This window comes from Lissotriton vulgaris, chromosome 11 (assembly GCF_964263255.1).
Source record: "Lissotriton vulgaris chromosome 11, aLisVul1.2, whole genome shotgun sequence".
Classification (NCBI taxonomy): domain Eukaryota; kingdom Metazoa; phylum Chordata; class Amphibia; order Caudata; family Salamandridae; genus Lissotriton; species Lissotriton vulgaris.
Genome location: NC_141699.1, coordinates 19109106 through 19253284, shown reverse-complemented (window position 1 = coordinate 19253284; position 144179 = coordinate 19109106).

Below are 144179 nucleotides of genomic sequence, written 5' to 3'. Positions count from 1 at the left end.
TGTGCTTGGGAGTTAGAGAATTCTTGTGGTGAGGGACTCGTCTCTCCATTTGTGGAATTTATGTGGTTTTCCATACCTTTGAGCACCGTACAAATACATAACTATTGATACAGAGTGCGAAACTGAAACCTGAGCGCCATTTACCATATCACTAACCACGATAATTTTTGTTGTGCCTGGGAAGTTGTTGATGAGCTTTCTTTATCCATATGATATGGCTTTACTGGTCAATGGATCGTCACCAGCCTGTCTTCCAATGGAGACGACACTGGTAATGCCGACCCCTCCTATATATATGCTTTTAGGGCATGTCCCAACTGGAGATACCTCGACCATTCTCCCTGAAAGGTCATTGTCTTTTTGCTGATCTGTGAATGTTGAGTAGACCCTGCCCCTCCACACATCCCCCAGCCGTTCTAAGCCCAGTAACCTCCATTTGTGAAAGCCTTGCAGGTTGCCTGACCCCTCGAGTTGCTTACTTTCCCAGTGTGGCGTCATATCTGTAAATTTTTAAATAGACCTGTTCTTAGAGCAAGGATTGTTTTTACCTGCCATCAGATATTCATTTCTCCTGATTCCTAACCTCGCGGTGTCCGTCCGTTAGAGCAGACCTACCATCTTGAGGTCAGCGTAGTAGCCTTTTCTCGCCTAACGCAACAAAAGGACACGTGCAATGTGTAAACACATGGGGCCTCATTTATGAGCCTGTGCGTCACTTTTACGCCATTGGTGCATCACTTTTTGTGAAGAACCAGTGGCGTAAAAAATGCGCCTTGTTGCACCATATTTACAAAGTGACGCATCTAGGTAGATGCGTCACTTTGTAAACCCCTGTGCCACATTATACCTGCGCCAGGTATAATGTATGCAAGGGGGGCGTATTGACGCAAGGAAGGGTCATGGAAGTGACGCAGTGAAATCTATAAGATTTCATGGCGTCACTTTTAGGACACAAATGCGTCAATTTCTTAAGCCTGACTCACAGCAGGTGTAAGACTGACGCAGGCCCTTTCACATGGGGCTTGCCCCATGTGAAAGGACAAAATGCTGGAGTTGCGTCACTTTTGTGAAAAAGTTTTTCAGAAACGAACGAGTAGCAGGGAAGGAGGAATGGGTTTTATCTTTGAAGAAATATGGGACTTTGTCCTGCTAGACATTGATGCGATAGAGGGCTTTGAGCTACTGGGATTCACGCTAAAAGACCTTAATGGGTATGTGCTGACAGGTATTGTATGCTATAGGCTTTGGGGAGTCGTTAGTGTGCAACAACAGCAGGCATTGATCAAGACCTTCAGCAACATGGCAATTACACACGCCAGCCTGCTAATTCTGGGTGACTTCAACCTATGGCAAAATGGAATCTTGGACTCCAGATACAACAATCTCCTCCAATCATGTGAAGGCTTAAACCTACATCAATGGGTTACAGAGCCAACACATAAGGGAGGACATATTCTAGATCTAATTTTCTCTGAAAAACAGGTGATAGGAGATCTGAACATTCTGCCTGTGGGTTGCTTTGACAACCACCTGATTAAATTCTGGGTATGTAACCTGAGAATGTATAGCCCGGTAGCCAGTGAGGTGAGAAACTTTGCCAGTAGGAACTGGAAGTCTCTTTTAAAAAAGGCAAGAGCCTCCCCTGTGTTCTTCCTGAATGAATGCTTTAAGATAGACAGACAGGTGGAGGATAAGTATGCAGCCTTATGTGCACAGATACCAGCTACGCTAGACCAGGTTGCCCCTTTAAAGGATCATAAAAAAGTGGGCAGACCCTTGAATGTAAGCAGGCAGTGAGGAAATGGAGAAGGGCTTACAAAGATGAGGACAAAATTGCCTGGAAGACAGCAATTATCAGCTATAAAAAAGAACTAAATACTTGGAAGGCTGAATTCTTCTCCAATACTATTCTGTAAGCACCGAAAAGTAAAAGAAGTATTTTCCAAATAATGAATGACATGATCAGCCCAGACTGTGCTAAGAATAAGATTCATCCCACCCAGGACCTCTGTGACTGCCTTGCAACGTTCTTCAATGATAAAATTAGAACTATCATTGAAGGCCTCAAAAGGGACAATTTGCCTCGAAGGGGTAGAAGACCCCAGTGGCAACAATAATAGAGGTCTTCCAGATATAAAGAAGACAAGAGAGGTAGGGATGGAGATCACAAATGCCCTAACCGATTTTGAGATACCATCGGTGGAGGAATTTAACAGAGTGGCCTTAGTTGTTTCCTCTGGTTCACCTATGGATCCTTTACCATATAAAATCTGGAAGGAATTGGGAACAGAACTATTCCCAATACTTCGCCCGATTTGTAACCAATCCCGTTCTAGTGGTCCAGTACCGGCTTGCTGGAAACAGGCACTGGTGACACCCCTCTTAAAAATAGCATTTTTCGCTTGATCCAGCTAGTCCAAAAAATTATAGGCCGATCTACCTGCTGCCTTACCCAGTAAAGACTGTAGAACGACTGATGAGCAGAATGCTTTCAAAGCACTTGGAAACTAAAAACATTCTAGAGGATGTGCAATTTTGCTTCCGTCCTGGACACAGAAGGTAGACCGCCCTTGTGATTGTGATGGACGATCTTCGAATGCGTGCAGACAGAGGTCAATCAGCGACACTCATCCTGCTGGACCTGTCTGCCGCATTTGACACAGTCATCCATGAGGTTCTCCTAAGTAGACTTGAAGAGGTTGGGATAGCAAGCACAGCTTTGAAATGGTTTCAGTCCTACATATTAGATAGGAGGCAGGCGGTGGCCCTTCCCACCTATCAGTCCGAATTTACAAACCCTGTGCATGGCGTTCCCCAGGGCTCCACGATCAGCCCGATATTGCTTAACATCTACATGAGACCTCTGATTGCTGTCATAAGGGCACATAATGTCAATATTGTAAACTATGCGGATGACATCCAACTTATTTTTCCACTTGCCCTGTGGAGAAGGTACGGAATCTGGGAATCATGTTTAATAACAAACTCACCCTTGAATCACAAGTAAAATAAAACCGTGAGGAGCTGCTTTGCTATTATAAGAGCTCTTTGGAAGATCCTTCCGGTTCTGCTATTTTAATTTGGCAGCGATTGGGTTAGCATTAGCAGAAGCCATCCTGTAGTTAGAGACTATCTTGTCCGTTCTGTGAATTCATTTTGTATTTCTGGCAGCCATCTTGTTTGCCATGTGCTGCCACGTGCTCACCATGTGCTCTGTCCTACTTTGCTGTTGTCAGCCCTTGGAATCTGCCTAGAGACAGGTAATATTTAGCCTCTTCTGCTTCGCACATGCTCAGTTGAACTTGCAGCTGTCCATGCAGCTGCTGTTAGCCTGTTGCTCATTGCACCATCAGGATTCAAGCAAGCCGGGCCGAAGACGGCTGAAATGCCAGAAACCAGTCCCTGGAAGCTTGTTTCCTTCCCAGTGAAAGAATTGGCTTGGTAGTTTGGTTTGCCCTGTTCCCATGATGCACTGGGCCAGGGACAGACTAATTTGTATATAGCCAGGTTCTGAGCTGGGATAGTGCAGTGAGCTAAAAAACGGTGTTGGATTAAGCCCTGATCTCTTGACTGGGTGAGAGTATTCTGCTTAATTCAGAAACTCTGTCCATCACCACCCCCTGTTGTTTAATTATTTTGTCCACCATAAGCGTGGAAGGGTATACTCAGACGTGAGTCCCTTGCTCATTGCACTGAAGAAACAAATATTTACAATACTCCTTCTCAGGGGTCTTACCAATAAGTAGTCCATTCAAAAGTGGCAAAGAAATCAACACAGAATCTGAAATATGAAAAGACATCTTTATTATCATTAATTGTGAGGCTCCGTCGCCCAGCCACGCTTAAAGCAACTGGATGAGAGAGTCTGCCTGCATGGCCTTCGCACAGGCCTTTTATACAGAAAATTGTGCTCTAGGCACACACATTCCATATTATTATTAGTCACTCCCAGGACGTGCACACAAAGCACCACTTTCAGGATAAGTCCAGGCTAAGAAAAGAATTGCACACATGCTTGGTTTCCTGTTCCATCAGGCCGGACAAACCCACCATAAAACCCTTCAACTAGATCGATGAACATGTCTTTAAAGGAAAGGCAGCAACAGATGGGACGGAGGTAGGAGCCGTGGGAATGGTGCCATAAAAGATCGGACATGTCCTGCTCTTTGAACTTTATTGCGCCAGCTGCTGAACAAGGAACTGGCTTGGGAGGTTAGCCTCAAGCAACAGGGTCAGCTGTCGTCAGGTCATGCAGAAGTCAGCACAAACCCATGCTAAGGTTATGTCCTTTAAATGCTTGCTCTGCCATGGGGAAAGCCTACTGTAAGCCTACTGTAAGGGCAACGAAATAACATGGCTGCTATTTACAAGATGAAACCCAAGTGTTCAATGCAAAACCTTCAAATGCACAGTGAATCCATTGGTGTAACATGATGAAAATACTCATGAATAACGCATTCGCCATTTGCGGTTCACTGATACCAAATTCATAACGGAATCATGACATTTAAAACACAGGTTCAGAATGCCAAGAACCACAGAGCATCCTTTTGCCCTTACATAGGCAATAACCTATACATGGCTATACTCATCACTAGCTGGTGTTGATGTAAATACTGTACCAAAAGAATTATCAGTAAAATCTGACCTAACCAGTTCATGTTCAGGTAAAATATGAAACTCATGTGAAGAAAAAGAAAGAGTATGTTGGGAAGTTGGTGCAGACGTCAATAGTGTAGGGGGAAACATACCAAAATATAGTAGCCAATAAAATACATTAAAGTATTAAAATAGATAGAGCTATACTGCACTTAAAGAACAATATTCTGTAATGTCTGTTTTTCATCTCCTGCTTTTTATCGTCATTCCTCAATACAATCTCCATTTTCTAATGTCGCTCACGCAATCTTGGTAGAGTACATCAGCTGTGATTATTAGCAGGTCATAGGGACACTGCAAGTCCTGCAGGCCTACTGCCACTACTCAGGTCACAAACTGAACCATTTGTACTCCTACGTGACCCTGCAACTGGCAAATGGTAACCAATCAAAAATTTAACAAAAAACCATAATACAATTCAGCAAGGGAAAAAAAGAACAACAAAAGGTCAAATGCGTAATACTTGCACAGTCCTAAGCAGACAGCAAATCATAGAATTTTCTAATAACGTTTTATATTGCTTCCTATGCATTTCAGTAATTCATTATATGTTTAAGTGAAACAATGGTGTTCCTGATCAATGCTCTCAGATGAAAAAGGGATACTCTTCCACAGAGAGTGGACTTTATTCTGCTTTTACTAAACAGAAATACTTTAAAACAATGCCAGCAAAGCAGCAAAAATCAGTTTCCAAACTTCAAGTCTATACAAGCTCACAAAAAATACCCAAAGTCCATCAGATCCGCTTCCAGTTTTTTCTTCGCGTTGGGCCTCTTCAAGTCAGGCCTTTCATGAGGAGACAATACTGTTTAGTTGGAGTGCCGCTCGGGGAAAACACTCACAGCTCACTCGAAAGTCTCAGTGTTTCAAAACAATGCACCAGTGTCTCTTCTTGTGGCAGACACTACAAATGATGTGCTGTTTATTGATCAAGGGCACAAAGCATCTCGTGCAGATCCAAGCACTATTTAGCAAAATCAGCAGCACTTTCAGGCTCCAACACTCATCATTTAGTGTCAGAGGACGCTCAAGCTGCTCTCTCCTGGGCACCAGAATGTAGTGCCTTTTTCTAAACGTGGATCCTTGGGTGCACTGCCTTTCCACTGGTGCAAAGCAAAAGAGGTGTGAAGGTGGCCAAAACTCGGGCCAATGGCTCAAGGGAATGTACACTGACAGAGGTTTCCAGCACATAACAGGTACAGAGCCCAAACAACAAATAAACGAATCAGCTCCTCCTTTCTTCTGCAACGCCTTTCGCAAATCAACTGCCTTGCTTTGGAGGTACCACTGATGTCGTGCTGATGATCGTTGTCCCGCTTCGCGACTTCCTTGTTTGCAAGAAGTGTAGAGCCAGGACATCTGTTCATCTTAGAGCGGTCACTGATGGGGTGTGAGCTTAATGTTGATCACAGGTCTGCAGGGAATCACTCTTCCTTTGACTCTGGAAGATCTTAGCAGGACCTGTTAATGATGCAGGATATGTAACACAATTGTTAGTTTCCTTCAAATCAAGCACAAAAAGCAGTTCATGTGTTTTAACAAAAGGACTGGCAAGCAGGTGACCTACAATCTGAAAGGGAGTGACAATGTGTCATGGGCATAAAATACAAGAGCAAAGGCAAAAAGGGCAAAACAGTATCTTTAGAATCTTCAGGTATGTTCTTTTCATTATTCTCTGTCATCTATAGCTACACAGGAATTCTATCAAAATGAATTTCCTCACACAGTGGCATTGTCTAATGGGGTAAATACATGTGTTCCCTCAATGACTAAGCCTAGGTGTTCCTAAATTCCTTATCTAGAACATCTCGAATAGAAAGATAACATCATTCACATTATCAAAGACATGAAGAAAAGTCCCTTTAAAAATGTGCATTAAGTGCACTATGCAATACAAAAGGCTAATGATCAAATGTGAAGACAAAGAACAAACACTAGAAAGTCCTGGTATTTGCATGTTTAGAACACATCTAATCCCACCAAAAATTAAAGCAGCAAGAAAGCTGAAAAATTAAAAATAGACATTGGAACCAGCCTATCACTACCTTGACAGTCAGTCTGAAAAAAACATTTTACATAACATGGGGGTCCCTAATACATAACTACGGTCTAGAAATGTACACATAAACAATACACCCATAATAATAAATGGGCTGACTGGTGAAAGGAATATGGGAAAAGGGAAAATGGAATTAGGACACAACTAAAATGCCTAATTACTAAGCATAATGCGACATTGGTCAGGGGCATTGGTCAGGGGCGGAACAACAAAAGAAAAATCTATAGGAAGAACAAGAGTGTGCTTGGGTGTCTCAGGCATGTAACACAGCACCAAGAGAACGGGGAATACACAAAAGACCAAAGTTACACAAATTCTAATTCTATATTCCTGTTCTCTCTTCAGGGAGAGGAAAAAAAATGAAACCTGGCTTCCTTTCAAGGGACAAAGCCATATGCTATTTGGGAAACAAAACATGATTAAATAATGCAATATAAAAATTAGATCACCGTGAGTCACAGATCTATAATTCTATCCTTAGGTCCAATCAAGGATATATAACAATTTAGGGCTGCCTATTCCTTTAAGGGAATGTGCAGTACGTAACATCAGGTGATACACTTTGAACCTGTTATATTTGTTTAGTTATTTATTTTCAATACAGCCAAATGTATAGCCAAAGGTAGGCATGCACTGGTAAAAGTGCTGCCATCCTTCCTCACAGTATGCAAACCATATCTGTGAAATTTATCATTATACCAAATTCATCCAATACAGGAGAACTTGTGATGGTAACAACATGAACAAACATACAAAAATGCAGCACCATGGCATGTGTATTTTATGCACTTTAAACCTGCAGTCAAAAACCCAATATTTGGGCCTGTCTAAATTGTCAGGTCCAAACTCCATACAAACTCTATACCCAGCGTTTGACATTTGAGCACAACGCAGTTGTAGATCAATTGTCAAAATATAATATGTCATGACAGCTGTAAATACCTTAAACAGAAACATGTACATTTTTTTTCTGTTAAAGAAATGACGCAAAAACACATCTTTTGTCAATTAGTCAAACTCACGTGTCTTCCCTTCTTAAGAACAATCCATGAAAAATCTGTTGGCAAAAACAGAAAAATACACAACACAAAACCATTGTACCATACACAAAAAATAACTGTTAATTACTTAACTGTTAATGAGCAAATCTGTATTGAACGTAGGCCTGTAACCTATAACCTTCAAAATTGTGTGAAAAAGGCTGCATGTTATTTTTATCTAAAACTGGATGCATCATTTCGTTTTCTGTAAAATAAAACACAGCTAGCAAACATTATTTTCCATAACGTGGAAACATAATGTAGCAGTCCTGCCAAGCATTTAACACAATGTTTAAAGAAACCCCTTTTCATCTCCCCGTTTAAATCACAGTCCTTCATGTTACCACGTGAAACCAGAAACCTCACTTCCAGCAGCCCGTGCAGAGAGGTCATTCTGCATTCCTCGGAAACAAAGGCCTAATTAAAAGGCTGTAAATGGCAACACTTGAGGGGCCTTCTCCATAATTTATGGGGAAACACTTAAAAGAGAACATCTCAGCGAGCGCGCTGAGCCAGCTGTTGCAAATTCTCCCAGCCCCCAGCTTCTGCCACAGTGGAGCTGACAAAGCCAGTAGGCTGGATCTAATCAACAATAATTCAAGCTATTTTAAAAAAATAATTTCTCTTTTTAGGCTCTAAAATTATCACAATTCCCATATTATTAGACTACATTCACTGTCAATTTGTCTCAAAAGCTGAAGACACACAGACCAGTTTTTTTAGAGTAATTTACTTTTGCAATCCTATGGCACACACTTCATCAGTGTTAAATAAGCAAACTGTCCGTAGGCCTATCTTGAAAGTAGAACCTCCAATCCTGATATTAAAACGAGCCTGTGTACTGGCACATGAACCCACTGAATCACAAGAAAGCACAACCTTATGTCAAAACCTAAATGCATGCATTTGCTTAAGGCTGAGACACTTTAAGGAAAGCAAAAATGCAGTTTAAACAGTGAATTTACTCAAAATCGACTTTCTTATTTTGGGCATTACAAAATGAATATTTTACAATTTTCTTGCAGAATATGGATTACTAGAAAGTCTATTACATAATCCAAGAGTCAGGTATCTGAAAATAATAATTTATACGTTATAAAAATGAGCTTGCTTGCGCCTATGGCAAGCGAATTTATACACATGGATTCTCGTCATTTTAGTGATGCAACATAACGCAAATCACATTTTAATGCTAAAAGGTCATAGCATGAGTGTCAAGCTTTATGAATATTAGAAAACGATTTTGGTAGCACTAATTTTTATGAATTATTTTTCCATAATTAATAATTTTTGTCTTCTAATAAAACCCAATTATTTCTGTTTGTGATTGCTTTTACATATAAGAGCCCGCTACATTCCTTGTCTATTATTTAGAAGCATCTACTCACAAACCTGAGCGCATATGCCTAATTTAAAAAGCGTCAAATTCTGCGTCACTTTCTGCGTCACTTTCTAGGGCCTCTTTAATGTAAAAGGGCCATCATGCAAAATTCCACCCGTGTTTAACTACAAAAAATGCTGGCTGAAAAAACATTCCTATCAAATATATTGCAGCTAAAAACGTTTTGCCTGTGAACATTTAATACAGTGCATTTAAGTGAAAACGCTGTAAATGCATTTATTTCTGCAAAAACATGTAACTTCGTTTTTGGCTGGGGCCTTATCTAAATCCATTAAATGTGAACCACACACATTTTGAGCACATTCAGACATAAACAGAAAGTGTTGAAAACATTTAGGACACACAATACAGCGCTCTCCAACCATTTCTTGTAAATCGCGCCGTCGCAATGTACAACAAAACTCACAAACAAAATAGACATGTAAACACACATTTTAACCACGCATTCAAACATACATTTAAACCCACAAATCAACACTCAGAACGAAAACAGGACAGTCCGGACCATACGTAGCTGTAAGTCATATTTACAAGAAACACTGCTCAACAGTGTAAAAACCAAAAATACACTCAATTTACTAGCTGCAGCTGGCAGAACACCAAAAATCGTTCTGCATATCCATTCATAAAAGTATACAGAGTAAAGCATCCTTATTATGTATTATTACATATTTTAATTCCCTGCAGATACAAAATCACCAAGGAAGAAATATGTTTGTAAATCTAACCTATTTAGATAAACCGGTTAATTCAAACGTATACAAAGTTGGCCAATATAAAGCTTCAAATTCGCTAAGATCAGGCATCTTATAGCTCACTAATCCAGCATCAAACTTCAAGGGTTACGGGATTTACCAAGTCCCTGCAAAGAACAAATACCCTCGGTTTTTGGCGTCTGCAGGCGTCAAATAATACAACAACAACAAAAACGCTAGCAAAGTGTCACCGACAAAAACACTAGCAAAGCGTCAACAACTAAGGACTATGGGAGCGACCCACATATACTTATCACAGCTGTACCAAAGAAATAGATGTCCAAATTCTAACTGCCAATTTCTAACTGCACTAACAGTCTCTTTAAAAAAACTTGCGCCAAAAAGGGTTGCTCAGTCAGGAGTGACATCTTTTGGAGAGTTTTAAGTCAGAAAAATCAAAAATATGCCAGGCCGCAAAGACAGAGAATCCCCCAGAACCTCCGTGCACAGAGTACCTCTTTTAGAAGATTCCTGTCTTGCCTTCCCCAGCATAATTCTTTTCTCTGAAAAATCTCTCCTCCAGGTTTTCACTTCCATGATGAGCCCCACGTTGGGCGCCAACTGAAGAAACAAATATTTACAATACTCCTTCTCAGGGGTCTTACCAATAAGTAGTCCATTCAAAAGTGGCAAAGAAATCAACACAGAATCTGAAATATGAAAAGACATCTTTATTATCATTAATTGTGAGGCTCCGTCGCCCAGCCACGCTTAAAGCAACTGGATGAGAGAGTCTGCCTGCATGGCCTTCGCACAGGCCTTTTATACAGAAAATTGTGCTCTAGGCACACACATTCCATATTATTATTAGTCACTCCCAGGACGTGCACACAAAGCACCACTTTCAGGATAAGTCCAGGCTAAGAAAAGAATTGCACACATGCTTGGTTTCCTGTTCCATCAGGCCGGACAAACCCACCATAAAACCCTTCAACTAGATCGATGAACATGTCTTTAAAGGAAAGGCAGCAACAGATGGGACGGAGGTAGGAGCCGTGGGAATGGTGCCATAAAAGATCGGACATGTCCTGCTCTTTGAACTTTATTGCGCCAGCTGCTGAACAAGGAACTGGCTTGGGAGGTTAGCCTCAAGCAACAGGGTCAGCTGTCGTCAGGTCATGCAGAAGTCAGCACAAACCCATGCTAAGGTTATGTCCTTTAAATGCTTGCTCTGCCATGGGGAAAGCCTACTGTAAGCCTACTGTAAGGGCAACGAAATAACATGGCTGCTATTTACAAGATGAAACCCAAGTGTTCAATGCAAAACCTTCAAATGCACAGTGAATCCATTGGTGTAACATGATGAAAATACTCATGAATAACGCATTCGCCATTTGCGGTTCACTGATACCAAATTCATAACGGAATCATGACATTTAAAACACAGGTTCAGAATGCCAAGAACCACAGCACCATCAGGATTCAAGCAAGCCGGGCCGAAGACGGCTGAAATGCCAGAAACCGGTCCCCGGAAGCTTGTTTCCTTCCCAGTGAAAGAATTGGCTTGGTAGTTTGGTTTGCAATGTTCCCATGATGCACTGGGCCAGGGACAGACTAATTTGCATATAGCCAGGTTCTGAGCTGGGATGGTGCAGTGAGCTAAAAAACGGTGTTGGATTAAGCCCTGATCTCTTGACTGGGTGAGAGTATTCTGCTTAATTCAGAAACTCTGTCCATCACCTCCCCCTGTTGTTTAATTGTTAGCCTGTAACTGTCAGGATGTGTTCACCAGAATTAGCAACTGTTAGCTCCTCCCACTTGCTGACAGTGCATTTTCTGTTTGACCTTATATGTACCTAAAAACTTCTTCTTCTTGTACTTGTACCGCCTTCTTTTGATCCCCTGTGTGGGTATAAAAGGACCAAGCTCCTTCCATTCAGTGTGCTACTTCATACATTACTGAAGGGTGTTGTGTGAATGGAGTTCCACCTCATGAGGTTTAATCAATCTTGTTTCAGGCAGGACAAGGTCCCCCCAGCCAAATGGGCGACCAAAACATTAAAAGCACTAATGTAGAAAGCTTGAACATTCTGTCATGGAACGTAGCTGGGCTAGAGAGGAAACTTAAACTCCCAGAATGGCATAACTTCGTGAACAAAAATCGAAGTATCCATATTCCAGGAGAAATGGAGTTTAGTATCTCTCCATAAATCAGGTTATACATCCTACTGTATCCCTGCCATTAGCTCAGGCAAAGGGCGTCCGTCGGGTGGGCTTCAAATCTGGATAAAAACTGCCCTCAATTGGATGGTCACTCCACATACTGGAGACTCCCTCGATTTATTACATCTGACCATCAAAGGACAAGGCAAGGGTTTGGCACTTGAGTTATTTATAAGTATGGGCGAGTTTTGCGAATCTCGCGTTCGCGAATTTTGCGGATTTGCGAAGTCGCAATTCGCAAAATCCGCGAATTCGCTGATTTTTTTTTTTGTGATCGCGCGGGTTTCTGCCAGTTCGCGAGGGTTTTGTACAATTTCGCAAACGCGAACTTACCTGTCGGGTCGCAAGTTTTGCGAACTTGTTGTTTCTACGTGTCCAGCCTGTTTGGGACACTCTTCTTCATCACTGCCACTCTCTGTCACCACTGCCACTCTCTGACTACTCATGCCACCCTCTGGCCCACCCATGACACCCTCTGTTTCATCACAGCACCCTCTGGTTGTCCAGTCAGTGTACATTATTGTGGCAAAGCAAAGCACACCTTCCCTGCCTCAAGTGACCTGAATTAATTTGGGGCTGATTAATGTGTCACAGAATATTTTTTTAGCTGGCACCTGCTTCCTTAGTGCTTCCTGATTAGTGATCTTTTGCACTTGCTAAGTGCTTTCATTGTTGCAAAATTAGTTACAACACCTGCCCTGCCCCAACTGACAATAATGAATTAGGGGCTGATTAATGGATTTGAACTTCCAGCCTGGCTCCTGCTTGTCTCCCTTAGCTGTAATTCAGGACCTTTGTGGCATATGTGTAACTATTCTGAGGTTCAGAGCAGGGTCACATAATAGTTGCAAGTAGGCAACTGAACTCTGGAGGGGCCCCTCAGGAAGCACTACAGGAAATGGCTACTAATGATGAGCCTGAACTTTTGAACCTGGTAAGTAGTTTCAGTTTTGCTAAGATCGTATTTCTGCAATTTAGCGCTTATTCGCGGGGCGCGAAGTTGTATTGGGAAGCCGCGAACTCACGCGAACAGTGCGAGCAAGCCATAAAATCCGCTGCTCGCGGATTTGCGGATTTTGCGGGAGATTCGCGAATCTCGCGGATTGCGAATTTACCGAAAATCCGCAAAATCCGCGAGCGAAACGGATTTTCCGCCCATACTTAGTTATTTAATGTCTATTACAGAGGGTCACCTGGTGCCCAAACTTCTCCTGTTATTTCCACCCTCGAGAGAAGCTTGGAATCCATAATGCTACCAACAAACATAATCGTAGCTGGGGACTTTAATGTCACCTTTGAACCTTTGAGTTCGGGTGACCAAATAGGTATCACCGAAGAGGATGGTAAGAGGATGGTAAATGGGGCATCCCACCCCTTAACCTAGACCCAATCAAGAAATGATCACAGCCAGCGATACAAATTAACGCCCTCAGTCTGGAATATTACTTGAGAGCTGTTAACGGTAGATCGCGCTCTGAACAAAATGGAGCATTTACCTTTAACAGATTGGAATCCCCCTCCAGGATAGATTATATCTTCCTGGATGTTCGGTTATGGCGGGATCTGATTGACATGGAAGTGGTGCCCACACTTGATAGTGACCATAACCCACTCTGCCTTCAGCTGAACAATATTTTGCAGTGAGGAGGGTTTAGGAGACTTAATCGCCCTGCCCTGGCAAGTAGAGAGGTAATACCATCAAACTGCAAGAGACGCCTCAAGTGGAACAAAGTTTCCCATCAGGAAGGCTTATTAGCAAGCATGAGGGATGAAGTTGTTGTCAAAAGTAGTGAGTTGATGGCACTGTATAATGGCCTGGGGGAATATTCCGACTGGTATACTAAGGATTGCAGGGATAAGAGGGCAGCAATAGCACTTAGTATTAGGTCGAAGGACCCATCTGCTGTCAGAAGTGCCAGAAAAGAGTATGCTAGGGCATTGGTGGAGGCCAAAAGGGGTTGGGAGGAGGCGCACTGGCAGGAACTGAAGGTAGCTGCAGAGCAGAGAGACCCCATAGTATTCTGGGATCTAATTAATTGTAAAGATAGGACATCAATGGACCCCATGCCCAACCATATTACTTGCTCACAATGGCAGAACCATTTTGCTAATTTATACATGGGGGAGGCGCTATCTGAGCCTCTCCCAATAGAATCCACTTTGGTCTCACAGGAAGCCCACGGAACATCAGATAGATTTGACCTTCTGGAAGTGGAGCAAGCAATTTATAGCATCTCCCCAGGGAAGGCCGCTGGCCCAGATGGATTGCCTGGTGACCTGCTCCTACATGATCCCATGCCTTGGGCCCGACTCATTCTCCATATCATGAATCTGATAGTTAGATGGTTTGCCATCCCGGACTCCTGGAAAGGAGCCGAGGTGGTCCCAATATTTAAAAAGGGGAATAGAGAGGACCCTGCCAACTATCGGCCAATCAGTCTTATAGACGTGATTCAGAAGGTTGTTGGCAGGGTCCTTCTGTTGAGGATAAGAACATGGCTGGAGGATGGCAACATCCTATCACACTTCCAAGCAGGGTTACAGCAAAAGGTGGGAACAATGGACCAGGTCTTCAGATTCTTTATGATCTATTGGAAGTCAGTCCTTTTGGGCAAAGGGAGTCTGTACCTGGCTTTCATAGATCTGAAGACTGCTTTTGACCTGGTCCCCCGGGGCAAGCTTTGGCAGGTTCTTGGACATCTGGGTATGCCACCTTATATCTTAGATTTTATCCAAAGGATGCACATTGGCAATTATGCCAGAATCAGGTGTGGGGCCCAAGGGGAGTTAACAGAGAGGATCGCGGTAGGGAGGGGGTACGCCAGGGCTGCGTGTTGGCCCCCACCCTATTTTCAATATTCATTAATGGGGTGGTGGCCCACCTCAACAAGGAGCCATCTGATGCCCCAGTGAAGATACCCACCCTCCTCTTTGCCAACGATACTCTCCTAATCTCCAAATCCCCAGCTGGCCTACAGAAATTGTTGAAGAGCTTCGACTCTTTCTGCAAAGAGCAGGGGCTAATCATCAACACTAGTAAAACCAAGCTGATGACTATTAACCCCTCCAAACGTTTTAGGAATAACATCACCCTAGACAAAGTTGCATCAGATATGGTTGAGTCCTTTGACTACCTGGGGATTAGAGTTTCAAGAAACATGAAGTGGTCCCTACACCTAGATAAAATGCTTTTAAACCACAAGCGGGTGTATGGTGCAATTGTCAGAGAACAAAATCTTTTGGTTAGTAGACCGGTTGCACCAGCACTCGCAATTTATGATGGGAAAGCTCTCCCCTCGGCTCTCTATGGGGCGGAGCTCTGGGGCATGGAGAACATCACTGAATTATCTAGGTCAGAAAATATATTCTTAAGAAACCTTGTATCACTTCCCACCTCCACCCCCTTGAAGCCTCTGTTCTACGATACTGGCAGGAGACATATTCAGGACATCGCTAGACTCCGCCCTCTGCTCTTTTGGGCTTGGCTCAAGACAACGGAGGAGCTTTCTAAGTACGCCGCAGGGTTTGATGAACTACTGGCGGCAGACAAGGGATGCAGGATAAAGTGGTTGACAGATTTGAAGCACCTTATGGGTCTCATCGGTCTAAGCGAGGCATGGGCAACCTAGACTCCCCCTTCCAAGCCCAATTTAAAGCGGGCATATTGGGACTGGGTGTCAAAACGTGAGTTATCATGCCAGCAGGCAGGGAAACTCACGGAGGGATTCTTCGAATTCAAAAGCATATGTAGTTTAGAGCCCTATCTCGACTTTATTCAGGTCCCTAGGGATAGGACCTTGTACATGAAGCTGAGATTTGGCACCCTGCAGGTCAATTCAGTGACATCCTCGCGGAAGGGGTCGAATCCGGTTGGTGCACCTTGTCCCAGCTGTGGCCACCCCGATGAGTCCATCGCCCACTTTTTCCTGGCATGTCCTGTCTATATAAAGGCCAGAGAAAAGTGGCTTAAGCCAGTTTGTAGAGCGCTAGGCTTCATGAGCCATACGGCTGCCCTGCGCATTATGAAAACAGATACCTCTTCTCTAACACTGATTTGCGGAGTAGCCAAATACCTGGGGTGTGCTTGGCTATTAAGACTAAAAGCAGTAGGCAAGAATTTGCAGGTTCCAACTTGAAGGATCTTGGATGAATGACTGACCTGATTAAACAGTGAAGTTAGTGGGCACCAAGTGGTTGCCGTCTCATGTATATATGAATTGGTGATGAAGTCCCATGAATGCAATCATTTTAAATTGTATATTTTATGTTGATTTTATTGGATCTAATGGATTAATCTTTTTTTATCTGTATTGTGCTCTTTTTAAATTCTGGTTACATTTTTGTATTTCTGAAATGCTTTTATGATAAATCTTTTATCGAATAAAGCTTATCAAACACTCAATAAATCTTGTATTTTCTATTCCAATTTCTGAGCCAACTTATATTCTGTGGTCTGAGGACTCTGTGCAGAGAAGGGCGAATGCCTAGCACTGGTAGGCCTTGCTGAGGCCCACTACTACACTGCCAGCACAAGCTCAAGCGCTGGTAGTACAAAGTGCCATCCACAGTAAGTTGAACTACTGTAATGCCTTGCTGCTGGAGTCTCCAAGATATTTTATTGAGAGGCTCCAGAGGATTCAAATGATAGCAGCTAAGCAAGTTTTGAGGAGGCCAAGACGTTCATCTGCCTCCTTGGCCTTGAAGGAGATACACTGACTCCCTATACTGCAAACAGTTCAATTTAAGTCCCTTTGCATAGTTTTCAAGGCCTTGCATGGGTCTGGACCCAAACTAATGCAGAAGAAAGTCACCTGGTATGCCCCTGGTAGGAGCCTTCGCTCCTCTTCCCCCAGAATGGTGAAGGTGCTAACTTTAAAAAAAGCAAAGTCAGGAGGTAGGGCCTTCAACACCTCTGCTGCCCGACTATGGAATAATCTTCCATTCAAGTTGAGTCAGCTGGAGGATCTTCTTCCTTTCAGGAAGAGAATAAAGATATGGCTCTTTCCTAGTGCATAACTCTACTATTCTGATGAGACCACCCTAGCACGAGCCCAGCTGGGCACACATATGTTAGCTCCAGGATGCCTCCTGGGTGACACTGCACTCTAAGTGTTGAAAAATAAAATAAATAAAAATTACCCCTTTCCACCCTCCGTGTTTGTGGGCTACATTCCATGCCTTTATAACTGTGAGTGTATGAGGCGACAGAGCATCAACTTTCTCGGGGTTGTAAAGGAGGCGTGGGAAGCCTGCCTCTCCCATACTATCGATGTCAACATGATAGTCCCGGTCTGCTCTGTCTCCAAATACCTAACTGTTAACGCATACTAACTGCAAAATTCAATAGTATAGCCTAATGTTTGGCACCACTAACCCCCATCATAAATCCCCCTCTGTAATTTCCCCAGAGCTATGAACGGTGGACAACCATTCCAAACTAGGGCTCTCAGCTGGGCCTCCATCTGAGTAAAGAATGCGCTAAGAACCTCGAAATGGGTGTTTTGTATGGCGTAGAGGAGTCGCGGGATGGTCATCATTTTGAAAAAGGCCACGCTGCCCGTTAAAGTGAGGGGCAATTTTTTCCATTGTTCAGCGTCTGTTTTGAAGCGGGTCAACAGCTATTTGATATTTCTCTGATAAAAGTCGTGTGGATTCCTGGTAATATAAATACCTAGATATTTGAAGCCTCCTGTTTCAATAGGGATCACACATCTACTTGTGAGGGTTGGGGTGCGACCTTCTAGCAAGAAGAGCAAAGATTTGTCCCAATGTATGCGATAGCCAGCATAATTGCCCTATATGCATAGAATATGAAGCAGCCTATCTATTGATTGCCTGGGTTTCCTTTCATACACTAGGACATCGCAGGCGTATAAGGATATGCTCTCCTCCCATTCCTCTTCAATAGGTGTCCCCCAGTTCAGTGGGTCACAGCAAATCCATGCCACCCGAGGCTCAAGGGCCAAAGCAAATAGAAGTGGGGAAAGGGGACACCTCTGTCTAGTTCCCTTCTGCAACGTGAATGCTCGGGATACCGATGAGTTAACCCTCACTCGCACTATGGGCTAGCTATAAAGAAGCTTCTCCCATTGCACAAAATTGGGTCCAAAGCCTAAATGGTCCAGTACTGCAAACAGGTCATTCCACTCAATGTTATCAAAGGCCATTTTGGCATTGAGGGACAGCAAGGCTGCTGGCTGTGAATCCTCTGTGGATGTTACATGGAGGACCCCAAACAATCTCCGTAGATTGTCTTGTGTTTCTGTGTGGCATAAACCCTGACTGATCCGGACGTATGAGGGATGTAATTAGCTTCAACAGTTGTGTCACCATGGCCTTGGCCAGGACCTTTGCCTCGTAATTTATCAGGGAAATTGGTCTATAAGATTCACATTTTTGAGGGGGTTTACCTACCTTTGGGATTACGACTATTGTCGCCAGCCTCTGGTCAGGGGGGAGAGTCCCCGCCATATTGGCCTCCACGTACATTGGCAGGAGGTGCTCCGCTGTTTTATCTAGCAGTACTTTAAAAAGTTAAAGTGGCAGACCGTTCGGTCCCGCCACCTTCTCAAATTGTAGCGCTCGTGTAGATGCCTTGATTTCCTCTAGTGTGCGATCACCTTCTAGCATCTCCCTGTCAGCCTAGGAAAGAAGCGGCATTCAGATGTCTTTTAGAAATTCCTTACATTCTATTTCAGATTTTAAGGAGGGGGCTAAATACGATGAATCGTAGTATGTAGCAAACGCCTCTGCTATTGCGGTCCGAGTCTCATGCAGGTGCCCTGTCTCGTCTATTATTCTGGGAACCCAGTTATGTTCCATTCTTTTCTTATTGAGCCAAGCCAACATATTACTTGCCTTATCCCTTATATCATAGAGCCTATTGTGTGGCCCGGACCAAGGTTCTAGCACTGTTGTCCAGTAAGTCCCTCATCTCCTTTTGCTTTAATTGTAACTTGCGTCGTGTGCTAGTGTCGTCTGCCTCCTCTTTACCCAGTTGTGCCTCAGCGCCCGCCACCTCACGCTCTAGGGCCAGGCATTTCAGAATTTTGTCTTTCTTCGTCACAACAATGTGCGTCTGTGCCAGACCATTTTAAATGCTTCCCAAAGCGTTATTTTCGAAGCCACAGACCCCACGGTTTTGCTAAAAAAGTGTTGAGCTCCCTTCCTTAACTCCCTCTGAAATTTGGAGTCTTTGAGATACCACGGGTCAATTCTGGGGGGTAGGGTATGGTCTCTCCGTGGACCCTACAGAATGCCCTCTACCGGGGATTGGTCAGACATTCCCCGAGCAGCATGGGAAGCCCTGCTAAAGTCCCCCAGTGCAGCAGCCTTAAAGTGTAGTCTTAAAGTATGCTCTTTCTTCAATAAGCAGCCAGTGAAGCATTATAGGAACAGGACTAATATCCTAAACTAGTCTAGATATGCTGCCCCAGTAATCCGGTGGCCGTCTGACCAGAAAGTGTCTCTGCTGCGCGCGCTCTTGTAGTCCATTCTCGTGCATTTGAAAGCCACTTCATTTTTACAGACCTTAATGTTCAACTCAGGAAAATTACTTTGTTTCTGTATGTAATGGAGACGGTTAAGTGACGGGCCAGTAATCCGGTGTGCCGTTACAACCCCCTTAGGGCACCAGCATGCTGTAAAGCTATAGTTCCTGCGTGCACAATAGAGTTGGTATCACAACCAGAGTTGCAAGACAGGTGAGGTACATACAGGCCCGGACTGGTAAGTCCGGGCACCGGGCAATCCCCCGGTAGGCTGGATGGGGTGGGGGCTGGTTTTGTGCCAGGGGGCCGGTTTTGTGCCAGGGGGCCGGTTCGGAATTGGACCCTGGCCCTGGTAACGGTCCGCGACCCGAGTCAGTCCAGTAGCAGCTAAATATGCTGCATAATTAATGCTATGTACGAATGCTGGCAGTATTCCATGTTAAAATTATTAAATAAATGCATCTGCTGCTCCACGGTGTGCTCAGCGCACAGATGTCTCCTCCGCCCGGCCCCCGCGTCTGCGCGCGGCCTGCAAGCGTAGTTCACCCCTTAGGGCGGGGTCTGGATTGTGAGATCATGCGCCTTGGGGCCGGGCTCACACATAGTGCGTGCGAGGTCAAGGAGGCAGGCATCGATCTTGTGATCTCAGAGGCAGAGAGAGACGAGTGAGTCAACAACAGAGAAAAAGAGTAAGAGAATGTCTGCAGTTTAGTCTCTAGTCAGGACCTTCTGGTCCCAGTCATTTAAATTGCTGACTGCATTCTGTGTGTAATCGTAATCCGATCTCCGATTCATCATGGGCAGCTAGTCTTGGGTGCGTGGGCCGGATTCGAAATAGAAATTAAAAGCAAAAAGCGGTGTGGTTAGGCCGTGATCGGGACGGGCAAGGCAGGGGCAGGGCTGCTTATTATTTATTAACATTAACAACATGCGCAGGTACTGCTGGCCAGGCCCTAGCACCACAGGAGGGCGCCTGGCGTTATGTCCTGCTTCTAGAGAGCGCAGGGAGTAATTAAATGTTGGTGCGAGCAGGACTTACTCTGGTACAGATTCGACTGGCATGGCTGCTCAGTTCTCACTGGTTTGCAGGCGGTCGGGAAATAATGGTGCTCGCCCCACCGCACACTGCTATTCGCACCACACTAAGACCTGCCCAGCCGATTTGGGTCCATCACGATGTGGGCCAAGGCCAGGAGCTAAATGGTCACGCCGCACGCCAGCGAATTATTTTCTGCAGCCCAGGAGGGCCGAAGGCGAGAGGCTGAGGGCAGATTGTCACCGGTGCAGAGTTACAGAGTCATGCTTCCTCAGCTTGGGGGCAGAAGAAGGCCAGAACCAGGCCAGAGCTAACAGAAGTTAACCAGCCGCTAGTCAAATTAACACAATTAATCACATAATGTAATGTTAGCAGAGCGTGTGATTTATTACTCTGATACTGCTGCTGCAGCAAGCGCTGTACATATAAAGTGTGCGTGTAAGATGAGATCTCATTCTACTTAATTGTCTCTGTCATTAATAGCAGACTGCCTCTCATGAACACTGGGGTGACATCTGCCTGTGACTGGTGCATTTGAAGTGAGTGCGTGTAAGATTTCTCACTCTACGACGCAGTGAACATTGCCGAGGGTCCGGTCCTTTCGGAGAGATGGCAATTGAATGTCCAGAGTTACATTCACCCAGATGTTTATTGCTCGATCCACCTGTAAGAAACACGTCCCATGGTTCCATTTTTAGCCATTACGTTAGAAAATCTGCATTAGCTTTGCAGTATATCGGCACCCGCCTGCGGTGTTTTTATTTTAGAAAAATACTCTGCCGTTTAGAAAATAAAAAGCTTGCAATTTGCTACTTAAAAAACGGATTTACAAATGCATGCATTTTAGTCAGAACTGTACTTTGCACAATTGAAAGGCAATGTTTGACTCTGGGCTTTATTTATAAACAATGGCATTTTAACTTATTCCAAGAATAATGCATTCTTAATTGTGTACCGTGATCTCATGTAGTAGCCTGTATCATAGGCAACCATATGTAGAGCCTCCCAAAATGTCACTGGCTGGCTCAGACTTGTAACTTTCACAATCACTGACTGGAGTGCAACGGACTTTTTAACACTCATCTTGTGTTTCACCAAAATAACAGACACGCTCTCGCTTCTGTGTAGCCCTCATGGTTTTCTTGAGGTGATATTGTTACTCCCCTGCATACCAACCATTTAACAGTTCCTAGACTGAGTGAAAACCCCCATTCCATCTACCCTTTTTTGTACGAGCTGGCTGCTGCACTCTCGGTCCAAAGTTGGACAATTGTTTATGTAAATGACTCTTTTGAGTGCATACACTGAGACATAAACAACAATGTGTTGCTTTTCGACGCTGTACCCTGGATAGTGCTTCACGTTTTTTTAATTCCAACCAATGGTATCCGTATGTGGCCCAGGTGAGTCAAATGATAGATAGGAGTGTCCTTAAAGCCCCAGTAAACTGGACATTTTCGTTCATTCTCTCATTTTGATAGGAGGAGTTTCAGGCCATAGTAGTTAAGGGGGAACCTTTTTACCACTGAAACTCTGCACGAATTTGTAAGCATTTCTTGAAGACGGGCATTCTCTTGTGATTTCTGCCCCAGTTGTGGAGTGTGATATAAGCTGGAAATAAAATGGTTTTAGAAGTAATACTTCCTGCAAGTTGCTACCACTGGAGAAATGTAGTTTGTGTGTAAGCCATACAGTTAATTACATTGCCAATGCATGCCCCTTTCATAAACTCACACTTTTTTCATCCCACTTAAAACCCTGTTGTCAAGCTCTTCCATTTCTAGTACTTTGCAGAACTTTTAAGATGATCTTAGAGATTCTCATTGCTTAAATGGCTGTAATTTCTATGTTTCCCTCATCTTCATTGCTTGATTTTTGCTCACCAGAAAGTGTCACACATTGTCATTGAAATGCCACTCGTAATTGCACTGAAATTCAGAACATGTCACACATAAGCAATCTGAAACTGTGGCAGCTATGGCCGCATGTTGTTAATGGCTGGCTGGGGTCAGGGTATCAAGGCAATGCGGGTACATACACACTGCCAGTGTCAGTAGACCAAACAGCTCCACCTCCACAAGCACCCTCTCTGCTCACTGAGAAGTGCGAGTGAAGCCTGTGGGCAAAGCTCGCCTCCGAAGCTATGGGACTCCAGTCCAGGGTGTGGGGCTCGACAGCCAATAGGTCAGTGAAAGGGGAGAAAATTGAGACACGAGTCCAAGAGCCATTGAGACTGACTTGGAGTTAGCCACGCCTGCATGGACAGACTCTCCCAAATGACCAGAGCACTGGCACCTAGATTTATCATTATCCTAGCCCGTCGTTAAGTGGCACAAAAGACAGCCTTGAGTTGACCAACGCCTTCTAGCAAAACATTTTTTGCAACAAAAGAGGACACAAGTACAGCACCAAATGCGCACTGCATGCAGGGAACACCTTTAAATTGTGCAAAGTGGGCACATCTTGGTGGGAAAAGTGCCGGCACTCCTAGGATTTCATGCAAAGCTATAGCAAGTAAAGTCAGATAAAGTGGTACCTGCTCACTTTCCATGCAATGATAGCGCCAAAGAAACCCAGACACAAGCCATGGCAAAAACACATCCTGTGATACACTATGTATTGAGTGTACATTTCACAAAAATTACTATGATGCGATCTACCCACGGGCGGTCATTTGTATGAAGAGAACTGTACTCCAGGGGCTGCCTCCAGTACACAAGGCTCTGCTCGCTTTGCCTTTGAGGTATGGACTAATCCTAAATTGTGCTCAGCGTCACACATGTGCTGCAGTTATTGCACTGGTATGTCCAATAACACCAGAGCATGACGTTGTGGGTATAATGCAATGTAGATTTTGGTTGTTTACACACACAACAGATTTGTGTGCAGTGTTGTGTAGAGTGAATCTTGGTAAATCCAGTTCTAAGATTGTGCTTCGAGTCTACGATTGCATCCAAGCCAAGGAGGCAAATAGTTTGCAGACAGCAAGGTCTGGATGAGAACTGACTGCTTGGCATGCAACCCCCTGCAGTGGCTGTAGGGTAACCTGTTATGGTCTCAGCCCCAGGAGTGGCCCTGCGAGAACCAGTAGGCTTAGATGTGTGTGGGACAAGCTCTTGTTTAATTCTGAATGAGCATTAGCAATCAAGCCCATTCATCAAACCTGTGCTCGCTGCACTACAACTTAAAATTAACTATTCATATTATAGTTAAGCAATTAACTATATTGTGTATTTATGTGTTATGAATGTATGAGGACAGGTTGGCTATACTAGCAGCACACATTGTTAACTTAAATTAATTATTCTCTGCTTATGAAGTATTTGGTATTTCTGTGGTCTTTTTGCTCCAAAGACTCATTCCTAGTGAGGTGCCTTTTTCCTTACTTTTAGGAGTTTTGACTGTTTCTTTAAGTATTTTATTTTTAAGTGGATATTTAAAAACATGGTTTAACCGCTTTTCCATGTTCATTTCTGCAATAAATTATATGGTTCAACCTTAGGCTGAGGGCCATCAATATGGGCAAGTTATCTTTGTACTTCTGTAAGACTACTAGTATTATTAAAATTGTGTCTGACCCAGTTTGCATCCTCAGTATTTCATGGATGTGAGGTGGAATGCCTCTATCTTGATTGGCAGCTAGGTCATATAATAGCTTCATGTTTACACGTTATCAGTAATAGGAATTTCACATCAGTTCTACGACAATGTTCTTCCAAATACAAGCCTCTTAATAACGTTTGTTACTAATTCACTTATTTACAAACCCATGCAGTCTCTCTGAAATATTTCTGATATGCATTCCAAGGGTTTGAGTATAGAACACGTGAAGGGAAGCATGCCTTTCCTTAATGAACTCAAAGTATATTAGTTCCCATGCGTTAAATTATCAAGCAACAGTATTTCACTTTTTAAATAACTGTTCCTCTGTTATTTAAGATCAGCATGTCAGGGAAACATATAGTTGGTGATAAGCTAACATCTCTCATTTTGTTTGCTAGGTGCGTGGGCACCATCTCTGTAAGGTTAAACATGCGTCTTTCTGCGCCTGTAGAATAAGATGTTGTTTAATGGAGTTAATGACTGTAAAAGAAGCATTTTGACCACTCTGGGTGTTGTTGGGCAGGAAGTCAAATGGCTTTTGTGAGAGTTGGGTGATGATTTGTGAGAGTGGTGACGGTTTCTTTGGTGACTTGCAAGAGGTTTGCATTGTTTGAAGCAGTGTATTTTTTATGTCTGTTCTAATTGTCGTTTTGTGAAAAATATTAAGCCATCCTACCTTGGAGTCAGATAAACCTTCTATGCACAAGGCAGTATTTAACGTGTGGGGTAGATTCACAAACAGAATATAAAAGATCTAGCCACAGATCACAAGAGTCTATGTATTAGGAACTGGCAAAAGCTCCCCTTTTCTCTATCTCTTCACCTGAGCAATACTCTAAAAGGAGAAATGTGTCACATGTTAAGCCTTTTTGTGTAATGTGAGCATTGGAACTCAGTTGGTTGTATTTCTCCAAATAAAAAAAAAACAGAAGTGAAACTAACAGAGTGACAGCCAGGCATCTCATCTGGTGACCTCTCCCTCATTTTACTGGTGTGCACATTGCTGAGTTAAAGCTTAGACCTGCTAACTGCCACTTGCAATCTTCAATATAAACATCTCGCTTATTATGAAAAGGGACTTATCACTAAGATCTGTCACATTTCAGTGGTCTTCCCTCACTCCCACAAACTCCAAACTCTTTAGGACCTTTCTTCGTTTTACAGATTTTGGGCACCCGACCGAAAACCCTCTTTCCTTCAAAAGTACCTGCATTAATGATGATTTTAGGCACACTTGCTGGACACTGAAAGGTGTTTCCTTATAGTTCTTCTTTTCATTGATTGTGAAGATGCTATTTACGAACAAAGTTCCAGAAAACGTCCATCATTATTTATTAACAGCTCCTCAGAAAGGGTGCTTTAAGTTTTCTTGAAACTGGTTTTCATTACCAGCATATGCTGAAACGCATATTACTGCGACCATGGCCAGTTACCTTGGCCTCGATATGCATGTGTGTGAAGGAGCCATTCTTTCCGGTCATTTCCTGGGTGGGGATCCTTTTCCCTCCTGAGATACCCTGTCCAATGCCCATTGCAACTGCTGTCAAGTGACTCTTGTTTCCCCCACCTACTGCCTCTTGTAAACTCTTGGGGACACATCAGATTTCTTAGTTAAATGGTAGACAATTATGTATATGCTGATAACAGGTGACCATATAGACGTAGAGGAAGTGTCTACCCTTCTAAGGGCAAATGATCATTTTAAATACCATGGCAATGTGACAATCATCATCATTTTTTTTTTGATTTGGTGCACACAGGTTTTCTGTCCACCCTAACAAGAAGTGGAGAAGTGTGGCTCAGAGGTTAGAGGCGGCAGACCTGGAGCTTGAGTTCGGCCCTGGACCAGGGTTCAATTCCCCGCTTAGGCGGGTCTTGGGCTCAAAAATTCCACGGACTCGATAATTCTCGCTCCGGTGCCTTCTCGACTCACGGGTTCACACTCTGCGACTCTGGGCAATAGCTTGCTTAATCTCCACAACGGCCCATCGCGGTGGGATGCCTGGCTTTCACCTTGTGGATACCCTGCCAGGGTTATCTCACAGGGGAATACCAGGACGGGTTCCCTAAGCAAGCGCGGAGATGCCCCAGGGTAAGTCGTGCGCTATATAAGTTTCATTCAAGTGGAGATGGCCACTACCCTTTTATTTGGCTTTGTATGGGTGGGAGATGGAACAGATCTGTCGGATACAATATGAATATCTAATGAAAAATGTGCTGTAAAATTCACCATTTTGGTCTGTCGTTTTCTAAAAATTTCTTGGGGGGAGAACCCCCCCAAACCCTCCTAATAGTGATCGTGCTCGCTCGCTGCGCTCGCTCGCTACGTGCCGGACAGGGGCTGGTCTGGCTAAATTTGCCAGGGCTGCTTTCAGTTCCCAGTCCGGCCCTGGGTACATAAAGCCGGTGACAGTGAATTTCAAATTCCCATTGCACTGTCTGTAAAAATAGACCCAGAATTGTAAATATCTAAATGTTTTTTTATTCTTCACTATTTTATCTTTTTGTATTAGATTGCATATTTTAACAAAATGGACTATTATAGTTTTTTCGTAATATCGATAACCGAATAAAGAAATTTTGATTTGATTTGATTTGATTTGATTTGACCCATGTATCTGCAGATTTTAGGCACCGGGCCCCGGCAACAGGCATGGCGTATTCGGATTATCCCCACCCTCAGCTCCGATCTTCAGGCCGTGGCACTCTGTCACACTCGGCTGCTTCTCAGCTTCCAGCCAAGGCCCCGGGGCTCCTCCGCCCGGTGTTGCACTCTCTCTGCCGCTTACCTTGGGGGATTGGCGCCACTGTCTATGCGGTCCAGGCTCCTTTCTGACCTTATCTCACGGACAGCCGGGCCCCAGTCACACACCTCCTGGCCCCCCCGGATACCTTCCGTCTCCAAATGGGTTGCAGGCAGATACTCCAGACCTGGGATCAGCAAGGGCTCCAACTCCCTTCTCAGGGCAAGGCCTTGTGATGCATGGCTTGCCTTCCTGACTCCGCCGCTCACCCCCAAGACGCGGCTCCCATTCAAATATTTCCGGCTCCTGCGGGCCACTGCATCTTACGGATCTCTCTTTTAGTTTATTGGAGTACCGTCGGATTTTGGGTCGGATGGCAGGATTCGTCCCACTGACTACGGAGCTCAGCAAAGGGCGGTCATCTTCGCTCGTGGCCAAGCCACGCCCATGGGTATCTGTATTTTTTTTTAAAAGGAGAGCAGTGCAAATGACAACCATCTCTTGTTGTATTGTGCTACATATTAGGATCTGCTATGCTTGTAGTGAGCCAGTCTTGAATATCTTCCTGGCTGCTTCATGGGAATCTTTCCACACGTTCATGAAGCACTATTGCCTGGACAGCCAGGTCCAGTGGGATGGGCATTTCACCTGATCTGTCCCACAGAATTTCCTGGTCTGAGCCATTGCTCTTACCCAACCCATTTGGGTGGGTCTGCTTTGGAATCTATTCAAGAGGTGAGCACTCTGCAGTTGGAAATATTCATCAGAGGAACAAGTTACTTACCTTCGGTAATGCCCTTTCTGGTAGAGACTCCATCTAACGCAGATTTCTCATCAACCCAGCCTCCTCCCCATTCTGTGTAAAGGACACATACAGTGCATCAATAAGATTCCCGTCTGGAGATATGCACACTGACATGAACTGGGTTCTATCGGTTCCTCAACCAATGGCGCGGACATAGGTCAGAAAGAAATCGATGCGGCACGCAGAGGTGGAGCAGGCATAGTGGCCTCAATGTCACATCTGATATTTGATGGCCCTGATGCAGAGCCCCACAGCGCCACCTATCAACACACGGGGAAACCCTATCAAAACTCTCCCAACCCAGTCTGGTACCTGGATAAATTTACAAGGGGAAGAGTCTGCGCTTGGATAGACCTTCTACCAGAAAAAGCAGTACTGAAGGTAATTAACTTGTTCAGCAAAGCAATCATGTCCTTATTACGCTCACCAACCTGGACAGGGCCTCTAAATCCCATTACTTCCCTCCAAAGTCATATATTTTCTTATTTGAATTTGATTTTATTGGGCTCGCTCCACAGATGATAGCAGGTTGAACAATATACCTATATATAAATATTTAACACCACAATTTTCGATTGGCTGTGCATTGCCAGCAACGATACTGACTAGTTTATGTGTTTTTGCGATAAACTTGGGGAAAAACATAGCATATCAAAGGAGATTACTGTGCACTGAATAAGCGATGTCTTGGCCATGATATATTAGCCCACGGCATCATCACACAGGTCTCTGTAGCTTCTGGTCCCTAGGGTAATTTCTGGCCCCCTGTATAATGGTTCGCTGGAGCTCACGCTGAAGACCTGCCACTTTTATATGAGAGTGAATGAGAGTGGAAGGTGCCCTAGGGAAGCAATGTTCATGGAGAGGCCTGGACGAGCGGTTTTCTTTACAAAGCCTGATAAATGGCACAATTAAAGAACACACTAAAGGCGAGAAAGTGCGACCGAGGGACAGTGCGGCCGGTACCAGCCATCTAATGTGTGAAATAACAATCTGTGTTTGATGGTGTCCCTGTAGACCACAGATTACCCATGACTAGTGATTTTACTGCAAAATATATTTTGACTATAGTGACAAATCTGACTTAAGAGGAGGAATACATCAGAAACACAGAACTAAACATAATTCCAAGCCTTCGTTTGGGTTGGTGCTCCAGCCTCCATGGTTTAGACCAGCAGCGGCTCCTCGTAAGCTGCAGAAGGGGGGTTGCCCCACTGCTTTTATCCGCTCCACTGAACAGTGTGAATTCAGGGTGCCGCTGATAAAAACTCAGCGCCATATTATCAAGAACTGGGATAACATTATTGCCGCTTTAGCGGCATGAAACTGCAGCTAAAGCGGCGATAAGGGGCTTGATAATATGCCCTTGTGAATTCCCATGGAAGCCCAGGTTCTGGTGTGAACATGGGCTTCTATGGGAATTAAGAAGGGCATATTATCAAGCCCATTATCTGCCGCTAAAGCGGCAATAACGTTTTCGCAGTTCTTGATAATGTAGCCCGCACTGCCATATGGTGGATACTAGGCAGGATAGGCTCATGCAATTCCTATATTGTGGGGTCACAAAGGGAGGGGGGAGTGGCTGTTGCCATGGAGTGCTGCAGCGCTCTTGTTATGTTCCATATAGGTACCTTAATATAGGTTCAGGTAGTCACCTAACCCTTCACCTATATTCTTCCTTCTGTTACACTGCATAACTATTCTTATTACTGACCTTGTACCATGTTACGGTAATGTCCAGAGATTACATGTTTTTTTTTCTGAAAAGCTTAAGTCTCATTCATTATGCATGAGGATTCTTGAAAGCACAGCAGGCCTACCATCTCCTGCTGGTATATTGCTTTGGGCACAGTGCAAGTGCTCCCTATGTAAAATTACTGTATTGATTGAATTCCATGTTTGGCTTATTTGGTTTACTGTCAGTCCCTAGTCTAGTGCACCAGGAGTGCCAGGGCTTGTAAATACAAATTCTGCTCGTGGGCTTGCAGCACATGTTGTGCCACCCACAAGAGCGGCCTAGTAAAAGTATGTCCGAAGGTCTGCCATTGCTAGACCTACGTGCAGTCTGGTACTGTCACGCTGACTGCGCAAGTACACCTACTTGCCAGTCCTAAAACCTTCCCTTAACTTCATGTTAGTCACCCCTATGGTAAGCCCGCGGACAGGGTGCATTGTAAGCATGAGGTAGGGCAAGCCTGACCAAGTTGGCATGTCCTAAACGTGAATTACAGCCATATTTGTTTTCCACTATTGTAAGGTAACCTGCTCTCCATTAGTTAGAATGAGCTGCCAGGATTATTAATGCTATAATCCTAGCTGGCTCGGGGAGCGTGGTGCAATGTCGAGTTTGGTATCCCTGAACTCGGGGTTTGATAACGCATCAGTTTGTGTGGATGGTTTTTGGACTCTGGGTTTGAAAATAGCACTTTTAGAAAGTGGCTCTCTGCTTCAGGAGCTTTGCATCATTGTATAGAGTCTTTAGTCAGGATAATAATATTATACGGTAAGTTCCTTGGACAGTGTACGGTCAATGTTGACCTATGAGTCTTTAAAGATGTGTCCCCGGCACCGTGGTGTTTGACGCAGAGAGAGGGATGCTTTGCCGGGGACACATCTTTAAATAGTCATTGGTCAGCATTGACCGTACACTGTCCACTTACTTTATAATATTATCCTGACTAAAGACTCCAGACAAAGGATGCAAAACTCCTGCAGCGGCTGTTTCATCAACCGAATCCCATAGGGGTACAAAAAGACAAGTGCTTATTTGTTTTTGTCCTTCCAGCTCCTTCTATGTGTCTATAAGCTTAAATTGATTGCTTGATGATTGAGTGCAGTGTTAAAATTGGTACTGATGGAACTGATGATGTTATAATTATTTTTGATTTGCAAGAGGTGTTTTTTTTTTCCAGACAGTCTTTTTGTAAGTGATTTGTAAAAGGTAGTAGAACGTGGTAGAAAAGCTGGAGTGGGCTAGGGGAGCTAGCTAGACGCTCTGGCAGAGTTGGATATTCTAGACGGACCACCTCTGCGGGGACTCACACTGGACTGCCAACAGCCGGACTCGCTCCCCCGAATTTCGCTGGCTCCCACTTAATATTTCATCATTGCCGTTTCTCCACTGGGTGCAATGAATCTGCGGCTCCTGTGTGTGTCTGCACGTCTGATGCCTCTGCAGTTTCTGGTGTCTCTGAGATCCAGAGGCCCAGAGGTCCCGCAGCGTCTTGCCTCTTCTGCCAGATCTCGACTGCAGCACCTCAGCCCCCCACACCTCACCCTCACCTTGCCCCTCCTCGCCCGCCTGCCCCCCTCTGCCGCCGCCCTGCTCACAGCCTTGCAGTGGCTGCTACTGGGGGCATGGGGCAAGAGGCTAGGGTGGTGGATGAAGGGCAGAGGGCCAGGGTCAAGAAGAAATGGTGCAACCGTGCCCCCCAGGCTACAAGCCACAGGAGGGGCACAGGAGTCACAAGGGGGTTCACGAGGGGGACCCAAGGAAAGGCTGCTGCACGGAGCAACGCAACACCGCAGTCTGCTCTACAGTCCTCCACAGTCCAGACCACGCCAGCCGCTAATGAAGGCGGGGGTCAGGACAGCGGGAGCGGGTTCAAGAGCGGGTTAAAAAACGAGAGCAAGAGCGGCAGAAGCAAAGCGCCTCCCTCGCCGTGGCTGGGGCAGAGCAGTGCAGATGGTACTGCCGGCTGTGATGAGGGACTGGATGGGGGACCAGGATCGAGACCGGGACCGCTGCAGCCACTCACAGGCCCCCCTCAGTCTTCTGCGACTCCACGCAGCTCCGCTGCAGCATCTATGCGCCTCCTGCTGTAATACTGCTGCAACCCGCTGTGATTTGCGGGTAACGTGACTCCTGGCTTCCCACAGCACCACTGCAGAGCCGCAATTCCAATACTGCTCCTGCTGCGGTTTGCACGGTTCGTAACTTCTGCCGCGGCTCTTGGTGTGAGGCTCGAGGCTCACGATATCACGGCTTTGCAGTCTCCCATCCTTCCTGCTGTCCGCTACCACTTCACCTCCGCTGCTGCAGCTCGGGGATGGGGGCTGTGGCCAGGACAGCGCCTGCCACCTCCTTGCTTCCTCGCCTTGCCTCAGCTGCTGAATGCAGGACACAGGACACAGGACACAGGACACAGGACAAAGGATTCGGACGAAAACACGGACTGGAGTGAAAACCAGTGAGAAGAGGGAACACTCATGCAACAGAACGGATAATTGATGAGGCCTGAAGAAGTCCTTTAATAGGACAAAACATGTTGGCTACTGTGTTATGTTATGTTATGTTATATAAGCTTATAAAGCGCCTGGTTACACTGCACTAGCACTAGCACTAGCTGCAGACTGCTCTGAGGTGAGCAAACTACTTCAGGATGTGACCCCCAAGCATACCATAGCCCTGCTGTTTGGGAAACAGGAATGTTTTCAGCTTTTTGCGGAACTTGGACTCTGAATTCTCCAGCCGGAGTTCCAGGGGCAATTTATTCCAGTGTTGGGCTGCCAAGACCCGGAAGGAATGGCCTCCCATTCTGACTCTTCTGAACTTAGGCACCACCATCATCCCTGTCCCGCTAGATGTTAATTGTTGGGCTGGGTGGTATGGTGCAAGTAGGCTGTGCAGGAAGGAGGGTCCTTTCCCTTGCAAGATTGGGTGGCCAACGCAGAGTGCTTTAAAAGCCACGCGTTCTCTAATTGGGAGCCATTGCAGAATACTCAGAGCTCTCCTGGAAGCGGCTCTCCTAGGCAGCATCAGAACCATACGTGCAGCCGCATTTTGAACGCTCTGCAGCCTTTGTAGGCATCTGAAACTGGCTCCCAAATACAGGACATTGCCGTAGTCCAGCTTGGATGTAATTATTGCATGGACCATGGTCTTCCTCGCGGTCATGGGTACATAGTCCAGAGTCTTCTTAAGGACTCTCATTGTGCCATAGCATGTGCTGTGAAGAGAGGAAAATAAAGATTCAAAGAATAAAGAATTGTGTGAACTACTTTGCTTTTATTTATTTATTTATTTGCGGGTTTATAACGTGCTAGGATTACTTCCCAAAGGAGTATCTTCGCGCCTTTGGCAACCTTCCAACACATAAACAGTGGGTATATAAAATGTACACTAGTTTTGGAATAAAAAGGTTTTTAACTGTTTTCTGAACGGGAGATACTCCTTGCAAAGTCTCAAGGAAAGTGGGAGGCTGTTCCACAGCGTTGGGCCAGCAATTGAGAGGGCTCTACCACCCTGTCTAGCCTTTTTTGCTCTCGGGACCTGCAGAAGAGCTTGTTCACTAGATCTCAAGGATCTCATAGGTTTATAGGGGAAAAATCTGTTAGACAAATACACACGGCCTTTCTTCTGGAGACACTTGTATATAATGCAACAAGTCTTGTACTTCACCCTTTGCTTGATGGGAAGCCAATGCAGGGTGTTCAAGAGGGGTTTGGAGGGGGTGCGAGGGGGCTGATTTAGAACAAGACGGGCCGCGGTATTCTGGACTACCTGCAATCTGGCAGTTACTCCCTCATTTGCTGATAGAAGCAACCCATTGCAATAGTCTAAGTGACTCAACACTAAGGCCTGCACTAACGTCCTCCTGGTTGAGTCAGGGAGCAAGGGAAAAACTTTCCTCAGCATTCTGATGACATGGAAGCAGGACCCCACCACTTAGTTGCCATGTTGCTTCAGGGACAGCTCCTGGTCCAGACGCACACCGAGATTTTTAACCACCTGCTTGGGCTCTGGGACTGGGCCAAGATCTTGCGGCCACCAGTCAGGGGACCACAGGAGTTTGGCCTCACAGAACAGCATCACCTCCGTTTTCGCAACATTGCATTGCAGGAAGTTAGATGCCATCCAGTGGGCCACTGCCTTCATCCCCTGGGAAAAGGAGTTCCTGACCTCATCCGTAAAGTATTTAAAAGGAAAGAGGAGTTGGGTGTCATCCGCATATGACACAGGGATAAACCCATGGGACCTCATGATGTTCGCTAGGGGGGCCACATAGATATTAAAAAGAGTGGGGCTCAAACAAGAGCCCTGTGGCACCCCCTTCGAGATCCCCAACTCCTCTGACCGATATGCACCCAAGGTGATTGTTTGGGTGCGATATGTCAGGAAACTCCTCAACCACGCTAGAGCCCCACCTTCCAGGCCTATGTTAATAAGCCTGGTGGTCATGATGTCATATGACACGTGTCAAACGCCGCAGAGAGATCCAACAGAACCAGGATAACAGAATGACCTTTATCCTGGAACATGTGTAGATCGTCTGTGACTGACAGCAAGTTGGTCTCGGTGCTATGTCTCGGCCTGAAACCCGACTGGGATGGATCCAGTCCATTTGTCTCCTCAATGTATCTAGACAAATGCCTATTAACAAATTTCTCCATCACTTTACCCATAAAGGGAAGGAGAGAAATAGGTCTCAAGTTGGTAAGTTCCGTCCAAGGAACGGTGGTATTCTTTCTCAACGGTCTCACTAGTGCCCTTTTCCAATCCCTCGGAACCTCTCCCGTGCTTAGTGACAGGTTAATTAGCTGCTGGATTTCTGGGCCCAGGACTTCCGCCAGCATAGGCATGATGCGGGCAGGGATAATATCCTGAGAGCTACCACTCTTAATCTCGGTCACTAGAGCAGTAACTTCCTCTAAGGAGATAGGGGGAAAGCTTCTTAGGCAGTTAGCTTGTGACTTCTGTTGTGTGTTGTTGTGGGAAAGGTTGTTAGGATCAACCACCTCAGTTGTCTTTGAGGTCATTATCTTTCAGCAGGTTGCATCTATCTTCTTCATGAAGAATTGTGAGATCCCGTCACATAGATCTTGAGATGCAACCTCTACAGTCTCGCATGCCACAGGCTTAGTGAAAGTTTGTAAGATTTTAAATAAAACTTTAGAGTCTTTCCCTGCCTCTGTGAGTTGCATCGCGATGTGGCTTTTACGAGCTGTCCTTATGGCCTTGTGATATGACCTAAGTGAGGTTTTATGATGTTGCTTGTCCTCCGGCCTCCGAGACTGTCTCCATACTTTTTCTAGCATTCTGGTTTTTTGTTTCATCAGTCTCAGATCCTCGGAATACCAGATTTCTTGCTTGACTGCCTGACGGGGTTTATATATTTTCAGTGGGATGGTGTAATTAATCGCTTTGCTAACTGCATTTTCAAACCGCTCAAGTTCAGTTGACATTATTCCCGTATAATCATTAATCAGGGGAGCTTGATAGGCTTCTCGGAAAGTGTCCACCGTTAATTTGTGCCAGGGTCTTCTTTTAGTGGGCAAGGAGGTCTGTATGCGTGGCTTATCCATAGCATCAGTATGGAATTTTAAAATAAAATGATCAGTCCATTCTACCTGGGTGGGGGATATACACGTGGCTTTGTGGAACTGATTTCTTGTGTAATGTGTGTGGATAAAAATATCTTTGCAAATGTTCGTGAGGTGTTTCTCACCTCAAAATACAGCCCGCTCTGCAGTGACTTCTCTGTAAGAGCTCCCGACATTGTGCGTAAAAGGAAAAAGCGAATGTGGCTTTCATTGTGCTCAGCGGCCTCTTGTTAGCCATGAATGTCAAGCAGTTATTACCTCGGCAAGCCGCCAGATATTAATTCCTTTTAAAGTGTCTGATCCATTTCTAGAAGTCCACGGGGCCAGTCTGAAGAGGCCCTGACCTATCTGTGGTTTGCCAGGGTGCACAAATTAAATCTGTTAAGATTCAGACCGGTGCCGGAATGCTGAGAATGGTAATGAAACAGAAGTTCAACGTGACCTTTATATTAAAAAAAAAAAGTTAAATCAATGTTTATCTAACCACGCTTTAAAGTAGGCAACCTTTTCTTTCAATGAAGAAGTGTAATTTGCTAAACTTATACAAGTGTATGACACGTCATTGTAATAGCAGAAAACTTCCATCATGACCTGTCAATTTGAAGATTATTCAACAAAATATATTTTCTGTCGCAGATGGAAGATTCCGATGAATTGCAGTATGCGGATGTGGGCGCCCATACGGCTCTGATTCAAAGCACGTTGCGCACGTGTTAATTACACTGCCGCTGAATGACGTCATCGGCGGGTGACCAATCTGGGACCGATTCTACATTCCGACTCCCAATCAGGAATTACACGGAAACTGCGCATTGATCTACTAGCTCGAGGGTGCGCACATCAGAATTCCATTCAGTTGACCCCCACCAGCTGCGGCCAGGCAAATTCCTGCATCGTGTCCAATGAGGACCCAAAATGTCCTTCTAGTTCCAGAACCCGAAATAGGATGTCATTCTAAGGGGAGCCACAGCGGAAGAAAACCTGCATGGAGATCAGTTTGTCCTCAGTCCTAAGTTTAGGGTCGAACACCCAGAAAAGTTGTAATTTTGTGAGTTTTCACAAACATTCCAGTTCTTTTTCCACCGCATTTGCGCAAATAAATCTACTCCAACAAAGTTCAAAGTGGATTCATAAATACGGTGGGAAGGTTCTCACAACACAAACAACAGGTTTTAGGAGTCTAAGGGATTTCTGAACAATAGAAATATCTCCCATGTGGCCCAATTTGCGAGTACGTATTGGGTACTCGCAAATTGTGCATGCAATTCCCATTCATTCCTATAAGCCGCTAGGCCCATAGAAATGAATAGGAAGCAATTCCTTATTTGCGACTCGCAATTTGTGTGTCACAAAATAGGAATATGTAGGAATCGCAAAAATTTTGCGGAAACCTACATACATTGCATTTTGCGAGTCTGTAATATCGAATCGGTAAAATTCGCTTTTATAGACTTTTCAAAATCCAATTTTGATACATCTGGCCCATAGTATCATAAGAGCTTCCTCGGCATAGGGTCTTTGGCATACAGGAAGCTCCCAGGTCGGGGACTAGAGCTGCGTGTGAGGCTGAGCCGGGAGCCTCCAAGAACATGCCCAGGTTCAGTTTTTCTGAAACGCAATCTCCGACTTCTGCTGAGCTGTAAAATGTCCACAGTGGGCCCCACAACACTAGACTCAAACTTTGTGTGGTGTTTCATAATTTACAGAAAGGGTCTAGGATATAATACCACACTTATTTATATTACAGGAAGTTTTGTTAACATATGGTGCGTTGATCAAAGCAAACAGGACCCTTTTAGTTTCCTATGATGTGAAAAAACTTTCCACAACAGACATTTGCAAAGATAATTTGATCGACACACATTACACACAAGAAATCAGTTCCACCAAGCAAAGTAGTTCGCACAAATATTTATTCTTTGAAATTTATTTTCTTCTCTTCACAGAAGCCAATGCGTTTCGTTCAATTAAAGAACTTCTTCAGGGCTCATCACTTATCCGTTCTGTTGCATGAGTGTTTCCTCTTCTCAAATTGAGCAGACCGTATAGTCCTTCTTCTGTGTCCCTACAGTATTGGGATCTTCAGTTCAAAAGAAGCACCTGTCTTGTGTACCCCTATGGGATTCTGTTGATGAAATAGCAGCTGCAGGAGCTTTGCATCCTTTGTCTGGAGTCTTTAGTCAGGATAATAATATTATAAGGTAAGTTCCTTGGACAGTGTACGGTCAATGTTGACCTATGACTCTTTAAAGATGCGTCCCCGGCACCGCGGTGTTGGACGCAGAGAGAGGGATGCTTTGCCGGGGACACATCTTTAAAATGTCATTGGTCAGCATTGACCGTACACTGTCCACTTACCTTATAGTATTATCCTGACTAAAGACTCCAGACAAAGGATGCAAAGCTCCTGTAGCTGCTGTTTCATCAACAGAATCCCATAGGGGTACAAAAAGACATGTGCTTATTTGTTTTTGTCCTTCCACCCCCTTCTATGTGTTTATACGCTTAAATTGATTGATTGATGATTGAGTGCAGTGTTAAAACTGGTACTAATGGAAGTGATGACGTTATAATTATTTTTGATTTGCAAGAGGTGTTTTTTTTTCCAGACAGTCTTTTTGTAAGTGATTTGTAAAAGGTAGTAGAAGGTGGTAGAAGAGCTGGAGTGGGCTAGGGGAGCTAGCTGGATGCTCCAGCAGAGTTGCTTATTCGAGACAGACCACCTCTGCGGTGACTCACAATGGACTGCCAACAGCCGGACTCACTCCCCCAAATTTCGCTGGCTCCCACTTACTATTTCATCATTGCCGTTTCTCCACTGGGTGCCTTGAATCTGCCGCTCCTCTGTGTGTCTGCACGTCTGCTGCCTCTGCAGTCTCTGAGATCCAGAGGCCCAGAGGTCCCGCAGTTTCTTGCCTCTTCTGCCAGATCTCGACTGCAGCACCTCGGCCCCCCACACCTCACCCTCACCTTGCCCCTCCTCGCCCCGCCTGCCCCGCTCTGCCGCCGCCCTGCTGCCGCCCTGCTGCCGCCCTGCTCACAGCCTTGCAGTGGCTGCTACTGGGGGCATGGGGTGAGAGAATAGGGTGGTGGATGAAGGACAGAGGGCCGGGGTCAAGAAGAAATGGTGATAGACTGCAGCTGTGCCCCCCAGGCCACAAGGCACAGGAGGGGCACAGGAGTCACAAGGGGGGTCATGAGGGGTACCCAAGGAAGGGCCGCTGCGCGGAGCACCGCAACACCGCAGTCTGCTCTACAGTCCTCCACAGTCAAGACCACGCCAGCCGCTAATGAAGGCGGGGTCAGGACAGCGGGAGCGGGTTAAAAAACGAGAGCAAGAGCGGCAGAAGCAAAGCGCCTCCCTCGCCATGGCCAGGGCAGAGCAGCACAGATGGTACTGCCAGCTGCGATGAGGGACTGGATGGGGGACCAGGATCGAGACCGGGGCCGCTGCAGCCACTCACAGGCCCCCCTCAGTCTTCTGCGACTCCACGCAGCTCCGCTGCAGCATCTATGCACCTCCTGCTGTAATACTGCTGCAATCCCGCTGTGATTTGCGGGTTACGTGACTCCTGGCTTCCCACAGCACCACTGCAGAGCCGCAATTCCAATACTGCTCCTGCTGCGGTTCGCGCAGTTCGTAACTTCTGCCGCGGCACTTGGTTCGAGGCTCACGATATCACGGCTTTGCAGTCTCCCATCCTTCCCGCTGTCCGCTACCACTTCACGGCCGCTGCTGCTGCTCAGCTCGGGGAGGGGGGCTGTGGCCAGGACAGTGCCTGCCACCTCCTTGCTTCCTCGCCTTGCCTCAGCTGCTGAATGCAGGACACAGGACACAGGATGCGGACGAATACACGGACTGGAGTGAAAACCAGTGAGAAGAGGGAACATTCATGCAACAGAAAGGGATAATTGATGAGGCCTGAAGAAGTCCTTTAATAGGACGAAACACGATGGCTACTGTGTTATGTTATGTTATATAAGCTTATAAAGCGCCTGGTTACACTGTACTTGTGTGTCCCTGCGCTGCGGACTGCTCTGAGGTGAGCGAACTACTGCAGGATGTGACCCCTAAGCATACCCTAGCCCTGCTGTTTGGGGAACGGGAATGTTTTCAGCTTTTTGCGGAACTTGGACTCTGAATTCTCCAGCCGGAGTTCCAGGGGCAATTTGTTCCAGTGTTGGACTGCCAAGACCCGGAAGGAGTGGCCTCCCATTCTGACTCTTCTGAACTTAGGCGCCACCATCATCCCTGTCCCGCTAGATGTTAATTGGCGGGCTGGGTGGTATGGTGCAAGCAGATTGTGTAGGAAGGAGGGTCCTTTCCCTTGCCGGATTCGGTGGCCAACGCAGAGTGCTTTAAAAGCCACGCGTTCTCGAATTGGGAGCCAATGCAGAATACTCAGAGCTCTCCTGGAGGTGGCTCTCCTAGGCAGCATCAGAACCATACGTACCGCTGCATTTTGCATGCTCTGCACCCTTTGTAGGCATCTGAAGCTAGCTCCCAAATACAGGACATTGCCGTAGTCCAGCCTGGATGTAATTAATGCATGGACCATGGTCTTCCTCGCGGTCATGGGTAGATAGTCCAGAGTTTTCTTAAGCAGGGCCGGACTGGGAACCAAAACCGGCCCTGGCAAAGTGCTCAGCCGGCTCCCCGGGGAGTGTGGGGGTGCAACCGAGCTCTTTGCCAGGGCCAGTTTTCAGCCGATTATGTTATAGGGCCAATTTCGCAGCTATGCTGCAAAAACGGCCCATGTAACAAAAACGGCCACAGGGGCCCAAAACCGGCCCCAACCCTTGCGGTGCACCGGGGGATTGCCTGGTGCCCGAAACGGCCAGTCTGGGCCTGTTCTTAAGGACTCTCATTGTGCCCTAGCATGTGCTGTGAAGAGAAGAAAATAAAGATTCAAAGAATAAAGAATTTTGTGAACTACTTTGCTTTGTGGAACTAATTTCTTGTGTAATGTGTGTGGTTAAAATGATCTTTGCAAATGTTCGTGAGGTGTATCTCACCTCAAAATACAGCCCGCTCTGCAGTGACTTCTCTGTAAGAGCTCCCGACAGTGTGCGTAAAAGGAAAAAGCGAATGTGGCTTTCATTGTGCTCAGCGGCCTCTTGTTAGCCATGAATGTCAAGCAGTTATTACCTCGGCAAGCCACCAGATATTAATTCCTTTTAAAGTGTCTGATCCATTTCTAGAAGTTCAAGGGGCCAGTCTGAAGAGGCCCTGACCTATATGTGGTTTGCCAGGGTGCACAAATTAAATCTGTTAAGATTCAGACCTGTGCCGGAATGCTGAGAATGGTAATGAAACAGAAGTTCAACGTGACCTTTATATTAAAAAGATGAAAGTAAAATCAATGTTTATCTAACCACGCTTTAAAGTAGGCAACCTTTTCTTTCAATAAAGAAGTGTAATTTGCAAAAGTTTTACAAGTGTATGACACGTCATTGTAATAGCAGAAAACTTCAATCATGACCTGTCAATTTGAAGCTTATTCAACAAAATCTATTTGCTGTCGCAGATGGAAGATTCAGATGAATTTCATATTAATTGCGATATGTGGATGTGGGCGCCCATACGTCCCGGTTTCAAAGCACGTTGCGCACGTGTTAATTACACTGCCGCTGAATGACGTCATCAGCGGGTGACCAATCTGGGACCGATTCTACAATCCGACTCCCAATCAGGAATTACACGCAAACTGCGCGTTGATCCCAGTGGCTCGAGGGTGCGCAAATCAGAATTGCATTCAGTTGACCCCCACCAGCTGCGGCCAGGCAAATTTCTGCATCGTGTCCAATGAGGGCCCAAAACGTCATTCTAGTTCCAGAACCCGAAATAGGATATAATTCTGAGGGAAGCCACAGCGGAAGAAAACCTGCATGGAAATCAGTTTGTCCTAAGTCCTAAATTTAGGGTCGACCACCCAGAAAAGTTGTCATTTTGTGAGTTTTCCCAAACATTCCAGTTCTTGTTCCACCGCATTTGCACACATAAATCTACTCCAACAAAGGTCAAAGTGGATTCATAAATACGGTGGGAAGGTTCCCACAACACAGACAACAGGTTTTAGGAGTCTAAGGGATTTCTGAACAATAAAAGTATCTCCCATGTGGCCCAAAATGAACAGAGGCAATATATGAAAGATGACCTAAAAACGAAGAGCAGGGAAAACGCCCAGAGTGATTATTACCAGCAGTTCAAGCATCACTGGTTGGTATTCTAAAGAGAAGTTGGTGGAATGTCATGAGGTGGGCCCAGTCAGTGGTCCCTGTGCTGGCCAAGAGGGTTGGATGCTTTTGGCCTCTTTGCTACTCTGTCTAAAAGGTTCCAGTTCATAGAGGTCTGAAATGAGCTGGATCCAACCTGAATGTGGACAGGCCTCTGATGAGTACACATACAAGGCATGATGACCGTGCCATAATTGAACGCTGCAGCGGTGCCGGAACGAATGTCAGAGTGGGGGTGCTGGCATCAATGTTGCATAACGGAAGTCATAGGGATTGGGAAAAATCAAAAGGTAGAACAAGAGTCACAAATGAGCTTCATCTGTTTTGCAGGAGCATGGTAAGGGTGTAGGACGTAACTGGTGGTGCATTTTGGGGCACACTGTCACAAATATATTTTTAAAGGATGGTGCAGCTCACAGGAAGCACATTTCCTTTAAAATAGCCACTACATTTTCACAATCGTGCAGTTCTATTGAAATTATTAAAAAAACAATGATTTGCCCACTCATTTCTTTAAAAAAAAGAACTCCCCCTAACCTACCTTATGATGTTTAGGGGCCCATTTGGATGGCAGGCGGACTTTCGTCTGCCCGCCACCCTAGCAGTGCTGGGACCGGCCGCCAGTTGTGCGGCGGTCCCGCACTGGCGATTAAGATGCCACCGTGGCGGTGGCATCCTCCACTCCCAGCATTGTCATGCACAAGGTGACAGGCACCGTGAGGTGCCTGCCACCATGTCCATGACAATGCAGGGGGGTCCCATAGGATCCCCCATATGCAACCCCCAGCCCCCCAATACCCTGGGGCCCACAACGGGCCCCCGTAATCAAATTCTGCAAGCCTTTCCGTGGCAGTAATGCCGCCACGGAGAGGCTTTTGTCCGCTCCTATACTAATATGGATGGCAGCGTCTAGCAGACACGCCACCATAAATAGCCCCTTTTCCGCCCGGTCGACTGGTTGACTGGCGTAAAACCGGCGGATGGCCTTTCCGTCTACCGTGGTCCCCTCACCATACTGATATGGCAGGGGGAAATGAGTGGTGGGCGGGGTACGATGTAGGGCGGATCGCCACCTACATGTGGGTGGTGGCGATCCGCCCTACATCCTAATGGACCCGCTTGCAATGTAACTCATCCATGACTTTTACTGCAACCCACATCAAATGTCAGCAGCCACCACTTGTTAAGACAGCTACTGCATCTCCACCTGTCCAAAAAAGAAAGTGATGGCTGATAAGGAGCTTTATTGCAGCATACTTCAAACACAGAAATCACCTTTTTTGGTCAGCGTTCACAGCACGGCTGATAAACGGAACATTTGCTTTTTTTTTTTTTACTTTTTTTATTGATGTTGACAGGATGACAGAAAAAAAAGCAAGAGAGCAAAAATCAGCAAACATTCGTAAGACAATCGTAAGTTGTTTACAGAAAGGAAACTAGCGAAATTAAATAATTAAAAAAAAAACAGATTAGTTATGGTGTGTGGTCATCTTAATTAAAGTTGCAGTTACATTTTTAGTACATGAGAGTTTCACATTTCAACAGTATGAAAACAAATTCCTAATTTTAATCTATGAAGCTACCCCAGATTCTATCGAATTTTTTTAAAGAACGTGCTCCCCTGAGATTAGCTAGAGCCAGTTCCATAGCATGTACCTCTGTTACCAATGTCCACCACTTCCAAACCGTCGGAGTATCTAGATCTATCCAAGCCCTAGCTAAAGTTAATTTAGCACATGAAAACAATATAGTCGTTAAAGGAGATAGTGGAGATGTAGATAAATTAAAATCTATCAGAACCGAAGCGGCCGTGATGGTGGGCAGTGGGATATTTTTTATTCTTAAAACCCTCAGTATATCATCCCAAAAGCTCTTAAGTTTGGGGCATGAGTACAAGATATGAACTAGATTAGCTGCTACAGCCGAACATTTGGGACATTTGGTACGGCTACTAAACGTAGGGTTCGGAGACCATCTAGCGATCCTTTCAGGTGTGTAGTAGAGCATACAAGTCGTTCAATATTGTTGGAGCCTAAGGCTAGATGAGCGTACCAGTTTATTAATGTTAGTAAGAGAATTCTCTATCTGCTTGGGCGTAACATTTAGATTTAATTGTATGCTCCATTTCAAAGCCAGTTTGTCATTATCATTTGTTTTGAATGTGTTGAATATTCGATAAGCTTCACTGATAGTGGATTTGTTCCTATTTGTATAAAGGCATGCCCATATATCGCATTCAGACAAAGTTTGTATCTTTTTTTTATTAATCAAATAATCGTGGATTTGCATATATTTAAATCTTGAAGTTTCAGGTAAATCATATATTTGTTTAAGCGTGTTAAAATCTAGAAACCCTTGCCCGCCATATAAGTCCATTAAAATATTAATCCCTGAAGAAGCCCAGCTGTTGATGGTGGAATCTGTAAATATAGCCGGGAGACCTGGGTTGCCCCACAATGGTAATTTTGAGTGGAAAAAAGTTGTTTTACAGAATTTTAATATGTTTTCCCATATTTTAATGATATCTCTAGCAGTCTTAAATCTTACCCTTTTGTAGTAATTTGGGTCGTTGATTCTAAACAAAAAGGATAATGAGTCTTGTTTTAACATAAAATAATGAAAAAAAAGTGTACTACCCCCATGCAGTAGAGAGCGTATGCGTGTAATAAATGAAGACCAAAAATATAGTTTGAAGTCTGGGGCATTCAACCCTCCCTTATTTATATTGTTTTTCAGCATTTTTAGTGACCTTCTGACTTTTTTGTAACCCCAAATAAAGCTACTAAAAATCCCATCTAAGTGTTGGAAGAATTTATTATTTAATGCCAGTGGAATCGATCGGAATAAATAAACATATTTAGGGAGTATTTTCATTTTTATAAGGTTTATCCTGCTAATCATATTCAGAGGCAGTTTGTTCCATTTTTTCAATATGAGAGTAGTCTTTTTAGTCAGGTCATTATAGTTTATCTTATTGATGTCTTGTATTCTAGCTGTTAGTTTCACCCCTAAATAAGTGGCCTCTTTACATATCTCAGGAATAGGTGCGATAGGAGAATAATTGGCTATAACTTGCGTCTTCTGCTGGTTAAGCTTATAGCCTGACACCTTCCCAAATTTCTCAGCCTCAATATATATCCCCTTCAATGCCTTGGCTACATCTGTGGTGTATACTGCAATGTCGTCAGCATAAGCTGTCATTTTCAGTTCCTGTGAACTGGAGCTAAAAGGAGCAATCAATATTTGGGAGTTAAGGGCAGATAAGAAAGGTTCCAGTGTAAGAGCAAATAAAAGGGGAGAAAGAGGGCACCCCTGCCGGGTCCCCCGCTTTATTGGGAATTCTGATGAGGTCAGGCCCCCATAACTAATACAGGCGGTAGGTTTATCATAGAGCGCTTTTATACCCTTTAGGAAGCTGCCCCCAAAGCCCATTTTAGACAGTACGCACCAGAGATAAGTCCACCCCACCCGGTCGAAAGCCTTTTCAGCATCTAATAGTATCATACCGAGTGGGGTGGATTCAATCTCCGCAATATCGAATGCCGTTATTGCCATGTTTACGTGTATCGTTGTGTCTCTCCCTGAGATAAAGCCGTGTTGTTGCGGGTTTACAATTCTAGGCATGTATGGGGCAAGTCTGAGTGCGATGATCTTGGCGAATATTTTGGCATCCGTATTTATTAGAGAGATGGGTCGATATGACCCTCTCTCCTCTTTAGGCTTCCCCTTTTTTAAAAAAAAAATTATTTTGGTCCGGTTCCAGGATTTAGGGGTTGTTCCATTTATTCCGATTGATTGAATTACTTCTAAAAGAAGTGGTTCTAGTTCTAGTCTACAGATTTTATACAGTTCTAGAGGTATCGAATCTTCCCCTGCCGCCTTTCCTGCTGGTAATGTATTGATAGCCTGTTGAAGTTCGATCAATTGTATGTCGTTGGAGAGTGCATCCAAACCTAATAAATTCTCTGTGTTTACTGTGTAGTCGTTCAAGTATTCCTTAATTTGATCCATATTTACGGGACTGTCCGGGGTATATAAGTTTTCGTAATATAATGCAAATTGGTCTAGTATGTCTTGTGGTCGGTTATATATCTTGTTCCCCAGTCCTCGAATGTTAGGAATTAGTGTGTCAGCTCTTTTTTCCGCCACCTTGTAGGCTAAAATTCTACCAATCTTGTCTCCACCCTCATATTGGGCAAATTTAAATTTCTGAATCCTTGCACTATTTTTACGAATAAGATTAGCTTTTATGTCATTTTTCAGTGCGCTAAGTTTTATGTTAATTTCCATTGCCGATGGAGAATTGATCTGTAAAGCTTTAGCTAATAAGTCTTCTTGGTTGGTTATGTTCTCTAGTACTGTAATCTTATGTTGCTTTTGTTCTGCGTTTTGCCTAAAAACGTACGCCTGGGTAAAGCCCCTAATGCTTGCCTTACAAGCATCCCAAACCATACAGCACCCGGTTGAATTCCTATTGATGTTAATAAATTCGTTTATATGAGTCTTAAGTTGTGTCACATAAGTAGTGTCTGAAATTAGATATCTTGGAAAAGAAAATGGCCTAGGTGGTGTCCTGGTACTTTGTGTATTAAATGTCAATATTAGCGCGTTATGGTCAGATGTGATCCGGGGACAGAGGATCAAATAACCTGTCCGTAATAAATTATCGCTCACTAGAGCCATGTCTAATCTGCTACACATCTTATGGGGAGCAGAATAGTACGTATATCCTGGTAGGGTTGGATATAAATACCTCCAAGCGTCTTTAATGTTATGTATCTGACATAAATCTAATATTGATGATCTAGTCCTATGCATCCTTTGATGTACGTGAGGTTTAGTTGTGTCAATTTTGTAGTCTAGAATGCAATTAAAATCTCCCATTACAATTATCTCCCCCTCCCAATCCAGAAGTTTCACGTTTAGTTGGTCAAAATACTTTGGTTCGTCTATATTTGAGCCATAAACGGCACATAGGACATATTTAACGTTTGCATAGCTGATTTGCGCTATAGCCCATCTGCCGTCCTTATCGTGAGCAGTTTGGAGTACTTGTACCCTAAAACGTTTATCCTTAAGTATAGCCACTCCTCTCGTAGAATTCACAAAAGTGGAACAAACCAAAACATCATACCCTAATTGGTTTAAGATTTTCCTATCTTTCCAAATAATATGGGTTTCTGTTAATAAACAAAAATGGGGGTTATGTAGTTTCAGCTCTTCTGCTACTAGGGATCTTTTATTTTTGCTATTCAGCCCTGCCACGTTCCAAGCTAAACATTTTATAAAATGCATTTTAATGCCAGTGAAAATACTACGCTCCTCTTCAAATAACCATGTAAGAAAGCTAGTTCTCTAGAGCCTCTATAACACAAAATGGTACCATCAGAAATCAGTAAAAGGTTGCAAACTTTATCGAATTGATTCCCCCTGTCATCCTGCCAACAGTTTTTACTATAACCCCCCCCTTCCCCTCCCCTTGCCCCCAACCTGCGGAGAAGGGGCCCCACCCCCCTCCCATCCCCCTCCCCCTGGCTCTCTCCCCAGCCGGGGAAGAACCACCCTCCAGTAACTGCCGCCGTTGGTGAGGCAGCACGTATGGTGACACACCCATGAGTCTCTCCCGCCCCCCCCACTTCCATAAGCAAACTTCATGATACAAACTGTAAAAATTGCGTGAATTTTTTCCCCCCCCACACTTTTTTTTTTTTTGTTTTGTTTTTTCCCCTTCCCTTTTTTCCCCTCCACCCCCACGTGTGTATACCGTGTGTTTAATCCCCCTCGGCCTCCCTCATGTACCCTCATGTACCCAATTCATCAGTAGTGACAATGCTGTTATATTGCGTTTTTAGCTCTGATTAGAGCTAATACTAGAGAGATAGTTCTCTGCCTCTTTTACATCGTTAAAGGAATACGTATGTCCGTTTCTTATAACCTTGAGGCGTGCGGGCTCTTGAAGAAATACCTGCCCTCCGTGATCTTTAATTGGGTCCATGAGTTTCCGGAGTTGCCACCTCCTTTCCATAGTATCCCTGCTAAGATCTGAGCGTGCAAAAAACGAGAGCTCTCCTACCGCAATCGGGGAGTTAGGGCGAGCTCTCTGCCAAACCGCTTGTCGTAGCAGGAAGTTGCCAAAATATATGAGAAAAGGGCGAGGGAATTGGTTTCCTTTATTCCTCTGGAACAGGGGCAAGCGATGGGCCCTCTGAATTTGCGAGTCCCAGTCCCAGTCCGCTAGGTCTGGGAAGGCCTTCTGAAATACCCCCACTATGTAAGCTCTGGGGTCCGTGCCCTCTGATCTCTCCGGGATACCAAAAAGTCGTAGATTGGATCGTCTTTGTCTATTCTCCAAATCTTCGACCTTTAGCTGCAGTGCCTTCAGCTGGTCATCGTGTTTTCCTACTGCTCCTTCAAGTTTAATATTTATTTCCTCCACCTGAACCACACGTTCCTGCAGTTCTATGGTTTCTTGGGAGACCCCCCCGATTTTGGTGGTAAGGTCCTGTAAGGAAGATTGCATCTTGTTGTTATCCTCCCTAAGCTGAAGGTAGTGTTCCTGTGCCTCTGCCCGCTGGTTGCTCAATTGTTTGCTCAGCGTGATAAGTATTTCGTCTAGAGAGGATGTACCAACTCCGGCTCTTTCTCTAGTTGGGTCGGTAGTTTGGGGGGTCGAGGGAGAATCCCCACATATCTCGGTTGTAGGAGAGGGGTTACCTGCTGCATGGTTGTGCAGTTGGGTAGATAAATGAGTAGATAAATGTGTAGTTGAATGTAGAGCGGTGGAGTCGATGTTCAAGTAGTTAGTGCTCGCCTCATCCGATAAGCTTGATTCCAACCCATTATAAGGCTCCTTCGCCAGCTCTTGGTCTTGGTCTTGGTCTTGGTCTTGGTCTTGATCTTGTTCCTGTACTTGTCCTTGAGGTTGTTGCCCTTCGGTCTGTTCCACCAAGGGTAAGTTATCTAGATCAATTGGAAAGCTATTCCCCGGGGGTATCGTTACTGAAAGGGTGTCTGTAGGGCTCCCGCCAGATAGCCGCAGTGTCATAGTTTTAACCAGACCCTTTGTAACAATCCAGCTTCTTAGCGGGCTTTTTTCCAATGTGTGTTTTCTCAAGGGTAGGTTACTACCAGTCTTTGATTTTGGTCGTTTAGAGATAGCACCGGCCCTGTTGTTTTTCTTAAACTTCTGCTTGCCCTTTCCCTTATTTTTTGGGGTCTTGTCTTCTTCAACTTCAGATTCCGCCTCCCAATCCTCGTAAGAATCGATCTCGTTATCTACGGGTAGCAGAATATGTGTTGGGTTCTCCTCCGTCTCCTCAGTCGCCTCAGGCACCTCAAGTTCGCCCCCATGGGCTTCTGTTATATCCACCAAATTACTTGGATTAATGTCATTAGGGGGTATCTTTAGTATTATCTTAGAAGGTGACTTGGGACAGATTTTGTTTATTTTACTAACATCGGGCTCCATAGTCAGATTCTGTACACTTAAGGAGTCGCTAGAGTCTGCGCCCCTACTTATTTCGGGGCTTAGATTTGACTCCGCACCTTGGTAGCATAGGGGCATTGTTATTCCTTCCCTCTGTTGTATTGGATTAGTGGAAGTATTCTTTAAGGCTTGTGGGGGTTGTGGGACTATCTCTCCCAGCGCCCCCCTCAAAGTTGCTGATGCTTTAGCCCCCTTTCTGTCTGCCTTATTCTGCAGCCCAGCTGGAAAAACAGAAGGTCTCAGTACCTGTTTCGATGCGACGGTGCTGGTGCTGGTAGTCTTCCTCTCCCCCGCAGGAGCTGAAGCAGGAGCTGAAGCAGGCGCTTGAGTAAAGGTGCACACAATCGCCTCATTGTTCCCATTGTTCTCTGACAGCTCCAAAATCTGCGGGGGAGCGGCCGCTGCCGTCGCTATGGTTGGCGCCGTAACTTGGGGTGCATCAACAATAGTAGCAGCGGTAGGAGCAGAAACGGGAAGGAAGGTTACCGGGGGTGCTGGCGCTGCCGCTGCTGTCGTCGTGGCCGCCGCTGCTGTGGCCACCGCCTGTTTGCTGTTCCGGGTCTGTCTCGGCGGCAACGGGTTAGGATTTTTAGGGGACATCCTCCGTAGCCAAAGGACACCGGCGCTCAGACGCTGGCTGACCGCAAGACCCAACCAACCGATCCCGGAGCTGCCGACCCGTCCTCGCAGCAGCCGCTGCAGTAGTCGGGTGGTTACCGGGATAGAAAGCGCCGGCATCAGCTTGTCTAAAATGTCAAAACCGGTCGTCTTTGAAGGGGGTCTCAAGGGTTTTTAAGGCTCAAAGCTGATGAAGACGAGGATTAATCCATAAAGTCGCTCTTTCTGCAAAGTTTAGTGAAGGAGAGCGGAGCTCACGGGTGTGTCCACCAACGCGGATCCTCACTCCGCCATCTTGGATCCGCCCCCGACCCATCTAAACGGAACATTTGCTTATGATATACTTAGGGTTGCCTTTGATCCCAACCTCACAATCTCATCATTGCCTTTTTGGCCAGCCGCTTGTAATCAATGGCTTGAGAATGTGTTAATCACATCTTGGTTAAGTCCAAGGCAGTATTTTCCTTTCCCCGGCTGCCAATGGATGTTAGGATGTAGCTTTCCAACACCAAAGCACTGCTTGTATTGTACTGTATGAGCAACTACTTTACAGCTACAGACCTTTTTGTTTGCTGTTACTAGCTCCATCCTATCCCTCCCTATTTACTGTGTGTTTCAATCTTCCTTTCTACCACCTGCCACCACCCCTCATTTCTCCCATCTAGCCCTTCTTTCGCATTTCCTATTAACAGCATAACCAAAGGGTCACTAGAGAACCTGGTACATTCAAGCCCATAAATCCTGCAGAGCCGTGAGACTTAATTGATGCGAGTAGGCACTACTGCCCTGATGATGGTCTATGCCAAAATGAGGTCGGGGACCGAAACTTTAACAAATTTGCCTGATTGGTATATGTTGGAAAGTAGATTATTAGTAGTGGTAAATGTATATCGACCACTGACAATAAGGCCAATAACACAGTCTAGGGCTCAGAATAGGTGTCAGAAAATTATTCTCATGCTCAACCCTTGGTAGCTTGGCTGCGAGCAGGCAGGCTTAACTTCAGAGATAGGTATGTTATGCATTTAAAAATAACAATTCAGTAAATAATTAAGACACAACACACAATAAAAATCCAACACCAATTTATAAAAATAGTATTTTCTTTATCTTTAAAATGACACCAAAATTAAAACAATCCAATTTAGGGAACCGGAGAAAGACTTTAAAACATAAATGTAGCACTATATAGCACACAGAAACCTATACCACTTGTTGGGATCTCTAGTCACACTTGACTTGAGCAAAGTAAAAGTTTCAGGCTGACCACGATGGAGCCCTGCGCGGATACCCCTCGCGGAAGGCCTCGGTCAAATATTTTACCTGTGACTTAGAAACGCTTCTGGAGCTTTTATTCCTGAGGTCCCTCGAAGCTTTCAGCCAGTACAGATTTGGTGAGGGTTAGCCGGCGTGCCGTGCAATGACCTCCCAATCAAGTCTATTGAAGTCAGACCTCTGGAGCTTTCCAGCGGGATGAGCCAGAGATCCAGGCCGGCTCACTGTTAAAGTTGGGCGGATCGGCTCTTGTGATTGGTCCAAGGTCACCTTTTCTATGTTTGAACATAGAAACTTTTATGGAGCTTGGGTTTCGATTAGCTCCTGGTCAAACTCTGGAAGTCAGCCCACCAGAGCTTTTCAGCGGGACGAACCTTGAGGGAAGGCCAGCTCACGGTTGAGGGTTGCCTGCTTGGGTGGCCAGGTCGAGTCAGTCCACCTATGGAGCTTTGGAGCTTTCTTTCAAAGTTGATCCAAAGTTCTAGAGACTTCTGGAACTCCTTTCGGAAGTCCCTTTGAGGGTTCCACAGTGTCCACAACTTATTCTAAGGGTCTGGCAGCTCTAAGATGGTTTTTGAAAGTTTGGGACTTAAATTCCCACAATTTACTTGGACCAAACCCTTACAAATCTACTGGTAGTACTCCAGGCTGGGAATTCTTGGTGGTGATAATCCTGGTGAGCTCTGTTAACCTGTAACTTGCAGGAAGTCAACGCTATAATTTTATTGAAGCAAATTAGGTCTTCAGGGCTGTAGTCCCAGATTGTGCAGCAGGCGCTATCTTCCAGAGTGCATGGGCTGGTTAGGGCAAATCAAAATTCCAGAATGGACCCTTGATCTTTCCTTTGTTTCAAGCAGCAGGTCTGAGACATACTTATTGAGTGTTCTCTGGGGTCACACATGAGCGCACTACTGTCCAATGAGGTGCAGGTCAACACACCAGACCCTTTCCTCCAAATCTTGGCACAATGGTCTCCCAGAAAGCACTATTTCTTAAACATTCAATATGGGGAACTCTCAACAGAGAGGCAAGCACTGGCTAAACCAAGTTCCAGGATTGCGCATCCCCGTAATCTTCCTCCCCCTGGCATCTGCACATTCCTTCCTTAAGCGTGCCATCAGCCTGGGTTCAGAGGGTAGGTGTGTAAAAGAAACTGTCTTCTTCTGCCTGTCCCCTCTTTCCTTTGAAGATCATTGTTTATGCCCGCTCCCCTTTACTCTGGCATTCCTACGCAGCAGAAGCCCCTCCTTCCAGAATGGCTCCTTCATCCCAGGGGCTACTTACCACCTCATCAAAGCAGCCTGGCTAATCCACTTAACTCTGATCAACTGATCAATCAGAGAAGATTAATGGGAAGTGGAAGTGTGGCTTACAAACAAGAAAGTCTTATAACATCTTGTCTGTAATTTTTAGGATACATTCAACAATAGCATATTGTTGGGGTTATCAATACCTTTCTACCTAATCCTTGAAGGATAGTTTTCTGTATTTCCTAGTGGTGTTATTAATTAGTAACTCATTGCCATGTTAACCTATGGGACTGGGGTTCTGCAATGGGGAAAATTAACTTGGCAATTTTTCCAACACCGGGGCTCATAAAACATCTATTATAAGGACTCTGCCTATATCTACAGGACCTCGCCCCACCACTGGAACACCTAGGCAAGAATTTAGGGATTCTGAATATGTAAACACGTTGCAGATCTTAACTCCACAGTGCTCCTAGCACAAAAGTCGATTTTGGGAAGCACTTTACTACAACGAGGGAAGTGAAATGTGCAATTTTACTGTCTACATGGCATATCACACCTATTGTATGAGTGTGATTCTTATAAGTACCTCACCTCACACCACTGGGACAGTTAGGGGAGCCCCTGGGGTACTTAATATGCCAAACCATTGTAGTTTAATAATTTTTAAGTGCCCCAAACACCAAAGTCGAATTTGGGTACAATTTACATTTTAAAAGCTATCCTTCAACACAGGGCTGCTTTTAAACTGGCCTCCTGCTTCAGCAGTGCACACATGCAAGTGTAGAAAGGGCTGCTGGCCTGTAAGCTGCCATGCCCTATTATATACTAGGGAATTAAACATAGTTTTAATCCCCCTGCCCTATTATGTACTAGGAACTTATAGGAGAGGTTGTGCCAATCATAGGGGTAAAAGTGACCCATAGTGTGCCCAGCGTATGTAGGAGTTTTCACAATTTACAATTTGTGTCTTCAGCATAGCACTGGCTTTGGGCCTTGTTAGGCAGCGCCCAGGGACAGACATAGTCAGTTACCACCAGTACCAGCCAACAAAAAAATGGGGGTACCCATGGCATAGGATGACTGTGCAACAGTATAATATTAAGTTAATTTGCTTTGTGATCTCTGAGCAGGTTGTAATTGTGTATTTTGTATGCCCTCATTTTTGTTTCCTAATTGAGTGGAACTAAAGCACTGGTGACATGACTCTCTTCACCTTGGAATGAGTCTCTTGCATACCTATATAAGAGTCACTCCAATCTCTGGATTTTGAGCTTGTCTACCTTAAAAGACACTTTATCCCTGATTGGAGCCATCTGACCATTAGAGAGACACCTCTCATCTTTCAATCTCTGGGCTGTGCAGGTGAGATCCTCATCCTCAGGTTATAAACTTTGGGGCATATTATCAAGAAAGGCGTTAAAGTTATCGCTGTTTTAGCGGCAAGAAACTGCAGCTGAAGCGACGATAATGGGCTTGCTAATATGCGTTATAGAATTCCAATAGAAGCCCATGTTAGATGTCCTGTACATCTAACCTGGGCTTCTACTGTAATTCTATAACGCATATTAGCAAGCCCATTATCACCGCTTCAGCTGCAGTTTCCTGCCGCTAAAACAGCGATAATTTTAACGAGGATCTTGCTAATATGCCCCTTTCTTCTTGGCTATGATCTTCTTGTCCCTAGATGAGTCCTTTACTGCTGATAAATATAATTCTTTTACTTAGACAGGAGCTTCTCACCTCTCCACAGGAGCCCTTTCATCCCTGGACTTAAGCCCCTCAACCGTAGGTGACTTTGTCCAAGAGTGAAGATAGCTTCCAATTAGACAGTGCCTGTTTTATCCTTGGAAAGCTTAGCGCGAATATTTCCATCGCTACGCCTGCCTTGCTAATAGGCGATAACGATGTTAGCAACTACTTTCAGACGCTAACAGGTTGGGTACGCCCACTTTGCATGTCATTAGCGATAAATATCGCTGACATGCAAAGCGGGCCCCAAACCGCTCGCTATCGCCTACAAGCTGCCACTAACTGCGGTTAGCGACAGCTTGCTAATAGGGCAATAGAATTTTCGCCGCTTAGCGGCTGCAAACAGCCACTATAGCTGCGAAAATTGCATATCGCCCCCCTTGATAATATGCCCCTTAGTTATCTGCACTTGAATGTTCTGTTTGTGATAGGGAGGGGGTGCCAGCGTTTGTTTCCCTCACTCCCCTCCTGGTGGTACAGGATCTGAATATCTCCCGTCAGCCTCGTTGTTTCAGCTTCTGTATTATCCCTCAGTTAAAGGAGTGACGTAGTAGGGTGCATCGGAGGGAGCGCCGTTCATCAAACCCCTGATAAGTACCTGAGCCGGCACCAGGGCCGTCACAGATTCTTAAACTCTAATTAAACTGCTGCTCCCCGCGATCTGATCCAATCTCTTTTAATTATTACTAAGTGCCTATCAAACCTTCAAGTCTCTGCAAGCGGTGCAGGGTCCGCCATGCTCTTAATTATTAATTATTTGCTCAGTCCGGTTCCACCTCTTTGATTCCTAATACAGGAGGCCCGAGAAGGGATGACATTGCAGTGTCAGATTACTTCCTCACCCCAGTTCATACTGAGGTAGGCTGCTTCCAAGACAAAACCGACAACCCTGTGCCTTAGCACAGTCTTACTAGGAAAATAGAAGCAATAGGTGGCAAAGGCCATAGTTCTGTCTTTATAATACTAATGCACACAAACACAGACATATGCAAATGGTGGGTGCATGCATTGGCATGTTAAAGAACATGTATTCTACGCAAATAAATAAGAGTTCAGCATGACTGCAGCCCTGCAATGCAATAAAAAGTGACGTCAGAGAGCTTGTCGTCAACTCATACTACACAAAATACGCTAAGACATCCTGTGATGGTCCACAGAGCTGTCTTAAAGTGTGTCAGAGTCAGCGAGACCTTTACATTTCAGAGATCCTGCTCTTTCATTTGAAAGGAAGTGGTGTACCGTTTAGACATAGAGCACAGCTATCAGCTCAGTTTGGTTCATGCCTAAACTCATCAAGAAAGGGAAGGGGCCGCATGTGCAGGGCTTTAAGTGGGCCGGGTCTGTCCGGGTTTGAGCACCGGCAGTTATTTTCAGGGGGCCTCGAAACGAGTCTCTATCAGGCTCTATTTTCAGGCCCGCAAAGGTAGTCCGTTTTCCTTTTTTTTAATTGGACTGCAGTGAGAGCATGCACATTGCTCACTACTGAGTAGTGGAGACGTCATGCCAGGTGAGCCGTGTTGCAGGGGCTGGGAAATCCTTTAAAGAGAGCCATTTTATCTCTGGATTTCCCTTCTCTTTTTGCAGCGTAGGAGCATCAATATTGTGGGATGATTAGTAGAGAGACGACCAGGCACGCAACATCCTTTGCCCCGGGCTGAGACAGCTTCCTGGGCACACACATAGCTGCGCCCCAATACTTCACAGGTCTTTAAAAGACCATTTGCTTGTAAATGAGGCTCTGTTGTTTTTCACCCCTTTTTAGAGCCCCTGTATCCCCACTCTGCCTATTACTGAAAGAATTAGCCTCCACCAAAATGTGGCTCTAGTTGTGCCTCTGGAGAGGATCACAGGCAGCCAACTTCAGCACGAACCTGCTCTAACCTTTCACAGTGTCTTGTTTTAGTGCTATGAAAACACACGCTTTGCCCAGCTGACTTAGTTCTCACACCCCCTCTTTAATATGAAGCTAGTAACGTTGGAATTACCTTTATATTCCGATACTGTGCCTCACATGGAAATATAGAAGAGCAGGTTCTCACCACCCCAAATTAGCTGTCTGGTATACTCATTATGTAACAACTACTGGTATTCAGTATCTGTCAGTCATGGCCATTTTAAAGCAGTGTTCCTATATAGAAATGGACAAAAGGTTATGTTTCTGAATTGGCGTCTTACACTGAGAAGCTGGTTTACCTTTCTTTCGCTGGATCAACCTTTGTTTAAACACCACCAGAGAAGGGTGGTGAATTATGGTCTGCAAAGAGCAACTGAAAGCTTTCTTGTTCTTTAGTAGAAACATCTGCCTCTCAATGCTTATCACCAGCCTTTTCAGCCCATTAAGAGGCTGGGTGGATGAGTATAATATGGGGTATTTAGGATCGGGAGGAGGGTGCAAGGAAAGAAGGACAGATAGTTAAATAAAGGGCAATTGGATGGGTGACCAGATGGATGAATGGATAGCTAGATGGATGTATGGATGGATGGAAGGATGAATGGATGCACGGACCAGTACTTAGGATAGGTGGGTGGGCTGATAGATGCTTAGGATAGGTTCTGGGACAGATGTATGTATGGACGTATGGATGGATGGCAGAGTGCTCAGGATAGGCCGGTGTGCTGATAGATGCTTGGGATAGGTCCAGGGACACATGTATGTATGTATGTATGGATGAATGGATGGCTGGCTGGATGAATGAATGGATGGATTGCTGGCTGGATGAATAGATGGGTGGATGAACGGATGGATGGATGGATGAAAGGATGAATGGATGAATGGACCAGTACTTAGGATAGGCGAGTGGGCGGATAGATGCTTAGGATAGGTGCAGGGACAGATGTATATATGCATGTAGGTAGGAATGTATGGATGGATTGAAAGATGGTTGGATGGCGAAGTGCTTAGGATGGATGCATGCAGGGCTTTAAGTGGGCCGGGTCTGAGCACCAGTAGTTATTTTTAGGGGGCCTCGAAACCGGTCTCTATCGGGCTCTATTTTCAGGCCTCGCAAAGGTAGTCCATTTTCTTTTTTTTTATTGGACTGCAATGAGAGCCTGCACATTGATGTATGCATGCTCATTTTGCTCACTACTGAGAAGTGGAGACGTCATGCTAGGTGAGCCATGTAGTAGGAGGAAGAGAAATCCTTTAAAAAGAGTGTTTTCCGAAGGTAGGATAATTGGAGGGGATTTTCTTAAGCACACAATGCTAGTTATCTTGATTTAGACCACACTCCTACTTGGATAGGACACACCCCTTTAAGAGGTTTGCCCCACCTCTTTTAGAGCACCCCCAGTTTTTTTTCCCACTTAAAGCCCTGCACATTTGCAAATTTTCTTTTCATTCGCAAACCAATTGAGCCGTTTACGAATGTGAAAAGGCATTTTTTAAGTACAAAGGCCCAATTTCTGATTCAGTAATCTATTATCAAATTTCACATTGGATTTGAGATTCGGTTTGAGGAAGGGGCGTGTTTAGTGCAACACTTCCTATTCCTGAATCACAGTGGTATGTGTGAATGTTTTACAAATGTAATGCAGTCGCAAAACATTCAAATTTTACCACCTACTTCAAGTAGGTGGTAACCCAGGGGACCCCTTCCCCTTTGTGAATGTTGGTTAAAAAAAAAATGTAAGAGCAGGCACCTCTGCCTATTCTTACACAATTAAAAGACAATGGGCTGCATTCAAAAAAAGATTGCTTTATTGAAAACTGATCCCAGCAAGCCACCAATCATTGTGATTTTTGCAATTCCAATGGGTCGCAACCCAAGACAAACTTCATTGATATTCATGAGGTAGGTCTATTTGCGACACACTGGGAATTGCAAAATGTGTTAATCATACATTTGTACATTACTGTTTGCGATGAATAAAATGGCGAACCACAAAAATTTGCTCTTTGGTCATCGCAAATACTTATCTTTGCACATCTGGCCCATAGTAATTTCTGGAGTTAGGAGATAGTAACAAACTGATGCAAAGCTTGCATGCTCTGAAGTAGCGTTTGTCATTAAAAGATGTGCCTCTTGATTTAGGCACTATTCCTCGATGACTGTTTCAAGGAAGAGCAATACTGGAAGGCATATTCAAATTTATTTAAAAGGAATTCTGCGGACATATCCTCTCAGGGAGTCTCTTGCATCTGTCAGATAAGAACGACATGGAAAGAGACAGATAGCAGCACAATTAGACACAGAACAGGCAATATTTATTTATTTTAAGTGGTGTCCCTCATGAGTTAGATTGAAGTCTTTGAAAACTCTTTTATGAGGTGCAGGACAGCAGCTCCTACTCTGCCTCCCTTGAGTTCAACACAAGTCTTTTCAACTTACAGCTGCAGTGTGTCGGACAGTAACTCGCTGCCCCACTAGCGTCCTAGTTGAAAGAAATGTGCCTCCCACAGAAAACACCGTTGAACACCTCTATTTGGTAAAACTGGAACAGAGCAGTGGAAAACCTGACTGTGTTTTGAGCACTGCAGATCAAAAGGAGGGCAGCTTCTACAGATAAATAAGCATAACCACTTTTGGTACTTCAAGTGTAGTTGCTTAATTTGTCCGCACTAAATACATATGTCAATGCTGAGGTATGAGTGATGTCATTGTCATGGCTCTGAATGCAACTCTTGCATATTGTAGAGTAGGCAGATGAAGACATCCCAATGCTATAGCTACTGTCCCCCACTGGTACCCTTAAAGTCCTTTATTCTGTACATCAAACATTTTTGTATTGGTTTTATTTGAACATGGGTGCATAGCTCAATGTGTGACAGTGGCACAGCTTGTCTAGTTGTGCTGTTATATGATGTCCCAGTGCCTTGCCCAGTGCCTCGAGACCCTCACAGGTAAGTAGTATGCTCTACAAATGTATTGATTGATTGATTGACTGTCCTCTAAGATGCCTGAGAATGAACACTGATCATGATAGCCTGACACTTAGACAGCTGCCTTGTAGTCATGCGAGATTTCGATATTTTTTGTTGATCTCATGAGAGGTTGGCTGCCATTGTGCGGCAGACCATCCTTATATGCAAAACAAAATAATTTAAAATGGCCATTTTAGAGCCAGGCTTGAACTCCTCACTCAAAACTAAAACCAAAAAGACGGCCATCTTAGAGCCAGGCTTGAACTCATCACTCAAAACGAAAACCCATAAGACGGCCATCTTAAAGTCAGGCTTGAACTCAAGTTCTGATCCATACATAACAAATTAAAAGTGTCAAGCACAGAAAGGGAGTGGTATGCTGTAACCCACTACAACACATTTAATAGCATCAACATTCATAAATGCCAAGGGAAAGTCAGGGGAATGGTATATTTGTCAACATTCATTTCACTGTTTCTCCACCAACGACATCATTTAGACTTGTTATAAAAATGATTATGGTCCTTTATTTCAATGTTATACAAAATAATAGAGGACATCACATATATTTTTTAAGAGTTGTGAACGCTGTAATTTACATTTTCCATTTGTGGAATTGGGAGCTAGCTTAACAGGTTTATAGTCACAATGTGTGTATACTTGTAAAGCGCACTATCACCTGACAGGCATCCTGGCGCTGTATACCGCTGTGGAACCCGTCCTGGCTTTCCCTGTGAGATGCTCCCTACTGGGCACCCCCAAGGTGAAGCCAGGCATCCCAGCACTTTTGGACCGTTGAGGAGATTAATCAAGCTATTGCCCAGAGTTGCAGAGTTGGACCCATGATTAGAGTAGGCACCGAGGCGAGAATTGTCGAGTCCGTGGACATTGAGCCCAAGACCCTGCCGCGTCGGGAATTGAACCCTGGTCCCAGGCCAGACCTCTGCATCAGGGTCTGCCGCTCTAACCATTGAGCCACACTTCTCCACAATGTGTTGCTTGTTGTAGGGGAAGCTGCAACATTCAACAAATAATCCCTGTCACACGCTGAAAACAATGCTAATCAATCATCGAGATGGAAGCCGTCCATAGGTGGTGAAGTGATACACCAAACAGCCAATAATATGTGGTGTAAGATGTGTAGTCCTCTGAAGCCCACGGTATGCATATTTGTAGAAGACTAGTTACCAACGCTCTGACCTACACCGGAGCTGTTAAGCCATACCTGACAATACTAACTAGCCTTTTGGGCTTTATGTCCTATTTCACTGCTTCTTATCCTTCATAACCACCCCCACCCCACCCTCTATTGCTCCTGCAATAGTCACACCCCATCGCTGATCACACTGGAAAGGGAGGGAGGACATGCAACTATAATAAGGAAAATTAATCTTAATGTAATGAAGGTTACTGGTAAGTAATCGGGCTGTGGCCCTTGATGCTGCTGGCAGGTATGGACTCCCAGGCCAATATCCCTTCCTGCTCCCAACCCCTAGATCCTTCTTAGTCTCCAGCTCTGTCTTTTCTGTTCCTATTAATCCCTCCCTTGTGTTTGCCTTATGCCTTGAATCTTGTTCATGGGATTTCTGAAACAATTTACCAAGGAACTGGAGGGTTGATCTCCAAGTAATGCTTAGGACAATAGTTATTAAACAGTAAACCTTTGGGCATGGTAATGCAGTATCACCCCATGAGGCACCACATGCACCCACTAGGTTGTGGTAGACAAACGGGCCTGTGTTTTTTGACTTTTTTGAAAAGCAAGAGCTGGTTGCAGAGGTTCTCAGTGTTACTGTAAAGTATGAAAATCAAAAAGAAGGTTCTTCGACAGAGACAGAGGAAGCATGCTAAGATGTCATACAAGGAGAGCTGCATGAGAATAAATTAAGAATTGTTGGGACCAGCATAAGAACATGAAATACCAAAAAGGATTCTAAATCTTGGAATTTGCTGGGCTGATGGCTCAATGAGTAAAAAAGCTCACAGCTGACATTTGTATCTTTATGACATCTGGGTTAGTGCAGGACTCAAACTCACATTCCAGCTTGTCGTCCTTCAATCAGTAGTTAATTTAATACCATCAAACTGGAAAAACACTTTGAAATTTCAAAACTGTTTTAGGCAGTTCTACTTTATTCTGGATGTGTGGCACAAACTTGCCATCCTGCACTCTTAAGGCATGTGAATGCAATTCTCTAAAGTCATTAATGCTACCCTCATTCTGGAGTAGAAAAGCCTGGAAATGCCCTTCAAATGTCTGTGCTACTTTGTTATGTTATGTTATAATTAATTTATACAGCGCACGGCTACTCAAAAGTATCCCGGCGCTTGCTTCAGAAAAGGAAAGATGCACACCAATCAGAAACAAAAAAGCAACGTTTTTAGTCTTTTCTTAAACAACAGTGGGTCCTGGGTGCCCCGAAGAGCCAAGGGAAGCGTGTTCCAGGCCAGACCGGCTTTGCGCACAAAGTAATTCCCACCAAGTCTTTGGCGGTTAAACCTAGAATCTGTATCAACATCTGAGTGGACGAGCGCAGCTGTCTCCCTGGTATGTAGAAGGCAAACTACTTCTGCAAATAAATAGGGCCTAGGCCGTAAAGGGCCAGATGAGCGATAGACAGCATTTTGAATTTCAGACGAGATTCGACTGGGAGCCAATGCAAGGAGCCCAGGTGGGAGTGAACACTATGCCTTGATGACAGACCCAAAAGAAGGTGAAAGGTTTTGTGTATCCTGAGGATGCACTACACACGCACATAGGTTTCTGTACTCAAAACTACATTTCTCATGAATTAAGTGAACTATTGTGATGGTGAAAAATGATGACACACAGTACTTTGTCTATCAGGGTGGAGGAGGACAATATGTCTGCCACCCTGATGGACTACCATCTAGCAAATTTAGATCACAGCTGGCCCAGAAATCTCAGCACCTTGACAGGAATCACTGTCATGACAGGTCTTGTCAAGGTACAAAGGTCTGGTGGATGGCCACCATCAGTATTGACAGCCGACCAACAGACTTTAACAAACACTTTGCTTTTCAAAACCATACTGGAAGTTTATTATTGAAAATCAAAAAATAATGACCACCACAGCTAGGGATTTTTTTCCTCGAATTTGGGGAACATTATTTATTTTTTTTTCTCCCTCACTGATGTTTCCTTGCAGAGAGGGACAGAAAAAAAAGGACATCACACTGTCCACCCTAAATAGAGTGGGAAGTGTAAAGTACGTCCTCTTACAGCCGAGACTCCAACAGGCTGTCGAACAAAGCTTTCCATTGACTGAGCCAAAGGGGAATCTATTCATGGGAAGTTGATAGTCTTCTTTACTCTAAATAGGGCGGAGAAATCACATTTTGGTGGACAAGTCTATTGGTGGTTGGAGCTGAAGTGGCCAAATGTTCTTGGCAGCCAACCCATTCCAAATTCTGAGGTTAAGAGCCAGGGATTTTTAGCTTGATGATAAGTTTTTTATGGCAATCCAAGCAAAGAAATTAGCAGCCACCTGTTTTGGCCTGCTAAGGTCCCTGACAAAACTTCTGAGATGGCTACCCGAGCCATCTCGTAGGGTAGTCGTGCAAGGTTTGGTCATTTCCAGACTTCATTATGTGAATTCCCTATATTTATGGAGTCCCAAAGCTGTCATAAATAGGCTCTGGGTTATTCAAAATGCTGCTGCATGTATTCTGTTTAAAATTCCTTAAAATTCCTCTCCCATCGTGGCCCTGGTAACTTTGCACCGGCTACCTGAGCTAAAGGAATTCAATTTAAAGCTCTTTGCATTGCTCATCAAGCTAAGTGTACAAGGAATCCTATAATAATTCAAAGCCTACAATCCTACAGGAGTTCAGCGCTCTACTGACCAGCAGTCTTTTGCAGTACCCAGAGTTACAACAGCTAGGAGGGGAGGGAGCTCCTTTGCATTTCTTGCCCCTAAGCTTTGAAACGTGCACCTGCCGTGTATTAGGAAGTGAGAATCAGAAGATAAATGCACTAAACTGCTAAAAACTGCCTTACTCAGTTAAATATGATCAGTGCCTTCTGTTCCTGGTGCTGGCTAGTGTTGGCAGGCCCTTCTGGGTAGCCTTGTGATTTATAAATCATCCTCAATTGAATTCAGTATTGCATTTGCTATTTACTGCCCTGCCATCCATCAAAAACATAAACCTTCCCTAAGTTTCCTTCAGGCTTAGAGTGTGTTTTCAAGGCAATTAAGATATGTTATTGCCTCAGCAAGTACCTTGTTTCTAAACTTTTGTTAAGATATTGGAGTTTGTTTTCTGTTGGAAGCACATTAAGAATTGAAGTCAAACTCACAAAAATATTCTGAGAAATTCATAGGATTTTGGAAATGAGCCTTAATAGTTGAAAGAACCTTTTCAGAAACAAAAACTTGAAGGAATATAAATTATACTTTTTTGCATCTCTGGATATGAATCTCCATGAGTAATGAATAGGATCCCCATCACCTTACAGATGGCTGATAATGTATCAGGAAATACAAACTATATTAGTGTTGTAGTATATGTTATTGGAAAATATAATTCCATGACATCAATGTGGGTTATGTAATCCTGGTGAAGTTGTATTAATATTGCAGTTTAAGAATAACCGTGAGTGCATATTAGAAGCAGAGAATGTTTTCTCACACAACAGAAAAGTAAAATTATGACAATATGAAAGATTTAATTTACTAACGTTCTTTTTCCATTTCAGCTTCAGGAAGGTCACAGTTCCATTAATATCCCAGGGAGTGTGAGGCATAGACTTATTCTGAAGGTATATTATTTGCTACAGTTTGGCAAAAGGACTAGGGCTGGGCGGTATTCGCGTAGTCACGCTACACAAAGCTCCGCAAAACGGTAAAAAATCTCTGTGAGCACACAGAGTTCTACGAACACGCAGGATTGCTTGTTCCACCGTTTGCGATGCATTATTCCTGTTCGCTAATGCTGTTTGCATGCTCGGGGGGAAATATCTTGCGAATATGCATTTTGAAAGCGCAAAAAAGCAAAAAGTTCAGCAGATCACGAAATGTCAGGCAATTCCGCGTTCTTCGCGGAACGCGAAATTACCCAAATTCCGCACATACCACAAGCGGAACGGAATTTATCGCCCTGGTCTAAACTGGACTCAATGCAACTATATGTTCTAAAGATAATGGGGCATATTATCAAGGGGGTTTATCTCCGCTTTTTTGGCTTTAAAAGCCAAGAAAGCGGAGATAAAATTATCTCCCTATTACCTAGCTGTCACTAACACCAGTTAGCGACAGCTAGTAGGAGATAGCGACCATCTTGGGCCCCACTTTGCATGTCAGTGATATTTATCACTAATGATATGCAAAGTGGGCGTGCCAAAATGTTAGCGACTGAAAACAGTTGCTAACATCGCTATCTCCTATTACCAACTTTTGGAGATATTCACTCTAAGCGTGAATATCTCCAAAAGCTAACACCTGCCCTGAGCAGTTCTTAGCCATGTTATCCAATGGGAGGTGGATAACATGGCTAAGAGTATTAGCTCGGTAATGCATGAATATCGCTGACTTTTCAGCAATATTCATGCATTGCGGCGATTTTTATCGCATTTGCGATAAACCTTGGTAATACCAAGGTTTATTTGCGGTAAAAATCGCTGCAGCTCAGCGGTAAATTTTTGTCTCTAACCAAGCAATAGCGATAATTATCGCTATTGCTTGGTAATATGCCCCATTATTCTTGTGTTTAGCTGTCCAAAAGGGTCCCGCCATAGTGGTGGTGGTGTCCAGCATCTCTGTTTCTCTCTCTTGCCTCATTCCTCTTTCACTGGGTCTTCTAGTAGCCAACCTATCTCTATTGTGGATGTTTGTCCCTGGATACGGGAAAGAGTGCAAAGTATATTGCCTGGATCCAGAATGCAGTTCATTGTATTCTGAAATAATATTATGAAAAGGAAAGTATTACTTTCAGCAACATTGAGCAAAGATGTGAAGAAAATTGGCTAATTTTCGCAAAATTAACATTTAGCTATCAGAGTAATGTACTTCAAAGTTACAACAGTTTGGTGATTAAAGTGTTTTCTAACATGTTTGTACATCTTTCACTTTACGAAAATATGCAATTATTGAATTATTTAACTGTTTGTTTAGCAGTGAATAGGCTAATTATCATACATCATGAATGACAATGTAGTGAAGAAATGGCAGATGAATGTGAGCTGATTGACACAGACTAGAGCCAATGTTTGAGGGTGTTGTCCTTGTGCCTCTCTTATCTGTATTCATTACAATATATATGAATGGTGCAAACGCTATTAGATGCTGCAAGTAAAAATAATGTGATGAACCACCAACAAATAACCAATAAAGACATATTCAACAGCATGAGAATCATGTGAGCCTCTTTCATTTTATACAGTAACAACTCTTCAGACTACGTGCAGATTTCAAGAAATAACATTTCTAAAGATAACAGTTTCCGTTTTATTTACCACTTTTGTTTATTGGCATTTCTTAAATTCCAACAAAGTAGTACTGTATAAACACTGAGCCAGTTTCTTGGGGTTACAGCTATCAGCAATGCAGTACTAAGTAAACACTGGATACGATTCTGAGTTTTATAAACACACTGCACCAGCAGGAGCAAACAAACACCTACCAGGGATGGGGTTATGTTACCTCTTTTAGGAGCACTCACTGCCATGAGATAATATTAATAATACACATATAAAATATATGCAATTACGGTTTCCAATATCATCAACTGTGTCCATAACACTTACCATTTACTGATTCTAAAATAGATACTTTGAAAAAGAGTTGCTTCCCAGAGTGTCTGTTCTCAAAATATATTTAAGTTAGCGTAGTGTACAAGGTGGATATTATCAAGGGCCATTTCGCCTCTTTTTTGGCTTTAAAAGCCAAAAAAGCGTCGAAAATTACATTGCCCTAATAACAAGGTGGCGCTAACATGCATTAGCGCATGTTAGCAGCTGTTTTTTAAATGCCACGCTTTGCCTCGCAAATGAGATGCAAAGTAGGGATTGCTTTCAGGAAACAACAAGAAAATGATCACTAACCGTACAGCGACGTATTTGCAAGTCATCCCAGAAAAAGCTTAGGGGCCATATGTATCACGGCCAAATGGGTTAGCAAACGCCGAAATTCGCAGAATTTCGGCGTTTACGAACCCATTTTTGCAAAATGGTATGTATCAAACAATTTGGGTGCAAATTAAGGAATCGCAAAATTTGCCATTCCTTATTTTGCGATTGCATTTAAGGAATCTCAAATTTTGCGATTCCTTAAATGCAATGTATCAAGGCAAAAAAAATTCTAAAATGCCCTTAAGGAATCGCAAATTACCACCAACTTCTAGTTGGTGGTAAGTTGCGAATTCTTTTAAAAAAGCATTTTTATGAAAATCCAATGGTGCCATGTGACTCTCATACATGCCCTTAGGGCATGTATGTGCACCATATGCGCACACATGTCATTTTCAGGGGTGCAGCAGGATGTTCTTGAGACACCCCTGCACCCTTGAAATTATTCTCAATTTGCAATTAGCAAATTGCGAATCGCAAATTGAGAATAATTTCCCATTCATTCCTATGGGCCTCCTGGCCCATAGAAATGAATGGGAAATTATTCCTTAATTAATCGCAATTAAGGAATTTTAAGGAATCGCTTAAAAATAGCGAATTTTTTCATACATACCATTTTGCAATTTCTAAATAGCGATTCCTTAAAAATCGCGATTAAGGAATCGCAAAAGGGTAAGTTGATACATATGACCCTAAGCGATGAAAAACTCTGTGCTAACCGCTGACATCACCTAACACTAATGTCTGCTAAATTCTCAACTTAGCCATGTACATAATGGGAGGTGGATTGTTTGGTTACATCCACTTCTCCCTATTTACAACATTTTCTTCAGCGCTGTTCTAACATCGCTGGTTTTTATGCGGTATTGATGACAATCGGCGTATATCGCCGGATTTACAAAGCCTGTTAGCAAATCGTTGCAAATGCGCGCTAACATGGTGATGTACTCTGGCCATATACGGCGATAATGTAAAACACGCTAGACACGTTTAGCAATATTTATCGCTCGTTGACGATGATATGCCCCCAAGTAAGTTGCGTTTAAGGGTACAGGATTTGGGATAGGGAGATAGGTTTAAAGTATAGGAAAAAGGTTTGAGGTGAATGAGTGTTTTAATTGTAATATTTTAAATATATTTAATGTACAAATCTATGGTTTGAAGTTTAAGCATGCTGAGGTAGTATTTTGTTTAGGTTTCTGGGAATGTTAGCATTGAGAGGTAGTAAGGATTCATGGAAAGGTAGCATTGGATTTTTTTTCTCCTTTTTTTTTCCTCTTTCCATGTGTGCTGCATTCTGCAGCGCACATAGAAAGAGGAAATCACCTCTAATGATTGTTTTTGTTCAGGAAGGTGCCCCTTCCTGCACAAAATAAATCCTGCCACCTTTGCAGATGCAAGGGTACCTGCTTTGTTGCTAGACAGCAAATTGTGCGGCGACACTGGCTGAAAGGACAGGAATACATCCTACCTCGTTCCCTTTTATTTTGGCATAGGTCAGCGCTGCAAAAATATTTGCGGTGCTGCCCTACGCCAATTTTTTTTATGAATGAGGCTGATGTGTTTTATCTAGGACCCCGATCAATATTGTGATCTCATGCCCCCATACGGCTATAATCAATACATATCCCTATAACGGCATAAAAATCAGAGCCATATTTCAGTAACTCGCCTCTGCAGTCCATGACAGTCCATGACACAGCAGAAGCCACTTCCTTAGATTCCTAGATAGCACACCGAGTTCTTTCGACATACCAAACCCCGAGCAACCTGGGAAAGCCCCGCTTGCTTTGTTTTGATTAGTAATAGAACTCCTGCGAGCACTGTAAGAACGACCAGCTCTTAGTGACACCTTTATTGACGTCTTATGTCCAAAAACTTACGTCAAACTTGGCACCTTTCAGGTATAAATATACCAATGTTGCCTTAAGCAAGCACACGGTGGTGGTGAATACTTGAGCAGTACAGCTGTCCCCTTGCAGAGAGCCCAGCAGATGCGAGAAGCCCACGGACGCTGCCCCTCCTCCTTGACGCGCTGAGAAAGACGCTGTCTTTTCTCCTGCCGAGAAAATCCAGCTCCGGCGTTTCCAGCCTACCCTTGTGGGTGACTGGGATATCGGGTCCTGAGAGGAGATACCAGACCTCCTACATTCTATTCCAGAGGTACGGTGCTGACTAAACCCTTAGAGAAATTTCTTGAAACAAATTCTTGGCAAAACCAACTTAACTTAAATTGCTACTTACTTACTCCCTCCCATGTGTTAGGCTTAGGTCAGGTACACTGGGGTAGGCATAGCTAGAAGCACCAGTAGAGGTCGTTAGCCAATGTATATATGAATGTATATATTTTATTCATTTTAACTATCTTATGGCTAAGAAACCATATCAATGCTTTTACAGTATTATTTTGTAATACTCCTTTTACTGTACGCACTTTTTATAATAACAAGTCTTGCAATTGTGGCAATTCATTTCTCTTGCATGAGAAGGAAGACTGCTCAATAAATAATATATTTTATTGAAAAAGCCCGTCTCTCTATCCGCTGCATTCTGGTGAAAGTAAATCTGCACAACTGACTGAGTGAAATAGCTGTCTATTGTTTCACACGACTCTAGAGATTGACTCTTATTCTGAGGAGCAAAGTTGTCATGTTTATGCGGTTGTCGGAAGCTGAATCCCTTCTTGTCTGAGCCAGGGAAGCTGATCACTTCCTATTCAGTCAAGAACGTTTCCAGTGACCTCTGAGCTTGCTGGCGCAAACCTAAATTAAGTCTAACATAGTCAGTAGAGACCTAGAAGACCGCAGTCCTACGTCTACACTGCTTTTTATGTTATTCCAATGCACAGGGCCTATAGGGAAAATAGGAACTACACTACATGGCGCCCAACGTTTGGTAAGGCGATAAAACTAGCGCAAGACATTAGAGTAACTCAGTCGTGCTTTTTCACACATACCCTTTCTCCCGTAAATACTCCAATAGACGTCTGGAGTGGGTGAAAGGTTAAAATCCGCCGGAACTTAGTAGGAAGAGATTCCTATGTAGAGTTTCTGGTTTAGTCAATGTTGAAGGATACAGTGTTCCAAAATATTGTGTACCTAATCTTTGTTTCCTTGAAAACCTGATCTGCAACAAGAAAACCTTTCTGACAGTAAAATGGGTGATGAAGAAAGGGATGCTACTATATTAGCAAATCAACTAATGGAGGACGACACAAGTCTCCTACAGAATGACCGGGATGCAATCCTCATTCCAGTCAACATAAGAAAAACTATAACTTTAAAACTTATAGAAAACGGACTGACATCGCGAGGTGGTACAGTCATTTTTGTGATAGAGGCACACGAATATCGGCAGACAGAGGTATTCTATTCTTGGATACATTTTCCAGCGGCAAACGCTACAACACACGAGTTCCACTATTACAAAATAGAGGAACCACCGGAAGAGTACGCTCCTTTCGAGGAGATTGAAATCCCATTAAAATACCAAGAGCACCTGCTCTGGTTTAAAGGCGCCCTAAAACATAATGATCACATTACCAGGCTCGGTCCACTAGGTAGACCAGGAGCAACGTGGCCAGGTTCTAGCCAGCTACACACCACATCCAGACATTGAAAAAATGTCAAGAGAAGAACTTTTAGCACAGCTAAAATTATTAATTAAATTACACAGACAGTTAGTCCAATATGTAATGCGGACTGCAACAGTCCAAACAGCTGTTAATATTCCACAGCTAACCCCTCATCAAGGGAACACAAATAAAATTGCACCACAGAACATACAATCATGTCTTGAAAAAACTCCCGCAAAACGGGAACAAATTCCTTTCTGGTTAGCACAGAAAATTACTCAAATAGAGGCAATATTCCCGAATACTACCCCTATTGAGAAACACAGAATTCAGACTATATGCCTTCCAATGGGGGTCGCACCACATGTGGAGTACTGTGACACTTGGGGTACAGTCTTTGCTTCCATTTACACAAAAACACATGGTGTTCCGTCCATGGCGGTAATACCAGATGTGCTAAAACAAATTCAGAATGAATACGGTCCAGAACCTGCTTTAACTCTTGGTATGAAATTACTGAAAGACTTCAAGCAGGTCTCGGCTATTTTATTAGCCAACATAAAAGGAGAAGCAGCATCTGTGGCGATCCGCCAGAAATTGAAAAAAACAGATATAACAGATCAACCAATTGAGCTTGCCAGAATAAAAGAAAAATGCTATGAAGAATTAGGTAGAGATAGGTTGGGTGGGAAACCAGTAAAACCCCAACTACTCGAAAATCCTGAAAAATTATTTATTAAAAATAATCTAAACACTCCTAAAAAGAGCTGGGATGGAAATAAACAATCCACTCCCAAAGAAAAAGTTTTCCAGTCCAGAGGAAGGTCTCCTCGGTGGAGGGAAAGAACTCCGAATCGAGAACACCAGTCTCCCCAGAGGGAGCACTCTGAAAAAAGATACAACCTTAGAAATAGGGATAACTTGAAAAAGCCTGATAGATATCAAAGTATTGATACACGTCCCTCTCAATCTTTTTCGCAGAAATCGTAAAAAAGAGGACGGTCAGACCCAAGGGAAGAGCACACCAAGTCCAAAGACAAGGAACCTGCTCAAAGTAAAAAATGACAATTTCCAAGGAAGAAGGTAGCCAGTATTAGACCAATCGAACATGCCGAGAATACTGAGGATACAGCTGAAAAACGGAGAGTGGGCACAGACAAGGCTAGACAGTGCAGCAGAAATCAGCATAGCTCGCAAGATCCTGATGAGTCATCTGGAGACAGTGGACACAAATTAATACATTCAAATAGAAACTGCAGACACCAGAGTTAGCGAACCTCATAAGATATACGAAATAACACTGCGTATAGAGGGAGATAAGACTAGGAAAATAAGGGGTCTATTTTGGGATAACCTCTCAAAAGGCTATGACATCCTGTTAGCAGAGAAAGATTGGCCCCCAGAGTTTGTCAGGGAGTGCCCTCATGGCGAAGAAATGATTATGCCTGCCTTCTCAAATCACGTTCCAATTCACACTAAATACATATATGCAAGAAAATGGGCAGAAGCCCAGGCACCAGCATTATATAAAAATCATGTAGGATGGGATGAGGACTCTCCTCCTCACAAAATCCAGTTAAAATGTCAACCAACTGATGACCTGGCGTTACGACTACTTCTGCAGGCGCAGCACTCTTACGCCTCGGTGTTACTAGATGAAGCTCGTCTGTCGTGGCTGGCCACGCGGAGGAGGGTCTACCAATGGAGAGATAAATCCTGCACCATGCTCCATAGGCTCTGCCAACAAACACTACAACCGCTCACCTTACCAGGCCTCACCGAAGGGGAGGGGACCTCGATAACTGACCCTGCGACTTTGGCGGTGAACTTTGCGCAATATTATGCAGAGCAGTATGCACCTCGGGAGTGCCTCCAACCAGAGGCGATTGCTAGGTTCCTCGCGGAGGTTCCCCCTCGGGCAGTCTTGGACGAGGTGAGGAAGGCCCTGGACCTCCCCCTGACAGCGGAGGAACTGGGAGATGCGCTGGGCCAGCTCAACGTAGGCAAAGCACCGGGACCGAGTGGGTTCCCCAGTGAATTTTATAGGAAATTCCACTTGCAGCTTGGGCCACACTATAGGCGGGCATTGGAATTGGCGTGGGAGCAAGGTAGCCTGCCGTCGGACTGGCGTCAGGCCGAAATTGTGGTATTCCAGAAACCAGGTAGGCCCCCCGATCGACACGAGTCCTATCGTCCCATATCCCTGATCAACTTCGAGGCCAAATTACTAGCCAAGGCTCTGGCAAACCGTCTGCTCCCATATATTGCAGATCTGGTCCACCCGGATCAGGCAGGCTTCATGCCGCACCGAGCGACGCGACACAATATTAGGCGCGCACAGGCGGCGGTAGATGCTGTGGGGGCGACCGGGGATCGGGCGGCGTTGTTGCTAGCAGACATTGACAGGGCATTCGACTCGGTCAGCTGGACCTACCTCTTTGCCCTTCTGCCGCTCCTCAACTTGGGACCGGTGTTCATCTCCTACGTGAGGCTGCTGTACACAGACATCACCGCCTCAGTGCGCATTTCTGGAGCGATCTTGGAGAAGTTCCCAATTGCCAGGGGAACCCGACAGGGATGCCCCCTCTCCCCCTACCTCTTCGCTCTGGCCATGGAACCATTGGCCACACGGGTACGTCTCGATGCACAATATCGTGGCTTTGTGTGGGGAGCGGAACTCACAGATAGAATCGCATTGTATGCGGATGATGTCCTTTTCTTTATGACTGACCTTCACCGCTCTGGCCCTCGCATACTGGATATGATGCAAGTGTTTGGCGAGGTTTCGGGACTCTTTCTTAATCCACGCAAATCGACCCTATGGGTACTGGGCGACGAGCCGGAGACATACCCCTGGGCTTTGGCTTTACAGGTAGTGGTCGGTGGTCTAAAATCCCTGGGTGTCTTCCTGTCGGAGTCTGCTGCGGTCGCGTGGGAGCGTAACGTGCTGCCGGTGTGGGATAAAGTCCAATCAGACGTCAAAACCTGGTCTCGCATGCCCCTTAATATATATGGCAGATCTGCCATTTTCAAGATGGTCGCCCTGCCACGGCTTCTCTACCAATTACAGAACCATCCGTACAGGATTGACCCGCAGTGGTTCTGTCGCGTGAACTCAACACTTGGCCGGTTTCTGTGGGCCGGGGGTGCCTCTAGAGTGGCACTGCGGACTTGCTTTCTATCCACATACTGTGGAGGTCTGGCTACCTCTGACCTCCTGTCTTACTACCAGGCCTCTCATCTGCTGCTTCTGAATGAGTGGTGGTATGGCGACCACAGCGACCCGGCTTATGCGTCGGAGCACTTTTTGATGGGCGATGCCATGCTGCACACGCTATTGTACTCGGCCAGACGGCGGAGGATGCTGCCGCGGGTCACTCAGGTGGTCTTTGTGATCTGGAGGCAGGCGCTGCGCCGTATGGGTTGGTGGGGCAGGCTGACAGCCGAAACTCCGCTGTGGAATAACGGTCGGCTTCCGGCACTGGCCTCCCTATCGGGGTTTGGTGGCTGGGACGCCATTGGGATTTCCTCCCTCGGCCATGTCCTCACAGGGACCACCCTCAAATCCTTTCAGGATTTCAGCTCCGAATTCAATATGCCCAGGACCCAATTTTTCAAATATCTGCAATTCCGCCATGCACTCGCGCCGAGTCTGGTGGGGCTGGACCAGCTTCCTGAATTCAGCCCGGTGGAGGCCAAGCTCTTCATGGGGGACCTGGGAGATAAGAAAGTCTCCAAAATCTACCAGACACTGGTTACTCACTGCTCTTCTTCTCTCCTGTCACTGAAGGCCTCCTGGGAGACAGATGTTGGCCCGTTAGATGAAGATGACTGGAGGGAGGCCCTTGAATTCCCCCGCGGGGCTGCCATTGCTGTACGACTCAGGTTCATACAATTTAAATACCTGCATAGAGCATACTACACTAGGGAGAGACTGTGGAGGGCAGGCCTCATTGCCGCTCCGGAATGCTTGCGCTGTGGAACTGAAAGAGGAACGCTGCTGCATACGGTGTGGTCTTGTATGGGTCTGACTCGATTTTGGAATGGGGTTTGGAATTGTCTGTCGGAGGTGCTGGGGTGGGATCTCCCCCGTACTCCCAGGCTGGGCCTCCTCCATGTCCTGGAAAATGTTGGAGGCTACATCTATAAACGCCACCTACTGTTACTGGGTTTGGTTGTAGCTAAGCGAGATTTGGCGAGAGCCTGGAAGAGCGACCGTGCCCCCCCACTTACCGCCTGGAAAGCGGGCTTAGACTTTCTTATGGGCTTAGAATTACCTGTATTTGAGGCCAGGGGGTGCCCCCGGAAACATTATAGGATCTGGAAGCGGTGGGCAGACTACAGAGGACTGACTTTGGAACCCCCAGCTGATATAGAGGATGTGCCGCCTCCGGATGGGGACTTTGGGCCCTAGGTCGATACCTGATACCTACATTGCCTTGCCTGTATATTTGGTGAAATGTGAACACGTGCACAGGGTTAGGGTGGGATAAGGGGTGGGTAGCCGGGGGAGGGAGTTGGGGTGTGTTCTTGGGGGTGGGTGGGACGTGGGACGGGGAGGGGGGTAATTTCAAATTTAGGCTTTCTGTTCATCCTGCTATATGTTTACTGTGGACGGCATCCTCCTGATTGTGGAGAACTGTACCTATGCTCTGCCTAATATTTCAATAAAGACGGTTGTGAAAAAAAAATGTCAACCAACTGCACAAAGGCAGTACCCAATTAAGCAAGAAGCTAAAAAACAGGTCAGGGAGAATTTAGATCAAGTTGAATACAAAGGGGTAATTGAAACATGCACCTCTCAAATGAACAATCCTTTGTTTCCTGTCTCCAAACCGGACGAATCATATCGTCTAGTCTTGCACTACAGACACCTTAACTCATGTTGCAAAACATTTGCAGTACAAAATTCGCATAGTGCTGCACTAATGAATAACATAGTTCGCAAAAAATACAAAACAACATTAGACATATCTAATAGGTTCTTTTGTCAAAATATTGCACCAGAAAGCAGGTACTTGACCGCTTTCTCAATAATGGGGTCACAGAAAAATTTCTGTAGGCTCCCACAGGGATTCAAGAACAGCCCAGGACTATTCTCAGCCAGAGTAACAGAGTTACTACAAATATATGATGATGAGGCATTATCTTATGTCGATGACATCTATCTCACAGACGACGACTTGGATACTCACTTGAAAAGAGTGAACACCATAATATTTGGGTTTGCAGCAGAGGGCTACAAATTCAACTTTAAAAAGTCACCAATTGCCCATCTAACAGTCTTATTTTTAGGATACGAATTATCAAGTGAAGGGAAATGCCTAGCGGACAACTTCTTAGAGAAGTGCGCTGTACTCCAAGCACCGAAAACGCTGAAGAACTTACAATCGATTCTAGGCTTCCTGAATTTCGGAAGAACTTACATTCTAAACTATGCAGAGAGGGTTAAACCTCTCCACAAATTAATAAAACCTGATTTCAAACCAATCAACTGGACTCAAAAACACACAGAAATTTTGAGATCACTGCAAACAGACATGTTAGCTAAAACTAAATTAGATACACGTGACAATACACGCAACCTTGTAATCCGGGTCATCCCAGGAAGATGCGGATTCACGTACCTGACCTCTAATGAGGGAGAAACGGTACCAATAGCTTACAAATCACATTTGTACACACAAGCAGAAAGAACATTCAGTCTCACAGAAAATACTGTAAAGGCAGTGCAAACTGCTATAGCGAGAGAATGAGCACTAGCGCAAGGCAAAAGAATCACTGTTTTCACAGCAGAATCAGCCTTCGAGGCATTAAGAAGCCAGGTCAACCTGCCTACTGTGGCACTAGATCCGAAATGGATACAGTGGGAAAATTCTCTTGCTGCAGAAGACGTGAAATACTATTTCGTACCGAACATGAAAAAACTAAATGATTTAAAATATGAAAAAGAATATCCTCTGCCAATCGAAATTCTGCCCCTTGAACAGTACTCCTGTATAATCTATACAGACAGATTTGTACAGCATTACAATGTAGAAGATAAATCCTACGATGCAGCCTGCGCGATTGTTAAAGGTCGCTGGCTCTGCAGTAAATTCAGACCGAAAATAACAAAAACTGAATCACTGAGAAAATGCTCGGCTCAGCGAGCTGAAATCAGATCTTTAAAGATGGCGCTTGAAAATGCCGAACGTGAATTCCCGACACTAATCGTGTGCGATTCGCATTTTTGCGTCAATTCTTACAATAATGATTTGCAGAGCTGGGTTCAAAATGATTACAAAGACGACACAGGTGCCACAATCAAGCATAAAATGCTTTGGAAACAAGTAGTTATTTTACAGAAAGAACTACAAAAGACTCACGTGATACACACTCTGAGTCATCAACGTGATGGTGTTCACGTTGCAGGGAATTCATTTGCTAATACAGCCACAGCGGAAGCAACTAAACCGGCTTCCGTAGCCACAAAAAAGCGTGCAGAAAAATACATAGACGGGGAAACCATGCTGGCGGTAAAAACGTCTTCAAAAGGCAACTGTGCAGCACTATCTGTGAACTATCCACTCAATTATACATAAGTAATTGATGCAAACTCAGTTCCTTTTGCTCGAATCCCTGGAGTGGGGGATAGGGTAATTCCAAACACGAACCGGAGAATCTTATTAATAGCAGACGCACACATGGGTGAAGGTCCAAGGCACAAACAGATGAAGGAATCTCTGACTGAATGACAATCAGAATACTGGTGGCCGGGGATGAGCTTGCACCATTATAAATTTGTAAAGAGCTGTCCAGACTGCGACAGAGACCGCAGTAACGAGTCAAGCGGAGTAATGCCAAGGACATTTCTGAAGGCAGCATAGGGCTATCTACACATGAAACCCAGCGTCCTGTTAGTTATTTAAGACTACACATTCACTTAAAAATGTGGCCCTAGCGCTCGGCTGACGCCACAACTGTTATAAAAGATTTGCGAGTCTTCATCGGCACATACGCAATTGCCATGCTTCATTCTGACCAGGGTCCAGCTTTTAGCTCTCGAGCTTATAGGGAGCCATGACCAGTATGGGCATTGGATTGCGATTCTCTTGTCCCTTCCATCCTGAGGGAAACGGGGTAGTGGAAAGAAAAAAACGAGACATAAAGCAATCTATAACGGCAAAGGTATTAGGTTTGGGTGATGGGTGGGTCCAACATTTAACAAGTGTCCAACGTAGTCTTAACAACTTGCCAAGAAATTCTCTACAAGGTTTCAGCCCATACAAACTATTGTTCGGAACTAGAATGTATGTTCAGGACTTAGATAGTCTTGCTTCAGTGGTAGAAGATAAGAAAAAAGACTTTGACATCAAAGATCGTTTGGCTGTTTTACAGGACTTAAATGAAACAAGAAAAGCCCTGAGCAACATAAAGATAAAGCAACAGCCAACCACCACTGAAGACACACCACCTGTCCCAGCAAGACCTGTCTGGATTCCAAAGATTGGGGATCTGGTCAGAGAGAAATTAGCGGGGAAGAAGGAATTTGGGCCTTCTTACAGAAAAGCAGTACCTGTCTTAGCAATCAACGGAACAAGATCAGTAGTACTACCGCCTCTTGCTGGTAAAAAGGAGAACATAGTTGTATCAATCGACCTGATAAAACCACAATCATGTGGCCTATAATGAATAGCAGGCCCAGTGGACTCCCAAGAAGTAACAGAATACCCAAATTTGCGAGTATCCAAGAGGTTCAAACTGAAAGACTAATCACATTTGATAAACCTGCAGTGAATAAAAAAGGACGATGCAGAAATGCCATGGAACTTGTGCCTCTTGAAACCCAAATTGAAACAGTTTGTCATGAAACACCAGTCTACAATGATGTAGCATCAGAATGTGCTAATGAAAGGCAAATTGAGAAAGCAATTCCAACAATCGACAGAACTGCATCTGGCTACTTCATCAATTTCGACAACTTTTCTGAAGATCAAAGCGAACCTGAAGTGACGCCAGTAACAAAGACTTTTAAAGAAAAAGCAACAGAACTCTTTCATTAAGTCAAAGAAGCATATCTAAATGCTCCATTGATTGAGCATTGGATTGTATCAGGGGTACTTATACTCCTACTATGCCTAATTTTTGTTTTAATTTTAGGAAAATTTATAACAGTTCAATGGACACAGCAAGTCAGAACATCAACTTAGTTCTGAAGCCTCACAAATCATCTCACATCCAGAAAAGAGAACTATCATCAGTAAATGTCACAGACATTCCAATACCCGGCGGGGTAGTTTGGGACAAGACAGACTATGAAATATATGGCCCGGTCGAGCTCTTGAAATATCCTCACCAATTTAAGGTTTCATTAAGTGACTTTGTAAAACCAAGTACATTCTCTGATGATTGGGATTTTGAAAGTATAAACAATATGATGTCGGATTTAGTGTTGTCAGCAAAATTTACAGAACATGATTATTTACAAGGTTCATCTAATTATGAACAGATGTACTGTTTTACACATTACGCAGACCACTATTTACATAAATCTGCTCAACCTAGAAATGTTTTTAAATATAACCAATGGGAACATTGTGCTACTCCACCTAAAAGCAGTTCAAAAACATTCTATGACAAATTCCAATACTTCTCAGGGTTCAACACAAGTAATGCAGAAACATTTTTATTATAAACTGTTGGATAAAACAGGGACAAAAACCATGCTGACAAATACTAAATTGATATATTCAGAAGCATTTTATGAAAAAATGATTACATTTGGTTATGATTTCTGGAAAAATAACATTGAAACAAAAACCATCTGGGGTACAAAAGATTGGCAGGTACAAGGCCTAGAAGCATTGTTTCGAGCCTGCATGATCCCAGAACAAATAATGTTGTTGAATGACACAATTCAACAAACAACCTGTCTTGGCCTAGCCAAGATTAAAGACCTTAACACACCATCTATTCCAAAGCCAATACCTGATAATGCAACCACAGATATTGAAGTAGACGTATCCAAAATTTTAAATGAAAACAGAACACATCCTGATTGGAAAAAGTGGTTAATCTGGCCTACAGACACGAATAACTGTCAAGATAGATTCCTGAACAAAATACAGGGGTTAAAAATGACCAGACCACACCCTAGATACTCCCAGAGACAACATCCAGGGATAGTAACAACTTACATTGTAGGGAAACTATGCCTTGAATGGCTACAAACATCCACACTGGCACAAATTAAGCAACATTTGTCTTTACTTAAAGATGGTGCTGATTTGCGAGATTTCATAATGGGACCAAGCAAACAGCGTCAAAAACGTTTCATAGCGGCCAGCATATATGCTGCATACGAGGCATGGAAAGAAACTCAAATTGAAACAGCCGAGAAAATACGGGAAATTGATCGTATTAATTTGGAAAAAATCACTTTCTGTTGTGGACAATGGGTTAATGACTCTGTCCTCCAGAATGTATTCACTGGACAGTATTGTATCATCTGCTATTGATACAATAGACCAGGACTGCTAATGTTACAACATGTCAGTAAATCAAAAAGAGACTAGCTAGGAATGGGGTTAGTATGACATTAATATTATAACCGTCATGGTGACTCAGTATTGTTTTGTCAATTAGTGGTGGCACCTGTTGTCCGGGGATCTGGACTAGCTATCTGGTCCTCTCTCTCCCTCTTGATTCTCGCAATGTTACAACATGGCCAGTCCCAATTACGTTCTATTGTACAGCTAGGCTGGACGTTGCAAAATCTTCGTTCAGGCTATGTGCCATGGCGTTTAATCAACACAACGTCATTGTTTTCTATCTTTAACCTTACTGATAAACAAATCAGTTTGGCACAGAAAGGAGCAGACTATACAATCCTGAGCATCGAAAAACTTGAGAGATTACCATTGACAATGTCAGAAAGACCTGTCATTGAATGGATAATACACGGAATTATCACAATTCCGATAACAACTTTCCAGTTTAAAAATTGCCTTGAGTATATACCGGCAGGCCAGTATGAAAAGTTGGGTAAAGGATACATTAAGTCATCATGGAAATTACACACACATGTTATAGTGACAACAACAAAAGTGTATTTCTTAGTGGTGATAAGTGTAAACATTCACTAACATTCACTAAGCGGTATACTTTTGTGCCAAGGTATTAACTTGCATGGGGCCTGTGAGGGTACTTCGAATAACCTTTCATGCCACCAGCACGGCACACCTGCAGCACAAATAGAGCCATTCTTTAGGCAACTTTCTAACGGGAGTTACGTTCTAATAACGGATCACAGCTGTTGTGGCTTGGTGCCAGGGAAAGCATATCTCTTAAGCATGAGTTCCATGGTCACTTGCTGTATGCAAGCATTGTATCCAAATGGCCCTGGAGACTCAGTGGCTCCGATTTGGCCTCCTTTGAATATCTCTTCTATACGAATTGATACTTTAAGCAGAATGAAGTCTGTGCTTTTGCAGACAACAGTGCCCATCATGTCATCAAAAGAATCGTATGATCTCCAAGTTGCAAGGACAACTGCAGAGATACATACACTTTTATCAACAAATTGCCCGGTGCATTTCACAGAAATGCTCAGCCAAATCCTAAATATGTCGAATGCCAGTGGTATCTCGAATATATTTAAGACAATTTTTTCGGGACTTTTAACAACATTTGAAGCAGTCCTGGGCATCTTTCCCAATTTTGTCCATTCGATCTTTGGTGGCTTACCACTACTTTTGGGACTCGTAGCAGGTATTCTATTTTTGACCCTCCTGCTCCGATATGGCAAACCAAAACGCAGACATGACTCCAGCAAGGATGGAAGAAACGATCCTAGCAATACGCTACCAGGACCGCATAACTAAAGTCCTTGGGATTGCCCGGCTAAGAGATCTGAATATGACCTGGTTTCTTTCATTCAGACCTATATGGCAGACCTGCATCTTACCTGTGCTTCGATGTATGCTATGCGGAGAGGAATGCGTGTTAGACACCTGTCTTGCACTACAATCAGCAGTACCTATGGACGTCGATACTTTGCTAAGTCCAGTTACGGCTAACGCATCGTGTTGTCCCCAGCGGTTACCAATCCTGATGACGGCATTTGTTGAGACTCCTGCGCTACGACTAGGTGGTGGCAGTGAAGCAAGAAATGAAAGAAACATCACCCAGGTACGACCTTCTGTGAGCATTGCTGATCCTGAAATCGATTATAGCAATCATTCTCACAACTGCCAAGTTACAGCATTATCAAACTTGGTCGAACTGTCACCTGAATATGTAGACCAATTCTTTGCGAGCCTGTCTGAAATGATGTTCTCCCCTGAACAGAAACAATAACTTTTGGAAAAGAATCCGGCTCACAGCGTTCCCATGAACTCTGAATTCGGCCTTCAGCTTTGATAAACAAAAGCTACTGAATAGCGTTTTGAACTATTTTTTTTTCCCCGTTCACCATGAAATTATTTTTTTTCAAAAATTTCCAAAATATTTACCTTTTTTCTGGCACACATACTTTGCTTAAAGTAGAACTATTCATAAAGAACAGAGCTTCTATTTTTAGTAGATCTAGAGACAAAACTTTACCTCAGCCTCTAGCACATTTTACAGCAATTGTATTTATATGTGATGAAATAGTCTCGCCCTTCTTTTCTGTATTAAGAGACATTTCAAGTGTAATTTTTCGCAAAATCATTCAACTGATTACATATGCAATATTTTTTGAATGATTACTATGCTTGAAAACGTACAGTACCTATTATCATTTTCATGTATTTCATACACACCATTTCAAATTCAAAAATTTATTTTGGGGTGGGTAGGAATACACGTGCATCCTTTTGCTTTAGTTTTTAGTAATTTTATGGACATAAATTCGTGGAGTGGGTGATGTGTTTTATCTAGGACCCCGATCAATATTGTGACCTCATGCCCCTATACGGCTATAATCAATACATATCCCTATAACGGCATAAAAATCAGAGCCATATTTCAGTAACTCGCCTCTGCAGTCCATGACAGTCCATGACACAGCAGAAGCCACTTCCTTAGATTCCTAGATAGCACATTGAGTTCTTTCGACATACCAATCCCCCAGCAACCTGGGAAAGCCCGCTTGCTTTGTTTTGATTAGTAATAGAACTCCTGCGAGCACTGTAAGAATGACCAGTTCTTAGTGACATCTTTATTGACGTCTTATGTCCAAAAACTTACGTCAAACTCGGCACCTTTCAGGTATAAATATACCAACGTTGCCTTAAGCAAGCACACGGTGGTGGTGAATACTGGAGCACAACAGCAGTCCCCTTGCAGAGAGCCCAGCAGATGCGAGAAGCCCACGGACGCTGCCCCTCCTCCTTGACGCGCTCCGGCGTTTCCAGCCTACCCTAGCGGGTGACTGGGATATCGGGTCCTGAGAGGAGATACCAGACCTCCTACATTCTATTCCAGAGGTACGGTGCTGACTAAACCCTTAGAGAGAATTCTTGAAACAAACTTGGCAAAACCAACTTAACTTAAATTGCTACTTACTTACTCCCTCCCATGTGTTAGGCTTAGGTCAGGTACACTGGGGTAGGCGTAGCTAGAAGCACCAGTTGAGGTCGTTAGCCAATGTATATATGAATGTATATATTTTATTCATTTTAACTATCTTATGGCTAAGAAAACGTATCAATGCTTTTACAGTATTATTTCGTAATACTCCTTTTACTGTACGCACTTTTTATAATAACAAGTCTTGCAATTGTGGCAATTCATTTCTCTTGCATGAGAAGGAAGACTGCTCAATAAATAATATCTTTTATTGAAAACGCCCGTCTCTCTATTCTCTGCATTCTGGTGAAAGTAAATCTGCACAACTGACTGAGTGAAATAGCTGTCTATTGTTTCACACGACTCTAGAGATTGGCTCTTATTCTGAGGAGCAAAGTTGTCATGTTTATGCGGTTGTCGGAAGCTGAATCCCTTCTTGTCTGAGCCAGGGAAGCTGATCACTTCCTATTCAGTCAAGAAAGTTTCCAGTGACCTCTGAGCTAGCTGGTGCAAACCTAAATTAAGTCTAACATAGTCAGTAGAGACCTAGAAGACCGCAGTCCTACGTCTACACTGCTGTTTATGTTATTCCAATGCGCAGGGCCTATAGGGAAAATAAGAACTACACTACAAGGCCCTCAGTGTTCAGGGAAGGTAGGGTTAAGGGATAATAAGGGGTTTTTAGGATTTAAGGAAGGGTAACATTAGAGGGTAGTAAAGAGTTTATAAGGTTCAAGGAAAGGTAGCATTAAGGGATAGGAATGAGTTTTTAGGGTTCAGGGATGGGTAGCATTGGGAAAGTGTTGAAAGCACATTGATGATTGTAAACGTTATTTTTATTCTATCGTTTCAAAATAAAACATAAACATTCTTTTCATAGTAGCACTGTGCTTATTTTTTTGAAAGGAACACTGCACAATTTTGAAGCAAAGCAATTAGAAGTGTTAGACATGAACTGATGCTATTTAAGGTACAACACATGCTGTTAGTGCATTTGCAGTTATGTCCAGTAAGCTGTTTAATATGGTACCCCTGGGGTTTGTATTTAGCAGTGACACATCAATCTTCATCTACCAAGACATAACTGCCCATGATCAATAATAATGTATATTACAGACATCATTCGCTTCATATACCCCGCTCCTCCCCAATAGTCACCCATCTGTCGTCCCATCTCACCTGTGCCTCTTCTGTTCCAGCTCACTAGTTGCAATACTCACAGCACCCTCTTTTTGTGCAAAACTCTTCTACTGAAACAAGCTGTGTTGCTGCTAGTATCACACATGGTTTATTGAATATGGGCCACATGTACAAAAATGTCCATTTGCGATTCTCAAGTAGCGATTTTTTGTGAATGGCTATATGAGAATCGCAAAATGCTATGGGGCAGATTTATGTTAACTGGCGCATCCCCAGGGATGCGCCAGTTAACCTGCGCCACAGTGCACCACAGCTCCGCCACCCATGGTGCGCCGCATTTATAATCCGGTGCACCATGGTGCAAAAACGGCACAGATGCGTGACTGTGCCGGAAATGTGGCGCATTGCTGGAGTTGCGTCACAAGCGCGACGCAGCTCCAGCAAGGCTCGGGGGTACACCATCTGCACAATGCTGCGTCAAGACCTACGCCTGCTTCAAGCAGGCGCAGGGTTTTGACGCAGCATTGCCCTGAAAGTGACTGAGTGAAATCTCATAGATTTCACTCAGCCACTTTCAGGAGGCGTTCCTGCGCAGGAACGCCCCCCCCCCCTGCGCAGGAACGCCTCCTTATGGCGCAGTGCTTTACAACGTGACGCATCTCCTAGATGCGTCACGTTGTAAATAGGGTGCATTGTTTGCGCCGCAGTTGCGTCAAATAAAGTGACGCAATTGCGACGCAAAGAGGCGCAACGGCCTCATAAATCTGCCCCTATGTATGTAGGATTTGCAATAAATTGTGAGAATCCTACATATTCCTTAATTGCGAATCGCAAAATTGCGATTCGCAATTAAGGAATACCTCCCCATTCATCCTTTGGTCCTAGAAGCCCATACGACTGAATGGTGAGACATTCTCAATTTGCAATTCTCAATTAGAGAATCACAAATTGAGAATGCAATTTCAAGGGTTCCAGGGTGTCAAAAGGACACCCTGTTCCACCCCTGAAATGAGCATGGGTGCAGATGTGGCGCACATACATGCCCTAAGGGCATGTATGTGAGTCACTTGGCACTTTGAAAAATGCAAAAAAGTGCATTTTTCAAAGAAATCGCAAATTGCCACCAACTTGAAGTTGGTGGTAATTTGCGATTCCTTAAGTCCAAATTGCCCTTTTTCTGTGCTTCTTACATTGCATTTAGGGAATAGCAATTTGTGATTCCTTAAATGCAATTGCAAAATAAGGAATCGCAAAATTTGCAATTCCTTATTTTGCGAGGGGTGTTTGTGTCATACATTGGACAATGCTGATTTACGATTGCATACGCCAAGATCTGCGAATTTCGGTGTTTGCGATCCCAAAATTGTCTTCATACATATGGCCCTACGTCCCATATGTACGTAAAGTCATATATAAATAAGTATGTGCTACTTGTAAAGTGCAAACCTAACCAAAGGCTATAGAGCACTGCACAGGGTCACAGGTAAAAACTCTTTCCGAATTTGAAGCTGGGCTTGGGCAGTCCTGATGGATACAAGATGAGGGTTCAGATCTTGGGTGCAGAGTGATATATATCCATGCATGCATGAATACACTCATGCATACATGCATACACTCATCCATGCATGCATCCACAACTACATTGCCTCTTAGCCGCCCAAATATCTCTGCCCCAAATAAGTATGACATAAATATCCATACATATCTCCCCGTTCCCCCTACTGACCAGTGTCCCTTGTCCAGCACAATATTCCAACTTGTTTCTATAAGGAATGGAATGAATAAATACAGGTAAGTCCATGATGGAGTGCACAGTTGAATTGTGTATTTATTCATTGAAAAAAAACAAAGGTTACAGGGATGTTATAGTTAGGCTAACATTTCACTGGTACAAACCATAGAAATTGAGCAGGTATAGTTACCTGAGCCAACTATAACTAACGCCCCAACAATGCACTGCGTATGACCTCATCTATTACATCACTTGTGACATGGTCAGAGACATCACTCATAACATCACTGATGACATCTCAAATGACATCACTAATGACATCATCCAGTGACTGTTATTATTTTCTAAAATGCCAAACAAATATACTAAAGTAAGTGGCTGTTTGAGTGTCTGCATGGGTGACTAAGTGGGTGTGTAAGTGGTGTACAGAAGAATGAGTGGTTATGTGACAGACTGCATACATAAGTGAGTGGGTGTTTTTGTATAGGTGGGTGAGCAGGTGTGTAAGTTTTTGTACAGGTGAGTGAGCGGGTGAGTCTTTGGGTGTATTAGTATTAATGAGTGGCTATGTGGCTATCTCTGAGTGAGTGAGTGGATGTGTAAGTGGCTGTACGTGTGAATGAGAGGATAAATGAGTGGCTGTATGGGTGAGTGTGAAGGTATGTCAGTAGCTGTAAATACTGAATGAGCGGACGTGTGAGTGGCTGTATGGGTGACTCAACAGGTATATAAGTATATTTATGGTTGACAGAGAGGGTAAATTAGAGTCTCTATGGGTGCATGAATGGGTGTGCAAGTGGGTGCATGGGTAAGTGAGTGTGTGTGAGAGTGGCTGTATCTGTGGTTGAGTGAGTGTGAGAAAGGTTGTATGGGAAAGTATGTGTTTGTGTCAGTTATTGTGTAGGTGAGTGAGTACATTAGTATATGTATGAGTAAGTGAATGGCTGTATGATTAACTATCTGTGAGTGAGTAGGTGTGTGAGCAGCTATATGGGTGAATGGTTCAGTGCGTGAGTGGATGTATGGTTGTATGAGTGGGAGGGTTAATATATCTGTGTGACTGGATGTGTGAGTGGCTGTGTTGGTCAGCAAATAGGTTTTCAGGATCTTGAAAAGTGCTTCCCACCTTACAGAACGTTTAATGGGGCCCATTACAAAATGAAATATGAGAGGCCCCAGTGAAGTTACATGCCCGCATACTTCCGCTGAAACTAAACTGTAGCCCTGTTCATCGAAATTAAAATTAAAATGTTCCAATCAGGAATATCTGGAAAATTGCAGTTAAAACTTGCAGTTGGCTCTACATGTCTGTCCTTCCCCTTGCACTTTTTTAGAGAAAGTCTTGGGTCACCCAATTTGAGTGTATAAGCTGCAATCCCCCGTTTTATCAAGGGTGTCCAGTGTAGGTCCAGATTGGCCAGATATACATTACATTTTGTGGATTTTTGCTGCTGCAGTAAAAGGGCAACTGTAGCTAATGTGAATATCCTGAAAAGCAGACCCGGAACCGGCCCTAACGGACCGACATTATACACCCCAGTGCTGCAAGCATTCTTATCCACATATGCTGCAGGTCTCCTCAATTCTTCTAAATATTGCCTTGCCTTCTATTTCTCCTGTATTTGTGTCACATCTCAATTGGATATCCTTTTGGCGTCATATACCCCTCAACAATATCAAGGTTGCCCACTCGTTATCCAGCTCTGTTCATTGCTTTGGACACAAGTGATGATGTGAGCACAAAATGACAGCTTCAGAACAGGAAGCAGAAGTTCAGGACCATGGACAGCAGTACTGATGTGAACCCAAACAATGAAGCAGAGATTCAGCACCAAGGACAGCGGTGCTGATGTGAACCCAAACAAGGAAGCAGAGGTTCAGGACCATGGACAGAAGGGCTGATGTGAGCCCAGAGCAGGAAGCACACGCTGAGCGCCCTGGATAGATGGCTAAAGTGAGCTCAGAGATGGAAGCAGAGGATTGCTTCCCTAGACCTCAGTGGCGAGATTAGCTCAGTGTAGGAGGCACGGGTTCAACGCCAGAGAGAAAAGATGAGTTCAAACCCGGAAGCAGACGTTCAACACCCGGGAAACTGCGCTATGTGAGCTGAGGGAAGGAAGCATAGGTTCACCATCTCTGACAGAAGGGCTGTTGTGAGCTCAGAGCAGGTAACACCGTGTTTGCACCGTGGTGAGAACGGCTAATGTGAGCTCAGAGCAGAAAGTAGAGATTCAGCACTCTGGACAGAAGAGTTGATGTGAGCTCAGGGTGAAGCCCTGGTTCAGGACCATGGACAGAGGAGCTGGCATGCGCTCAGTGCCAACAGCACAGTTTCAGTGTTAAAAGCAGCATTTCTGATATGAGCAGCACACAGGGCACAAGTCGGGAGTACACGCAGGTACACGGTGTTCACACACTATTTTTACAGGGTGGACGCCGTCCCCCTTGCCAAAAACTTTGGCCTCACAGAAATATGCTGAACTTGTCCCGGTGCCATTTTGAGACACCGGGACACGTTCAGCCGCGCCTGTACGTTGTCTGCTTGCCATTTCCAGCAGCCGCAGCAACAGCAACGTGAAGGCAACAGGGGGGCTTTATTTTCACCTCCAGTTGGGCCGATGTTAAGGGGGCACCAGGCCTCCTTTTGTTTGAAAATCCTGACTGGGGGCGGCCTGGAACCTCACACTTAAATGGAAATGCCACAGAGGGTAAACAAAGACACACCGAGTGTTATTTCAACACAGGTACTTAAGAGAGGTATGCTTTTGCCTTTGTTCAGTCCCTGCGTCTAATAGATGCATGCACTCAAAGAATGTCAGGTGTGTTGGCATATCCCAGTATTTACACAAATAACTATTTATTTTATAGCGCTATGCAACCCAATTCAGGGTGTCAGAGCTCTTTATGTAACATATCTATACTACTATTATAAAGAGAGAACTGTGTCCTTTGAGCCAGGTAAACTCGAAAAGTACACCACCAATCCAAACACCCAAGACATCTTTGGAAACCTCAGGGCAAGCAGAAGGACATAGGCTATATAAAAATAAAAAATATACGTTCTTTAAAAAATTTAGGAATAAAAAATAAGTAGTCCCTTGCAAGTAGCGCCGGCCGCGACGTGCGTGATGACATCGGGAGCGCGGGGAGGAGCGGCGTTCAGGAGCTCATTCTGTCTCTCCGTGAAGAGCTGAGCGGATCCACTTATAAATCCATACCTTCATTTTGTGTTGCGGGGGGGGGGGGGGCCTCTGACTGGGCTGGATTTGGTCATGTGTGGCTGCAACAGGTGGGGCAGCAGCATGCGTGTGTAAACTTTTTAAATTCCATTGCACGTCGCCAGCCGCCTTATCATCAGGAAGCACACACTCACCAGAAACGGCAGTCCAGCACTATTATGTAAAGCAGGAGCATGTCATGAAGTGTGCAGCGCCAGATCTCGGGTAGGTATTTCTGCAATCAATGTCCCGTTTTATTGGCAGGCACAACTTTTCTGAATAAAAAAGCAGACACTTTTCATGTACCAGAGATGCTTTCTCCGCATCAGTGTTTAGTTACGGCAGTTCACTGCATGATTTAGAGTGACCCCAACTTTCACGCCTCGACGGTTGAGCTTTACCCGGAATCCCAGCAGGCTCCACATGCTGCAGACCTCACTCTACAACTCCTCCACATTGCCTGCTGTGCCCCTTCTGTCTCTGTGAGGGCGCACTCTATCCCTCACATACATTGTCTCTGCTGCTGTGTCTCCCTTAATGAGGAGAGCACGCTTGACCAGATAGGATGTTTAGAGTTTTAAGGCAGCCAGGGAGCAGCTAACAGATTTGCAGCCATTGCCATGCCTTCTGGCCAAGCCCTTTTTACTTTGCATTGTAGGGGTTTTAAACCTTTAGCCCTTAGACATTGTTAAATGTATTCCGTGTGCGTGCTCTCTCCTCCCTCTCCCGCTATTACACTCAGGTACGGGCCGGCTCATTAACTATCATTTCGCAGACCAGGCTCAGTAATATTTACCGAGTACACTGCGCTGTGGTATCTATGTCCATTCACAGATGATTATCTGTTGATCTCTATGCCCTAGTCGGGTGCTTGGAGGTGTGCTGGTTCTGGGTGCACAGATGCATATGTGTTTCATTGTAGTCCTGCATTGGTGCCCGTTTGACTGTTTGCACGCACATCAGGCAGCACGTCTATGTGTAGATGTGGGCATTTTTGTTGTTGGTCTGTGTTCATGCATTAAATGCTTTGAACCATCTTGCTTCTCTTCCTGCTCCTCACACAGGGTTATTATCCTCTTACACATTATTCCGCCCTCACGTGCCCCTTCTATGTTTCACACGGGACGTTCCCTCCACTTCTCTCTGCCCGCCGCCTCCCTGCATTGACGTGGGCATTAGCATCGAGGGCACAGAATATAGGGTGCCTGTGCATGGCGCGCTAGCAGAGCAGATATGAAGCGATGACAGCACAGTCTACACAATAAGACGGAGCCAGCATAGCAGGGAGCAACCATTACAGGGGCCAGAGCTCGGAGCTTTACTGAGTAACAGCAGTGCACAGAGACATCACTCTAAGAGAGGATCTGTACATTACAGGCAGCAGCTGAGCATGACGGGCAAAAAACATTAACGTAGGAAAGTAAAGTCACATACAGCATGCATGCAGAAATAAATGCACTAAGACCACTGCTGTACACAGGACATACATGAAAAGAAGCATAGACTCCCATGGACTCACAAATGAAATGGAGCCGTGTCTGTACACCGAGACAGCAAAGCAGCTGTAAATGCCACTTGCACCAATTCAACTCACATGCAGGCACAAATTGGCAGCACATGCAGGCACACATACATTCTGCACCTGTAGAAATACTGCATACATGCGCACATACATACACAAAAAGCACCAACAACATTAGGGTGTTGTCGTGAGGGGAGAAAAAAACAGTGGGTGAAACAATTTATTTTTTGCATTGTTGAGAGGAAGGGGTAAACTGCTAGAAACAGTAGAGAGAAATCAAGAGACAGACACAGAGAGTGAAAGAGGGTGCAAAGAAGAGAAAGGCAGACCTAAAGACACAGGGATGTAGCTAGAGATAAAACGACAGAATACATATAAATAAATTTAAAGAAAGATGTAGAGCCAGAATGAGAGAGAGGAGAGAGAGAGAGAGAGAGAGAGTGTGTGGGAGACAGAAGTAATGGATTGTGAGAGAAGGGGGTGAAACAGAGGGAGATGGAGCTAAGCAGAGCCAGAATGAGAGAGTGTGGCAGAAAGAAAGAGGGGTATAACAATTTGTTGAGCTAGAGCGAGAAGAAGAGGGACATGGGAAGTAAGACAGATAAAGGTCTGAGCATACATACAGTTATCTATACTGACCCGAAGGCGCCTTGAAGCCTTCGGGTTTTAGTTGCGCTGTATAAATTTTCTTTCATTCATTCATTCATCTATACTACTATTATAAAGAGAGAACACAAACCTTTGAGCCAGGTAAACTCGGGAACCACAGCGCCAATCAAAACACCCAATACATCATAGGAAACATCAGGGTAAGCAGAAGGACATAGGCAATATACCATAAAAAAATATACCTTAGAAGGAAAAAGTACGTTCTTTCAGAAAGTAGTCCCTTGGAAGTAGCGCCATGTCTGAGGTGGGCGTGTGCATTTTATGCGTGCTGACATCACAATCACGGGTCCGCCATTGAAGTAAAGTAGTAAAGTGCTCAGGGAGCGGACTGGAGCGTGGCCAGAAGCTGGCAGGACAGGAGCGCCGAACCGAGAGACTCCGAAGTCCTGCTTTCCGCAGCAAGAAATGCCTTGCCTGGGATACTGGCGCCCTTTGGTGACTGGGCACCGTGATTGTCACTGCATATGCGGTGAGGTGTGCTGGGCATAACCAATTTGTTTGCATCGGTCTCCTCCGACCTCGTATGTGTGCCTATGACTATTTTATGCTTCATGCTGCTCGATTGACACTTGCAACATTTCCGTGGCTGTGGCCTTGATTGGGGACTTCATCCCTCTTGTTTGAACTGTTGTCCGGTTGTTGGCACGGACTGTTCAAGGAGCACTTTCGGTCTGAGCTTCCACATGAAACGCTCGCTAGCCAAACGGGAACACACGGGGCTGCCTAGGGGGATTATGGGTCTTGCAGTCCCGCTGGGAGGAGTAGCAATTACCCGGAGGCGGCCTTATACCTACATACCTGATGTACGTGCCTCTTCTTCATTGGAGCAGGACTGTCTTTTGTATATATATATATATATATATATATATATTCTATATCTATACTACTATTATAAAGAGAGAACACAAACCTTTTGGCAAGGTAAACTCGGGAACCACAGCGCCAATCCACACACCCGATACATCGTTGTAATTCTCAGGGTTTACAGATGGACATAGGCTATATAAATGAAAAATAAATACGTTATTAAAAAATATAAGTTACAAAAAAAAAGTAGTCCCTTCAAAGTAGCGCCGGCCGCGATGTGCATGCTGACATCAGGAGCGGCGTAGAACAGCGCGGGTTGTGTTCAACAGATTATCGCCAGCAATAAACACCCTCTGGCAGAAGCAACGCTTTCACTTTCATCCGTGCGAGGTGCTTTCCTTCCCTGCAGTATACAGACCACACATAAGCGGAGACAAGCACACGCTCTCCGCCCCGGGTCCGCAACAAACCTTGCGGGTTTCTCCAGCTGCAGCAGGTAAGTGGCTCTGACCCACCAGCTCGGTCCATAGGGCCACGTGCTCCTTCTTAAGTCTGCAATATTGGGCACCAAGGCACTCAAGCTCCCCTTCTCTGGCTAGGCAGGGGGTGGGACCCCACATCTCTGGGCTACGGTACCCCGCACCACACAATTGATGGCTCTCCCCTGGAAGGACTTCCTGCCGGCGGGCCGCCGGCTTTCTGTATGCTATTTTGTTTGGTTTTTATAGCGCCAACCATCCGTGCGTTTACATTCTCTTTCCAAACGCTGGATTTCGGGAAGACACTGCAGAGGCGTGGGCGACAAATTGCAGAAAGGGTGGATGACATTAGGGAAGGAGGACAGGATAAGAGCTTCTTAAAAGGTGTTCGGTCGGAAGGATTAAGGGGGGGTGTTAAACGCAGACCAGGCATGGCCAAGTTAACCTACCTGTGCCATGTTAACCAGGCATGTAATTATCCTGTGGCATGTGCCATGTAAGACTGGCTTCCTCCTCATTTGTCTGTAAAGCGTTCTAACATTTCCTTAGATAATGCCCGTGATAAATAAAAACTTTAGTCAGTAAGTAAATAAATAAGGGCTGCAAGTGAAATTATGTTTGCTTCACAGGGGTCGGAAAGAGCAAGTCATTGAATATTGTGTCCTTCTAAGGCAGAGCATTTCCTCAGTTGGATGAAGGTCGGATCAGCCCTGCTGACTTCTGGCAGGATGTCGTATTGCATCAGAGTGAAGGATGGATTCTTTCTGTGAAAGCCTGGGGCGGCTTTACCACCATGAATCAACCAAAGACCAATGTTTAAGACTGCCCCGTCCCTAACCGAAGTTGTTCTCCCCTAGAAGGTGTGGTGCAAAATAAAAACATTATTATTATTACCAGTTTCCTTCACGCACAGACCACTTTGCTGTTTTGTGGTTCACTCTGTAGAAACCCTACCTCTTTGTACCTCAACAGAAAGAAAGATGCGAAACATCTGTATTTTAAATATTTCCAAAGTAAGCGCTTGCATAATTTCTTGCTAAACCGCCTCACCCACTGCGCTAACATACCCCTTCTTTGAGGTTGTTTTCAGGGGCACCGGGAGGGATCCCAGACTCAAGACACAACGTAGTTCACGTTGATGTGCAGAGGGTCAGAGTGGGGCGCAGAGGGTGTGCCGCGCAGCCTCATTCTATATCTGCCAGTATTGTCACCACTTAATATAAAGAACATGAATACATCTGAGTTTAGAAGTCACGAGACGTGGTCATGCGCTGAGAGCTGTGTCAGGCTGACGCACCCTTTAGTGGTGAAGGGCAGGGTCGGATTGGGATCACAATTTGGCCCGGGCAATGACGAAAAAAGTGGTCCACATTCAAGGGGCGTGGCCCACAATTAAGGGACGTGGCCCACATTCAAGGGGGGTGCCATTTCATGAAACACCATTTGGTTACACACGTCAATGTCCTTGAATATTAGATGTAAATACATTAGGAATTTGGACAAGTATGGTAGTGCACTGTCCAGTGACCAGCTGAAGGAGGGCATAAAAGATCAGAAATCTATATTAAAAAATATAAGTTACAAAAAAAAGTAGTCCCTTCAAAGTAGCGCCGGCCGCGATGTGCATGCTGACATCAGGAGCGGCGTACACGCGAGGAGCGGCGTACAGGAGCGGCGGAGAACAGCGCGGGGAGGAGCGGCGGAGATCAGCGCAGGGAGGAGCAGTGACGAAGAGCGGCGGAGATCAGGGGAGCAGCGGACATGACCGGCAGACAGGCGGTGAGGATCGGCGGGCAGATAGTGAGGAGCGGCGGCAGGGAGGAGCGGTCAGCGGCGGATAAGGTAGGGCGCCAAGTTACCAGTCAGCAAAGCAAACGTGAGGGAGGAGCGGCAGCGGGTTGGAGCGTTGAGCGAGCCACAGGTACCGGAGGAAAAACAAACGTGTGCAGGAAAAAGTAACTGGGCAGGTTAACACGAGGAAAAATAAACGTGTGCAGGTGACAAAAGCGTACAAAGTGGAGCGGGGAGCAAACGGGCCATTACAGGATGAAAAAGTGAAACGGGGCATTACAGGGAGGAAAAAGTGACGTGGGCAGGTTAACAGGAGGAAAAAGAAACGTGTGCAGGTGACAAAAGCGTACAAAGTGGAGCGGGGAGCAAAGGGGCCATTACAGGACGAAAAAGTGAACCGGGGCATTACAGGGAGGAAAAAGTGACGTGGGCAGTGACGTGGGCAGGTTAACCGGAGGAAAAAGAAACGTGTGCAGGTGACAAAAGCGTACAAAGTGGAGCGGGTAGCAAACGGGCCATTACAGGGCGAAAAAGTGACGTGGCCAGTGACGTGGGCAGGTACCAAACAGGGCATTACAGCAGGAAAAAGTGATGTGAGCAGTGACGTGGGCAGGTTACACAATGTCAGGGCGGGTGGGGCCCTGAGCCATGATTGCTCCCGGACAACGTCGGGACGGGCTGCTAGTACGTTATACATTGACAACAAAACATGTACATGTGTAAATCAATGTACAAAATTTGTTACATAAGACAGGGTTACAAGGTATAGGAGCCACATGTCCTTTGTAGCTCACTGTGCAATATTACAAGGATTACAATTTATGAACTGCAGGTAACAAAAAGATCTCTGTGTTAAAAGCAGTAACCCACTACACTATTTACATAACATACAAATCTGTCATCTGCTTGTTACCTGATGTGCTTTGCAGGAGACACATTAACCTTATACTACTTTGATTAAAATCTGGGACTTAAAAAAAATAGATCTCTACAACAAATGCGTTAAACTCTAGTGTTATCTCTCCATTATTACATTTCCCTGAGATTTACTGGGCACCTTCACTGCAGATGCCTTATCCCAATGTAATATTTTAAAATGTAGACGTTGCAACCAATAAAGCATACCCAATCTACTGTCATGCTTCTCCTTGTTGCCAATTCTTTGTGGCAGGGTTTCAAAAAATAAAGGAATTAGTTGAGGCCCAGATTTTGCGTTGGGATTACACCCCTTGTTTGGCACAAACTGATGCCAAATCTATTTTGTTAAATCTCATAATGTGCTTAAATGTACTCATGATATACCTTATAAGCATACGTGTGAGGTCCTAATATCTGATGCCACTTCTGGTGATGTCCCTTCCAGTGAGGTCCCTTCCGGTGACATCACATGCAATGTAACGCATCGGGACATCATGCGCTGTGATGGCACACATTATTCACTTGCACACTGCTAACCTGGTTAGTACCCCCACTTCTTTTTTTTAAGACTTGTGCCCTGGCAGCACAGATTCAGTACCAAGGAACACATCGCTGATGTGACCTGAGAGCCAGCAGCACATGTTCAGTCCCATGGACAGCAGAACTGAAGTGAGCAGCACAGGTTGAGTTCCATGGACAGCAGAACTGAAGTGAGCAGCACAGGTTGAGTTCCATGGACAGCAGAACTGAAGTGAGCAGCACAGGTTGAGTTCCATGGACAGCAGAACTGAAGTGAGCAGCACAGGTTGAGTTCCATGGACATCAGAACTGAAGTGAGCAGCACAGGTTGAGTTCCATGGACAGCAGAACTGAAGTGAGCAGCACAGGTTGAGTTCCATGGACAGCAGAACTGAAGTGAGCAGCACAGGTTGAGTTCCATGGACAGCAGAACTGAAGTGAGCAGCACAGGTTGAGTTCCATGGACAGCAGAACTGAAGTGAGCAGCACAGGTTGAGTTCCATGGACAGCAGAACTGAAGTGAGCAGCACAGGTTGAGTTCCATGGACATCAGAACTGAAGTGAGCAGCACAGGTTGAGTTCCATGGACAGCAGAACTGAAGTGAGCAGCACAGGTTGAGTTCCATGGACATCAGAACTGAAGTGAGCAGCACAGGTTGAGTTCCATGGACAGCAGAACTGAAGTGAGCAGCACAGGTTGAGTTCCATGGACATCAGAACTGAAGACATGTTCAGTCCCATGGACAGCAGAACTGAAGTGAGCAGCACAGGTTGAGTTCCATGGACAGCAGAACTGAAGTGAGCAGCACAGGTTGAGTTCCATGGACAGCAGAACTGAAGTGAGCAGCACAGGTTGAGTTCCATGGACAGCAGAACTGAAGTGAGCAGCACAGGTTGAGTTCCATGGACAGCAGAACTGAAGTGAGCAGCACAGGTTGAGTTCCATGGACAGCAGAACTGAAGTGAGCAGCACAGGTTGAGTTCCATGGACATCAGAACTGAAGTGAGCAGCACAGGTTGAGTTCCATGGACAGCAGAACTGAAGTGAGCAGCACAGGTTGAGTTCCATGGACATCAGAACTGAAGTGAGCAGCACAGGTTGAGTTCCATGGACAGCAGAACTGAAGTGAGCAGCACAGGTTGAGTTCCATGGACATCAGAACTGAAGTGAGCAGCACAGGTTGAGTTCCATGGACAGCAGAACTGAAGTGAGCAGCACAGCACAGGTTGAGTTCAATGGACAGCTGCGCTGACGTGAGCACATGTTGAGTTCCACGGTCAGCTGCGCTGATGAGAGCAGCACAGGTTTGGTTTCATGAACGGCAGCACTGATTTGAGCAGCACAGGTTTAGTTTCATGGACATCACTACTGCCATGAGCTCAGAAGACGAACCCCAAGTTCCAGGACATGGACAGAAGAGATGATATGCACTCAGAGCCAGCAGCCCAGGTTCTGTACAAAGGTCAGCAGCGCTGATAAAGCAGCACAGCCTCAGCACCATGGACAGCAGCACTGACGTGTTCTCAGAGCACGAAGCCCAGTTTCAGGTCCATGGGCAGAGGAGCTGCTGTGAGCAGCACAGGGTCCTTCCACAGACAATAGTACTGCCTATGAGCTCAGAAGGGGAAGTCCAGGTCACAGACCATGGACAGAAGAGCTGATTTGCGCTCAGAGCAAGCAGCAAAGGCTGAGTTTTCTGGACAGCAGCGCTAATGTGAGTAGCCCAGCTTCAGTACCATGGACAGCAACGCCGACGTGATCTTAGAACAGGAAGCCCAGGTTCAGGACCTTGGACAGAAGAGATGATGTGAGCACCACAAGTTCAGTTACATGGACAGCTCCATGGACATGAGTTCAGAAGAGGGCGCCCAGGACAAGGCCGTGGATGGAAGAGCTGATGCATGCACAGAGCCAGCAGCATGAGTTCAGTACCAAGGACAGCAGCACTGATGTGAGCAGCACAGGTTAAGTGCCATGGACAGCAGCACCGACGTGATCTTAGAACAGGAAGTCCAGATTGGACAGAAGAGCTGATGTGCCCTGAGAGCCCGCAGCACAGCTTCAGTACCATGGACACCAGTGCTAATGTGAGAAGCACAGGTTCAGTACGAAGGACAGCAGCACTGATGTAAGCAGCACACGTTGAGTTCCATGGACAGCAGTGCTGATGAGAGCAGCACAGGTTCCGTTCAATAAATCATCTCCCACAACACCCTCATCAACAGACTTTACAATGTAAGCAGACAGCGAGGCATCCTCACAGGAGGCACACAGAGCATCTGAGTGCCCCCCTTCACCTCAGTGCCCCAAGACATCATATGGAGTGTTCCACAAGGGTCATCCCTCAGCCCCACCATGTTCAACATCCCACAGACTCAACATAATCTCGTATGCAGACAACACTCAACTGATCCTCTTGCTCACTGAAGACCCCTTCAATGCCAAAGCGAACTTCTGCAATGCCATGACTAACACAGCCAAATGGATACGAGACAACTGCCTCCAACTCATCTCAGACAAGACTGAAGTACTGAACTTCGGGAAGAACAGCTCTGAGTGGGAATGCAGCTGGTGGCCTGCAGAACTCAGACGCCCACCCACACTGACTGACCAATGCCATGCAACCTCAGCATCATCCTTGACAGCCAACTTGCCATGAAGTCAACTCATTCACCTCCTCCCGCTACGCCACCCTTCGCATGCTCTGCAGAATATTCAGATGGATCCCAATCAATACCAGAAAGAGTGTCACTCAGGCCATCGTCACCAGCTGCCTTGACTATGGCAAAGCCCTCTACACCAGCATCTCCAACCAGCTCCTCAGATGACTCCAGACCATACAGAATGCTGCACCCAGACCCATCCTGGACCAACCCAAAGAAAACCCACATTGCCCCCCAGCTGAGAGATTGCTCTCCATCCAGAGGAGATGCCACTTCAAGCTCCTCAAGCAGGCCTACAAAACCCTACATGATCTCAAGCCTACCTACATCAATCATCAACTGACCTTCTACCAAACCTCCAGATGCCTCCGCTCCTCTTCACTCGCACACATACCTCGCATCAGTCACAGCGGTGGCTGCTTCTTCTCCTACATTACTGCAAAGACCTGGAACACCCGGCCCCTCCAGCTCCACACAGCTTCCTTGCTGGCAGACTCAAGATCTGACTTTTCAATGGAGGCACAGCACCCAGATAAACCTAGGGGTAACTCTGGTGTGCTTTATAAATGCTGATTGATTGATTGATTTATTAATTTACAGCAGCACTGGTATGAGCAGCTCAGGTTCAGTTCTATAGACAGTAGAACTGCCATGAGCTCATAGAGGACATCCAGGTTCAGGACCATGGACAGAAGAGCTGATATGCGCATCACATGCTCAGTTCTACGGACACCAGTACAGACTTGAACTAAGAAGAGGCAGCCCAGGTTCCAGACCATGGACCGAGTTCTGATGCACGCTCATAGGAAGCAGCACAGTTTCAGTTCCAATGACAGTAGAGCAGATGTGAGCAGCACAGGGTGAGTTCAATGGACAGCAGCACTGATGTGAGCAGCGAGGGTGAGCTCCATGTCCCGCAGCACTGACATGAGCTCAGAAGAAGACTCTCAGGTTCAGACCCATTAGCATGAGATTTAAAGTGAGATCAGAGCCAGCAGCGCAGGTTCAGTTCCATGGAAAGAAGCACTGACTTGACCTCACAGCAGGATGCCCAAAATCAGGACCATGCACAGAAGAACTGCTGTGAGCTCAGAGCCAGCAGCACAGGCTGAGTAATACGGAAAGTAGCGCTGTTGTGAGCAGTACAGGTTCAGTACCAAGGACACCAGCAGTGACTTGAGCAGCACAGGTTCAGTTCCATGGAAATCAGCACTGCCATCAGCTCAGAAGAGGTTGCCCAGGGTCAAGCCCAAGGACAGGAGAGTTGATGTGAGCTCAGAGCCAGCAGCACAGGATCAATACCAAAGACAGCAGAGCTGATATGAGCAGCATGGTTTCAGTGCCATGGACAGCAGCACTGGTCTGATCTCAGAGCAGGACGCCCAAAATCAGGACCGTGCACTAAAGAGCTGCTGTGAGCTCAGAGCCAGCAACAAGGAAAGCAGGGCTGATGTGAGCAGCCCTGGCTCAGTTCCACTGACAGCCGTGCTGCCATGAGCTCGGAGCAGGAAGCCCAGTTTCAGAAGCATTGAAATAAGAACTGAAGTCCGCTCAGAGCCAACAGAATAGGTTCAGGACCATGGACAGGAGAGATGAAGTGAACTCAGAGTCAGCGGTAAAAGTTCAGGACATGAACAGCAGTGTTGATGTCAGCCCAGAGCGGGAACCATATATTCAGGACCATGGACAGAGAGCTGATGTGAGCAGCACAGGTTGAGTTCCATGGACCACAGTGCTGCCATGAGCTAAGGAGAGGAGGTCCAGGTTCAGGACCAGGGACGGTGGTGCTGATGTAAGCTCAGAACCAGCAGCACAGGTCAGTACCAAGGACAACAGAACTGCCATGAGCCCAGAACAGGAAGCCTAGATTCAGGACCATGGATAGGAGAGTTGATGTGAGCTCAGAGCCAACAGTATAAGATTAGGACATGGACAGCAGTCCTTCCATGAGCTCAGAGCAGGAAGCACAGGTTCAGAACCATGGACAGCATGGTGCTGTGAGCTCCAAAGCAGGAAACATTAAGTTGTCAACTGGGAAAGAAACAGCTCATCAGCAACTCCTCAACCTTGAGTGAAAAATACAAGGAAAAGGTGTCCACCCATCTCTTGTCAGTGACCTAGGATTTGAAAATCTCAACGAAAAAGATGCAGTGAGATCCTTGACTTCTGCTCTTCATGAAGAAATTGAAGAGTCCTCTTCAGGTAACACCCTCTCCACTTATAATCCTCGAATGATGGACCCCGGCTGTTTACAGCTGTCCTGCCAGTGTCCACTCTGTCATTCCCCTTCCTCAGCGCTCCTCTCCTCCATCCTAGTATCTGGACTTTGCAGCCCTGTTTAATAATAGGGTAACCAAGACTACAAGTCCCAAAATACAAAGAAATAATTCTGGACTGGTGCAATTAGCCACATGAACCTAAAAAATTGCCTTTACATTAGGACTTTAGTCAGTACTTTTTGCAGGGCCACTGTTGTCATGCCTAAAGCTTTTTTGTGTGAATATGTGCATCCTCCAGCCTGCTTGTGCCTTTATACAAGATGCCTTTGTAGTGTGTGTGGGCGATCACAGGAAGAACTTCTCCTAGTGCTACTCAAACTAGCTCTTTGAATGTTTGTGGGTGAAAAAAGTGCCTGGGCCTTAAGTGGGTTCAAAACAAAAGCTGCAAGTTGTAAAGACGTGGCCCCTGTGTGTTAAACCCTTGCATACCTAACCAGCTGTAAAATATAAAATGCATACATACATATATATCTATATATAAATGTGATCAGTAAAGCACAATTTTAACTAGAGTAGAATTCGAGATTTCCGCGATTGACGTCTTCATTAGGCGACATTTCCGGGGTGTAAGAAAGGCTCTTGTTTTCACATCGGGTTCCCTTTCTTGTACTACCCCAAGATGGTAGTGGCAACAGAGAGGTGATGCTGGAAGTGACGTTCCTCCTGTGATAGACAGAAATAAGCATCAAAGACTGAGGACAGATTTAAATATAATGCAAATGTTTCAGAAGTGGGAAGGCTGTGTCTGTCATCCTGCAGCCGAGTTCAAGTGGTTAGTTAAGTGGATTCAGTGGAGGAAAGGAGGAGGCGGAGGGTTAGTTTGTTGCTGCCTGTGTCTAAATAACCCAACTGGAGGCACTCATCCCTGTCCTCCCCATGTGCGGATGTGCCCAGCTGGCATATCTCCCTTCTTTGATGCCCATCAGTGGATGCGTTCACCTGGAGGGACAGTGAACAGCATATGTTTTGTTTACGCCCACTAATTGGGCAGAATGTGATATTTACTCTCACTCATTGGGCAGCATGGGATGCCAATTCAAGCTCCTGACCCACGCACAGAAGGCTCTACACAACCAAGGGCCCGCCTACATTAATCACCGCCTGAACTTCCATCAACCACCAAGATGACTGCCTCCCTTTCACTTGCCCACACTACCGGCATCAACGAAACCAGATGTGGAGGACACTCCTCCTCCCACATTACAGCAAAGACCCGGAACCACCTGCCCATGCACCTCCGGACTATCACCTCACTTGCGGAATTCTGAATGGCCCTCAAGACCTGGCTGTTTGCATGAGCTTAGGGGCCTGCAAGCATCGGGTGATTAACCGTGCTTTATAAATCCTGATTGATTGATTGATTGAGTGAAGGGTATCGAAGCAGGCAAACCCGACAGCAAGCACTGAGGACTCTCTGAAGGTGAGAGTTAGCCTGTGTTGAAGATGTACAGAGGTAACTCCGCAGTAACAGCCATGCACAATTACAGACAGAGGGGAAGGCACCACCCTAGAGGAATAAGCAGGCACAGGCAAATTAGCCCTCACATTCATAGAAGACATGAACATTCTCAATCTTTCATTATTAAATTCACTTCCTACTTATGTTGCTGTTCATCTTTTATACCCTACTATTTTGTCTATTCTTTCTACCTTATTCATTGCACCACCTTTCCAGCTTTACTGGACTGGTCATTTTGCAGTTCCCTTTACCATTAAGCTTTCTTTTACGTCTTCTATTAGGCAGACTTTACTGCCTAAAATTCGGAACTGGTCCTAACTTAATATGCCAATGCTAAACAAAGTGCTCCAGGACAATATCCCTTCTTTTGGCTCCTCCACTAACCAAGCTCAATTTACTGCGCACCAATGGCTCCCAGCGGCCACTAACTCCGCTCTACCTCTTTCTATAAAGCCCCAGCTTAAATGCTGCAAAGCCTTAAAAACGGTAAAAAAGGGGGTGCTGATGGACGGAGCATCTGAATCAATCAATCACTCACACCCAGTCAAAAGATCTGAGTTTAATCCATCACTGTTCTTTAGCCCACTCTGCCACCCCAGTTCAGACATGGCTATATGCAAATCAGTCTGACCCTGTGCCTCATGGGACTAGTCCAGCCCGAACTGCCAAGCCATGTCTTCCCTGGACCGGAAACAAGCTTCCGAGGACCGGTTTCTGGTATTCCAGCCGTCTTCAGCCCGGCTTGCTTGAATCCAGTGGCAAAGTGAGCAAGGGAGGAAACATTATTCATCTGATGCTAAATTGGAGTATTTGGGAGCATTATAAAGATACCATGCTCTTTGCAGATCGGCTCGTGCAGCCTTCCTTATAGAGAAGATTTGTAGCACCCAACACTGCCTGAAAACTTTGTTTAAGGCGGTCACAAAACTCTCAGCCGGCAGTGCATTTTTGCCCCCTCCCTCGCTCTCCCAACCTCAATGTGATGAGCTGGCACTGTTCTTCTACAATGAAGACAAGTCCATTTATGACCACCTTGCTGTGGATGCCATCCGACAAGGGAATCTAATGTTTCCTGTTAGTCTCTTGGCAGGCTCCTCTGAATTTTCCTCCCAGGCTCCTGCGTCTGAGTACTCTTCACAGATTAGTTCATGGTCTCTTCTGGATTTGCCTTCCTTGAAGTTGTCACTGAGCTTTCTCAAGTCCGGCTCACCTCTTGACCCTCTCCCCCTTCTAAACTTAGGGGCATATTAGCAAGTATTTGCGATATTTATCGCAAAACTTGGTTAGCGTTTTTTTTTTATTGCTGCCATTCGCTGGATATGCTAGCAGAGAAAACATGCTATTAGCAACGTTTTTCTCCGTTGTGCTAAAATATCCAGCGATAGCGGCGAAATGCGTGAATATCGCTGGAAATCCAGCGATATTCACGCATTAACGCCAATGGGGGCTTAACCTTAAAATCCACCTCCCATTGAATGCACAGGTAAGTCATCCTATTAGCAGGCGTTAGATTCTAGCGATAATCGTGCTTAGAGCGACATTTTTTTTCGCTAAACATGGGATACTAATAGGCGATAGCTGTGTTAGCGACTGCTTTCAGTCGCTAACAGTTTGAGTACACCCGCTGACATGCAAAGCGGGCCCCAAACCGGTCGCTATCGCCTAAAAGCTGTTGTTAACTGCTGTTAGCGACAGCTTGCAGATAGGGCGATACAAATATCGCCGCTTTAGCTGGGAAAAGTCCAGCTAAAGCGGCGATATTCCCCTTGCTAATATGCCCCTTAGTTTGTTGGACGACACGGTCCTTTCTGTGATCCTTAATCTGCTTAATACTTCTCTAAGTACAGGTTTGGTTCCCCAGTGGTGGAAACATGCACTCGTCCGTCCTCTACTAAAAAAGGAAAGTCTTGACCCTCTTTTTTGGTCTATTATTTGTCCTACTTCTCTTTTGCCCGTGTTTTCTAAAATATTGGAACAACAAATTAATACTTTACTTTCCTCTTTGGTCACTACTTGCAATTTGCTACACCCCTCTCAGTCTGGCTTTAGACCTGGCCATAATACTGAGTCTGCTCTCCTTGGGGTTACTGAGCACCTCAGACTACAACTTGACTCCGGTGGTACTTCCACTCTCATTCTGCTGGATTTGAGAGCAGCTTTCTATTCGGTGTCTCACTGAAATTTTGATGGACCGTCTCAAAGCCCCGGACATTGTGGGTTTGGCTCTGAGGTGGTTGATCTCTTTTTTAAAAGACAGGACCTTTCAGGTTTTCTCGAATCAAGTGAGATCGAATACTTTAGAGTTAACCCCTGGAGTTCCTAAAGGTTCTATTCTGAGCCCTTTACTTTTTAATATATATGTTCGCCCCTTGGCCAACCTTGCTGAGACCTCGGGTCTGACTATCTTTTCCTGTGCCAATGATACTCAGATCGTCTTCTCCCTTTCCACCGCCCAGCACCTAGACCCTTCCCTGCTGCAGCTTGGCCTGAGGAATGTTTCATTATGGCTGACCAGTAACGCTCTGAAGCTAAACAGCACCAAAACTGAGGTGCTTATTCTGGGTAATAACCCGGAGCACAGCAGGATCAATCAATCAATCAATCAGGAGTTTTTTAAAGCGCGACTACTCACCCGTGAGGGTCTCAAGGCGCTTGGAGGTGGAGCCAGCATTGGGGGAGGCAGGCACCGCCCTATTCTGACCCAGGTGCTACTCCTCCCCATCACTCTACATGAAGATGGGTCTATTCAGCCTAGTGCTGACTCACCCAGTCTCCTGGAGCTACCCCCAGCCCCTGTCATTCACAAACCAGACAGTCAATACACAAACAGGCAGAGGCACATAGCAGGATTTAACAGGAAAATAGCCACTTTCAAAAAATTGCTATTTTCAAACTTGGAATTTAAAAACAATTTTTCCTAAAAGATGGGTTAGCAAATTCTGGGTTCAGGGATACCAGACTTCAGCTTCCCATCTTGCTCCTATAGGGAGATATGCAGGTACACATGGGACACAGCATTCCCCATTCTATCCTATGGGCAAGATGGCCTTTCAATAGTGAAAAATAAAATTGGCAGTATTTCACCATCAGGACATGTTACCCCCACTAGAACATGTCCTACCTTTCACATACACTACACCCTGCCCAGTGGGGTACCTTGGGCCTACCTTAGGGGTGTCTAATGTGTAAGAAAAGGGAAGGGTCAGGCCTGGCCAGTGTGTACACCAGCCAGGACAACATGGCAGTTAACAACTGCCCACAGGCACTGCGGTGTCAGGCCTGAGACACCATTTTAGGGCTACTCATGTGGGTGGCACAATCAGTGCTGCAGACCCACTTATAGCATTTGCATCACCAGCCCTGGCACACTCAGTGCACTTTACTAGGGATCTACTGGTAAAACAAATATGCCAATCATATATAACCAAACACAATAAAAATGTATAGGGAGAAGAGGGGTCGGTGCGATATCGGTGGACGGCTGAGAGGGCAATACATCCTAACGCACAGTATATCGAGGTGCACGCCGGCCAGCTGTTCCCTAACTCACACGAAAGAGACAAAGAAAATCTCAAGAAACTGATCACGGCACAGCGAGGGACAGCGACGGAATCCACAAGCCCCGAAGCCATGGCGGGCAAGGGAACTAGGAGTGGCTCCACGCAGGCCAAGTTGGATAAGTTTGCATACAACCAACACGGACAATCGCAAAGCAGTGGCCGCAACTCCACGGGTGCTACCCAAGAAACGGAGGGGACCAAGAAGGTGACACTGGAAGACATTATGAGGACCCTATCAGATGTCAAAACAACGGTAGGCTCCATCTCCTCAGAAGTCACGCTGTTGCGAGCAGACCTCCAAAAAATGACTGAAAGAGTGTCCCAGGTAGAGGTGGTCACGAAATCTCTCGTAGAAGACATGTCAGAACTACAAATAGCCATGGAACGTATGGAGAAAGTCACCAAACTCCTACAGGACAAGCTGGACGACCAAGAAGGGCGTTCTCGACGGAATAATGTTCGCATCCTTGGACTTCCGGAAACAGAGGGGAAAGGTGCAATGGACCTTTACATTGAAGATCTCATAAAGTCCAAACTGCAACCCAAAGGACTATCCCACTTCTTTTCAGTGGAAAGAGCACACAGGGTTCCGGGTGGACCGCCCAAGCCGGGAGCGACGCCACGGCCTGTGCTAGCAAGGCTCTTCTACTTTCGAGACAGGGATGCGATCTTACAAGCGGCGAGGGTCTCCCCACCTGTTAAGATTCATAACGCAACCCTAGCCTTCTTCCCAGACTACACGGCAGAAGTGGCCAGGCGACGCAAATCCTTCACAGAGGTGAAAAAAGCACTACGGGACAAAGAATTGCCGTTCTCCATGCTATTCCCTGCCAAATTACGGATAGTAGCCGATGGAAAGACGTGGTTCTTTGACACACCGGAGGCAGCACAGGACTGGCTGGATGGTTGGAGACAGGTGGGACAACGTCACCGTCCACAAAGAGACCGACCTACTCACCGTAACGGCAAGCAAATGGTCGGCCAGAACAATCATTCGACTCAACGAGATGGCACGGCAGCGACGGAATCTGACATTGAGCGAGACCCGTTTGACTCTGGACAATTGGCTCCGGTCTAAAAACTTTGTTTTTATATGAGACGGACTAAGTGTGGCGCGGAGAGCCTCGGACCTGATGCAGCTGAGTAAGGTGGGCACAGCTGGTGCCTATAAGGGACTCACCAACCCCACGAGCAAGTAAGATAGCTGGGGAAGGACTAAAGCACTCTGCTGATGGCCACATCTCAACAACGTTCCCGTTGGGTAGAGGGACGAGACAGGGATGCCCCCTATCGTTCTTGCTCTTCGCATTAGTGCTCGAACCCTTGGCAATCCTGATTAGAACAACGCCCTTATTCAAGGGCATTCAATGGGAGGAGGGATGGGAGGATAAAATCTCCCTATATGCAGATGACATGCTCATTTATATGACTGAACCTGATGACGGAATCCCAGCCTTGCTGCACCTCTGCAACGAACACGGGAAGTCATCAGGCTATACCCTGAACTGGTCGAAGTCGGTGGTATACACGCTAAAGGGTCCGGCGCCGAGATTACGGGAAGATTGCCCCTTGGCGGCGCCGACGACCTCCTTTAAATATCTAGGCATTGTCATCACGCATTCTGAAGCAGATTTCTTTGTTAACAACCTCAGGCCACCCATGGATCGCTTGCGTGCAGACGTTAAGCACTGGGCGACCTTGCCCCTCACACTCCTGGGGAGAGCAGCCCTATACAAAATGATGGCGCTCCCCAGGTTCCTATATATATTGGAAAACACCCCACACCCTGTCCCACAGCGATATTTCAAACAAATCGCAGCGCTGGTCTCCAACCTACTCTGGAATAATGGCCCAGCGCGTATAGCCTATGACAAATTGGTGAAAGGTTGGTACGAAGGAGGGATAGCACTGCCCAACATTCAGCTATATTACTGGGCCGCTCAGCTTAAAATAATTAACCACTGGATCCACACCCCGAGAGACGATCCAGCGTACCCAGCAGACTGGTCGCAGCTAGGATCGGACTGCATGCTCTCAGCACTATATAATAAGTCACAGCTCAAACACTTACACGGGCCGACACAACCCACGGTGGCTCTCTGGCATACAGCGCAGGCACGACTGGGCTGGAAAGGCAGAATCACCAGTATGACGCCATTGTGGGACTCGAAGTCGCTGGGAAACCTTCGACTGTGTAAAGGGTTTGCACAGTGGGACTCCATAGGTATTTCCACGGTGGGGGACCTTTGGGACAAGGGCACGGTGGTAGCGTTCCCACAACTACAGCAGCAATACGACCTAAGACCCACTGAAACATTTAGGTACGTGCAAATTAGACACGCACTGCTGCGGGCGATCCCGGTGGGCACTGATGTGCCGGAATCCTCACCACTAGAGGACAGACTATTGACAGACTTCATGCAACAGAGTGCGACTTCCCTCACATACAAAAAACTGGTTAACAACCTAGAGGACCCCACGCTGAAACTTAAAGGAAAATGGGAGGGGGAGATAGGTGCGGCGGATGAATCAGAATGGAACGAAGCTTTGGCCTCCCCAAGAGAAGTGGGCATATCGGCAAAGTTCAGACTGGTGCAACTTAAAATTTTGCACCGCATCTATTACACCAGAACACTACTCCACAAAATACATAGAGCACCACATCCCTTTTGCTTGAGGGGCTGCGGGGAGGAGGGAACACTATTCCATACATTATGGGACTGCCCACAAATACAGGACTTTTGGAGGCAAATAATGCGCACAATTTCCCAGGCACTAAAGATTTCCATTTTGCCAGAACCACGCAAATGCCTCTTGAACATATGGGACCCCAACGACCTAGATCGATACGGGCTGCTCTGGGCTACACTGGCCATGACAGTGGCTAAGCGTGATATCGCACAGAAGTGGGGGGCTCAGGAACTGCCCACAGTGAACAGATGGGCTAAAAACATGGACATACTGATGGTTATGGAAAGAGCGGTTTATGTCCTTTGAGCTTCCCCCCGCAATGGAACAAGGTATGGGCAGCGTGGAATGTTTATAGGGGTGAAATATGTGAACCATTACCGGAAGGAGGCGACCTGGACTTAGAGGGGGAGGACGAGTAACAGATGGGGTTAGGGGAGGGTGCCTCTATGGGCCGAAAGCAGCAACGTTCTAGGACAACTCCCCTGAGAGATAACAAGAGGGCATGGAGAATTGCTGAAGGGAAGAGATATGTGGAAATGTACATAACAGTGATGACTCATGTTGGGGGGGAGGGGAGGGGTTTGTTCTTTTGAAATTGTAAGAGGGGTGCTCATGTTAGACAGCACATAACGGGAGAAAAATTGATCTACTCTGATGACCAGTCATGGAGAAATGAAAGAGCATACTTAAAATTTTAGATAGGTGGACTCAGATACGAATGACGAATATGTAATGCAAACTATAACTTCCAGAAATGCAACATTCAAATATGAAGCTTGAAGCCTAAATGTACCATAATGACTATATCATGTGCCTTCATGACAATAAAGATTTATAAAAAAAAAAATGTATACGGAGAGCATATGCACTTTAGTACTGATCAGCAGTGGTAAAGTTCCCAGAGTCCCATAGCCAAAAACCACAGGTCAGGAAAAACAAGAGATACAGAAGCAAAATGTTTGGGGATCACCCAGCAAAAAGGGCCATTTCCCACTACCTCTCAATCTCTGCATCTCTCGTTCTCTGCACCTCCCCCTCCCTGTACCTCTCCAACTTTTCACCCCTCCCTCTCTACAACGGCCCCAGCAGCGCTTGGATGCCTGGCTTCACCTTGGGAATGCCCAGGAGTGGACATCTCACAGGAAAGCCAGGAAGGGTTCCACAGCTGTATGAATACAGCGCTATGAGACCTCAGGGTAGAAGTGCGCTATATAAATACAAACACATTTACATTTACCTCTCCCTCTCTGCACCTCTCTTTCTCTGCACCTCTCCCTCTCTGCACCTCTCCCTCCCTGTACCTCTCCCTCCCTCTACTCGCCCCTCTCTGAACCGCTCCCTCTCTGCACCTCTCCCTCTCTGCATCTCTCCCTCGTGCACCTCACTCAGTCTGACCCACTTCAGCTGACATTATCTTGTTAACATTCCGCCCTGTTGTTTGTTCCTGTTACACGTGAATTCTTCATCTCACCCCGTGAAGCTCTTCTGTGCCGCAGCTGATGCCTCCTCGCTTGAGTTGTTCTCAATAAAAACGAGAAACAAGTAACATTTCCTCTGAGAGCTTCAGACATCGGCTTCTGTGTCCACAAAGTGCTTGTTTGATTCAAGGGGACCTAAATGCAATAATAGATCCTGCATTGGACTCCTTTCCCACAAGAACCCGCTCAAGGGGGACGGCATCGCTCCCTGACTTTTTGGGAGCCCTGGGCATTGTAGACATATGGCGACATCTAAACCCCGCGGCAACCCAATACACTTTTTATTCCGCCGTACACAATAGCCTATCTCGCATAGACTACTTCTTGTACCTGGGGATGGGACTGGGATCTGTAGACACAATAAACATTTTGCCCAGGGGCATATCTGACCATTCGCCGATAGTACTAACTCTTACCACCAGGGAAAGGAAATGTACTAGAATCTACCCAGTTTACCCAAACTACTTGAAAATCTCTAAAATTAGGAAGAAACTAAAATTAGCGACAACAAATTACTTTGCTGAAAACGCTGGGACGGTGTCCTCGCCAACCATCCTGTGGGAAGCCTACAAGACCGTCCTTCGAGGTTCTGCAATAGCAGCCATAACGGGACACAAACGGGATTCCAGGCGAGAGCTCGCAGAAATAGAACTGGCACTCAACGACGCAAACGCTACACATATGGCGAACCCCTCCCCAGCCACGACACACACACTGTTACTACGACAACAACAATACCAGGCCCACCTCAAAACAACAGTGCAAAGTAATATTACAAATACTAAACATAGAATTTATGACGTGGGCGACAAAGCGGGGAAGATGCTGGCGTGGTTAGATAAGAGAGGGGGAGGCGCAAGAGGTATACAGAGACTGCATACTGCTGACAACCAAGAACTGACGCACCCGGAGGCAATTGTGCACACCCTGGCAAGTCACTTTCAGACAATATACACCCCAGACCACGCCATCACAGCACGAACGGCAGCAGTATCACTGGCGGACATAGATATCCCCAACATAACACCAGAACATATGCAGGAATTAGAGGCAGACCCAACAGAGGACGAAATTCAACTGGCGATTCAGGCACTACAGTCGGGCAAAGCGCTGGGTCCCAACGGACTGCCTGTGGAATGGTATAAATCAATGGCCTCAGAGCTCAGTAAACCCCTACTAGACATGTATTTGGACAGTAGGGAAAAGGCGGAATTGCCGCTGGATCAACGCACGGCCACAATTGTAGCCATACCAAAGCCGGGGAAACCCCCAGCTGAATGCACATCATATCGCCCGATATCATTACTAAATGTAGAAGCCAAGGTGCTGGCAAAACTTCTGGCCAACCGCCTGATGCCGCACCTGCGCACCCTGATCCACCCTGACCAATCGGGCTTTATGCCCCACAGAAGTACAGCACTGAATCTCCGAAGGGTCCACGGAGTCCTGGCTCGTTCACAACTCCTCACGGAGAAAGCTGTAATTCTCTCCCTTGACGCCAAAATGGCTTTCGATCTAGTAGAATGGGAATATCTCTTCGAGGTACGTGCACGTATGGGCTTTGGGCCGAAATACATAGCCTGGATACGCCTACTCTACACAAAACCGGTCGCACAGGTAGTAGCTAATGGCCACATCTCAACAACGTTCCCGTTGGGTAGAGGGACGAGACAGGGATGCCCCCTATCGCCCTTGCTCTTCGCATTAGTGCTCGAACCCTTGGCAATCCTGATTAGAACAACGCCCTTATTCAAGGGCATTCAATGGGAGGAGGGATGGGAGGATAAAATCTCCCTATATGCAGATGACATGCTCATTTATATGACTGAACCTGATGACGGAATCCCAGCCTTGCTGCACCTCTGCAACGAACACGGGAAGTCATCAGGCTATACCCTGAACTGGTCGAAGTCGGTGGTATACACGCTAAAGGGTCCGGCGCCGAGATTACGGGAAGATTGCCCCTTGGCGGCGCCGACGACCTCCTTTAAATATCTAGGCATTGTCATCACGCATTCTGAAGCAGATTTCTTTGTTAACAACCTCAGGCCACCCATGGATTGCTTGCGTGCAGACGTTAAGCACTGGGCGACCTTGCCCCTCACACTCCTGGGGAGAGCAGCCCTATACAAAATGATGGCGCTCCCCAGGTTCCTATATATATCGGAAAACACCCCACACCCTGTCCCACAGCGATATTTCAAACAAATTGCAGCGCTGGTCTCCAACCTACTCTGGAATAATGGCCCAGCGCGTATAGCCTATGACAAATTGGTGAAAGGTTGGTACGAAGGAGGGATAGCACTGCCCAACATTCAGCTATATTACTGGGCCGCTCAGCTTAAAATAATTAACCACTGGATCCACACCCCGAGAGACGATCCAGCGTACCCAGCAGACTGGTCGCAGCTAGGATCGGACTGCATGCTCTCAGCACTATATAATAAGTCACAGCTCAAACACTTACACGGGCCGACACAACACACGGTGGCTCTCTGGCATACAGCGCAGGCACGACTGGGCTGGAAAGGCAGAATCACCAGTATGACGCCATTGTGGGACTCGAAGTCGCTGGGAAACCTTCGACTGTGTAAAGGGTTTGCACAGTGGGACTCCATAGGTATTTCCACGGTGGGGGACCTTTGGGACAAGGGCACGGTGGTAGCGTTCCCACAACTACAGCAGCAATACGACCTAAGACCCACTGAAACATTTAGGTACGTGCAAATTAGACACGCACTGCTGCGGGCGATCCCGGTGGGCACTGATGTGCCGGAATCCTCACCACTAGAGGACAGACTATTGACAGACTTCATGCAACAGAGTGCGACTTCCCTCACATACAAAAAACTGGTTAACAACCTAGAGGACCCCACGCTGAAACTTAAAGGAAAATGGGAGGGGGAGATAGGTGCGGCGGATGAATCAAAATGGAACGAAGCTTTGGCCTCCCCAAGAGAAGTGGGCATATCGGCAAAGTTCAGACTGGTGCAACTTAAAATTTTGCACCGCATCTATTACACCAGAACACTACTCCACAAAATACATAGAGCACCACATCCCTTTTGCTTGAGGGGCTGCGGGGAGGAGGGAACACTATTCCATACATTATGGGACTGCCCACAAATACAGGACTTTTGGAGGCAAATAATGCGCACAATTTCCCAGGCACTAAAGATTTCCATTTTGCCAGAACCACGCAAATGCCTCTTGAACATATGGGACCCCAACGACCTAGATCGATACGGGCTGCTCTGGGCTACACTGGCCATGACAGTGGCTAAGCGTGATATCGCACAGAAGTGGGGGGCTCAGGAACTGCCCACAGTGAACAGATGGGCTAAAAACATGGACATACTGATGGTTATGGAAAGAGCGGTTTATGTCCTTCGAGCTTCCCCCCGCAATGGAACAAGGTATGGGCAGCGTGGAATGTTTATAGGGGTGAAATATGTGAACCATTACCGGAAGGAGGCGACCTGGACTCAGAGGGGGAGGACGAGTAACAGATGGGGTTAGGGGAGGGTGCCTCTATGGGCCGAAAGCAGCAACGTTCTAGGACAACTCCCCTGAGAGATAACAAGAGGGCATGGAGAATTGCTGAAGGGAAGAGATATGTGGAAATGTACATGACAGTGATGACTCATGTTGGGGGGGAGGGGAGGGGTTTGTTCTTTTGAAATTGTAAGAGGGGTGCTCATGTTAGACAGCACATAACGGGAGAAAAATTGATCTACTCTGATGACCAGTCATGGAGAAATGAAAGAGCATACTTAAAATTTTAGATAGGTGGACTCAGATACGAATGACGAATATGTAATGCAAACTATAACTTCCAGAAATGCAACATTCAAATATGAAGCTTGAAGCCTAAATGTACCATAATGACTATATCATGTGCCTTCATGACAATAAAGATTTATTAAAAAAAAATGTATAGGGAGAGCATATGCACTTTAGTACTGATCAGCAGTGGTAAAGTTCCCAGAGTCCCATAGCCAAAAACCACAGGTCAGGAAAAACAAGGGATACAGAAGCAAAATGTTTGGGGATCACCCAGCAAAAAGGGCCATTTCCCACTACCTCTCAATCTCTGCATCTCTTGTTCTCTGCACCTCCCCCTCCCTGTACCTCTCCAACTTTTCACCCCTCCCTCTCTACAACGGCCCCAGCAGCGCTTGGATGCCTGGCTTCACCTTGGGAATGCCCAGGAGTGGACATCTCACAGGAAAGCCAGGAAGGGTTCCACAGCTGTATGAATACAGCGCTATGAGACCTCAGGGTAAAAGTGCGCTATATAAATACAAACACATTTACATTTACCTCTCCCTCTCTGCACCTCTCTTTCTCTGCACCTCTCCCTCTCTGCACCTCTCCCTCCCTGTACCTCTCCCTCCCTCTACTCACCCCTCTCTGAACCGCTCCCTCTCTGCACCTCTCCCTCTCTGCATCTCTCCCTCGTGCACCTCACTCAGTCTGACCCACTTCAGCTGACATTATCTTGTTAACATTCCGCCCTGTTGTTTGTTCCTGTTACACGTGAATTCTTCATCTCACCCCGTGAAGCTCTTCTGTGCAGCGGCTGATGCCTCCTCGCTTGAGTTGTTCTCAATAAAAACGAGAAACAAGTAACATTTCCTCTGAGAGCTTCAGACATCGGCTTCTGTGTCCACAAAGTGCTTGTTTGATTCGAGGGGGAGACAGAAACGTCCTATTCTTGGACTTTTCATTTGAAAACTTAAGAAGACGTCAATGATACAAAACAAGCAGTTTCACGGCTGAGCAGCTCCCTGCTGCTGACGGGGGGTGGCAGGTAAGAGGGGCCCCGGAGGACTGAACTCATACTGAGAGATCCAAAAGCATACTTCCCTCCATTCCCCAGGGGTTAGAGGTCAAACTCTGAGTCTTTATCTGAATGGCCTCCCTTTTCCATTACTTTTATAGGTCATTTTGTTTCTTTAGAGGGGAGACAGTACTCTTGTTTCTGCCTACTCCTGCCTACCCTTTCTAGGACCTCATTTCCTAAGGTTTACTAACCCTGTGCTGGAAGCACCAGCAGCCCATACCGTCCCCGCCAGTGAGGGCAGTGCATGTATGTATGTATGTATGTATGTATGTATGTATGTATGCATGCATGCATTCATGTGTGTATGTGCATATGTATGTATGTATGCATGCATGTATGTACATATGTATAAATGTATGCATGTATGTACGTATGTACGTATGTATGCATGTATGTATATATGCATGCATGCATGCATGCATATAGGTATGTATGTATGCATGCATGCATGTATGCATGCATGTATGTATGTATGCAAGTAAGCATGCTTGCATGTATGTACATATGTATGTATGAATGTCCTATTACTTACCGGTAATCTTCATTACTCCTGGTCCCGTTGTCCTCGTAACATATGAGATAGTCCCATCTCCTGCACAGAAAAAAGAAAGAAGGAATGCTGGACCTACCCCTCCCACTCCCTTTGGGAGAACATAAGCGTACAGGTCCCAGCATTCCTCCTGACAATACCAAGCCCAGATGAAGGCCGGCAAGTCAGGGAGGGAGGGAAGCCATGAAGGGGACAAGGACAACGGGACCAGGAGTAATGAAGATCACTGGTAAGTAATAGGACATTACCCCCAGGTCCCTCTAGTCCTTGTCCCCTTCATAACACATGAGAATACCCAAGCAGAAGCCAGCCATCATCAAAAATAAACCACCAAAACCATCCAAAATGCAAAAAGGTCAGGGATTTATTGAACAGCAAACACAAGAAATTCAGGAGCACACAGCATTCAGTACACCCAAACCAAATTAATATCATCCTCCAACATATTTTAAAGGCAATAATGCAGAATAAAGGTGTTAGAAGGCGCCCAAGTGGTATCCGACAGATCTCAGAAGGAGGGACACCACCAACCTCAGCCCAGGAAGCAGCCATCCCACGGGTAGACCTCCCCTGAACCCCCGAAGGAGGAGGAGACCCAGAAAGAGAGTAAGCCAAAGCAATAACCTGCTTCAGCCAGCGACCAATGGAGGCAGAAGAAGCTTTCCCCCCATGAGAGGACACACCAAAAGAAACAAAAAGGGACTCAGAGACCAAGGAGGATCCCCCGGTGAGTCCAGAGCAGACCCTAACGCAGGCAACACCAACTCCTGAGACTGATGAAACTGGGAGGAAACTTTCGGAACAAATGCAGAATCCAAACGGAGAACCACCCCATCCTCGGAAAAGGACAAAAGAGGCTCCTGTGTCATCAAGGCCCCCAACTCCCCCAGGCGACGGGCAGAAGTAATAGCCACAAGAAAGACCACCTTGAGAGTCACAAACTTAACATCCACCTCCGACAGAGGCTCAAACGGAATGGACACCAAAGCCCGAAGAACTAAGGGCAGATCCCAAAAAGGAAAAAAGGACGTACCACCGGACGAGACAGAGAAAAACTCTGAAAGAGACCCAAAACCAAACCCTCAACATCAGATGAATTCCCCCATGGGGAACCAAAAGCCGGAACAGCAGCCCACTGAGCTCTCAAAGTGGAAACTGCCAAACCCTTCTCAAAATCCTCCCAAAGGAACTGCAGCACCACTTGCAAAGAGCATGCCAAAGTGGAAAAATCCAGAGCCACACACCAACGACCAGAATTACTCCAATGACGGTCATAAGATTTGAGGGTAGACTGGTGACGGGAACCCTGAAGAGCCACAGCCAAATGCTCAGGGAAACCCCTCAGATGCCACCTCTGCCTTTCAACTTTCACACCGACAGACGCAACCTCAGAAGAGACAGCGACGGAGCAGACCGCAGTAGGGAAGGAGACAGAGGAAGAAACCAGGGACCCTGCACAGCCAACAACCGCAGAGTCAGAAACCAAGACCTCTGAGGCCAAAATGGAACCACAACTACCACCACCCGATCCTCCCGACACAGGTGGGCCAAAAACCGGGGAATCAGCGCCAGCGGAGGGAAGGCATGGAAAAGCCTGGACGGCCAGGGAATTGTCAGGGCATCCACTCCCCAGCAACCCTCCTGATGACCCCGCGAGCAGAACCGGGGCAGCAGGAATTTAGCCGGGAAGCAAAGAGGTCGAGAAAGGGAAAACCAAATCTCCTGCACACACACAAAAAACCACAGGAGTCAGAGACAGCTCCAGGGAGGTGGGGAAACAACGGCTAAGGGCATCCGCCTCTCCGTTGTACACACCCAGAATATGAACAGCAGACAGAGACAACAGATGCCCCTCCGCCCAACAGAAAAGAGGAACCACCACCCCCTTCAGGGAGGAGGAGCGTACCTCCCTTGACGTTTCAGGTAAGCAACCATCACTGTGTTGTCTGACTGCACCACAACACGGTGACCGAGCAACTGAACCCGAAAACCCATCACAGCCCGGAACACAGCCGACAGTTCCCTCCAATTGGATGAACGACGACTCTCCGGAAGGGACCAACGACCCTGAAGGGACAGGGAACGCAGGGTCGCACCCCACCCGAAAGAACTGGCATCCGTGGTCAGGACGACCGGGGAATATGGCTGCAGAGGCAGACCCTGTGACAGATGAGCTGACACAGTCCACCAAAGAAGGGAAGGGGGGACACAGGAAGAAGACAATCCAGCTCCTGAGACACAGGATCCCAACTAGACAGAAGGTACAACCATAGAATATTTAGGTGAAAATTAGCCCAAGCCACAGTAAACACTGTTGCCGCCATGAGACCCAGAAGGCACAACCAGAGGCAAACTGGAAAGGAACCCCCCCACTCGCAAGAACCGCTGAGCCAGGGACACCAACGTCAAGACCCGAGGCACGGGCAGGAAAACCCTGCCGAGATTGGTCCGAAACCTGGCCCAATGAAAACCAAGTCCTGGGAGGGAGACAGCTGACACTTAGGAAGATTCAGAAGGAACCCATGATCCCTCAACACAGAACACACCGCCCCCTGAGCCTCCAACAACAGGGAACGAGACGGAGCATGGATCAACCAGTCGTCGAGGTAAGGGTAGACCATGAGCCCCCGAAGATGCAACACAGCCACCACCGGAGCTACAACTTTGGTAAAAACTCACGGAGAAGACCTCAGGCCGAATGGCAGGACCTGAAACTGAAAATGACGCCCCTGAACACAAAATCTCAGGAAGTGACGTGAGCGCGGATGAATCAGGACATGGTAGTAAGCATCCTGAAGGTCGAGGGTGCACATGAAAAGGCCTGGAAGTACCAAGGGAATCACCCTCTGAAGAGTCTCCATGCGAAAAGGCAGACAAACCACCCATTTGTTCAGGGCCTTCAAATCCAGGACCAGGCGGAACCCCCCCCTGTCACCTTGGGAACCAGGAAAATCTGAGAGTAATACCCCAGCCCGACTTCCAGAGGCGGGACCACCGGAATCGCACCCTTCCGAAGAAGAGCATCTATCCCCAGATACAGCTCGGACCTCTTAGACAGGCATGATGGCCAAGGAGTCGGACGAACCCCTGAGTTCGAAGGAGGACAGGAGAACTCTATCACATGACCCATGCGAATGATGTCAAACATCCAAGCGTCTGAACAGGACCTCACCCAGGCTGGAAGGAATAACCGCAGCCGATCTCCTACCAAAGACCCCTGAACCCCAGCCATATAGTCAGGAACGAGGTTTTGGAGGGAGGGATTTAGCCTTCCTATCCAGTCCACGACCTGAAGAAAACCAACCCCGACCTCCAGAAAACTGCCTACGAGAAGAAGGACAGAAAAAAGACTTTGTTTTAGAGGAAACATAAATAGGAGAGGTCTGCTTTTAAAAGAAGAAGAATGCTTCTTCTTCTTAATCAAGTTATGTAATTTATCCTCCAATTCCTCCCCAAACATCATTGTCCCCTTAAAAGGCAGACGCAAAGTGCAAGCCTTCTGAGCAGTGTCCGTCTTCCAGTCCCGCAACAGAAGACTGCGACGAGCTGCCACACATGCCCCACTGGAAAGGGCTGAGGCCTGCACCACATCAAAGGACACATCTGCGAAGAACTCCACCTGCCGCTCAATATGTTCTAGAAGGCTGGAACAGTCAGTAGCATCGTCCATAGATTAGTAAAGGGACTTTAGATCCAAAAGCAAGGACTGCAAAACATTAGTCCCATAAATGCCTGCCCTCAAAGCCAAATGGGAACCAGAATACAACTTCTTGAGAGAGGAATCAACCTTTTTATCCCCAGGGTCCTTCAGCACCGCATCCTCCACCAAGGAAGTGCGACCCACCAGACTTGCCTCAAAGGAATCAATAGGGATAGAGTCTGGAAATTCAGCAGCCATATCCTGCAAAGGGTACAGTTTAGCCATAAAATGAGGGAGCGAGATCCGATTGAGATCCACCTACTCCCGCTGTAGCACATCTTTAATGAAAGGATGAATAGGCACATCAACAGTCGCAGAGCTCTGAAACTGGTGCAATAAGGGACCACCAGACGTACTCGGAGCCTCATCATCCGGAAACACCATGTTAGACTTGACATGTTTCAGCAGCCCAGCCAACATTTCCTTGTCGACGTACTTTCCCTTATGTTCAGAGTCTCCCAACCACTCAGCCTCTCCTTCAGACGAACCAGAAGATACCGGACCGGTGCCCTTAGACCGAGCACCATCACCTCCTATCTCGCAAAGAGTCTCTCTAATCAAACGCTTCAGCCTGGTATCCCCGGACTCCTTGCGACGCCGAGACCTGGCAGGAGAAGTGGAAGAGGAAGAATCAGAGGAAGAGGAGCGCCCCCGATGGCGGCTCTTCCTCAAATGTTTTCTCATGATAACAGGACCCAATCCACACAGCCAACAAGAGCCCACAAGGATCCAAAATAAAGTGGAAAATTACACCAGCGTCCCAAGAAGCAGCAGCAGCAGCAAAAAAAGACAGCAGACTGAAACACAGTAGGAAACCGCTTTGCGGTACTCACCCGAGCGGGCTCCTAAATCCCCACAAAGCGAAGGAGTCCGCCTCGGAACGCCGGACTTCCGCTTCGATAACCCGGGAAGATAGGCAAAACCACCCAGAAAGCGGAACCAAGCAATCCACCTTCCGGCGGTTGAAAACGCCACCTACCCCCCCCCCCCCCCAGGCAAACCTGGCAGAACCAGAAGGGGCATCCAGAAGACCCCAGCAGACATCCAGCCACAAATGGGGGTGAACCACACACTCCAAGCCCGACAGGGAGGGTGAAGAACTGAAACACACGAGGACACTCGCCCAGCAGCACCCACTTGAGTGAAATCCAGCAACGTTCTCTCTCTGTATAGGCAGAGACAGAAAAAAGAACAGGAGGAATGCTGGGACCTGTACGCTTATGTAATCCCAGAGGTAGGGGGAGGGGTAGGTCCAACATTCCTTCTTTCTTTTTTCTGTGCAGGAGATGGGCCTATCGCATGTGTTATGAAGGGGACGAGGACTAGAGGGACCTGGGGGTCATGCATGTATGCATGAACGTTTGTATGTATGTATGTATGTATCTATGTATGCATGCATGTATGCATATACATCCTTCGTCATTGGCATTTATGGCCAATCTTAAATCTGGGTCGCCTCTTGACCCATGTCCGGCCAAATTCCTGGCGAAAATGGCTGACGTTGTAAACCCGTTGGCGAATCCACTCTTGAATCTCTCCTTGAGTCGGGGGGTTGTTCCGCAGGCCTAGAAGCAGGCGATGGTCATTCCCCTTCTCAAGAAGCCTGGTCTAGACCCGGAGGCATTGGTCAACTACAGGCCAATCTCGCTCCTCCCTGCGCTGGCTAAGATCTTGGAGAAGCATGTTCATATTGTGCTTTCCAATTTTCTGGAATCTCACAACCTGCTGCACTCCACTCAATCTGGCTTCCGCCCCAACCTAAGCACCGAGACAGCGCTTTTGGAGGTGTCTGAGGCCATTAAAGAGGCGCTGGATTCGGGGGGCAAAGCTATGCTCGTAATGCTGGACTTGTCGGCGGCCTTTGATACCGTCCCCCACGAGCGTCTCCTCGCCAGACTTCATGAGATCGGTCTGAGGGGGACGGTGCTTAGCTGGTTTAGATCTTTCCTGGCCGGCCATCGACAAACGGTCTGGGCCTCACCCAGCTCTGCGGTGATGCCGCCTCTGGGAGTCGGAGTTACGCAGGGCTCTGTGTTGAGCCCGACTCTTTTTAACATCTTTATGACCCCTCTGGCGGCATTGGCGGAGTCTTATGGGGCCCAGATCGTATCCTATGCCGACGATACCCAGCTCTTCTTTACGTGCAGGAAAGGAGAAGATTTTGATGGAGAGAGTATCCGTGAGTGCCTCGGGGCTGTTTTTAAATGGTTCCAGCTTAACAGCCTCAAGTGCAACTCAGATAAGTCTGAGGTACTCTTCTTCGGCTGCCCATATGACCCAGATTGGCAGGAATGGTGGCCTGTTAATATGTTTCCTCCAGCGCACTCGTCCCAGCTAGTTAAGAATCTGGGGGTCAAGATGGATAATGGCCTGACGTTAAGATCTCAGATCCTTGGTCTTACGGGAACATGTTTTGGCTTCCTTAGGATGCTCCGTAAGTTTCTTCCTTTGCTCTCAGAAGATCATAGGAAGATGACGGTGCAGGCCTTAATTGGCTCAAGATTGGACTACTCCAACGTCCTGTATCTTGGCCTACCGGAATATCTTCCGCAACATCTGCAGGTGGTCCAGAACTCGGCCGCGCGGGCCATTTTTGGCCTGTATAGGCGAGCCAGAGTTTCAGGCCTTTTGCAGTCGCTCCACTGGCTGCCTATCCGGAAGCGGATAGTTTTTAAGACTTGACCTTAGCCCACAAGGCTCTCCATGCCTCGGGAGCTAAATATCTCCAAAGGAGGCTTGCCTTTTACCATCCGACCCGATCTCTGAGATCTGAAGCATTGTTCCTTGCGGTGGTCCCTCGAGTAAAAAGGGCCCGCATTGGGGGTCGCTCTTTCAGGCTGCTGGCACCACAGCTTTGGAACAAGTTGCATTTGGCACTACGCAGCACCTCTAATTTGCTGACTTTTAGGAAGGGCCTCAAAACTTGGCTTTTCGCCCAGTAGTTTGCTCCTTTTGATTCTGGTTGGTCCACTTTGCTTTACTGTGTTGTGTTACTGTGCTACTGGTTTTCAATAAAAGCGCCGGGACACTCTATGGAGTAGCCGTGCGCTATAAAAGACAAAACTAACATAACATAACATAACATAACATATATCATGTATGTATGTATGTATGCATGCATGTAGGTATGTATGGATGTTTGCATGTAGGTATGTATGTATGCATGCATGTATGTATGTATGCATTCATGTATGTATGAGCGGTTGTATGTATGTGTATGCATGTATGTATATATGCATGCATTCATGTATGTATGCATGCATGTAGGTATGTATAGACGCATGCATGTATGTATGTACATATGTATGTACGGATGCATGTATGTATGTAGTTATGTACATATGTATGTATGTATGCATGTATGCATATATGTAAATAACAACTCTGCATGCATGCATACATACATACATACCTATATGCATGCATGCATGCATGCATACATATATACATACACACATGCATGCATGCATATATACATACATGCACACATATGTATATGCATGCATATGTACATACATGCATGCATACATACATACATCCACACATACACACATGAATGCATGCATACACACATATATGCACTGCCCTCAGCGGCAGGGATGGTATGGGCAGCTGGTACTTCCAGCACAGGGTTAGTACACCTTAGGAAATGAGGTCCTTGGAAGGGTAGGCAGGAGTAGGCAGAAACAAGAGATCGCTCAAGAAATAAAATGACCTATAAAAGGAATGGAAAAGGGAGGGCATTCAGATAAAGACTCAGAGTTTGACCTCTAACCCCTGGGGAATGGAGGGAAGTATGCTTTTGGATCTCTCAGTATGAGTTCAGTCCTCCGGGCCCCTCTCACCTGCCCCCCCCACCCCTCTCCCATCAGCAGCAGGGAGCTGCTCAGCCGTGAAACTGTTGGTTTTGCCCCTTGACGTCTTCTTAGGTTTTCAAATGAAAAGTCCAAAAATAGGACGCGTCTGTCTCCCCCCTCGACTCAAACAAGCACTTTGTGGACACAGAGGCCGATGTCTGAAGCTCTCTGAGGAAATGTTACTTGTTTCTCGTTTTTATTGAGAACAACTCAAGCGAGGAGGCATCAGCCGCTGCACAGAAGAGCTTCACGGAGTGAGATGAAGAATTCACGTTTAACAGGAACAAACAACAGGGCTGAATGTTAACAAGATAATGTCAGCTGAAGTGGGTCAGACTGAGTGAGGTGCACGAGGGAGAGATGCAGAGAGGGAGTGGTGCCTAGAGGGAAAGTTGCAGAAAGGGAGAGGTGCAGAAAAGGGGAGGTTCAGAGAAGGAGAGGTGCAGGGAGGGAGATGTACAGAGAAGGAGGGAAACAGAGAGGGAGAGGTGCAGAGAGGGAGAAGTGCAGAGAGGGAGAGGTGCAGAGGCAGAGGTGCAGGGAGAGAGTGGTGCAGAGAAGGAGGGATGCAGAGAAGAGAGGTGCAAAGAGGGAGAGGTACAGAGAGGAAGAGCTGCAGAGAAGGAGAGGTGCAGGGAGGGAGAGGTGCAGCTCTCCTTCTCTGCACCTCTCCTTCTCTGCACCTCTCCTTCTCTGCAACTCTCCTTCTCTGCTACTCTCCATCTCTGTTCCTTTCCCCCTCTGCACCTCTCCTTCTCTGCACCTCTCCTTCTCTGCACCTCTCCCTCTCTGCTACTCTCCCTCTCTGTTCCTCTCCCCCTCTGCACCTCTCCTCTGCACCTCTCCTTCTCTGCACCTCTCCCTCTCTGCTACTCTCCCTCTCTGTTCCTCTCCCCCTCTGCACCTCTCCCTTTCTGCACCTCTATCTCTGCACCTCTCCTTCTCTGCACCTCTCCCTCTCTAATACTCTTCCTCTCTGTTCCTCTCCCCCTCTGCACCTCTCCTCTGCACCTCTCCTTCTCTGCACCTCTCCCTCTCTGCTACTCTCCCTCTCTGTTCCTCTCCCCCTCTGCACCTCTCCCTTTCTGCACCTCTCTCTCTGCACCTCTCCTTCTCTACACCTCTCCCTCTCTGCTACTCTCCATCTCTGTTCCTCTCCCCCTCTGCACCTCTCCTTCTCTGCACCTCTCCTTCTCTGCACCTCTCCCTCTCTGCTGCTCTCCCTCTCTGTTCCTCTCCCCCTCTGCACCTCTCCCTCTCTGCACCCTCCAGTCTAGGGGTCCAGGTCTGCCGTCGCAGTCAGGGAGCAGCGCCACTGCAGCTAAAGCTCTCTGTTATCTTTATGATCTGTCTACTTTTTGTTTTTGCTATATATAGCTGCATATAAGCTATATATATATATATATATATATATATATATATATATATATATATATATATATATATATATATATATATATATATATATATATATATATATATATATATATACACACACACACACACACATAGCGCAAACTCAACCCCCAAGGTTTTGGAGCGCTTCACATTAGTGCCTGTCACTTTACACAAGGTCACATATGTTTTAGGTCGAGCCTGTGAGAGCATGCGCTAGCTCATGCATCTCACTTGCAAGACACTCTTGTCTACAAAAGGCTCTTGCAGCCCGCACAGAGCTTACCATTTGTCTGCTTCTGCATCACTCTTCTCTGCAGCCATTTTAATTCACCAGTGCAGTCAAAACGTCACTTCTGCCACTTGCTGTGGAGCAGGGACAATCAGTGCCCATCCACTGCTCCCAACGAGATTTAGTTTTTGTTGTTGTTTGTTTTGGCCAGCTGAAACATCACTCCTGATGCTTGTTTTTTCTTTCATTTGCAGCACTCCATCACAGTGCCCTGTCCAACCCTCTGTGCTTGCCCTCAAATCTGACACCCTCCCTTGTTGCTGCTTCTCCCATCCCCTATTAGTTTACACTCGGCTCTCTTTCTCTCCACCTGCAGCAGCAAATAGCAGGATGCTGCTGAGGGGCTCAGGGTCAATCATGTGTCCCTTTGGAGGGTTAGAGGGTGCATGATATCATTTCCTGTCCGAGCAGTTTAGCAAATGCAACAATTCCTGCACTCTCAGGGGCTTTTCTGGCCTCATAAATCTTGAGTAACGCAACGCATCGCAAATCGCTGCTTCATCTTCCTCTGCGATCGGGAGGCTTTCCAAGGCGTTAAGGGGGGTTTCCACATGCAACATCCATGGATTTTGAGGCCGCCCCATATTTTCAAAATCCTGTAAACCTGGGGGAGCACCAAGGGGCAGATTTACAAGCCCCCTGCGCCACCAGTACATCACTTTTTGTGGCGTACTGGTGGCGCATGTTACTTCTCCATATTTACAAGGACACCTGTCCTTGTAAATATGGCCCCTTTACAAGCAGCCCTTTGCTTGAAAGGAGCAATCCATGGGTGTTGCTGTGGGTGTTCCCACGCAACATTCATGGAACAAGACACATTTCCAGATTTACGAGGAAACGTAAAACTGGAAATGCGTCTGAATGCGTAGCAAGACGCAACGAGGAGAAATGTTTTAATTTCTCCTCGTATTTTCCTCTTTCAATGCGTGCTGCATTCTACAGCACGCATTGAAAGAGGACAATGCATATAGTGATTGTTTATGTGCAGGAAGGTGCCCCTTCCTGCACAAAAACAATCTCCCCATGACGCAGGCAGCCTTGCTCCATGGTGCAATGGTGCCTGCGCCGGCGCATGGCAGCAGCTTGTTCGCCAGCACAGGTGAGAGCACAGGAATGCGACATATTATTGTAAATATGTTGCATTCCGGTTCTTTGGAAGTACCACAGAGTAGCACAGCCAAAGGGCTTGCGTTGCCCCACTGCTGCACTTCATTGTAAAACTGCCCCCAAGTTCTAACATCTCTCCATGTGAGGCATAACAATTAGATATATCTTAATTTCTCCTCATTTTTTCCCTTTCCCATTTGTGCTGCTTTCTGCAGCACACTTAGAAAGAGGACAACGCCTCTTAGGATTGATTTTGTGCTAAAAGGTGTCCCTTCCTGTACAAAAATAATCCTGCATGCAACACAGACACCCTTGCACCATGATGCAAAGGAGCTGAATTTGTGCACGGCTGCCGAAATGGGGCCAGTGCAGGGAGAAAGGACAAGAATGTACTGTATTGCATAAATAGGCTGAAGGCTGCTGTAAGCACGTTTAACTACAAACACGTTTCCATCAGTGCCACAAACGTAGCCACATCGGAGCATTTTCAAGTGCAGGGCAGGCCCTTACCACAAGCTTATCCTTTCTGACAGTCCATTTAAAACTGTTGCGCGGCAGAGGTCTTGTTGACCTGCCGAAAGGGCAAGTTTTGATAGAAATACATTTTAAACGGACATGAGACGGTTTGTAAGTAGCAGCACCACAGCTTAGGTCGCACCTTCCACCATTCCAGTGTTTTTTCAATCTCTTCCTCGCTCTCCCGCAGTTCTGCCCAAGATATTTTATTCACAACGAGGCAGGAGTGCGGTGAATTGTGGCCATGCGTCACTGACCTTTGAGGTATCTCGCTGGAGCGTGTTCCATCCACCTGTGACAGGTCACAGTGTTCTTAACCCCTTCCACGCAGGGCTAATTCCCTGCTGTGCGGGGGGGGGGCCGCGTGCGGCGGGGCTCGTGATGAGCCCAGCTCGTCATGCTGCACAGTGGAGCTGTGCTCATGATGAGCTGGGCTAGTCACGACTCCGCCCACTCCCATAGAACGCCCGCACAGGCAGGAAATTAGCCGCGAGTGGGAGGGCCGCGGAAGTTATGACAAGCTCAGCTCATGAGCACAGCTCCACTGTGCCTCATGACGAGCTGAGCACGTCATAAGCATGCAAGGGACATAGATTTCAAGGTTCCGAGCAGCTCCAAGCATGCCTCCTACTTCTGGCATCAGAGTTTAGTGACTTCGGCTCGTGGAGTGGGGCCGGAAGGGAAGGTCTGATAGAAATGTCCATACATATGTTATGTAGTATGCACAGCTCTGTTCTCTGCGGTGCATTTTCAACAGGGAATGTCATCCACTGGGATGAGTCTTCAGAGAGTTTTCTTACACCGAGGCAGAAACTTCTCAAGATCATTGGTTATCTGAGGTCCAACCAGTGCCCTTTGAGGCTGTGTACATGCTATCCTCCAAAAAAGCGATTCACAAAATGATTGGGCTTAGTCCAGTAGCGTAGCAAGGATGCCATGGGCACTTAGCACAAGCAAGGAAATCAGCACCTTTCACTGCTGTTGGGTAGTTAAATACAGCACTTATCAGGGTTTACAGGGCCCCTCAGGACTCTGTGCCCCAGAGCCACTGCATTTGCTGCAACAATGAAAGCTATGCCCCTGGTTTAGTCTTTACATGCATACAGGTTTATAATGCAGATAGAAATCTAGGTCTCTGTGGTCATCGCAACAGGGGCACTGCACAACACCATGCACCACTCCACTCTTCACTGCTCCACTCTACGCCGCTGCACTCTACATTACTGCATTATACAACACTGTATTACACTATATGCCACTCCCCTCTGCACCTCTACACCACTGCACTCTACACCACTTTACTGAAAGCAATACACTCTAATCCACTGCACAGTATGCCACTATAGACTACTCTGCAGCGCTCTACTATATGCCACTGCACTCTACACCACTGCACTCTTCAACATTTCACTCTAGGCTACTATATTCTTCTCCATTCTACTCTACACCACTGTACTCTGCTCCACTGCTCTCTGCGCCACTTTACTCTGTGCCACTGCACTCTACTCTACGACAATGAACTCTTCACTACTATGCCACTGCAGACTATGCTACCCCACCACTCTAATCTATGCAACTGCACTCTACGCCACTTTGATCTACTGCTCACCACTGCACTCTACGCTACTTCACTCTACACCTCTGTACTCTACTCTGCACCACTTTATTCCATGCACTCTTCAGCACTCGATTCTACATCACTTCCTAACTAGACCACTCCACTCTACCCTGCACCTCTCCATTCTATGCCACTTCACTCTACTCTGAAACAATCTACTCTTAACCAGTGAATTCTATGCCACTTTATTCTATGCTGTGCCACTCTACTCTATGTCACTGCACTCTCCGCTACACTGCTCTAAGAGACTGAACTGTCTGCCACTACTCTGCGCCACTCTACTCTGCAGCACTGCACTCTATGCCACTGCACACTATGCCACTGCACCACTTTACTCTATGCAACTGCACTCTTCTCCACTCTGATCTACTGTACACCACTGCACTCTATGCCACTTCACTCTACACCTTTGTTCTCTTCTCTGCACCACTATAATCTATGAACATGCACTTTACTTTATTATGCACCACTCTACTGTTTACCTCTTGATGATTCTACATCGCTTCAGTCTAGACCACTATGCAATGGCACTTTACTCTATGCCACTGCACTCTCCGCCACTCTACTCTAGGACACTGAACTCTCTGCCTCTACTCTGAGACACACACTCAAGAATAAATCCGAGACCAATTCATTAAAAAAAATTGATTTTGATGTATTTTTTAAGATAAAGAACACAGTTCTAATGTAAGTACTTTTGGAGTTACGAATTTCAAAGTTTGGAGAATAGAGCACGTGTTTGCATAATTACACATCGGAGGAATCAATGGGGAAAAAGAGGAAAGATGCATATAAAATCAGGCAATGCTTCCACGGAGTTCACCTTCTTGTTTTAGGTCAATTAAGGGACCAACGCAAAGTTCCAGCAGAAGTGTTCAGGAGCCTCCCGTTTCGGGCTGGAGCAAAGTGCTGAGGGTCTTGGAAACTGGTGCGCAAGGATGAAGATGCACTGCACAGGTGGACTTACAGGTAATTTTCAATTCAATTCAATATTTAGCTTCATTCGACCATAATATACACAGTCATAAAAGCACATAACACAATCGGTAAAATTGAAGTTAAAAAGGATTGTTACAATACATAGCTTAAGAGAAATAAAATACAAAACTCACGTTTAAAAAGTTACATCAAATAGTATCCAACAGCATTTCAGATCCCACTATTCCACCTAGAAAGGGGCCTCCAGGGCCTCAAATAGCATGCTTTTCCTATGCCACAGGACCTTTTTCAAGAACTTGGAGACCCTCCAAGCCACAAGCTTATTCTCTAGTAATTGTAAGCGAACAAGAGCTGGGCGGCATCGTCTAAGGCCTTGCTGTCTTAGAAGAGGTAGTAACCATATTTTCCTTAATTCAAAAAACAGCTTACAAAAATGAATGAGTGAATAGTTGACTGCTCTGAGTGGGAGTCGCACACACACAGGGCTATTTTATTTATTTTATTTATTTATTTATTTTGTTTAGCGCAAACAGCTACCCAACAAAGGGTTTCCCGGCGCTGTGATTCAGTAGTAGCTGATCGGACGACTGACTTAGATGTTGAATAGCCAGGTTTTTAAGGCCTTTCTGAATTTCATGTAGTTCACCTCAGAGCGCAAAGCTTGTGGCATAGTGTTCCACAGTGAGGGTCCAAGGTAGGCGAAAGATTTGCCGCCCATACGTGAGAGTTTTATTTTAGGAACAACAAACTTATTAGCTGTTGCAGATCTCAGAGTCCTGGATGGATGGTAGCAATGTACCAGGTTTTGTAGATACTTAGGGGCTTTATTTGTAGAGATCTTATGCATGAAGCATAAGGACTTACATTTAATTCTGTTTGTGAGAAGTTGGCCTGGTATATGATGCTCACTAGTTCTAGTGATCACTTTGTACCATGCCAAGCAACCCTTATGATGATTGGTTGTAAGTCAACCTTATAGACCAGTTATCCTAGTGGTAACGTGGACAAAGCAGTCTTAGGCTAAACTCTGAAAGGCATGTGAAGTCAGCTGTATTACCACACACAATCCCCTTGAATATCAAATGAAAGGACACCACACAGATATATATTCAAAATATATATATATATATATATATATATATATATATATATATATATATATATATATATATATATATATATATATATATATATATATATATATATATATATATATATATATATATATATATATATATATATGTATATATGTATATATATATATATATATATATATATATATATATATATATATATATATATATATATATATATATATATATATATATATTATTAACTACAAATATCCCCTGAACTCTTTATGAGCACAGAAGCACAAGCGTTAAACAAAACAAAGTTAAAATACACAAAAGTTGCACAATATGGATGAGCCCTAGGTGCCACCTAACCATATAGTAAGAAAGTGGTATAAGAGATACCAATCAGAAAGGAAACAGGCCTAGGGCCTTGGGAATCGCTGGAGCTGATCGGGACTAGCAGTGACTAAGTCAGGAAAGGCCCGCGGGACTCGGGTGCAGGGTTTAAAGTGCACGCACTCACCAATGCAAAGTCTATGGTGCGTAAAAAGTACAAAGTTAGTTAGTTCCGAGTGACCTAGAAAGCTTAACCTTGAGACACAGGCCCTAGAGATGTGTACCAGTGTAGGAACACCGGCAGAGCTGAGTTACCTCATCCACAGGAAGCGGGTGCATAGGGTCGAAGTAGTGTCGGGTTTCGTCACGCTGGTCGATGGTGCTTGGAGCTGAAGATGCTGCAGGCGGCTCGATGTGAAGAGTTCCGGTGGATCCAAGGGTGGATCTGAAGTTGTGAAGACCTGAAAGCAGAGGGGATAATGTTCAAAGTCACTAGCCAGTGACTACCGTGGAACCAGATTTGAACCAGGCGATGTCGGGTGCAAACAGGCGTTGAGGTGTAGCTTCTCTCTGCAGCCACGTAGACACCGGGGGTCGAGGACGTCCAGGAGTCGGTCACAAGCTGTCCCACGCAGGCTTCTCGCTGTTGGCGGTGTCGGCAACTTGATCAGAGCAAACAGTCCTTGGCTAATGCAAGCCACGCAGGAATCAAAAAAGGCTTATCACTCTGACCAGCAAGGTCAGAGCGGGTGCTCCCTTTTACAGGAGCGAGGGCAAGTCTGGAGCAACCAGACCCGCAGTGTAGTTCTTTGGTTTCGTCGCCAAGATGGCCGCTGATCACGTGGCTAGTGGCCGGGATGGGGCGTTGAGTGGCACAATGCAAAAGGGCCACACGCAGATCGTGGAGATGCTGGGGGGCTGATCTTCGGTGCAAGGGCTGCTCGGTGGTGGCAGTTCTCAGTCCCCAAAGCACAACATCGAGGATGCCTCTGATGCTGCGCAGTCAGCTCTTCAGGGGTCTTCCAAGAGGTCCGGTCCCACGTCTCTCGGTGCCTCCACGGGTCCCTTCTTTGCAGGGACTGTGGATCGGGCTGTGAGAAGTCTGGGAGTCTGGGTCTTGTCAGGCTCTGGGCTCGGGCTCCGGCGGGAGGCAGCGGCAAAGCAGACGTCGATTCGCTGGTTGGTACCTGCTTTCACAGGGTGGCCACTCCTAGGCCACAAGGGAGATTCTCTTCAGTCTTCTGTGCAGCAGAATGTCGAAGTCCAGTTGTCTTCTTAGTTTCAAGTTGATTCAGGATGATCTGCTGTGCAATGGCACTGCTCCCACTCTTATTCCCAATCTGAGGGGTGGATCACCTACTAGGTCCCTCCTCTGGGTGGAACCAGGAAGGGGGGCGGTTACACCCCCTTTCCTTTGTCCAGCTCCTCGCCAGGCCTGGGTCTGGAAAGTCCCAGGACCGGTTTGGACTGGCTTATGCACGGGGACACCTTGTGTGCCCCGGGCATGTCTCAATCGATTCAGCCCTGTCCTACCCAATACACAAAACCCTGTCTGGGGTGGTGCTCGCACCTCCCAAGGCAGGAAACCCTTTGTCCAAGCCTCCCTCGCTGGAAGGACTCCCAGCAGCAGGAGGTCAGACTTGTGTCTGTGGTGGCAGCATCCATTTTGTGATGCTGAGGCTCTGGTTAACTTTAACCGGGGTTAAGGCTACACACATGTCGTGTCCCTCTAGAAGGGTGGAATGCTATCCCCGTCGACAGAACTGTCGAGGGGATAGTATTCCAAATCGTATGACACCTTACTCGACATGTTTTGATAAAGCCAAACCAAAGTTAGCAAATAACCCCGAGGATTATAATGCACTTAAGAGTATATGGTATGGCAATATCCCGGAACAGCTAAGGGAGTGGTTCCCGACAGCTGCAGACAGGCTCAGCTCATGCTAGAGCACCATCTCACATATTTCCAAGCACTCTGCCTCCAGGATTGAAGAGGCCTTCCATAGGAGTGGCTGATAGGAACATATGTGTCCAGTTTAGGGTTAGATATATGGATACTATATCTAAGTAAGAGGTGATTACACCAACTTACCCCAGCTGAGTGATCAGCCAGTTGTGTCAAATAGGGAGGCCAGGCCAGGGGTGGCACAATGCATGCTGCAGCCCCTGGTAGGCCTTGGCTACACCTATGCCCTGGGTACCTAGGGTACACTGTTACAGGGGCCTATAAGGTGAACTAGTTCCAATTATGTTATGCACCTAGGGTACATGGAGTCCATTTTAAGGAGAGAGCAATCAGCCTGGGGCCCTGAATAGCAGGATCCCAGGCCAACTATGTCAAAAACCAGCTAAACACCAGGCAAAAAGTTTGGGGGTAACCATAGTCAGATATCCACCTTCCTACACAACCCTCCCCCCCCCCCCAAACGAAAGGAGATAAGGCTATCCTTGACCAGGTAAGCCTATATTGCCTAAGTGGCCATATAAGGAAGTACCAGCTCTGGCTTGGTAACCCCCTGTCTCATGGTCCACTAAGCAATCCCTCGCCCTAAGGGTGTCTGAGGGTCTCCACCATAGGGAATCTCTACCTGTGGTGTGTCTTTGCAAAGTTAAAGGCTGATTTTGAGGTGGAGTACTGAAGTGAGATTCCTCTGTAGGACTCAGCTTCCTCCGATCAATCTCCACCATGTGTGCCTTTCTTTCTTTGACTGAGTTGCACTGTGCTCTCAGGGTCAACCTCTGGCTGCCTTCAGCTGGAGGCTGGGTCCCTCTGTTTGGCTTACTGGGGGGACAGGCCAGGTTTGGGCCCTTAGGGTCCCAGGTTTGGCTGTGCCCAACAATATCCATCTGGGGGAGGTCCCTAACTACTTTTAAGGGGATCCCTCAGGAGTTTTTAAAGTTTTCACCTGGATAGGGCTGCTAGCTTCAGTGCCCCTAATCTGTTGATGGGGGTGCTTTATTTGACAGAGGGGCCTTTGGGGTTCACTGTCCTTCTTGTCCTCTGCAGCCCTGGGCTGAGTAAGGCAAGGTAGAGAGGGGCAGGTTACCTGCTCCAGACTGGGTCCCACCTGAGAAGGGTCCACTGCCATCAGAGGCTCTGTCAGGCCAGGCCTAACAACCTCTGGGACAGTTCCTTCATCAAGGGTAAGATCAGTTCCCTGAGGAGGCTGATCCTTTCCTAATGTCTGGTGAGGGAGAGATTTCTCTTCCTCCTCCATGCTCTCAGTTTGGGTGGAGTCATCCATCATTTCAGGCGTCACTACCCATGTATCAGTTTGAGTTTGGGCTGTGGCCATCACAGCCCCACCAACCTTTTCAGGAGGAGACTCAGTTTGGGTATGGGCTGTTACCACCACAGCCCTACTAATCTTTTCAGGAGGGAAGTTATCTAAAGATGGGGCTGAGGTTTGCTCAGCCCTACCAACCTTTTCAGGAAGGACATCTTGGATTGGGGCTGTAGCCATCACAGCCCCACTAACCTTTCCATGGAGATTTACCATTCTAGAATGGGTTTGCTGTTCAACCTCAGCCCAGGCTGAGATTTCCAAATCATTACCCAGTAGGCAATCTACAGGCAAGTTTGCTGACACTGCCACTCTCTTTGGGCCAGTGACACCTCCCCAGCTAAGATTGACTACTGCCATGGGATGATTGGTTTCTATGCCATCAATGTTTGTCACCTGATATCTGGCATCAGGTAAAAGGTGCCTTGAGGGGACTAGACATTCAGCCACCATGGTGATGCTAGCCCCTGTGTCTCTGAAGGCCTCAACTTTCAAGCCATTGATGAGGGGCTCCTGTCTATACTTGCTCAAAGTGTTTGGGCAAGCAGTGAAATTGGCAAACCCCATGCCAGTCTCATAGACAAGAGTGTCTGAGTTAGGGGACCAGGTTAGGTCAGAGTCCACCTGTCCTCCAAAATTAAACCCACCCAAATTCTTGGGGGTGCTCCCACCACCTGGGGGACCACTGCTGACAGTGACAGGAGGTGTTGGAGCTTTACCTGGAGGTATATTTTCCTTATTACCATTCTTGGGACAACAGCTGTCTGATTTCCAATGTCCAACCTGTTTACAGGCATGGCAGTAAGGCTTTTTCTCTGTAGAGGAAGTGTTCTGGGGCCCACCCTTTCCATTGGAGTTTTGGGGCCCTGGGGAAGTCTTCTCTTTGGATTTATCCCCACCTTTCTCTTGAGGCTTGGTAGTCTCTTTCTTTTGGTCACCACCCTGGTTCTTAGGCCTGATCCTGGTTCTGACCCATTTGTCTGCCCTCTTACCCAATTCTTGTGGAGAGGTCAGATCAGAGTCAACCAGGTGCTGATGTAGAAGCTGATTTTGACAATTACTTAAGATTTGCTCTCTCATAATTAAATAATACAATCCTGTATCGTCAGTAACCTTACTTCCCAGCAACCAGCCCTCCAGAGCCTTAGTGGCACATTCAACAAATTCAGACCAGTCCTGAGTCTGTGTCTTCTGGGTGTCTCTGAACATTAACCTGTACTGTTCAGTGGTTAAGCCTAACCCATCAATCAGAGCACTCTTCAGGACCATGTAGTTTCTAGAATCCCCATCACTAACTGTGAGGAGTCTGTCTCGGCCTCTACCTTAAAAGGAGAGCCACGAGATTGCTGCCCACTGCTCCTGAGGGATCTGCTGTACCTTGCAGGCTCTCTCAAGTGCAGTCATCCATTTGTGGATATCATCCCCAGCTTTGTAGGGTGGCACAATCTTACTCAGGTTTCTGGTATCAAAAGACCTGTCTTTATCCTTCTGGATATTGCTGCCACCAGTGGATCCTAATCCACTCTCTCTAGGCTGTCTTGCTCTAGCAAGCTTCTCTTGGGCCAGGGCAATCTCTAGTTCCTGTCTCTGGATCCTAAGTTCAGCCTCTCTCATTTTTGCCTCATGTTCCCTTCTCTGAGGGCTAGTCATCTCCCTTCTGGAGTGACCATGAGAACCTCTAGAGGCCTGGGAAGTATTGGATTCACCTGAGTGATTCCTCCTCCTCCTATGCCCCTGGTTAAGTCCACTTGGGTGCTTGGGCAAGGTCATCCTTGCTTCAGTCCCAAATATACTTAAGTTAGCCTGGTTAAGCCTACTGACTAGCACCTGGCTATGTCTACCATCATCAGAATCACTGCTCCCCCCTTCTGTCTCTTCTTCCTCTTCCTCCTCTGGATCTACCTGAGGAGCTCCAGTGATGGGGGCTTCCTCATCTACCAGGACTATAGGGACAGGGGCTTCTGCACTATCATCTTCAGTGGGAGAGCCTCATTCAGCATTCCCTGTGGGGTCTGCTTTAGAGGTCTTTAGAGTCTCAGACTGGTCTAAGATCTCTCTAAGGTGATCTGTAGTAGGGGAAGGCCCTGTCTTCAGACCCCTTAAGACACAAAGCTGTCTTAATTCCTTAAAGGACAAAATAGCAAATTTGGATGGTGCCCTTGGAGGGTCACTCTCAACAGAGACATTCCCAGTGGAACCCTCTGCTCCAGACAGTGCTCTAGTGTGGGTGGATATGTTGCAATCTACCTAAACTGGTGTTTACCTACTAAACCTATCTAGTAGTTGTAGTCAGGGTGTGCTACTCCCTATCCTCTACAACAACTAAGTTCAGTAGAACTTATGATTACTAGTCTTGTTTTATATGTACCTAGCAGGTACCTGTATGATCTTTCAAATGATAATCTCAAAGATTGTAATGGTAAAACAACAGCAAGCTCAGATCCCAATCCGCTGCTCACCAATGTGAGAAGTTGACCTGGTATATGATGCTCACTAGTTCTAGTGATCACCTTGTACCATGCCAAGCTTCCCTTATGATGATTGGTTGTAAGTCAACCTTATAGACCAGTTATCCTAGTGGTAACGAGGACAAAGCAGTCTTAGGCTAAACTCTGAAAGGCATGTGAAGCCAGCTTTATTACCACACACAATCCCCATGAATATCAAATGAAAGGACACCACACAGATATATATTCAAAATATATATATATTTATTAACTACAAATATCCCCTATACTCTTTATGAGCACAGAAGCACAAGCGTTAAACAAAAGACAGTTAAAATACACAAAAGTTGCACAATATGGATGAGCCCTAGGGGCCACCTAAACCATATACTAAGAAAGTGGTATAAGAGATACCAATCAGAAAGGAAACAGGCCTAGGGCCTTGGGAATCGCTGGAGCTGATCGGGACTAGCAGTGACTAAGTCAGGAAAGGCCCGCGGGACTCGGGTGCAGGGTTTAAAGTGCACGCACTCACCAATGCAAAGTCTATGGTGCGTAAAAAGTACAAAGTTAGTTAGTTCGGAACCTTCCGAGTGGCCTAGAAAGCTGAAACTTGAGACACAGGCCCTAGAGATGTTTACCAGTGTAGGAACACCGGCGGAGCTGAGTTACCTCACCCACAGGAAGCGGGTGCATAGGGTCGAAGTAGTGTCGGGTTTCGTCACGCTGGTCGATGGTGCTTGGAGCTGAAGATGCTGCAGGCGGCTCGATGTGAAGAGTTCTGGTGGATCCAAGGGTGGACCTGAAGTTGTGAAGACCTGAAAGCAGAGGGGACAATGTTCAAAGCCACTAGCCAGTGACTACCGTGGAACCAGATTGGAACCAGTTGATGTCGGGTGCAAACAGGCGTTGAGGTGTAGCTTCTCTCTGCAGCCACGTAGACACCGGGGGTCGAGGACGTCCAGGAGTCGGTCACGAGCTGTCCCACGCAGGCTTCTCGCTGTTGGTGGTGTCGGCAACTTGATCGGAGCAAACAGGCCTTGGCTAATGCAAGCCACTCAGGAATCAAAAAAGGCTTATCACTCGGACCAGCAAGGTCAGGGCGGGTGCTCCCTTTTACAGGAGCAAGGGCAAGTCTGGAGCAACCAGACCCACAGTGTAGTTCTTCGGTTTCGTCGCCAAGATGGCCGCTGACCACGTGGCTAGTGGCTGGGATGGCGCGTCGAGTGGCACAATGCAAAAGGGCCCCACGCAGATTGTGGAGATGCTGGGGGGCTGATCTTTGGTGCAAGGGCTGCTCGGTGGTGGGGGTTCTCAGTCCCCAAAGCACAACATCGAGGATGCCTCTGATGCTGCGCAGTCAGCTCTTCAAGGGTCTTCCAAGAGGTCCAGTCCCACGTCTCTCGGTGCCTCCATGGGTCCCTTCTTTGCAGGGACTGTGGATCGGGCTGTGAGAAGTCTGGGTCTTGTCAGGCTCTGGGCTTGGGCTCCGGCAGGAGGCAGCGGCAAAGCAGACGTCGATTCGCTGGTTGGTACCTGCTTTCACAGGGTGGCCACTCCTAGGCCACAAGGGAGATTCTCTTCAGTCTTCTGTGCAGCAGAATGTCGAAGTCCAGTCGTCTTCTTAGTTTCAAGTTGATTCAGGATGATCTGCTGTGCAATGGCACTGCTCCCACTCTTATTCCCAATCTGAGGGGTGGATCACCTACTAGGTCCCTCCTCTGGGTGGAACCAGGAAGGGGGGAAGTTACACCCCCTTTCCTTTGTCCAGCTCCTCGCCAGGCCTGGGTCTGGAAAGTCCCAGGACCGGTTTGGACTGGCTTATGCACGGGGACACCTTGTGTGCCCCGGGCATGTCTCAATCTATTCAGCCCTGTTCTACCCAATACACAAAACCCTGTCTGGGGTGGTGCTCGCACCTCCCAAGGCAGGAAACCCTTTGTCCAAGCCTCCCTCGCTGGAAGGACTCCCAGCAGCAGGAGGTCAGACTTGTGTCTGTGGTGGCAGCATCCATTTTGTGATGCTGAGGCTCTGGTTAACTTTAACCGGGGTTAAGGCTACACACATGTCTTGTCCCTCTAGAAGGGTGGAATGCTATCCCCGTCGACAGAACTGTTGAGGGGATAGTATTCCAAATCGTATGACACCTTACTCGACATGTTTTGATAAAGCCAAACCAAAGTTAGCAAATAACCGCGAGGATTATAATGCACTTAAGAGTATATGGTATGGCAATATCCCGGAACAGCTAAGGGAGTGGTTCCCGACAGCTGCAGACAGGCTCAGCTCATGCTAGAGCACCATCTCACATATTTCCAAGCACTCTGCCTCCAGGATTGAAGAGGCCTTCCATAGGAGTGGCTGATAGGAACATATGTGTCCAGTTTAGGGTTAGATATAGGGATACTATATCTAAGTAAGAGGTGATTACACCAACTTACCCCAGCTGAGTGATCAGCCAGTTGTGTCAAATATGGAGGCCAGGCCAGGGGTGGCACAATGCATGCTGCAGCCCCTGGTAGGCCTTGGCTACACCTATGCCCTGGGTACCTAGGGTACACTGTTACAGGGGCCTATAAGGTGAACCAGTTCCAATTATGTTATGTACCTAGGGTACATGGAGTCCATTTTAAGGAGAGAGCAATCAGCCTGGGGCCCTGAATAGCAGGATCCCAGGCCAACTAAGTCAAAAACCAGCTAAACACCAGGCAAAAAGTTTGGGGGTAACCATAGTCAGATATCCACCTTCCTACACTGTCCTCTATTTTTAGCCAGTGCAGCTCACGTATAAATTTGGTGGTGGATGAATGGATAGGAATTTTTCCTAGCAGTCTCGTGGCTGCATTCTGCACAGTTTGCAGTCTGCAGACTGTGGCTTTGTTAGCCCCCAAATATAGTGCATTATCGTAATCTAACCTTGATGTTATTAAGGCATTAATGACCATTTTTTTTGTATGTTCTGGTAGCATCCAACAAATTTTCTTTAACCACTTTAAGATGGCAAAGCAAGTGGCCGATGTTTTAACAGCTTGCTGGTGCATACTCAGTGTGTCATTGACAATAAAGCCTAGATTACGGGCCTGAGTAGTCGGAGTTGGAAGAGAGCCCATTACAGATGGCCAATGCTGAGGTCCCCAGAGTTCTTTATTTTTCCCCAAAATGATTAATTCGGTTTTTTCACCGTTTAGTTTCAGGAAGTTTTTTTGCATCCACCCTGCGATTTTCACTAATCCTAAATTTAATGTGGAGGGGTTGTTGTTTCCTGATGATGGAAGGGAAAAAAGAAGCTGAGAATCATCAGCGTAGGAAAACATCATTAAGCCGGTCTCCTCAACTATTTTTGCAAGCGGGCTCATATACAAATTAAAAAGTAACGGACTTAAAATTGAGCCTTGTGGAACTCCGTGTTTGAAGGTAAGGGTTTCAGAGCAAGCAGATTGGGAAAAAACTTGAAACGTTCTGTTCTCAAGTAGAGATTTAATCCAATTTAAGGCGGCGCCACAGATGCCAAATGAGTGGAGAGTCTTTATTAGTACCGCATGTGACACAGTGTCAAATGCGGCACTGAGGTCAAGAAGCAGGAGTGCCACTGTTTCACCTTTATCTATCATAGCACGGATATTCTCTGTCACACCTAATAGGGTGGTCTCAGTTGAGAAACCAGCCCGGAAGCCAGACTGATGGGGAGGTAGCAGGTCGTGTGTGGTAATGAAATCTGTGAGACAGCGATGGACATGTTTCTCCAGAATTTTTGCAAAAATAGGGAGAAGAGAGATTGGGCGAAAGTTAGAAGGCACTTTTGGGTCTGCGTCAGCTTTTTTCAGTAATGGATGAATCATTGCATGTTTCCAGTCCTGTGGCACATATTCTTCCTTCAAGGATATGTTTAGGAGATCAGTGATAATGGATAAGGCTTTTTTACTGAGTAATTTTAAAATGGGACATGGTAAAGGGTCTCTTGGTGAACCAGATTTAATCGTATTTATGAGGTCAATGACAGTATCAACATTAAGCATAGGCCAATTGTTTAGTAAGAAGGTGTGAGTATTGCAAACATTGGCATCTTGAGTGTCCTCTTGAATACAAGGTCTGTTAGGAGGGGAATTTCGGGTATCAATGAGAACTTCGTCGTGTTTATTCTGGTCATGTTCGATGCCCTGGTAAATTTTATCAACTTTATTTACAAAAAAGGTAGCTAGTTGGTCGCATTGTGTTTTATTAAGGTCAGGTGGAGTTTGTGAGGTATTCGAGCCGGCCAGCTCTTTAACTGTTTTGAAAAGAGTCTTAGATTGATTTAAGGCTGCAGTGATTTTAGTGCAGACAAATTCGGCTTTGGCTTTACTACACATCCTTTGGTAGTGTGTTAATTGGATTTTATTATCTTTTTTAGCTTCCATGGAATAGGACTTTCTCCACTGACGCTCAGCATTTTTGCATTTGGTCTTTTCTAGCTTTAAAGAGTGGTTAAACCAGGAGGCAGGTAGACGTTGATTTTTACCCCTTAGCTTTGTTTTGGGCAGGCACGAGTCGATGGCTGTCAGAAGCCATGTCTGAACAGAAGCCAAAAGATTTTGCACTCTCGTATTAGTGCACGGTGTCATGTCTTCTGATAAGGTATTCAAAATGTTGATATCTAGTTTTTTCCATTTCCTAACAGTAGGGGTTGGGACCATCGAAGTGTCCTTATTTGGGGGTTGCGCTTGAAATGAGAATTTAATCGGAAAGTGATCTGACCAGGGAATAGGCAAGGCAGGAAAGGTGTCCAAATTATGAATATTGGAGAAGATCGGGTCTAATAGGTGACCTGCGGTATGTGTGGGGCCAGAGTTCTTTAAGCTTAGATTGAGGGACGCAAGTTCGGCAATGAGTTCTGTGGCCTTTATGCAGTGGTCATTGTCCAAATGTAAGTTTAGATCGCCTATGACTGTGAAATTGGCAGCATTCATGGCGAGAGGGTCTAGAAGTTCTGATATATTAGTTAGCCAATTTGATGCTGCTCCAGGTGGACGATAGATGAGTGCACCCGAAAAAGTAAAATTAGGAGAAAGTATAATTTTAAAAGTGGCGCCTTCGCACCCAGGACAGGGACATTTTTTAAACTCACAAGTATACATTTTTTTAAAGATCACAGCGATGCCTCCTCCTACTTTGTTTATCCTATCAAGGCGTATGATCGCATATGAATCAGGGAGGGCCATGGCCACATCAGGTACAGAGCTTGCATGAAGCCATGTTTCAGTAATAAACAAAGCGTCTGGAGCTTCATCTATTAATAAATTGAAAATTTCTATTTTATGTTTGGGTAGGGAGCGACAGTTTAAGCTGAAGAAAGTAAATAGCTTAGAATCAGAGTTAGAGCATGTCGTTTTGGTTCGATTCTCAAATTGTTTTGTCCCAACAGAGTTTGTTGCCAAAGAGCAATTATGGCAAATGTTGTAATTTCTATCTAACTCGAATAGACAGCAATGCGGCTGTATAGGTGCTTTTAAAGCTAATAGTTGTTCCGAACTGTATTGTATAGAGGGAGTGATGATAGTATCAATGTTTATAGAGCTGCTGAAACATACCAGTGAAGGAGACAGAGGAATATGAGCCATGGCCGCCAGGCGCGTCCGAGGCGCGGACGGGCGCGGACGGGCGCAGACGGGCTGACTCAGGCGTGACTCCGGCGCTGATGCAGGCATGTCCACAATTCGCGTCCGCTATCACGGAGAGTTTCCGTTTCCTTAAGTAGGGATGGCTAGAGCGCTGTTGAAGCTCACGCCTCCCACCCAAGATGTCCGCCGTATCCGATTCTAATGGCAAATAAATCGGTATTCAGCCCGCAAATCGGCTGTTACCGACTATGTGCAGGATCTAGATTTAATAATGTCAGGATTTTGGCAAGTGCAGTAAATTAATCAAATTTTTAAAATTCGCCGTTTAAAATGCTCGCAATCAGCTGTTAAACAGAAACAATAAGGTGCAGTTCAGAGGGCAGTCTACCTCCCGGCTACTCGCCTCAGGAGGGGTCCAATGCTTAAACAAACAAACGAATCTCGCAATGTTCAGCAAAGGGCTCCTTAAGTAGGGATGGCTAGAGCGCTGTTGAAGCTCATGCCTCCCACCCAAGATGTCCGCCGTTTCCGATTCTAATGGCAAATAAATCGGTATTCAGCCCGCAAATCGGCTGTTACCGACTATGTGCAGGATCTAGATTTAATAATGTCAGGATTTTGGCAAGTGCAGTAAATTAATCAAATTTTTAAAATTCGCCGTTTAAAATGCTCGCAATCATCAGTTAAACAGAAACCATAAGGTGCAGTTCAGAGGGCAGTCTACCTCCCGGCTACTCGCCTCAGGAGGGGTCCAATGCTTAAACAAACAAACGAATCTCGCGATGTTCAGCAAAGTGCTCCCTAAGTAGGGATGGCTAGAGCGCTGTTGAAGCTCACGCCTCCCACCCAAGATGTCCGCCGTTTCCGATTCTAATGGCAAATAAATCGGTATTCAGCCCGCAAATTGGCTGTTACCGACTATGTGCAGGATCTAGATTTAATAATGTCAGGATTTTGGCAAGTGCAGTAAATTAATCAAATTTTTAAAATTCGCCGTTTAAGATGCTCGCAATCAGCAGTTAAACAGAAACAATAAGGTGCAGTTCAGAGGGCAGTCTACCTCCCGGCTACTCACCTCAGGAGGGGTCCAATGCTTAAACAAACAATCGAATCTCGCGATGTTCAGCAAAGGGCTCCTTAAGTAGGGATGGCTAGAGCGCTGTTGAAGCTCACGCCTCCCACCCAAGATGTCCGCCGTTTCCGATTCTAATGGCAAATAAATCGGTATTCAGCCCGCAAATCGGCTGTTACCGACTATGTGCAGGATCTAGATTTAATAATGTCAGGATTTTGGCAAGTGCAGTAAATTAATCAAATTTTTAAAATTCGCTGTTTAAAATGCTAGCAATCAGCAGTTAAACAGAAACAATAAGGTGCAGTTAAGAGGGCAGTCTACCTCCCGGCTACTCGCCTCAGGAGGGGTCCAATGCTTAAACAAACAAACAAATCTCGCGATGTTCAGCAAAGGGCTCCTTAAGTAGGGATGGCTAGAGCGCTGTTGAAGCTCACGCCTCCCACCCAAGATGTCCGCCGTTTCCGATTCTAATGGCAAATAAATCTGTATTCAGCCCGCAAATCGGCTGTTACCGACTATGTGCAGGATCTAGATTTAATAATGTCAGGATTTTGACAAGTGCAGTAAATTAATCAAATTTTTTAAATTCGCCGTTTAAAATGCTCGCAATCAGCAGTTAAACAGAAACAATAAGGTGCAGTTCAGAGGGCAGTCTACCTCCCGGCTACTCGCCTCAGGAGGGGTCCAATGCTTAAACAAACAAACGAATCTTGCGATGTTCAGCAAAGGGCTCCTTAAGTAGGGATGGCTAGAGCGCTGTTGAAGCTCACGCCTCCCACCCAAGATGTCCGCCGTTTCCGATTCTAATGGCAAATAAATCGGTATTCAGCCCGCAAATCGGCTGTTACCGACTATGTGCAGGATCTAGATTTAATAATGTCAGGATTTTGGCAAGTGCAGTAAATTATTCAAATTTTTAAAATTCGCCGTTTAAAATGCTCGCAATCAGCAGTTAAACAGAAACAATAAGGTGCAGTTCAGAGGGCAGTCTACCTCCCGGCTACTCGCCTCAGGAGGTGTCCAATGCTTAAACAAACAAACGATAGAGGTCTTGACCAGTCATTCATCTTGGGTGTAGTTACTAGTCTGTGTACAGTGCCTAGTCTCAATCTGGTCAAAAGCATTCTATCATATCCACTAGGGACAAAGCTTAAATAAGGTTCCATAATCAGAGAAGTGAGCCTTAACTGATGTTGCATCACTGTCGGTTCAACGGCTTCATCGGCTACTCTTAATAATCCCGACATAGCAAGGCCCTCTTTCTTCAAAGTTTTTTCTCGAGATTCCCGTCATAGAGCTAGGGTTTGTATAATAATCTGGGTGGCCAAGATCTATCATAAACCTGTGAATGAACCTAAGCCAGGAGATCTTGTGCGCCGCATCCATCCCAATACAATTGCGCAGGATATCTCGATTTAAATGGGTCTGTTCACTAACCATATCCTGTGCCAAAGGAGGATAGGCTCCAGTTTAATGAGGTCCGTTAAGTACGGTAGGCCCAGCTCCTCATGACACACAAATAAGGACGTGCCAGGAGGAACTGAAAGAATATACCAGGGGAAGGTGTTTTCCATGGTTTGTTGAGGGAAAGACTGAACAAAACCCCAGACCCCGGCCCCATAAATCACCGTGGATATACACTGCGCCTTACATATTTGCAGGAATTCGCCCAGTGACTTCCTGCCCAACTTCTTCGCAAATATGGCAAGGGCACTAGTAGATCTACTAAAGCCAAGTTTTTTTTCGACGACTCCATTGGTCCAAGTATCGTTCTGATTGAAAAGGACACCAAGGTACGAGAACGTTAATGTTGATGCTAACTTCCTACCATCCAGACAAATGTCCCTGCCCTTATCCCTGCGTGTCCCTATACCACAACTCATACTTACAGGTAAGTTCAGTGAGTCTCCTTGAAAAGAGGAGGTTGCAAGGGCCTGGAGACCATGGGAGCAGAGCTGGTTGGTCTCTGCTGGGTTGGTGGGGCTGGGTGCAGGGCAAAGAGGTCAGCTGGGCGTTGTGCATCTTCAGGGTCCTTGTGGTCATTAGCAGGCAACTTGGAGATGCAATTTCAAGACAGCTGGCCACTCAGGAAGTGGGTCTCAGGTGTCTTGACGTCCCTCGAAGGGTTCTTGCTTCTGGTGCTTTGGGAGTCCCGAGTGGACTCTTCTCTTTGGTTTTTACCGTTGGGAGTCTGGTACCCCTGGAATTGATACGCTGCGGCTCTGGTAGGTCCTGATGCCTCCAAACTTGGTGGAGAGGCAGATCTGACTCTAAGTAGCTGTTTTACCTCTTCTTGCATTGGTGCTGGATCGAGGTCGTCGGAGAACAGCAAGTCAACAAACTAGACTTTACAGGCTCGGTGATTGCAGGGTGCAGGGGAGCAATACCTTCAATCCAAGGGAGCTTTTCAGCAATTTCTCAAAAGCTGGAGTTGCTCTGGGGTTTTTGGAGTCCTTTCAGGGTTCAGGACAGCACAGCAGCAGTAATTGTAGAATACTTCTTGTATCTGTCAGGGTTTAGCGCCTTTTCTTTCTGCAGCAGGGCTTCTGTTCTCAAGTAGAAGGTCTTCTTTTGCCCTGGTAGTTTTTGGTCGGATGAATCTGAGTTTCAGGTTTTGGGGAGCCACATAAATAAAGAATGTAGGGGCATTACAGGGAGAGACATGTATTAACCAATGGGCTACTTACCTTTAGGGTGCCTACACCATCTAGTGACCATTTCCTTTGGACAGAGGCCCTACCCTAGCCCTGATTGGCGGTTTACACACCATCTCAATATGGCGAAATTTCAGGAGAGGACTTCACCTTGCCTGCCCCGCCGTAGGGGGGGTGCAGGCTGAGGGGGGCCCTCCTCCTCATCTAG